This window comes from Coregonus clupeaformis, chromosome 4 (assembly GCF_020615455.1).
Source record: "Coregonus clupeaformis isolate EN_2021a chromosome 4, ASM2061545v1, whole genome shotgun sequence".
Classification (NCBI taxonomy): domain Eukaryota; kingdom Metazoa; phylum Chordata; class Actinopteri; order Salmoniformes; family Salmonidae; genus Coregonus; species Coregonus clupeaformis.
The window spans coordinates 11,606,260-11,750,438 of NC_059195.1; the positions used below are offsets into that span (position 1 = coordinate 11,606,260).

The 144,179-nt window shown below is 45.1% G+C and overlaps 2 protein-coding genes across 4 annotated transcripts; one reads left to right on the forward strand and one right to left on the reverse strand.

Annotated features, from left to right (window-relative positions):
* The first annotated feature begins 4,632 nt into the window (after positions 1 to 4,632).
* Positions 4,633 to 89,287, forward strand: LOC121553289 (insulin-like growth factor-binding protein 2-B). Of its 3 annotated transcripts, XR_005997513.2 has the most exons (5): positions 4,633 to 5,047; positions 23,706 to 23,872; positions 27,333 to 27,473; positions 76,502 to 76,756; positions 78,075 to 78,113. XR_005997513.2 is itself a non-coding variant. In XM_041866322.2 (4 exons), exons 1-4 carry the CDS (start codon positions 4,684 to 4,686, stop codon positions 87,803 to 87,805), a joined length of 711 nt encoding a protein of 236 aa, XP_041722256.1. In that variant the 5' UTR covers positions 4,633 to 4,683; the 3' UTR covers positions 87,806 to 89,287. The 3 variants fall into 3 exon arrangements, 2 of the variants coding, with proteins under 2 accessions (XP_041722256.1, XP_041722249.1); XM_041866322.2 differs by lacking the exons at positions 76,502 to 76,756; positions 78,075 to 78,113 and adding an exon at positions 87,767 to 89,287; XM_041866315.2 differs by lacking the exon at positions 78,075 to 78,113 and having other exon boundaries at positions 76,502 to 77,947.
* Positions 89,288 to 101,344: 12,057 nt separating this feature from the next.
* LOC121553278 (insulin-like growth factor-binding protein 5) lies at positions 101,345 to 119,157 on the reverse strand. Its single transcript, XM_041866307.2, has 4 exons — positions 117,946 to 119,157; positions 104,101 to 104,324; positions 103,802 to 103,921; positions 101,345 to 103,626 (listed from the first exon to the last, which is right to left on the reverse strand). The coding sequence occupies exons 1-4, from the start codon at positions 118,277 to 118,279 to the stop codon at positions 103,489 to 103,491; spliced, it is 816 nt and encodes a 271-aa protein (XP_041722241.1). The 5' UTR covers positions 118,280 to 119,157; the 3' UTR covers positions 101,345 to 103,488.
* Between the last annotated feature and the right edge of the window lie 25,022 nt (positions 119,158 to 144,179).

Below are 144,179 nucleotides of genomic sequence, written 5' to 3' on the forward strand. Positions count from 1 at the left end.
TGTTTTACCCATCTGTCATTGAACTTGCCTGTGCACATTGGGGCTTGTCATGCTTAATTAGATGACTCAGGGGTGGAAAGAATGTGGTAATGACAAAATGACCCTGACAGTGAGTACAGACACAGTCATTGGATATCCACAGGCCAGCACTGGGACTGCTGTAGCACTCTGTTTATGTATATGAAATTACCCCTAGTTTTGAGTTTCCCTGTCTAATGGTTAGGGTAAGCTATTGGGGAGGGTAGAAGCTTATTCTATAGCTGTGCCTGAGGAGAATTTCTACACTGAGGTTATTACTGCAGAACTTCCTGGAAGTATCTTCTGTCCATGTGCATACAAAATATAATAACCCATTACACAATGCACATTTAGTGATTCCGAATTGTTCCTATAATAGGCCTTTTCATGCTGCATTGTTATTAGCCCTGGGCTATCTTAGCCCCAGGCTAAACTGGCCCTGTGCTAGCATATCCGGTTCACACAAGCATTTGTTAACCCTGGGCTAAGCTTTGGCCTTTGGCTAAGGATACACACTTGTATTCCAAAGCCCTGGGCTAACGGACAAACACACCATGCAACCATCTCTGACACGCAACCAATGTTATAAGCAAGACATTTATTAACACATTATTTTATCTTGGTTCTGGCCTAACATTTGATTTCCAACAGTGATGGTTTGTATAAACCTTGCTTGTCTGCCGGCCCGACATCGGAAACAATGTTCCAAAATTTGATCTTGCCTCTGTACAGAGAAAGCTGTGAACAAACGAGACATCAACTTTTCTGATCCAGGTGAAATCATGCAACAATATTATTATCATAAATATTTGCAATTAACTGTCAATAGAAAAGCTATGAAAACTGAGGATAATGGAGCGTTTGCTGTCCTTCCAGCTGAAAAGTTTGTAGCTTTAGTTGACTAATTGAGAAGATGTTAGCCAGCCTGCATAGCAACAATTTTTTTGATAGGCATAGCAACCAATGTTTTTGCACGGATGAAAGTATTTTGTTTTTTGTTAAATAGTATGAATTTACTTGTCAAAATAACATGCAGAACGAGTTACAGGCATCACCAACATATGTAAATTAAGTGAAAGTGCCAATTTTCTGATTGGACACTGAGCATTCTAGGCATTGTTCTTGACCCCCTTTCACACTGGCTATTTTGGCACAGAGTTTCTGGGACTAGCCGCGAAAAGTCAGTGCTAACCATGCTCCGGAGCATACCAGCTAGCCCTGGGCTAAGGTTGGTGCTAGCCCACTTCAGAATGTGCAAGTGTGAACACTTGCTTAGTCCCAGGCTAAAATATCATTTAGCCCAGGGCTAAGGTGGCTCTTAGCCCTGGGCTAAAGTGCAGTGTGAATGCGCCAAAAGAGTAACCACAGCCAAGACAGCATATCCATGGCAGACCTGGGTTCAAATTATGTTTTCTTTTGAAATACTTTACTTGATTGATCTTGCCTGGCACAATGGAACCAATGTACGGAATAGTCCCAAAAAGGTAGATCCTGCCCAACTGCACTCCAGGGAGACTCAATCAGACGCAAATATTTGAAAGAAAACAAATACTATTTGAACCCAGGTCTGATCCACAGTGGCTGCTGGGTGTTAGGGTAGGGAAGGACAGACAAGGTGACGAGAGAATGGATGGACAGACAGACATTACCTCACATGCCGGGCACAGTGGAGGCCTCCCAGGCTGGTGGTCCCATGGCGCGGCACACAGAGGCATGACAGGCAAGGCTATGCTGTAGGCCGGAAATCCCAGTGTCCACTCCGGGTCAGACGTAGGAAGGGTGTTTAAGTGTGGAAAAGTATGTCAACTGGAAAAGGTACACTAGTGTTCTCCCTCTCACCCGGTCGCCCAGTGTGCCATCCTGCAAAAATGATATGGCTATCCTCAGTCGTGATCATAATTTAACCATAGAGTCATACCTGTCTACAAAAATATGGTCAATGACTTAATTATAACAAATGGCGTAAACCCAGCCCTCAATTGATTATTTGAGCCCTCAAATGATAACGTATCATTGGCTCCCAGCTTCATGGGAAATTACATTTAGTTTCATAGGTGTTTGAGAGATCTCATATCTGTCTCATATTATGAATCCCATGGTAGGGTAGTCATCAACTGTAATTAATGGACTGTGTGTTGAAAAGTTATTTTTAATAAGTGGTGAAAGGCTCTACATAAATAGAAATCTCTATCCAAACTAGCCTTTCAGCTTCCTCCTCTACCCTCTGCGATTAATTCCAGGTAGGCAACTCGCTGACCATATACTGTACAGTATATATACATACATGCTATAAAGTAAGAAGGCACCCACAAAGACAAATAAGCTTAATTCATATCTGCTAACCTAGGCCTCTGCAGGGTAGGCTCCTACAGTGGCCGTGCTATCTTTCGACCCCTTGAGTCAACAAGCATTGCTCTCCGCAGTGGCCAAGAGACACAGATACCCTGTATGAGTTTACAGAAGCCTGCTTGCTGGATAAGCACAACAACCCCTACTCGCTACCAATACATCAATTGGACGTATGGGGGAGGGAGATCCATTTCGGTCCAAGGGACAGCTTTAATTGAGTGTAAATGGACATGCGAGAAATGGAGTGGTCATGTCAGAGACACTCAGCACACGCTGTAATATTACCCTGGAAAGTTCTGTTTCTCTGCTCTGCTGCTTGTCGTTTAAACATACTCTCATGAAGAGCAAATATGATCTTGACATTATGGCTCAATCGGATGTATTAATGCCTAGGATCCTTTTTCACTCGAGACAGCAATGCAGCCTAAGTTAATATATAAAATGTTCGTAGTAGAGATAATATCATTAGAAAGCACAAAGCAAGCTTTTGCTATAGTAGAAGCATGGATATTCAAACACATGCACATATTTATTCAAACATTGACATTTTATAATTTGTTCCTTCTATAATTCGTTATCCATTGCACACTAAGGTTATGCAAAAGACAACTCACTACAAGCTACATGTACAGTCGTGGTCAAAAGTTTTGAGAATTACACAAATATTAATTTTCATAAAGTCTGCTTCCTCAGTTTTTATGATGGCAATTTGCATATACTCAAGAATGTTATGAAGAGTGATCAGATGAATTGCAATTAATTGCAAAGTCCCTCTTTGCCATGAAAATGAACTTAATCCCCAAAAAACATTTCCACTGCATTTCAGCCCTGCCACAAAAGGACCAGCTGACATCATTTCAGTGATTCTCTCGTTAACACAGGTGAGAGTGTTGACGAGGACAAGGCTAGAGATCACTCTGTCATGCTGATTGAGGTAGAATAACAGACTGGAAGCTTTAAAAGGAGGGTGGTGCTTGAAATCATTGTTCTTCCTCTGTTAACCATGGTTACCTGCAAGGAAACACGTGCCGTCATCATTGCTTTGCACAAAAAGGGCTTCACAGGCAAGGATATTGCTGCTAGCAAGATTGCACCTAAATAAACAATTTATCGGATCATCAAGAACTTCAAGGAGAGAGGTTCAATTGCTGTGAAGAAGGCTTCAAGGCGCCCAAGAAAGTCCAGCAAGCGCCAGGACCGTCTCCTAAAGTTGGTTCAGCTGCGGGATCGGGGCACCACCAGTGCAGAGCTTGCTCAGGAATGGCAGCAGGCAGGTGTGAGTGTATCTGCACGCACAGTGAGGCGAAGACTTTTGGAGGATGGCCTGGTGTCAAGAAGGGCAGCGAGGAAGCCACTTCTCTCCAGGAAAAACATCAGGGACAGACTGATATTCTGCAAAAGGTACAGGGATTGGACTGCTGAGGACTGAGGTAAAGTCATTTTCTCTGATGAATCCCCTTTCCGATTGTTTGGGGGCATCCGTAAAAAAGCTGTCCGGAGAAGACAAGGTGAGCGCTACCATCAGTCCTGTGTCATGCCAAAAGTAAAGCATCCTGAGACCATTCATGTGTGGGGTTGCTTCTCAGCCAAGGGAGTGGGCTCACTCACAATTTTGCCTAAGAACACAGCCATGAATAAAGAATGGTACCAACACATCCTCCGAGTGCAACTTCTCCCAACCATCCAAGAACAATTTGGTGACGAACAATGCCTTTTCCAGCATGATGGAGCACCTTGCCATAAGGCAAAAGTGATAACTAAGTGGCTCGGGGAACAAAACATCGAAATTTTGGGTCCATGGCCAAAAACCCACAAAGTCTGACAAACTCCAAGCATTGATTATGCAAGAATGGGCTGCCATCAGTCAGGATGTGGCCCAAAAGTTAATTGACAGCATGCCAGGGCAGATTGCAGAGGTCTTGAAAAAGAAGGGTTAATACTGCAAATATTGACCCTTGCATAAACTTAATGTAATTGACAATAAAAGCCTTTGACACTTATGGAATGCTTGTAATTATACTTCAGTATACCATAGTAACATCTGACAAAAATATCTAAAAACACTGAAGCTGCAAACTTTGTGAAGACCAATACTTGTGTCATTCTCAAAACTTTTGACCATGACTGTAGTTAGTTACCTGCCTTTTGACATACAATATCAGAAACATGACAGTTGATAGGACCCTGCAGATTGCACCACTCGGTCTCTTACTTGTTTGCTATGCTAATACAGTTGACAGTTCCACTTTTGGACCCAGAGTTTACATCCTTATCTACTCATGTTACCCTTTATTAGACAGTACAGCTAGAGGCAGAATGGTGCTATATTATGGCTGCAGTTTGCTGCTGCTTACGTTCCTTGCTCTGCCGGGCCTATTGCTAGGGGACTTGGTATTCCGTTGTCCGAACTGCGCTGAGGAGCGCCAAGCTGCATGTCCTAAGCTTGCCACCACCTGTACTGAGATAGTCAGGGAGCCCAGCTGTGGCTGCTGCCCAGTGTGTTCCCGGTTAGAAGGTGAATTCTGTGGTGTCTACACACCAAGGTGTTCCACAGGGCTGCGTTGTTATCCCACTGCAGATTCAGAACGGCCCTTGGAGCAGCTGGTTCAGGGGTTAGGACGATGCTCACACAAAGTGGACCCGGTACCCAACCTCACTCAAGAGCACCATGACCCGAGTGGTAAGTAACTAGACTGTCGCTAAGAGAAGGTTATCATTAATGTAGGGTAACAAGTATTCTGTGTTATACATATCTTTATCCGGCCACAAAGGAGTCCACAATATTGAAGTGCATGGCATCTGCTGAATGTCATAGGCTGGTATACTGGAGATCTATTGCTTCTTTATCTGTTCCCATTATCTGTACCCCAAGATGTCCCCTTATTAGGTGTAAATGGCACCTGGTCAGTGGCAAAACGTATTTAAAAATAACAAGAATGTGTTCAAATAGGTCATTATTGATTTCTGGGAATGAATGTTGACATTCGTGGTGTGTTTGGACTAACTGGTAGATCCAAATGCTATTGATCTTTGAGGACAAACAAGCTAATCTCTTTTGTCGAACTGCTAACCATGTTTGGCTGACCCAATTTCTCTGGGTTTTTTAAACAAAAAGTACATCTATGACAATTTCCCCACTTTTTTAGTGCCCAGATCACAGGTTAATGCTGCCGGCAGTAACTCAGTGTCATCTCACATACAGCATCCCCTTCACATCAGATTTCCATTTCATGAGTCAAGTGTAAAAGAGGCACTATCAGGTGCCAGGTGTCTTGTAAGCTTGGGGCTCTCTAAATTCTCTTTAATTAGGTAGCATGTCATATTCCCACACATAGCTTCCCCCTTCGCCCTCCATCCGTCTCCCTCCCTCCATCGTGTGTTTGTTTGATAACTGTTGCTGTTATTGGAATGGCATCACATCCTGGAGCAATGTGAAAAGCTGTATGAACTCATGCTCCATGTGCTTTCGTCCCACAATACACACAACAAACCTCAGAGTACATAGAGTACACTCTTGACTCATTGGATTAACTCATCATTTTCAAGGGATTCTGGACTTGGGTGGATGTTTGAACCTTTGTCCTCATCTGACTGAGCACACATTGCATAGGCTTCAACTGCATTCAGTCTCTCAAAAACACTGGTTTCTGACACAAAAAGATTCCCAGATTGGGAAGAGCTAATAGTGACTGTCTTTGCAGTTTGATTGCAAACAACTCCATGTTTTTGTTGACTCACCATGATTTGATATCTGACCATAGGTCTGTTACAACTTTTTTCCTTTTTATTGTCTCCTACTTCGTCTCTTTCTCCTCCTTCTCTCTGTGTGTTGTCTGTGGACTGGGATTGTCCTTGTAGCCCTGCAGGTAATGGTGTGCTCAGACTTGGTGTGCTCACACCCCTACAGGTGTTTAATTACTGCATGTGTGTGCTTTTGTGTGTGTGTGTGTGTGTGTGTGTGTGTATGTGTGTGTGTGTGAGAGAGAGAGAGAGAGAGAGAGAGAGAGAGAGAGAGAGAGAGAGAGAGAGAGAGAGAGAGAGGGGGGGGGGGGTCTTAATTTGACCCATTTCTCACAGCAGGAAAATCATGTGAATTATTGTGTGGATTATAATTAATGAACATTTCTGTAAGGGCAAATCAAGTCTGACATTTTAAAGTGAAAATTACAAACTTTAGAAGCCTTTTTAAACCTCCAAAACACTAAAGGTTTGCATTTCCTGCAACAACAGGGTTATCACATTAAGATCTAACATCTGTAAAGATAGAGAGGGAGGGAGTGCTCTGGGTGGGAACTGCATGTTAGTACCTGTGACCCTAAAGAGGCTCCCCTCAGGAGAATAGGGATTCCTTGACTCCCTTTTCCATGAAGGTAATCAGCTGATGTTCTCCTTTATGGAAACTCATTAGCATTAGATTTAACCTGTTCTGAATGGAAAAGTTATGGGCCTGGAGAACTCTGAGAATTCGGAGCCTTTTAGAGGTCAAAACGTGATGGAGAATAGTTGAAAAAGGTCAATTTCCAAACGAATCAAAAATGTTATAAAGGCAGACCTCGCAACAGTATAGCAACTTGTTAGCATAAGTTAGCCAAGTTAGGCACATCATAACCTTATTCACAAGACTTCCTCCCAATGCTCAGAAGGTCTGGTAGACCAAAGCTTCAAACATAGCCTTCGTTAGCCCAGTGGCAAGTTCTGGAAAAAGTCCATATGAAAATAGAAAGTCAGGGAGAATGTCCAAATGCATAGCCATTAGCAGTGTTGGGGAAGCTACTCTGAAAATGTAGTTTGCCAAGCTACCAATGACTTCACACTGGAAGAAGTTAAGCTACACTAAAGCTACCCTTAAAGGAAAACGATCTTTGGTATTTTTTTCATTATAGGGTCGCATTTGCGACTGTTTGACTTGGCTTTTTTTATCATCATGATTGTGTGCAATTGACCAAAAGTAAACCAACTTTCTGAAGAGGCAACAAAGGCAAGAGAATGCCCCTGTCTGTGTGTGTCAGGACAAAACCAACATAGAGGGAAGGTTGTGGAAACCCTCCAGGGCAGTCGATCATCCCCGTCAGTGGCCCGCTTTGGCCAGTAAATACAGTACATTGAAATAATGTTATTTTTTATCTAGGCTATATAATTGATAAAAAAAACTGATTGATTCCCGAAGCTGTTTGTTTGTTAAGTTGATTATCTATCACATGCGTGCTGCACACATACAGCCTATAGATAATCAGAGAGAGCATGCAGCTCTCAAACAGCTGGTTGTTGCGTGTAGGAAAGCAGTAGGAAAGATGTTCCAAGTTATGATATCTACCAGCAAATGCTAAGGCAAGAATGGGTATGCAAACCAGGTATTACTGGTGATGCACAATGAATACTGGCGATGCACAATTCAGTCATCATGGAATAGCCTACCTTGAAAATCAGGCATTGCCTCTATGACTTAGAACTTCTATTGCTCCAATATAATTATTCTGTGATTTCATTTCTGATCAGTTTTTATAAGAGATGTAGCTGCTTTCGTTTGTTTCCCGCCATTTCAATTTAGGGGTGTTGCGCTAGTCTGTTGCGCTTGTTGTGGTAAAACCAGGTGTGGCTATTATGAGCAAGACAACATCGAATGTTGGCTTCAACTTGGTTTTCCATATAGAGTATTCCATTACAAAGGGAACCCGTTTTTTGGTCACTTTCTCGCTTTATAACATGATACAATAACACCTCAATAACTCTTCAACATCTCAAATGGCAAGACTGACTAGCTACCACATGGACACTTCATTAGTGTGTTTGTGTAGGGAACATGCTGTCTATTTAGTCAGACAATGCCCACATTATTCAGACATATTTTAGAATGTAAAAATAAAGTTAATGTCAATGCATAATACCATTGGGTAGGTATATTTAAAAAAAGTAATTATTCTTAGTGGTAATGCATACTTTTTTGCATACATTTGGGGGGGACTTTCTTTTCTTCAATAGGCTATTACAACAATTAAATATAAAATGTAGGTCCTTAGAAATTACAATTAAGTGCTTGAAAAAGTCATTGAAAGTCCTTTAATTTGACTTGCCAATGTTTGTATGAACCCTGTATAGTAGGGCTGCCCAACCCTCTTCCTGGAGATCTACCATCCTGTGGGTTTTCAGTCCAACCCTAATTTAACACACCTGATTATACTTATTAGCTGCTCAACAATACCTTAACTATCTGAATCAGATACGCTAAATTGGGCTTGGGCTGAAAACCTACAGGACAGTAGCTCTCCAGGAAGAGGGTTGGGCAGCCCTGCTGTATAGGCTACTTGCTCAGCCCACAAATGAAAGCTAAAATCACCTGCTATTGAAATGATGCACGCATCATTCGCTTTCCTGTCAGATCTTGACCCGGGAGAGTATTTTTTTCATTTGGGCCAGTAGCTTTCAGGTGGCACTAGCCCGGTGTGCCACTGGCAAATTTACCTGAATGTCGAGCCCTGCTGTGTGCGGTGCGAGTAGGGCCTATATGTCTACCACTTTGTGTATCCGTTAGCGATGCTAAAGACAGCCTAACTGTCTTCGGGTAGATGAAAAGGCAATTAAAATGTAACTACAAAGTAGCATATGCCTACCTGGTAGAATCATGACTATTTGCATCAATCCAATGGCCATTGTTTTGAAAACTCCATCAGAAGTGTGCCACAGAGACACCACTAGCCAAACACAACTGTCTGGCTGGTGCACACCTGAATTAAAGGGTAACTACAGTAAAAAATCTAAATCTCTCTCTTTTCCCAGACATCAAAAATGGTCCCCTGATGTGGTTTAAGCATTGTTGTGCACTTAGAACTTCTTGATAAATTATCATATATAAATTTGAAATGTCATAGACTACAAATTGCAAGACATATCACTCTGGATTTAGATATTAACAGAATGTGTAATTTATCCTATTAAACACAAAAACTATTTTCAGGTGAGAATTCGGCAGGTCTGATGTTGAAAAAGAAAGGACATTATTGCATACTCCACCCATATTTTGTTTTTGCTAAAAACTAGTGTGTACAGTGGCTTGCGAAAGTATTCATCCCCCTTGGCATTTTTCCTATTTTGTTGCCTTACAACCTGGAATTTAAATGGATTTTTTGGGGGGGTTGTATCATTTGATTTACACAACATGCCTACCACTTTGAAGATGCAAAATATATTTTATTGTGAAACAAACAAGAAATAAGACAAAAAAACTGAAAACTAGAGTGTGCATAACTATTCACCCCCCCCAAAGTCAATACTTTCTAGAGCCACCTTTTGCAGCAATTACAGCTGCAAGTCTCTTGGGCTATGTCTCTATAAGCTTGGCACATCTAGCCACTGGGATTTATGCCCATTCTTCAAGGCAAAACTGCTCCAGCTCCTTCAAGTTGAATGGGTTCCGCTGGTGTACAGCAATCTCAATTGGATTGAGGTCTGGGCTTTGACTAGGCCATTCCAAGACATTTAAATGTTTCCCCTTATACCAGTCGAGTGTTGCTTTAGCAGTATGCTTAGGGTCATTGTCCTGCTGGAAGGTGAACCTCCGTCCCAGTCTCAAATCTCTGGAAGACTGAAACAGATTTCCCTCAAGAATTTCCCTGTATTTAGCGCCATCCATCATTCCTTCAATTCTGACCAGTTTCCCAGTCCCTGCGGATGAAAAACATCCCCACAGCATGATGCTGCCACCACCATGCTTCATGGTGTTCTCGGGGTGATGAGAGGTGTTGGGATTGTGCCAGACATAGCGTTTTCCTTGATGTCCAAAAAGCTCAATTTTAGTCTCATCTGACCAGAGTACCTTCTTCCATATGTTTGGGGAGTCTCCCACATGCCTTTTAGTGAACACCAAACATGTTTGCTTAATTTTTTCTTTAAGCAATGGCTTTTTTCTGTCCACTCTTCCGTAAAGCCCAGCTCTGTGGAGTGTACGGCTTAAAGTGGTCCTATGGACAGATACTCCAATCTCCGCTGTGGAGCTTTGCAGCTACTTCAGGGTTATCGTTGGTGTCCTTGTTGCCTCTCTGATTAATGCCCTCCTTGCCTGGTCTGTGAGTTTTGGTGGGCGGCCCTCTCTTGGCAGGTTTGTTGTGGTGCCATATTCTTTCCATTCTTTAATAATGGATTTAATGGTGCTCCGTGGGATGTTCAAAGTTTCTGATATTTTTTTATAACCCAAGCCTGATCTGTACTTCTCCACAACTTTGTCCCTGACCTGTTTGGAGAGCTCCTTGGTCTTCATGGTGCCACTTGCTTGGTGGTGCCCCTTGCTTAGTGGTGTTGCAGACTCTGGGGCCTTTCAGAACAGGTCTATATATACTGAGATCATGTAACAGATCATGTGACACTTAGATTGCACACAGGTGGACTTTATTTAACTAATTATGTGACTTCTGAAGGTAATTGGTTGCACCAGATCTTATTTAAGGGCTTCATAGCAAAGGGGGTGAATACATATGCACGCACCACTTTTCCGTTATTTATTTTGTGTAATTTTTTTCATTTCACTTCACCAATTTGGACTATTTAGTGTATGTCCATTACATGAAATGCAAATAAAAATCAATTGAAATTACAGGTTATAATGCAACAAAATAGGAAAAATGCCAAGGGGAATGAATACTTTTGCAAGGCACTTTAGTTCCAGTAGTTAACTATACTGCTACATAGCAAAAAAAGTAATTCCCTACTTAAAACACCAAACTTGTTACAGGAGGGGGTCGCAGTTCCGGAGCGACCCACTAGGTATCATCCTCCGACAACCTTGGGCACCTCCTCACTCACAGTCTGGACTAATCAGTATCCTATTGGTGTCACCTGTGTCTACATGTCCACCAGTACTACTCTGTGTCTGATCGGAGACCTATGTACAGGTACTTGAGAAGTGTTCTCCCTGTTTCGTTATTTGTTTCAGTCGTAGGTAGTATTTTGTATTTTGGCTGTCAGCCGGTTTTTGGAGACTTATTTGTTCCGTCTTTCTTTTATCGTGATAAATCCGTCATTTTGTATTTTGTATCATCTCTGCCTACTGCCTACTGTATATTGTGCACCGCACCTGGGTCACACCTCACACCAACCCTTACACAAACTACTGCAAAATGTAATTACTACTTGAACTACATGGACAGTGCTTTCAGAAAGTATTCAAACCTCTTGACTTATTCCAAATGTTGTTGTGTTACAGCCTGAATTCAAAATGGATTCAAAATTGTTATTTTTCTCATCCATCTACAGACAATAACCCATAATGACAAAGTGAAAACATGTTTTTGTAAATTGTTGCTAATTTCATGAAATTGAAATACAGAAATATCTAATTTACATAATTATTCACACCTCTGAGTCAATACATGTTAGACTCACCTTTGGCAGCAATTAGAGCTGTGAGTCTTTCTGGGTAAGTCTCTAAGAGCTTTGCACACCTGGATTGTACAATATTTGCACATTATTATTAAAATAAAGTATTCAAGCTCTGTCAAGTTGATTGTTGTTTGTTGATTATTGTTAGACAGCCATTTTCAATTCTTGCCATAGATTTTCAAGCCGATTTAAGTCCAAACTGTAACTAGTCCACTCAGGAACTTTCAATGTCATCTTGGTAAGCTGCTGGAAAACAGACTGAACCAGGTTTTCCTCTAGGATTTTGCCTGTGTTTAGCTCTATTCCATTTCTTTTTTTCAAAAAATCTCCTTTGCCGATGACAAGCATACCCATAACATGATGCAGCCACCACCATGCTTGAAAATATGAAGAGTGGTACTCAGTGATGTGTTGTGTTGGATTTGCCCTCAAGACATTTAATTTTTTCATTTTTAAATCATTTCTAAAAACATAATTATACTTTGACATTATGGGGCATTGTGTGTAGGCCAGTGACACAAAATCTACATTTAATCAATTTGAAATTCAGGCTGTAGCACAACATTTTTGGAAAAAGTCCAGGATTGTGAATACTTTAATCTCCCACAACACCTCCCCCGTCTTGTGTACGTCTGTTTATATTCGCCCTGTCTGCGCTCGTCTGATGCAACATGGAGATTTAATCAAATGTAGCTAGCTGTTTGAGTCCATTCTGTCATTTTTTGTGGGTTGTTGGTTTTCCCAACAAGCACAACGCATATTAATCACAGATTTGGATGATGTATAGCCAGCAAGGCTTCTAAATTCCCCCTATCAGTCCCAAGACCCCAGCAAAAATCAGAATTTCATTTATCTGCATGTCCTGCCCTTATATTTAACCTCACAATGAAGTGTTTTACCATGTTATTTTCAGGACAACCAGAGATACAAGTAGAACACAAAACAATTTGACATAAACAGTTGCATACATGAGTTTTATTGACAAATGTCAATAAATAAAATAAAGTGTGCCATAGCAAAATGTATATGAATGCTGTAAGTACAGAAATTGTTGGCTGGATGGGAAATAAATATCCAGCTAGCCAGTGACAACTGTGTGGAGTTTGGAGTTTGTGACAGCAACTATGTAAACTTATTACAGTATTAGAGCCACCATGTCCATGATCTTCTATGTAGAAGAACCCCTTTCCTTCTAAAGACTCTTGTGTAGGTTGTGAGCTTCATAGACATGTTACATGTGTGTGTTCGTGAGAGTCTCAGCTTTTCATAGATAGCTTTTAATAGTTTGTAGCTCAAAACATTGGACTCCACAGATGTATTTTTTTTGTGGGATCCGCCCTTGTCTCACAAACACCGCTTTAGCTCAGCCCCTGTTAATCACACAGACTAATGGTTGGTATCTACTGATTCAGAAGAAATAGACTAATCCAGTTGTACAACCCAGAAGTGTAGCTCAAACACACAATGTTTAAAAGGGGTTAGAAGTCCAAAACGTGCTGGTGTTATGGTGGCACTCCTTGGGTTAAGTTAGCTAGAGATAAAAGGTAGGTAGCTAGCTACAGTTCAGCCTCTCAAGCTCGGGGGAATGTTTTTGCTAGCACACAACATGTTTCTGATTCAGAACCATGCCTTGCAGTCGTATGATTCGCTAAGATCAAATAATGACAAATACTTAAAGAGGAGCTGAACCAAAAACAAAACTACTTATCTAGTTAAAAACATTCCATGTGGCATTGATAGTAGTCGTAAACATCAATTGTCCCAAAATTGACAAAAAAAAGTGTATGTTGGATAATTTATAATGTCAGTATTTTCCAAAACTGAGGTTTGTGAGATTTATGGAATAAATGATTTAAAATGTTGTCTTGGGTTGGGTTTAGATTTCAGTCCTGACCACATTCACACTAACGTGGGACCACTGCCTGGCAGCACCCAAATCATCTGAGAACAGCTGCATGCTATCCAATAGTAGCAGCAGAATCAACCTATAGCACGCCCATATCTTTACAGACAGTAGAACACCCAATGAGACAACGAACAAGACATAGCTACAATACATCATCGCCAATGTTATGTTGAAAGAACGAGACTTGTTCTTTATTAACGGCTTGTTTTTTCCCCCAACTCAAACATCCACACATTCGTGAGTTAACATTAGCATCACAAACACAACTGTCATTCCTTTAGCCAAAGTCATAGATAGCATGGTGGCGCAGGATGTTTGGGGTTTGGGATAAATCAACTACGGTGAGGGAAGAGGAACAAACAATAATAACTGCCGGGGTACGATATATTGAACATAACACCTACACATCAAACCACACCCTCAAGAAGCAAATCTAGTTTTTATTGAGGAGGAGAAAAACCCAGGTGAAATCAGTTCAGACCCCCTTTAAGTTCACTACCACAAAGGCCAGATTTGAGTCGTTGGTGTTCCCGGCTTATATGCGCAATTAGCCTGGGAACGATGTTAGGCCCATCATTACTATTCCATGAGGAGAATTTTGGGACTCTTTGTATCTCTACTTGTGAATTGTTGCTAGCTTTTTAGCATAAGTTAGACACATTGCAACTGACACAAAGTCTATGGAGGTTGACTGATATGACACACTTTTGACTGTAATTCCTTTTGGAATAAGTGCTAAGTCATCAAACACAAGACTAGACCTCAGGCCTTTTGGAAGCAGAGAACTTGAGTTGGAAGAAGAAGCAAACCGTCAAATTTATGGGCTCCCTGGTTCGACAAAACCTACACAATTACTTGACTGTATCTGTTTGCCAACTGAACTTGTTTGAAGGGGTTTAGCCTCAAGTGGAAGGAACCGTCACAAAGTATGGCCATTATCTTGGCAGAAGAGAAAGGTGTGATTTGGAACCTATTTACCACATTTTGAGCACAGTTCTACTGTAAATGACAACCAATGTCCAAAAAAACTGTACAATTTTAAGTGACATTGTAAATACTGTATATCAATAACTCGGACAGCTGTGAAAGCATGTTCAATAGCATTCTCAAAGCAAGGTTCAGACAACTTTCTAAAGGTAACATGCAGTTGCTATGCTGCCAAGATGGGATCAACACTAGTGTTTCAAAGTGAAACTAACAAGCTGACGGTTGTTGGCTGAAACGTGTATATTTCTTCTGAATATGAATCTCTCTCTCTCTCTCTCTCTCTCTCTCTCTCTCTCTCTCTCTCTCTCTCTCTCTCTCTCTCTCTCTCTCTCTCTCTCTCTCTCTCTCTCTCTCTCTCTCTCTCTCTCTCTCTCTGACACTCCGGCACAGCGAATTCCTTTGTCAAGTCATCGGGTTGTTCTCCCTCCTGGGAGTGGTTTACTGTCTCAGAGCTGCACTCCTCTGTTTGTGCCTCCCTAATTACAGATAACAGTTGGTGCAGTGAGACACACACACAGACACACACACAAACACACGCTCACACAGTGCCCCCAGGAGGTAGTTCACCTCCCCTGAGAAGGCAGGCAGAAAGTCCTTACTCAGCAAGAAAACCAGGCTAAAAGTGCTTCCATACTATTCCGTGCTCGCTTCCCGTACTATTCTGTGCTCACATTCCATGACAGGGAGTAATGTTCTGCTCCGTAGTCAACAATTCTGCACCAGTGTTCTCTATAAGAATAGCAAAATGCAGCTGAGTTATAAACAGAGTTTCTGTGTTTCAAAACTGAGTGATTAGGAAATGAGTGAAACAATATCAGAATGGAGACGTTTTGTAATTCTGAGCCCTCCTGAACCCCGTATCTATTGTTGGCCCAATTCAGCCTGATTTTAGTGAACCGAGCGATGCTGCAAAAGGGTAGTGTGAAAGAACTGGGACAGCATGGCACAGCTTGATCATGTGGAAATGGTAGTACAGATAACGCTTTGCCAAAGATTATAAAACTTCAGGTGGACCAAACATAGATTAAGCACTTGGGTACAACTTCATTCACCACCATATTATTATTATTATTATTATTTTTACAGATTGAAGGGAAACAGTGTAAAAGACAGGTGGGACCGGGATTCAATCTCAGCTAGAGGCTCGTATACAGTGCCTTCATAAAGTTTTCATACCTCTTGACTTATTACACATTTTGTTGTGTTACAGACTGAATTCAAAATTGATTAAATATATGTTTTTTTCTCACCCATCTACACACAATACCACATAATGACAAAGTGAAAACGTGTTTTTAGAAATGTTAGCAACTTTTGTGAAAATTAAATACAGAAATGTCTAATTTACATAAGTATTCACACCCCTGACTCAATACATGTTAGAATCACCTTTGGCAGTGATTACAGCTGTGAGTCTTTGTGGGTAAATTGCTAAGAGCTTTGCACACCTGGATTGTACTATATTTGCACATTACTATTTTTTAAATTCTTCAAGCTCTGTCAAGTTGGTTGTTGATCATTGCTAGACATCCATTTTTAAGTCTTGCCATAGATTTTCAATGTATTTAATTCAAAACTGTAACTAGGCCACTCAGGAACATTCAATGTCATCTTGGTAAGCAACTCCAGTGTATATTTGGCTTTGTGTTTTAGGTTATTGTCCTGCTGAAAGGTGAATTTGTCTCATTTTACATTTTCGTCATTTAGCAGACACTCTTATCCAGAGCGACTTACAGTTAGTGAATACATATATTTTAATTTTTTATACTGGCCCCCCGTGGGAATCGAACCCACAACCCTGGCGTTGCAAACACCATGCTCTATCAACTGAGCTACATCCCTGCCGGCCATTCCCTCCCCTACCCTGGACGACACTGGGCCAATTGTGCAGCGCCCATGAGTCTCCCGGTCGCGGCCGGTTGCGACAGAGCCTGGATTCGAACCAGGATCTCTAGTGGCACAGTTAGCACTGCGATGCAGTGCCTTAGACCACTGCACCACTCAGGAGGCTATTGTCTATTGGAAAGCAGACTGAACCAGGTTTTCCTCTAGGATTTTGCCTGTGCTTAGCTCTATTCCATTTATTTTTTATAAATAAAAAAACTCCCTAGTCCTTGCCGATGACAAGCATGCCCATAGCATGATGCAGCTACCACAGGTAGCTTAGTGGTTAAGAGCGTTGTGCCAGTAACCGAAAGGTCGCTGGTTCTAATCCCCTAGCCGACTAGGTGAAAAATCTGTCGATGTGCCCTTGAGCAAGGCACTTAACCCTAATTGCTCCTGTAAGTCGCTCTGGATAAGAGCGTCGACTAAAATGTAAATGTAAATGCTTGAAAATATGAAGAGTGATACTCAGTGATGTGTGGAGTTGGATGTGCCCCAAAAATAACACTTTGTATTCAGGACATAAAGTTTTGCAGTTTTACTTAAATGCCTTATTGCAAACAGGATGCAGATGTTTTGGAATATTTATATTCTGTACAGGCTTCATTCTTTTCACTATTTCATTTAGGTTAATATTGTGGAGTAAGTAGTAGGTAAGTATTTACTACACAATATTATTGTGCGCCACCCTATGGGACTCCCAATCACAGCTGGTTGTGATACAGCCTGGACTTGAACCAGGGTGTCTGTAGTGACACCTCAAGCACTGAGATGCAGTGCCTTAGACCGATGCGCTACTCGGGTGTCACGGTTTCGGCCGAGGCTGCTCCTCCTCCTGGTTCGGGCAGGCATCGGCGGTCGTCGTCCCCGGAGTACTAGCTGCCACCGATCTATGTTTCATGTTCGTTTGGTTTGGTCTTGATGTTGTACACCTGTGTCTAGTTAGTCCTCATTAGTGTTCTATTTATGTCTCGTTGGGTGTGTCTGTGTTTGTGTGTGATTGTTCCTGTCGTATGTTTGCTTGTCGATTTCCTTATTCGCTCGGTTGAGCTTTACTCCACTGTGTTGGAGCGTTTTACGCACCTGTGTAGTGCGCCTTTTGTTTGTCGCCTACGTGCGTAGTTTCGCCTTCGGGCAAGTTTGTTCTGTTTTCCTTGTTGGATATTCCACTAAAGTATTTTGGACTATACTTCGGTGTCCTGCGCTTGATTCCACCACTACACCCACCTACAGCATTTATGACAGAATCACACACCTTAAGAATGGAATCAGCAGGAGCCGCAGCAGCCCAGGCGACACTGGAGGACAGGGTCCGTGAACAGAGTGACCAGATCCTGCAGATGGGGTCCGCACTGCAGGAGGTGATCACCACCATCCGAGGCTGGGGGACTCCTACACCGCCATCCTCTCTGCCAGCCCCATCGGGAAGTCAGCCCATTCCCGCTCCGGAACCCAGAGGAGTTCGACTCTCGCTCCCGAGGGCCTACGATGGGACCGCGGCCGGGTGTCAGGGATTCCTTCTCCAGGTGGAGCTTTACCTGGCCACCGTGCACCCGGCGCCCTCGGGACATGAGAGCGTGTCCGCCCTGATCTCCTGCCTTTCCGGGAAGGCGTTGGAATGGGCCAACGCAGAGTGGAGGAGGATCGACGCGAACACCATCACCTACGACGAGTTCTCCCGCCGCTTCAGGGCGGTGTTTGACCATTCCCCGGAGGGGAAAGCGGCGGGGGAGCGTCTGGTCTTCCTCCGGCAGGGGAGGAGGAGTGCCCAGGAGTTCGCCTTAGAATTCCGTACTCTAGCGGCGGATGCAGGGTGGAATGAGCGGGCTCTCATCGATCACTACAGATGTAGTCTACGCGAGGACGTCCGTAGGGAGCTGGCCTGTAGGGACACCAGCCTCTCGTTCGACCAGTTGGTCGACATGTCCATCAGGCTGGATAACCTGCTAGCTACCCGCGGACGTTCCGAGGGGGTCCGTCCATTTCACCCTCCAGCGCCTCCGAGCCGTGCCCCATGGAGCTCGGGGCGCTGGCGCCAGAGAGCGGAGGAGGAAGAGCCCGAGGGGGCCTGTCTCCTGCACCAAGTGCGGTCGTGGAGGGCACACTGCGGCCAGGTGCTGGGGAGGGTTCTCCGAGGGAGAGGACAACAGGCCACGCACTGGGGGGCCTCCCAGGTGAGTAGACGCCCGCTTACCCAGAGCTTTCTGTTGCGCACTTTTGTATACCTGTTGGTTTTCCACAGGTTGCACCTCATTCCCAGCATAAGGCGCTAGTAGATTCAGGCGCAGCTGGGAATTTTGTTGATCGAAAGTTTTGTTTAGAGTTAGGGATCCCTCTCCTACCTGTTGACAAACCTTTTCCCGTACATGCCTTAGATAGCCGCCCGTTGGGGTCGGGGTTGATCAGGGAGGTCACAGCGCCACTTAGGATGTGTGCGCAGGGGGGTCATGAAGAGACTATACAGCTGTATCTGATCGACTCTCCTGCGTACCCAGTGGTGCTGGGGATTCCCTGGTTAAGCACCCATAACCCTGCTATTTCGTGGCAACAGAGGGCTCGATGGGTGGTCTGCTCAGTGTGAGGGGCGATGTCTGGGTGTTTCCGTGGGGGCGACTTCGGTGGAAAGTCCAAACCAAGTGCCCGCACTGCACATTCCGCCTGAATATGGGGATTTAGCTCTTGTGTTTAGCAAAACTAGGGCGACGCAGTTGCCTCCCCATAGACAGGGGGATTGTGCGATTGATCTCCAGGCAGGAGCAGCGCTCCCACGGAGCCATGTGTATCCTTTGTCTCAAGAGGAGAGGAAAGCTATGGAGACTTACATAGCCGAATCTTTGAGACAGGGATACATTTGGCCTTCCATTTCCCCCGCCTCTTCGAGTTTCTTTTTTGTGAAAAAGAAAGATGGAGGGTTGCGCCCGTGCATTGATTACCGTGGTCTCAATCAGATTACTGTGAAATACAGTTATCCACTCCCTCTGATTGCGACCATGACGGAGTCATTGCATGGGGCGCGGTTTTTCACAAAATTGGATCTCAGGAGCGCGTATAACTTGGTGCGCATTAGGGAGGGCGATGAATGGAAAACGGCGTTTAGTACCACGTCAGGTCATTTCGAGTATCTTGTCATGCCATATGGGTTGATGAATGCTCCATCAGTCTTCCAATCCTTCGTAGATGACATTTTCCGGGATATGCAGGGACAAGGGGTGGTCGTGTACATTGATGATATTCTGGTGTACTCGTCTACCCGAGCCGAGCATATAACCCTGGTGCGACGTGTATTGAGGAGGCTGTTGGAGCACGACCTATATGTCAAGGCAGAGAAATGTCTGTTTTTCCAGGAGTCGGTCTCCTTTTTGGGTTATCGGTTGTCCGCGTCAGGGGTGAGAATGGAGGTGGATCGTGTGTCCGCTGTGCGTAATTGGCAAACTCCAACCACTGTAAAAGAGGTGCAGCAGTTCTTGGGCTTTGCGAATTACTACCGGAGGTTTATCCGGGGTTTTGGACAGGTGGCAGCTCCCATCACGTCCCTTCTGAAGGGGGTCCGGTGCGCCTGCAGTGGTCAGCTGATGCGGACAGGGCCTTTGGGAGACTGAAGGACCTGTTTACGTCGGCTCCGGTGCTGGCGCATCCGGATCCCACAATTCCATTTCAGGTTGAGGTGGACGCGTCTGAGGCTGGTATAGGGGCCGTTCTCTCTCAACGGTCCGGCTCGCCACCTAAACTCCGCCCTTGTGCTTTTTACTCCAAAAAGCTCAGCCCGGCGGAGCGTAACTATGACGTTGGGGACAGGGAGCTGTTAGCTGTAGTTCAAGCCCTTAAGGTGTGGAGGCATTGGCTTGAGGGGGCTCAACACCCTTTCCTCATTTTGACTGACCATCGGAACCTGGAGTACATCCGGGCAGCGAGGAGACTGAACCCTCGCCAGGCTCGATGGAGTATGTTTCTCACCAGGTTCGTATTTAAAATCACGTACATCCCTGGGTCCCAGAATGGTAAGGCAGATGCACTGTCCCGGCGGTATGACACGGAGGAGAGGTCCGTTGAGCCTACTCCCATACTACCGGAGTCTTGCCTTGTGGCACCGGTGGTGTGGGAGGTCGATGCCGAGATCGAGCGAGCATTGCGTACCGACCCCAGCCCTCCACAATGTCCTGAGGGTCGGAGGTACGTTCCGCTCGAGATTCGGGATCGACTCATCTACTGGGCTCACACGTCACCCTCCTCTGGACATCCGGGTATTGGCCGGACAGTGCATTGGCTTAGCACTAAATACTGGTGGCCTACTTTGGCTAGGGATGTGAGGGTTTACGTCTCCTCCTGCTCGGTGTGCGCCCAGTGTAAGGCGCCCCGACATCTGCCCAGGGGTAAGTTACAGCCCCTACCCGTTCCACAACGACCATGGTCCCACCTCTCGGTGGATTTTGTAACAGACCTTCCCCTCTCTCAGGGGAATACCACCATCCTGGTCGTTGTGGACCGGTTCTCTAAGGCCTGTCGTCTTCTCCCTATGTCGGGTCTTCCTACTGCCCTACAGACCGCTGAGGCCCTATTTACCCACGTCTTCCGGCATTACGGGGTCCCCGAGGATATAGTATCTGATCGAGGCCCTCAGTTTACCTCCCGTGTGTGGAGAGCGTTTATGGAGCGTTTGGGGGTCTCGGTTAGCCTTACCTCGGGGTACCACCCGGAGAGTAACGGGCAGGTAGAATGTGTTAACCAGGATGTGGGTAGGTTTCTGAGGTCATATTGCCAGGACCGGCCTGAGGAGTGGGCGCGTTACATTCCCTGGGCCGAGATGGCCCAGAACTCTCTCCGCCACTCCTCTACTAACCTAACCCCTTTCCAATGTGTATTGGGTTACCAGCCGGTTCTGGCACCATGGCAGCAGAGCCAGATCGAGGCCCCTGCGGTGGATGATTGGATGAGGCGCTCGGAAGAGACGTGGAACGCAGCCCACGTCCACCTGCAGCGGGCCGTCCTTCGTCACAAGGCGAGCGCCGATCTCCACCGCAGTGATGGGCCGGTGTACGCACCCGGAGATCGAGTCTGGCTCTCTACCAGAAACCTGCCCCTCCACCTGCCCTGCCGGAAGCTGGGTCGGCGGTTTGTGGGGCCCTTTAAAGTCCTGAGAAGATTGAACGAGGTGTGTTATAGGTTACATCTACCTGTTGAATATAAGAATATTAACCCCTCGTTCCATGTGTCTCTTCTCAGGCCGGTGGTAGCTGGTCCACTCCAGGACAATGAGATAGGAGAGACTCCTCCGCCCCCATTGGACATCGAGGGGGCTCCGGCGTACACCGTTCGGTCCATCTTGGACTCCAGACGCCGGATGGGGGGTCTCCAGTATCTCGTGGAGTGGGAGGGGTACGGCCCGGAGGAGCGGTGCTGGGTGCCGCGGAGGGACATCCTAGACCCATCTCTCCTGTCGGAGTTCTACCGGGACCATCCCGCGCGCCCTGCTCCGCGTCCTCCTGGTCGTCCCCGAGGCCGGGGTCGGCGCACGGCTGGAGCCGCGCGTCAAGGGGGGGGGGTACTGTCACGGTTTCGGCCGAGGCTGCTCCTCCTCCTGGTTCGGGCAGGCATCGGCGGTCGTCGTCCCCGGAGTACTAGCTGCCACCGATCTATGTTTCATGTTCGTTTGGTTTGGTCTTGATGTTGTACACCTGTGTCTAGTTAGTCCTCATTAGTGTTCTATTTAAGTCTCGTTGGGTGTGTCTGTGTTTGTGTGTGATTGTTCCTGTCGTATGTTTGCTTGTCGATTTCCTTATTCGCTTTTTTGAGCTTTACTCCACTGTGTTGGAGCGTTTTACGCACCTGTGTAGTGCGCCTTTTGTTTGTTGCCTACGTGCGTAGTTTCGCCTTCGGGCAAGTTTGTTCTGTTTTCCTTGTTGGATATTCCACTAAAGTCTTTTGGACTATACTTCGGTGTCCTGCGCTTGATTCCACCACTACACCCACCTACAGCATTTATAACATCGGGAGCCAATAGGAGCCCTTCTTTGCAAGGCATTGGAAAACCTCAGTCTTTGTGGTTGAATCTGTGTTTGAAATTCACTGCTCGACTGAGGGACCTTACAGATAATTGTATGTCTGGGGTACAGAGATGAGGTAGAAATTCAAAACAATATTATTGCACTAAGAGTGTGTCCATGCAACTTATTATGTGACTTGTTAAGCATATTTTTACTCCTGAATTTATTTAGGCTTGCCATAATAAAGACATTGAATACTTTTTGACTCAAGACATTTCAGCTTTTAATTTCTAAATAATTCATATAGATTTTAAAAACATAATTCCACTTTGGCATTATGGGGTATTGTGTGTAGGCCAGTGGCAAAATAAATATAAATGTAATACATTTTAAATTCAGGCTGTAACACAATTTTTTTTGGAAAAAGTGAAGGGGTGTAGATACTTTCTGAAGGCACTGTACGTGCTGAGGGCTTTGACTTTAACCACACAACCAACCTTAGGCACCATCTCTCATCATTTTTTACAACCTGTGGTACATACAAACTGTCACCAATGAGATTATAGTCCCGACCACTTCTGAGACTCACTGCCAAGCAGGATAAGTGACATCATCAGGGTGTGAGACACATACCAGCAGGATGGTGCCTTGAGGGAGCCAATGTGAATCTTTGTCTTCCAATGATAACAACACATTGTTTACAGAAACACAGTGCTTGATAGCTCCTTTGGGATTAATTAAAGGAGAGCAAACGATTGTATGTATGTGTATGTGTGGGTGTGTGTGTGTGTTCTGTCGACCCTGAGAGTCTATAAAGGGAACATTATCTTCAGCAATTATTTTCCCTTTGTTTGGAACAAGTTTCCGGTGCATATAAACTTTTTATGTGCAGATGTCCTTGTTTGTATTCGGGGCATGTACACTCTTAGAACAAAAGGTTCCAAAATGTTTCTGTGGCTGTCCCAATAGGATAACCATTTTTGATTTCAGATAGAACCCTTTTGGGGTTCCATGTAGAACCCTCTGTGAAAACAGTTCTACAAGGAACCCAAAAGGGTTCTAACTGGAACCAAAAGGGGTTCTTCAAAGGGTTCTCCTATGGGGACAGCCGAAGAACCCTTTTTGGTTCTAGATAGCACCTTTCTTCTAAGAGTGCACTAAGTATTTTGTGTGTGTGTGTGTGTGTGTGTGTGTGTGTGCATGACCTATAGTGGAGCTGCAGGGCACTGAGGGTCCCCCTCAGAAGAAGCCGACCAAAGATGCCAGCTTCTGGATGTGGTCCAAAGAGAAGGCCGTGAGGCGGGCCCAGAACGAGGTCAAGACCAGGATGAAGACCAACAACTGTCCTGAAGAACCTAGGACCCAGCGGCCCACTCAGGTCAGGACAAACCATTCCAAAAATAAATAAAAAGCCATCTTTGTTCACATCCACTATCCGAGAGATACAGTTCAGAAACGTAATAAGCAATTAGTATTATGGCACTACATAGTTTACAATGGATAAACTTAGGGCCTCGCGAGTGGCGCAGCGGTCTAAGGCACTGCATCACACGTCACTACAGATCCGGGTTCGATCCCTGGCTGTGTCGCAGCCAACTGTGTCCGATAGACCTATGAGGCAACGTACAATTGGCCCAGCGTCGTCCGGGTTAGGGAAGGGTTTGGCCGGCCGGGATGTCCGTGTCCCATTGCGCTCTAGTGGCTTCTGTGGCGGGCTGGGCGCATGCATGCTGACACGGTCGCCAGTTGTACAGTGTTTCCTCTGACACATTGGTGCGGCTGGCTTCCGGATTAAGCGAGCAGTGTGTCAAGAAGCAGTGCGGCTTGGCAGGGTCATGCTTCGGAGGACGCATGGCTCTCAACCTTCGCCTCTCCTGAATCCGTACAGTAGTTGCAATGATGGGACAAGACTGTAACTACCAATTGGGGTAAAAAAAGTACTAAAAGATTTTAGAACTGTACTATAAGAGCCTCCCTAAACACGTTGTTGTGTAAATTGATTGAATGCTGGTCAGTGGTGACCCTGGTTGGTATTTGGTACAGCAGTGCCTTCTTCCGGACACACACACACACCTAATTTGTATGCCAATAAAATCTTTATATCTTCATATGTGTTGACAGATTGTTATTTATTTACATAGACCACTGAGGCCAATATTCTTATACATTTGGCCCTATTTCTTTTAATACTGCAGTTGGTATAACTGTTTACGAAATACCATCAAATATTGGCAGAATTTTCACCATTAATCCGTTTCTATTCCAAAGTAGAAATATCAAATCAAATCAAATCAAATTTTATTTGCCACATGCGCGGAATACAACAGGTGTAGACATTACAGTGAAATGCTTACTTATAAGCCCTTAACCAACAATACATGTTTTAAAGAATAGTGTTAAGTAAACATTTTTTAAAGCAAACAACTAAAGAGCAGCAGTAAAATAAAATAACAGTAGGGAGGCTATATATAGGGGGGTACCGGTGCAGAGTCAATGTGCGGGGGCACTGGCTAGTCGAGGTAATTGAGGTAATATGTACATGTGGGTAGAGTTAAAGTGACTATGCATAAATAATAGACAGAGTAGCAGCAGCGTAAAAGAGGGGTGGGGGGGCAGTGCAAATAGTCTGGGTAGCAATGATTAGCTGTTCAGGAGTCTTATGGCTTGGGGGTAGATGCTGTTGAGAAGCCTTTTTGACCTAGACTTGGCGCTCCGGTACCGCTTGCCGTGCGGTAGCAGAGAGAACAGTCTATGACTAGGGTGGCTGGAGTCTTTGACAATTTTGAGGGCCTTCCTCTGACAACGCCTGGTATAGAGGTCCTGGATGGCAGGAAGCTTGGCCCCAGTGATGTACTGGGCCGTACGCTCTACCCTCTGTAGTGCCTTGCGGTCGGAGGCCGAGCAGATGCCATACCAGGCGGTGATGCAACCAGTCAGGATGCTCTCGATGGTGCAGCTGTAGAACTTTTTGACGATCTGAGGACCCTGCCAAATTTTTTCAGTCTCCTGAGGGGGAATAGGCTTTGTCATGCCCTCTTCACGACTGTCTTGGTGTTTAGTCCCAGGATCCTTAGCTTAGTGATGAGCTTTGATGGCACTATGGTGTTGAACGCTGAGCTGTAGTCAATGAACAGCATTCTCATGTAGGTGTGTGTTCCTCTTGTCCAGGTGGGAAAGGGCAGTGTGGAGTGCAATAGAGATTGCATCATCTGTGGATCTGTTGGGGCGGTATGCAAATTGGAGTGGGTCTAGGGTTTCTGGGATAATGGTGTTGATGTGAGCCATGACCAGCCTTTCAAAGCACTTCATGGCTACAGACGTGAGTGCTACGGGTCGGTAGTCATCTAGGCAGGTTATCTTAGTGTCCTTGGGCACAGGGACTATGGTGGTCTGCTTGAAACATGTTGGTATTACAGACTCAGTCAGGGACATGTTGAAAATGTCAGTGAAGACACTTGCCAGTTGGTCAGCACATGCTCGGAGTACATGTCCTGGTTATCCGTCTGGCCCTGCGGCCTTGTGAATGTTGACCTGCTTAAAAGTCTTAGTCACATCGGCTATGGAGAGCGTGATCACATAGTCATCCAGAACAGCTGGTGCTCTCATGCATGCGTCAGTGTTGCTTGCCTCGAAGCGAGCATAGAAGTGATTTAGCTCGTCTGGTAGGCTTGTGTCACTGGACAGCTCACGGCTGTGCTTACTTTTGTAGTCTGTAATAGTTTTCAAGCCCTGCCACATCCGACGATTGTCAGAGCCGGTGTAGTACGATTCAATCTTAGTCCGGTATTGTCTCTTTGCCTGTTTGATGGTTCGTCGGAGGGCATAGCGGGATTTCTTATAAGCGTCCGGGTTAGAGTCCCGCTCCTTGAAAGCGGCAGCTCTACCCTTTAGCTCAGTGCGGATGTTGCCTGTAATCCATGGCTTCTGGTTGGGGTATGTACGTACAGTCACTGTGGGGATGACGTCACCGATGCACTTATTGATGAAGCCAGTGAGTGATGTGGTGTACTCCTCAATACTATCTGAAGAATCCCAGAACATATTCCAGTCTGTGCTAGCAAAACAGTCCTGTAGCTTAGCATCTGCATCATCTGACCACTTTTTATTTACCGGGTCACTGGTGCTTCCTGCTTTAGTTTTTGCTTCTAAGCAGGAATCAGGAGGATAGAGTTATGGTCAGATTTGCCAAATATCAGAGCCAAGTAGAATTGCGTTACATTTGCATTCAACAGTGTTTATTTGCTTCAATCAAGATCACGTGCCTTACAAGGACAACCTTGTTATTAGTTGACTAACACAGCCCTAGTTAGCCCTACATTCATTTTCCAAACAACCCCTTGTCGTCCGGTTCATGTGAGCTTTGCTCAAAGCAAAAATATGTGGCATGCTAATATGCATGGCCCCCGGGCCCCACAGAGAAGAGCCATAAGTGTTCAGACCTAGGAAACAACCATATACATGCACAGATCTTCTCCCTCATTTAACTCTATGTATTGCCACTAAACAGAAAATAGGCGAGGGGGAACACAATTGATAAGACCATTAGAGACAACAATAGATATAGTAATGCAGTAAACGGGGGTAGGAAAAATGGGGAGTCAGTTCTGTGGGCTGGTAAGTTGTGGGTTGTGGAGGGACAACTAAAATGACAATTCAACACTTTGATCCACTTTGATGGCTGTCATATACTAATGTACAGTATAAATAGGCCAGCGGAACACAGCCCTCAGCTCTGTCACGCTGTGCACCCTTCATACAATTCAATCACTTATGTACTAGATGGTGCTGAGTTGAATGTGTGTAAGTTCAACAGTCAGTATTTTGTCTGTGCTTTTCAGAGACATTGTCAACTGGAGCTGAACAAGGTGCTGGAGGAGCTCTCCAAGATTACCTTTCATGACAACAGAGAACCACTGGAGAATCTGTACGAGCTCAACTTCCCCAACTGTGACAGAAGGGGCCAGTACAATCTCAAACAGGTGAGCCTCAAATCATTGATATGGTTAATGTAATATACTGTAGCCTCACAGCAAATTGGCCAGTTTAGATTTTTCAGTGTAACATTTCTAAAAGAACCACAGTGTTGGTGTCCCCCAAAAAAAAAATGGTAAAGTGGTTATCCCGGCAGGTAGCGGCAGGTAGCTTAGTGGGTAAGAGCGTTGTGCCAGTAACCGAAAGGTCGCTGGTTCTAATCCCCGAGCCGACTAGGTGAAAAATCTGTCGATGTGCCCTTAAGCAAGGTACTTAACCCTAATTGCTCCTGTAAGTCGCTCTGGATAAGAGCGTCTGCTAAATGACTAAAACATAAAACAAACAAAACAATCCCACTGGCTATAGGGTGAATGCACCAATTTGTGAGTCGCTCTGGATAAGAGCGTCTGCTAAATGACGTAAATGTGCCCTTGAGCAAGGCACTTAATCCTAATTGCTCCTGTAAGTCGCTCTGGATAAGAGCGTCTGCTAAATGACTAAAATGTAAATGTTAATAACCAGTGTTGACTGTGAGAGTGTGATTGTGTCTAGTTTACTCTGTGGAGAGTCACAAAAAATCAAAAAATCATTATCATTTTCCCCAGCATGCTCTACTGCAGCTAGATTTTTTTGGGATTGTTTTTGCATGTACATTGATTGATTGATTAATCTTATGCTACACAAAGATAATTAACTAACCTATCAGTTAGTTAGATGTATTGCACCCATTACTGAAATGGTTGTTCCAGTTTAAATGGTTTAGGTAGTCTCCTTTATCAATATTCCTAACCCTGAGAGTCATCCTGAATGCAGGTTGCAGATGAATACAAATTCAAACTGTTGGATGTCCTAACTCTGGCTGAATTCCAATAGGAATTACATATCACTTTGCACTTCAGCATAATGTGACTTGCAGGCCTGATGTGGCCTGTAAACCAGTAGGTTCTTAACACCCCTGTGTTGGGGTAAAACATAGGCATCAAAGCAAGGCTTTATGAAATTATCCAATAGTAGGTTTTGGTTGAAGCGCAATGTTAAATTCAAAAATCCCTACTTTCATATCTATGCCAATATGAAACCAATGTCGATGAAAATGTGCAAATCACCTTGATTGTAGGTACACAACACACTTCCTGCCTCTCGCCATGAGCCATCCGGCCATTTCCGAGAACCACATACCGGATTTTTAACAGGGTCATTAACAAAAATACCCCGACCTAGTTCAATATCAAGGCGTTGGATAAGAACGAGACTACAGCATCCATAAAGTGACTATTAGACTTGCCACCTTTCGGATGGAATTTTTAGGGGCAACAGTTTTGATTCAATTGATAATTTATGTGTGCCAATAGAGAACTAATGATGTGCTATCTTTTTGTAGCATTTCTGACAATACGAATATATTTTTCAGCCGAATCTCAGAGTTCTAAAACTGGGTGGAGCAACTCGATTGCTCAGCAACAACACAGCTTCACCAGGCTGCCAGTCATTAGAAGTGTATTTTTTTATTTATTCCCCATTAGCTTTTGGCAGCTATTCGTCATGGGGTCCATAAAAAACACAAAACATGAAAAGTAACACTGATACGGCCCAAGTGTCACGCTCTGGCTCCGGGACTTTGTGTGTTGAGCCAGGGTGTGTTCGTTTCGTGGTGTTTTGTTTGGTTGGGTGGTTCTATGTGTTGTATTTCTTTGTTGGGTTCAATGACTCCCAATCGGAGGTAACGAGTGTCAGCTGTCGGCTCGTTATCTCTGATTGGGAGCCATATTTATCTGTATGTTTTCCTGTGGGTGTTGTGGGTTTTTGTTCCTTTTGGTCAGTGTACCGTGGACTTCATTGAGTCGTCTTTTGTTTGTAGTTCGATAACGTTTATTTAATAAAGTCATGTTTCTTGGACACGCTGCGCCTTGGTCATACTTGGACGACATAGACGACCGTGACAGAAAAACCCACCATAAAAGGACCAAGCAGCGTGTCCAGGAGCAAAGAGACTGGACATGGGAGGAGGCGCCTGGTAAGGAGATCGAGAGGCTGGCGATGGCCCAGGTGGGCAAATCGTGGTCCTGGGAGGACATGCTCGGGGGCAAGGGACCTTGGGGGAAGATCAAGGCCCTGGCGAGAGAGGAGCAACGGCGTCAGCAGGGTCATCGTTGGAAGGACGAGAGGCAACCCCCAAAAAGTTTTTTGGGGGGCACATGGCTGGGCGGCTGGGCAGCAGGAGGCTGCCACAGGGAGACGTGGAGAGAAGGCTATCGGATTACGGGAGCCATTGGCGAGTAGAGGAAGGGAAGTTGTTGCGGCACGGCGTGAGAGACTGATGTGTGTTACCAGTCCGGTCCGGCCCGTTCCTGATCCCCAGTTAAAGCCAGTGGTGTGTGTTCCCAGTACGGACCGGCCTGTTCCTACTCCACGCATCAAGCCCACGGTGTGCGTCGCCAGTCCAGCCCGGCCTGTTCCTGCTCCACGCACAGAACCTACGGTGTGCGTCGCCAGCCCAGCCCGGCCTGTTCCTGCTCCACGCACAGAACCTAAGGTGTGCGTCGCCAGCCCAGCCCGGCCTGTTCCTGCTCCACGCACAGAACCTACGGTGTGCGTCGCCAGCCCAGCCCGGCCTGTTCCTGCTCCACGCACAGAACCTACGGTGTGCGTCGCCAGCCCAGCCCGGCCTGTTCCTGCTTCACGCACAGAACCTACGGTGTGCGTCGCCAGCCCAGCCCGGCCTGTTCCTGCCACTCGCACCAAACCTACGGTGCGCGTCGCCAGCCCGGTCCGGCCTGTTCCTGCCACCCGCACCAAGTCTACGGTGCGCGTCGCCAGCCCGACCCGGCCTGTTCCTGCCACTCGCACCAAACCTACGGTGCGCGTCGCCAGCCCGGTCCGGCCTGTTCCTTCTCCCCGCACTAGCCCTGAGATGCGTGTCCTCAGCCCGGTACCTCCAGTTCCGGCACCACGCACCAGGCCTACGGTGAGCCTCAGACGGCCAGAGTCTGCCGTCTGCCCAACGGCGCCTGAACTGCCCGTCTGCCCAACGGCGCTTGAACTGCCCGTCTGCCCAACGGCGCCTGAACTGCCTGTCTGCCCAACGCCGTCTGAACTGTCCGTCTGCCAAGCGCTGCATGAACTGCCCGTCTGTACGGAGCCTGCAAAGCCGCCCGTCTGCCATGAGCCTTCAGAGCCGTCCGCCAGACCGAAACCGCTAGAGCCTTCCGCCAGACAGGATCAGCCAGAGCCTTCCGCCAGACAGGATCAGCCAGAGCCTTCTGCCAGACAGGATCAGCCAGAGCCTTCCGCCAGCCATGAGCAGCCAGATCCGTCAGCCGGCCATGAGCAGCCAGATCCGTCAGCCAGCCATGAGCAGCCAGATCCGTCGGCCAGCCATGAGCAGCCAGATCCGTCGGCCAGCCATGAGCAGCCAGATCTGTCAGCCAGCCATGAGCAGCCAGATCTGTCAGCCAGCCATGAGCAGCCAGATCCTTCAGCTAGCCATGAGCCGTCCAGCCAGGATCCGCCAGAGCCAGCCAGCCAGGATCCGCCATTGAGTCCGGTGCTGTCCCTTAGCCCGGTGCTGCCCCTTATCCTGGTGCTGCCCCTTAGTCCGGTACTGCCCCTTAGTCCGGTGCTGCCCCTTAGTCCGGTGCTGCCCCTTAGTCCGGTGCTGCCCTTTAGTCCGGTGCCGCCCCTTAATCCAGTGGGGTTTAGTTGGGGGTGGTCATGTGGAGGAGGCTACGTAAGCGGGTAGTGACTTTGGTGGGGTGGGGACCACGGCCAGAGCCAGAACCACCGCCGAAGAGGTATGCCCACCCAGCCCTCCCTTGTTTAGCCTTATTGAGGCGCGGTCGCAGTCCGCGCCTTTAGGGGGTACTGTCACGCTCTGGCTCCGGGACTTTGTGTGTTGAGCCAGGGTGTGTTCGTTTCGTGGTGTTTTGTTTGGTTGGGTGGTTCTATGTGTTGTATTTCTTTGTTGGGTTCAATGACTCCCAATCGGAGGTAACGAGTGTCAGCTGTCGGCTCGTTATCTCTGATTGGGAGCCATATTTATCTGTATGTTTTCCTGTGGGTGTTGTGGGTTTTTGTTCCTTTTGGTCAGTGTACCGTGGACTTCATTGAGTCGTCTTTTGTTTGTAGTTCGATAACGTTTATTTAATAAAGTCATGTTTCTTGGACACGCTGCGCCTTGGTCATACTTGGACGACATAGACGACCGTGACACCAAGAAAACTTCCCCGAGGGACACCGCACTGTATATATCTGATGTTATTGAAGCTTCCATTCATGAACTCTCTTTGGGCTCTATTGAATAAATATCTCTCCAACCATGTGATGGCAGGTAATGTAAAGCCAAAATAACTGAGTTTCTTCAATAACAATGTATGATCAATAACATCAAAGGCTGCACTGTAATCTATAGTGAGGGAAAAAAGTATTTGATCCCCTGCTGATTTTGTATGTTTGCCCACTGACAAAGACATGATCAGTCTATACTTTTAATGGTAGGTTTATTTGAACAGTGAGAGACAGAATAACAACAACAAAAATCCAGAAAAACGCATGTCAAAAATGTTATGAATTGATTTGCATTTTAATGAGGGAAATATGTATTTGACCCCTCTGCAAAACATGACTTAGTACTTGGTGGCAAAACCCTTGTTGGCAATCACAGAGGTCAGACGTTTCTTGTAGTTGGCCACCAGGTTTGCACACATCTCAGGAGGGATTTTGTCCCACTCCTCTTTGCAGATCTTCTCCAAGTCATTAAGGTTTTGACGTTCGGCAACTCGAACCTTCAGCTCCCTCCACAGATTATCTATGGGATTAAGGTCTGGAGACTGGCTAGGCCACTCCAGGACCTTAATGTGCTTCTACTTGAGCCATTCCTTTGTTGCCGTGGCCGTGTGTTTTGGGTCATTGTCATGCTGGAATACTCATCCATGACCCATTTTCAATGCCCTGGCTGAAGGAAGGAGGTTCTCACCCAAGATTTGACGGTACATGGCGCCGTCCATCGTCCCTTTGATGCTGTGAAGTTGTCCTGTCCCCTTAGCAGAAAAACACCCCCAAAGCATAATGTTTCCACCTCCATGTTTGACGGTGGGGATGGTGTTCTTGGGGTCATAGGCAGCATTCCTCCTCCTCCAAACATGGCGAGTTGAGTTGATGCCAAAGAGCTCGATTTTGGTCTCATCTGACCACAACACTTTCAACCAGTTCTCCTCTGAATCATTCAGATGTTCATTGGAAAACTTCAGACGGCCCTGTATATGTGCTTTCTTGAGCAGGGGGACCTTGCGGGCCCTGCAGGATTTCAGTCCTTCACAGCGTAGTGTGTTACCAATTGTTTTCTTGGTGACTATGGTCCCAGCTGCCTTGAGATCATTGACAAGATCCTCCCGTGTAGTTCTGGGCTGATTCCTCACCGTTCTCATGATCATTGCAACTCCACGAGGTGAGATCTTGGATGGAGACCCAGGCCGAGGGAGATTGACTGTTATTTTGTGTTTCTTCCATTTGCGAATAATCGCACCAACTGTTGTCACCTTCTCACCAAGCTGCTTGGCAATGGTGTTGTAGCCCATTCCAGCCTTGTGTAGGTCTACAATCTTGTCTCCGACATCCTTGGAGAGCTTTTTGGTCTTGGCCATGGTGGAGCGTTTGGAATCTGATTGATTGATTGCTTCTGTGGACAGGTGTATTTTATATAGGTATTAAACTGAGATTAGGAGCACTCCCTTTAAGAGTGTGCTCCTAATCTCAGCTTGTTACCTGTATAAAAGACACCTGGGAGCCAGAAATCTTTCTGATTGAGAGGGGGTCAAATACTTATTTCCCTCATTAAAATGCAAATCAATTTATAACATTTTTGACATATGTTTTTCTGGATAATTTTGTTGTTATTCTGTCTCTCACTGTTTAAATAAACCTACCATTAAAATGATAGACTGATCATTTCTTTGTCAGTGGGCAAACGTACAAAATCAGCAGGGGATCAAATTCTTTTTTCACTCACTGTAACAATACAGCTCCAACTATCATCTTATTATCAATTTATTTTAACTAATCATCTGTCATCTGAGTCAATCAGTAGAAGTTTGATTGCCCTGCATGCTGAAAGTCAGTGGTTAACTTGTTCTCTGAAAAATAGCATTGCATTTGGTAAAACACAATTCTCTTCATCAGTTTACTAAGAACAGGCAGCAAACCGATTGGGCAGCTGTTAGAACCAGCAATGGGTGCTTTACTATTTTTAGGCAGTGGAATTACTTCAAATCACATTTTATTGGTTGCATACACATATTTAGCAGATGTTATTGCGGGTGTAGCGAAACGCTTCCTTCCATGCCTGTGGACAAACACACTCCTTAAGGCTGTGGTTAAAGATATAGCAAATAGGGGTGGCAATACAGTCGTGGTCAAACGTTTTGAGAATGACACAAATATTAATTTTCACAAAGTCTGCTGCCTCAGTTTTTATAATGTAATTTGCATATACTCCAGAATGTTATGAAGAGTGATCAGATGAATTACAATTAATTGCAAAGTCCCTCTTTTGTAGCATTTCATTTTGGATCCATGGCCAGAAAATTGCGGATAGAAATCAGGGCGTGATGACGTAGTGCACACAAAATGTACTTTTTCGCTTACGTTTTCATGTACCAAATAAAAATCGAAAATTCAATGTGTTTCTGTCTCATTTTCAACTCTACCAATATTTTTGTCACAAAAACTGCTGCGTTAAATAGCAAATGTGCCTACTCTCATCTTGGCACATGTGCTCTAGCCAACTGCTCACAGATACATTGCAAGTAGGCTGTCATGCACGGCCATTCCAGTGGCGAGTCTACATTATGAGATTACTATGGATAAGAGCGAGCATATGTTTATTTGTCAAATGGCAGTCAAGCATCGATCATCATGTCACCAGAATAAGTCCATCAATATTTATTGGAAAGGAGCATAAAGATCACCGTTCACATTCACCACCCTGTGAAGTTCATCATAATTTATTGAATCTGTAGCCTAATAAACTGCATGGTTTCCCGAGTCGTAATGCGAGGACCACACACTATATCATTGCGTGACTCCAAGTTTATTTCAATATGATGGTTATTATATCAATATTTGTGCTTACAGGTGTTTCCACCGCCATTTCTCACATAATTAATTTTACAGACACAAAAAGATCCCACCATGTCGAACTAACAAATGATCTTTCGTCATTTATAAAATTGTACCGAAACGTCCTGTTTCCATCACAGCTGTAGTGATTTTTTGCTTTTATACAGTATGACTTTACTCACATAAAAACTGTGGATGGAAACGTGGTTATAGACAGCCTTTTGGTTGCTCAAAAAAATATTGTTTGGCATGTAGAAATGTTGTATAGTGCACCTTAAAGCTAAGAGGTCTTTGTGATGCTTTTCAAATTTAAGTCTGAGGCCAAGTTTTTGAAACAGTGAGGAATTAGTGGACCAATCTAGCATAATGAAAGCTTCCTCAACTAATAACAATCACACACACACACACACACACACACACACACACACACACACACACACACACACACACACACACACACACACACATCCAGACCAAGATCACATCATGGAAGAGCTCTGTCTCTTCTGCCAGTGGGGCTGGACCTGCAAGCAGATGGCTACAGACAGAGGAATGGAAGAGAAGGGAAAGGGCTTTGGAAAGCAGTCACACACACACACACACACACACACACACAAGATTATATATATATATATATATATATATAGATGTAGAGCAAGATGGCACCGACAGACATGGCAGCTCTGCTTCTAGCTCCTAAGCAACTTAGCAGTATTTCTTTTTTTTATTAGCCCAGAAAGTTTTTTGTGTTATTACATACAGCCGGATATAACTTTTGGATATCAGGGCGGCGGTAACTCACCAGCATTACGACCAGGAATACGACTTTCCCGAAATGGATCCTTTGTTGGTACCCCCAGGGCAACTGAACTTATCCCAGAGGCTGCTCCAAGTCGCCGCCAGTGGAGAAGAGGTATTCGGAGTGGACTTCTAGTCCGACTCAGGAGGCGGGCACACCATCCACCGCTTCCGAGTATATTATTTGCTAATGTTCAGTCTCTGGACAATAAAGTAGACGAGCTCAGGGCGAGGATCTCCTTCTACAGAGACATCAGGGACTGTAACATACTCTGTTTCACGGAATCATGGCTCTCTCGGGATATACTGTCGCCATCCATACAGCCAGCTGGGTTCTCAGTTCATCGCGCAGACAGGAATAAAGAACTCTCCAGGAAGAAGAAAGACGGAGGTGTATGCTTCATGATTAACTACTGGTGTGATTGTGGTAACATATGTAAACTCAAGTCCTTTTGTTCACCCGATCTAGAATGCCTCACAATGAAATGCCGACCGTATTACCTCCCAAGAGAATTATCTTCAGTTTTAGTCACAGCCGTGTATATTCCCCCTCAAGCCGATACCACGACGGCCCTCAAGGAACTACACTGGACTTTATGCAAAATGGAAACCACATATCCTGAGGCCGCATTTATTGTAGCTGGAGATTTGAAACAAAGCACATTTGAGGAAAACGCTACCTAAGTTATATTAACACATTGACTGTAGTTCTCTCTTAGGAAAAACACTAGATCACTGCTGCTCACCTTTTCAAAATGCCTCCAAGGCCCTCCCCTGCCCTCCTTTCGGCAAATCAGATCACGACTCTATTTTGCTCCTCCCTTCCTATAGGCAGAAACTCAAACAGGAAGTACCAATGCTAAGGTCTATTCAATGCTGGTCTGACCAATCAGAATCCATGCTTCAAGATTGTTTTCATCTCGCGGATTGGGATATGTTCTGGGTAGCCTCTGAGAATAATATTGACGCTTACACAAACACGGTGACTGAGTTCATCAGGAATTGTATAGGGAATGTTGTTCCCACGGTGACTATTATAAGATTTTAGATTTTAGTCATTTAGCAGATGCTCTTATCCAGAGCGACTTACAGTTAGTGAGCGCATACATTTTTTATAACCTACCCAAACCAGAAACCGTGGATAGATGGCAGCATTGGCGCAAAACTGAAAGCGCGAACCACCGCATTTAACTATGGAAAGGTGACTGAGAATATGGTTGAATACAAACAGTGTAGTTATTCCCCCCGTAAATCAATCAAACAGGCAAAACGTCAGTACAGAGACAAAGTGGAGTTGCAATTCAACGGCTCAGATACGAGACGTGTGTGGCAGGGTCTACAGACAATCACGGATTACAAAGGGAAAACCAGCCACGTCGCGGACACCGACATCTTGCTCCCAGACAAGCTAAACACCTTCTTCACCCGCTTTGAGGATAACACAGTGCCATCGACGTGGCCTGCTCCCAAGGACTGTGGGCTCTCGTTCTCCATGGCCGAAGTGAGTAAGATGTTTAAGCGTGTTAACCCTCCCAAGGCTGCCGGCCCAGACGGCATCCCTAGCTGCGTCCTCAGAGCATGCGCAGACCAGCTGACTGGAGTGTTTAAGGACATATCACCTCTACCTTACCTTCCACCCTAGACGCACTTCAATTTGCTCACCGCCCCAATAGATCCACAGACGATGCAATCGCCATCACACTGCACGCTGCCCTATCCCATCTGGACAAGAGGAATACCTACGTCAGAATGCTGTTCATTGACTATAGCTTAGCCTTCAACACCATAGTACCCTCCAAGCTCATCATTAAGCTCGGGCCCTGGGTCTGAACCCCGCCCTGTGCAACTGGGTCCTGGACTTCCTGACGGGCCGCCACCAGGTGGTGAAGGTAGGAAACAACACCTCCGCTTCGCTTATCCTCAACACAGGGACCCACAAGGGTGAATGCTCAGCCCCCTCCTGTACTCCCTGTACCAACAATGACGAGACAGCCTACAGGGAGGAGGTGAGGGCCCTGGCAGAGTTGGGCCAGGAAAATAACCTCTCTCTCAACGTCAACAAAACGAAGGAGCTGATTGTGGACTGCAGGAAACAGCAGCGGGAGCACGCCCCTATCCACATCGACCGGACCGCAGTGGAGAAGGTGGAAAGCTTCAAGTTCCTTGGCGTACACATCACTAACAATCTGAAATGGTCCACCCACACAGACAGTGTGGTGAAGAAGGCGCAACAGCACTTTTCAACCTCAGGAGGCTGAAGAAATTCGTCTTGGCCCCTAAGACCCTCAGAAAAGTTTTACAGATGCACAATTGAGAGCATCCTGTTGGGCTGTATCACCGCCTGGTACGGCAACTGCACTGCCCACAATCGCAGGGCTCTCCAGAGGGTGGTACGGTCTGCCCAACGCATCACCAGGGGCACACTGCCTGCCCTCCAGGACACCTATAGCACCCGATGTCACAGGAAGGCCAAAAAGATCATTAAGGATATCAACCACTGAGCCATGGCCTGTTCACCCCGCTATCATCCATAAGGTGAGGTCAGTATAGGTGCATCAAAGCTGTGACCGAGAGACTGAAAAACAGCTTCTATCTCAAGGCCATCAGACTGTTAAATAGCCATCACTAGCCGGCTACCACCCGGTTACTCAACCCTGCACCTTAGAGGCCGCTGCCCTATATACATAGACATGGAATCACTGGCCACATTAATAATGGACAATAGTCACTTAAATAATATTTACATACTGCTTTACTCATCTCATATACATATACAGTGAGGGAAAAAAGTATTTGATCCCCTGCTGATTTTGTATGTTTGCCCACTGACAAAGAAATTATCAGTCTATAATTTTAATGGTATGTTTATTTGAACAGTGAGAGACAGAATAACAACAACAAAAACAGAAAAACGGATGTCAAAAATGTTATAAATTTATTTGCATTTTAATGAGGGAAATAAGTATTTGACCCCCTCTCAATCAGAAAGATTTCTGGCTCCCAGGTGTCTTTTATATAGGTAACGAGCTGAGATTAGGAGCACACTCTTAAAGGGAGTGCTCCTAATCTCAGCTTGTTACCTGTATAAAAGACACCTGTCCACAGAAGCAATCAATCAATCAGATTCCAAACTCTCCACCATGTTCAAAACCAAAGAGCTTTCCAAGGATGTCAGGGACAAGATTGTAGACCTACACAAGGCTGGAATGGGCTACAACACCATCGCCAAGCAGCTTGGTGAGAAGGTGACAACAGTTGGTGCGATTATTCGCAAATGGAAGAAACACAAAAGAACTGTCAATCTCCCTCGGCCTGGGGCTCCATGCAAGATCTCACCTCGTGGAGTTGCAATGATCATGAGAACGGTGAGGAATGAGCCCAGAACTACACGGGAGGATCTTGTCAATGATCTCAAGGCAGCTGGGACCATAGTCACCAAGAAAACAATTGGTAACACACTACGCCATGAAGGACTGAAATCCTGCAGCGCCTGCAATGTCCCCCTGCTCAAGAAAGCACATATACAGGCCCGTCTGAAGTTTGCTAATGAATATCTGAATGATTCAGAGGAGAACTGGGTGAAAGTGTTGTGGTCAGATGAGACCAAAATCGAGCTCTTTGGCATCAACTCAACTCGCCGTGTTTGGAGGAGGAGGAATGCTGCCTATGACCCCAAGAACACCATCCCCACCGTCAAACATGGAGGTTGAAACATTATGCTTTGGGGGTGTTTTTCTGCTAAGGGGACAGGACAACTTCACCGCATCAAAGGGACGATGGACGGGGCCATGTACCGTCAATTCTTGGGTGAGAACCTCCTTCCCTCAGCCAGGGCATTGAAAATGGGTCGTGGAAGGGTATTCCAGCATGACAATGACCCAAAACACACGGCCAAGGCAACAAAGGAGTGGCTCAAGAAGAAGCACATTAAGGTCCTGGAGTGGCCTAGCCAGTCTCCACACCTTAATCCCATAGAAAATCTGTGGAGGGAGCTGAAGGTTCGAGTTGCCAAACGTCAGGCTCGAAACCTTAATGACTTGGAGAAGATCTGCAAAGAGGAGTGGGACAAAATCCCTCCTGAGATGTGTGCAAACCTGGTGGCCAACTACAAGAAACGTCTGACCTCTGTGATTGCCAACAAGGGTTTTGCCACCAAGTACTATGTCATGTTTTGCAGAGGGGTCAAATACTTAATTCCCTCATTAAAATGCAAATCAATTTATAACATTTTTGACATGCGTTTTTCTGGATTTTGTTGTTGTTATTCTGTCTCTCACTGTTCAAATAAACCTACCATTAAAATTATAGACTGATCATGTCTTTGTCAGTGGGCAAACGTACAAAATCAGCAGGGGATCAAATACTTTTTTCCCTCACTGTATACTGTATTATATTCTACTGTATTTAGTCAATGCACTCCGACATTACTCATTCTAATATTTAAATATATCTTAATTCCATTGTTTTACTTTTAGATAGGTGTATTGTTGTGAATTGTTAGACACTACTGCACTGTTGGAGCTAGGGACACAAGCATTTCGCTACACCCGCAATAACATCTGCTAAATTGGTGTTTGTGACCAATAACATTTGATTTGATTTGTGTGACTGCTTTCCAAAGTCCTTTCCCTTCTCTTCCCTTCCTCTGTCAGTGGCCTCTGCCATAAATATATATATATATATATATATATATATATATATATATATATATATATATATATATATATATATATCAGTGGAGGCTCCTCAGAGGAGGAAGGGGAGGACCATCCTCCTTATTGAATTTCATAAAAAGTTAAATATTTAAACATTTAAAAAGTTAGCGTTTTTAGATACAATTATACTAAATATATTCACGTCACCAAATAATTGATTAAAACACACTGTTTTGCAATGAAGTTCTACAGTAGCCTCAGCAGCACTCTGTAGGGTAGCACTATGGTGTAGCTGGAGGACAGCTAGCTTCTGTCCTTGTCTGGGTACAATGACTTCAATACAAAACCCTCATCGTTCTCACCCCCTTCCATAGACTTACACAGTAATTATGACAACTTCCGAAGACTTACACAGTAATTATGACAACCTATCAGAGCTCTTGCTGCATGGACTGACATGTTGTCCACCCAATCAAAGGATCAGATAATTAATCTAGTACTGAAAGCATAAACTACAGCTAGCTAGCACTGCATTGCATAAAATTTGGTGAGTAGTTGACTCAAAGAGAGACAAGGAGTTTTGAACAAATACATTTCTTCCAAAATTAAGGAGAAGCAAGAGAGAGAGAGAGAGAGAGAGAGAGAGAGAGAGAGAGAGAAAATAACTAGTTAGCTAACACTCGAGCTAGCAGGCAAGAGTTTTATTTGAGGTAGTTTGCTAGTTAACGTTAACTACCTGAAAAAAAGTCATTGACTGAGATAAAATGTATTTATGATAGGACCTAACCTATTTAACCATCAAATTGATAATTAGTAACTTTTGTTATTTACGTTTTGCAGTCAGCCAAAACACATTTTCCAAATTGTTTGTCGAAATGGCCGTTGGTTAACATAAGTGGATTTCACTTCACGGGCTGGTGTACGGGAGAATTAACTATGTTCTCTCAGGTCGTCACTAGTTAACACAGCCACAAAGTCATAAACCCTATTTCTACCTATTCTACCCTAACCTTAACCAGACTGCTAACCTTATGACTAACCCTAACCTTAAATTAAGACCAAAAATCGAATATTTGTTTAAATAAATTATACGATATAGCCAACTTTGTAGCTAGTGGAAACCGTTCTCTCGGGCCAAACTTTTATTTTATTTTATTTAACTAGGCAAGTCAGTTAAGAACAAATTCTTATTTACAATGACAGCCTACACCGGCCAAACCCGGACGACGTTGGGCCAATTGTGCGCCGCCCTATGGGACTCCCAATCACGGCCAGTTGTGATACAGCCTGGAATCAAACCAAGGGGCTGTAGTGACGCCTCAATCACTGAGATGCAGTGCCTTAGACCGCTGCGCCACTCGGGAGCCCATAGAGATAGTGGGGCAGCTAACCACCTCAGATTCTTTCTAGATGGCCACTGACAGTACCGTTCTCTGGTCTCTGTCAAAGTCAGTTGGTAAAATTCTGAACATGAGCCTGTTTTAAAACGACGATTTTGATAATTTAATGAAATTATAATTGAAGACTAATATATCCATCTATTCAGGATGTCAAAGTCTTTGGCTTGTAAAACCATTCATGTGTCACCTGCATTGGGGCAGTACAACCCCGATTCTGTGAAGGTGATCATGAGCCAAAACGGCTGTGTTCCAAATGATCAAAGCCAGATTTTGGCACTGAGCTCAACCTGATGGAGATGACAGAAGTGGAGTACACCCACCTTCAGCACATCATCCAGTCACACATGGAGGCACAGGCGGCTGGTCCAGAGGGATCTGGAGACATCAATGAAATTATAATGGTATTGGTCAGTGACGGGAACGTTATACCTGGAGAAAGGACCCCCACCACTTGCGGTGAAGTCCCCGGCTCTGTGTTGGCTAAAGTCAGGAGTGCAGTGGATGCGACCCAAGAACGCAGCTTGGAAGCATACAACAACGGTAGCACACAGCTATTGTCCAGGCCCAACCCACCCGCCCGAGTTCGCTTGGAGAAGAGGTTCAACTGCACCCCCTGTGACAATCCCCAGACAACAGGATGTGCAATCAGCAGCTCTTAGCAATTTTTTGACAATGCTTCATCACTCCAATGAGGCGCAAGAAGCAGCAATGCATCCACAACCGCAGAAGTGGGTGAGGTCAGATCGGGGCAACCCTATTGAGCTGTCATACCCATATGGAAGCATGTTCAACCCCATCGCTGGCGCCCGTCAAGGGTTTGGGATGGTTCCGCATATGCTTGAACCCAATAAGCATCAAGGGTTGATCATTCCAAAGAACTTCACATTCAGCTATCGGCCAGACAAGATGCCTGACAAAGTTCCATGCGTCAACAGCCCCAACCCAATAGAGGAGAAAGTTTGGGTGAAGGTGGAAGATGATGCTGTGGCGAAGCCTGCTAAACGTGGTAGGACCTGTGGACCCTGTGCTGTCAAGGCCTCGGCATTGTCCCAAACTCAGTGGAGGGAAGAGCAGCTGGAGGAGCAGGCACCAGGAAGAGAGGAGGGCCACCAGTGGAAAGTAGCCAGCGCAGAGAGAGGCACAACAGCAAGGAGCGGGACCGCAGGAGGAGGATCCGCTTCTGCTGTGATGAGCTGAATGTGCTGGCGCCGTTCTGTAACCACGAGACGGACAAAGCCACCACCCTGCAATGGACCACCGCCTTCCTCAAGTACGTCAGAGAGGTGTACAGGGACTCCATCAAACAGGAGTTCCAGGGCACGTTCTGTGGCAAGACTGGTCAGCGGCTCAAGCCCAGCAGTGCCTCAGGTCAGGTCATGGTCCGCCAGGAGACAACACAGCCAACAAGTGCCCCACAGGCATCGGAGCAGTAAATACACACCTAAACCTATTTAATAATTATTCTATTTATTATTAATTTATTTCACCCTCAAGAGTAGCTGTGCTCCATCAGGTTTGGCTTTGGAATGTTAGCTGTCACAAAAGCATCAGGTATTGCCAGAGAGACAGACACATCCATTTGATTGTTTTTTGAGGGGAGAAAAAAGATTTTGGTGTTCTGTTTATTTCTTTATTACAACACCTTGAAATATTATTTTTCCTCGAAGTGATTATTACCCCCCTTGACAGGGCATGTACTCCAACATGTACATTTCCGTCTTGATCTAGTTGGTCACAATTTTTTTATCAGAGATTTCATAAATGTTTATTTTGCTTAAAAGTGTTCAAGTTCGACTGATATTTGAAACGAGCTTCCCTTCCAAACCTCATGAATGACAATAATTAAAACAGGTGAAGGTTTTAAGTTTCAGACCATGGAAGTAACATTTCAACATGGTTTTGAGGGTCTTGATTGTACAATGCAAGTTTAACTGCACTCCATCACTCCTATGGATCAGGTTAGTGTATATTGTGATTCTTTATGAGCCAACAAACCTTTTTATAAAAAAGAAGAGTACTTTACTGAAAGTCGTGCACAGGAGGCACTGTTTCTCTACGATAGAAGAGAATGTATGAAAATGTATGCACTCACTAACTGTAAGTCGCTCTGGATAAGAGCGTCTGCTAAATGACTAAAATGTAATGTAAATGTAAATTTTTTTACAATTTCATAAGGACTGTTTTGAGATAAAGTCAAAAAACGGCTTAGACTTTTAAGAAATAGGCTATGTCTAAATACACTTACATGCACGGTAATTACTCCCTGTGGGCATATACAGTGGGGGGAAAAAGTATTTAGTCAGCCACCAATTGTGCAAGTTCTCCCACTTAAAAAGATGAGAGAGGCCTGTAATTTTCATCATAGGTACACGTCAACTATGACAGACAAAATGAGAAAAAAAAATCCAGAAAATCACATTGTAGGATTTTTAATGAATTTATTTGCAAATTATGGTGGAAAATAAGTATTTGGTCAATAACAAAAGTTTCTCAATACTTTGTTATATACCCTTTGTTGGCAATGACACAGGTCAAACGTTTGGTGACAACAGTTGGTGCGATTATTCGCAAATGGAAGAAACACAAAATAACTGTCAATCTCCCTTGGCCTGGGGCTCCATGCAAGATCTCACCTCGTGGAGTTGCAATGATCATGATAACGGTGAGGAATCAGCCCAGAACTACACGGGAGGATCTTGTCAATGATCTCAAGGCAGCTGGGACCATAGTCACCAAGAAAACAATTGGTAACACACTACGCAGTGAATAACTGAAATCCTGCAGCGCCCGCTAGGTCCCCCTGCTCAAGAAAGCACATATACAGGCCCGTCTGAAGTTTGCCAATGAACATCTGAATGATTCAGAGGAGAACTGGGTAAAAGTGTTGTGGTCAGATGAGACCAAAATCGAGCTCTTTGGCATCAACTCAACTCGCCGTGTTTGGAGGAGGAGGAATGCTGCCTATGACCCCAAGAACACCATCCCCACCATCAAACATGGAGATGGAAACATTATGCTTTGGGGGTGTTTTTCTGCTAAGGGGACGGGACAACTTCACCGCATCAACGGGACGATGGGCTGGGCAATGTACCATCAAATCTTGGGTGAGAACCTCCTTCCTTCAGCCAGGGCGTTGAAAATGGGTCGTGGATGGGTATTCCAGCATGACAATGACCCAAAACACACGGCCAAGGCAACAAAGGAGTGGCTCAAAAAGAAGCACATTAAGGTCCTGGAGTGGCCTAGCCAGTCTCCAGACCATAATCCCATAGAAAATCTGTGGAGGGAGCTGAAGGTTCGAGTTGCCAAACGTCAGGCTCGAAACCTTAATGACTTGGAGAAGATCTGCAAAGAGGAGTGGAACAAAATCCCTCCTGAGATGTGTGCAAACCTGGTGGCCAACTACAAGAAATGTCTGACCTCTGTGATTGCCAACAAGGGTTTTGCCACCAAGTACTAAGTAATGTTTTGCAGAGGGGTCAAATACTTATTTCCCTCATTAAAATGCAAATCAATTTATAACATTTTTGACATGCGTTTTTCTGGATTTTTTTGTTGTTATTCTGTCTCTCACTGTTCAAATAAACCTACCATTAAAATTATAGACTGATCATGTCTTTGTCAGTGGGCAAACGTACAAAATCAGCAGGGGATCAAATACTTATTTCCCTCACTGTACATTTACCAGACACTGTTATCCAGAGCTACTTACAGTTAGTGAGTGGATACATTTTCATACTGGCCCCGCTTGGGAATCGAACCCACAACCCTGACGTTACAAACGCCATGCTCTACCAACTGAGCTACACGGGACTACATATTGGAACTAGGGCTGTGGCGGTCATGAAATTTTGTCAGCACATTATTGTCATGCAAAAGACTGCCGGTCTCACTGTATTTGACTGTTAATTAACATAAACACGTTTAGCATCTCCAGGCCTCAACACATACAAGCTGCTGATGCATGCCTTTGGAACATCTACAAGTCTAAAGAATCAATTTAATGTACACCATAACAATAAATACATTATTTATTTTAGGTAGGTCTAAAGAAACATTATGATATGAAGAAAATGTATTTCAGATTAACAGAATATAAATTGGCCTATTACTGTATGTTATCTGGCTATGCTGCATGCCATAGGCTGTAGGCTTGTTCATTTAGCAGTCAAATATGCTTATAAGTCCCGTGTCATTATTTTATATTTTATTATTTTATAGTAAGAAGAATATAATTGAACTTAGCTGAATAAAATAGAAAGGATATTCTTCCCATTCCAGAGCGAGTGCACATGTTAAGGCTATGTTGAGCATAAAAGTGATCATTTGAAACAGATCCTATAGGCTACGCTAGATTTATAGTTACTTGGCAACTTTAGATGTTAATGATACAAACTTTAGAATGTCTTAGAAATCAAAAAATGTATGGGCTGCATGGTGTGACTATAAGCTATTAATGATTTGAGAAGGTCGCAAAAAAAAGTTTGTCTCTGTTCCATGCCTCAGGCTGCACAAACTGTTCTCTCCTCAAGTGATCATATTAGGTGCTATTCCACCCAAACTCTGTATGCCATGGGCTCCCCAACACTGTTCCTGCAGCTACAACCAAGTGAAATCTGTTCGGGAACATCAAAAGTAACATGTTTCCACAACAAAATATATACTACATTACCAAAAATATGTGGACACCTTCTCGTCGAACATCTTACTCCAAAATCATGGGCATTAATATGGAGTTGGTCCCCCTTTTTCTGCTATAACAGCCTCCACTCTTCTGGGAATGCATTCCACTAAATGTTGGAACATTGCTTCGGGGACTTGCTTCCATTCAGCCACAATAGCATTAGTGAGGTTGGGCACTGATGTTGGGTGATGAGGCCTGGCTGACAGTCGGCATTCCAATTCATCCCAAAGGCGTTCAATGGGGTTGAGGTCAGGGCTCTGTGCAGGCCAGTTAAGTTCTTCCACACCGATCTCGACAAACCATTTCTGTATGGACCTCGCTTTGTGCACAGTGGCCTTGTCATGCTGAAACAGGAAAGGGCCTTCCCCAAACTGTTGCTACAAAGTTGGAAGCACAGAATCGTCTAGAATGTCATTGTATGCTGTAGCATGATTTACCTTTACTGGAACTAAGGGGCCTAGCCCGAACCAAAACAGCCCCAGACCATTATTCCTCATCCACCAAACTTTACAGTTGGCACTATGCATTCGGGCAGGTAGTGTTCTCGTCTATGGAGATTGCATGGCTGTGTGCTCGATTTTATACACCTGTCAACAATGGGTGTGGCTGACATAGCAGAATCCATTAATTTGAAGGGATGTCCACATACTTTTGTATATATAGTGCATTTCATTAAACTGTTGACAGCTCCTCTCTCTGCATGCTTGAGAAAGTAATGAAGGAGAAAGGGGAGGAGATGGAAACACATGGTGGCGAGATATTCTGTAGCCTAATGTGTCACCCTATTAATTATAAAAAATGCCCTATTACTAGGCTATTCAAAATCAAATACAAATGCACTATTGTAGGCTAACTCTGTTAGCCGCCCTGCACAATCATGAACCAACAGCATCGCCTAGGCCTATACGTTCTATCCCAGAATTATGAATAGAAACTTTGGAGTGTAGCATAAGGTAACCAGTCCATCCAGAATGCATAATAATATAGTCCACACTCAAAGGTGATTACTAGAATTTGTTTATTTTGAAATATAGGCTAGACCAATTAAATACATCTTCATTTTATGTTTTTTTCTGCTGTGTGTAATATGTGTAGGCTATGTATTGTACAGTCATGGTGAAAAGTTTTGAGAATGACACAAGTATTGGTCTTCACAAAGTTTCCTGCTTCAGATATTTTTGTCAGATGTTACTATGGTATATTGAAGTATAATTACAAGCATTCCATAAGTGTCAAAGGCTTTTATTGACAATTAAATTAAGTTTATGCAAAGAGTCATTATTTGCAGTGTTGACCCTTCTTTTTCAAGACCTCTGCAATCCAAATCAAATCAAATCAAATTTTATTGGTCACATGCGCCGAATACAACAAGTGCAGACATTACAGTGAAATGCTTACTTACAGCCCTTAACCAACAGTGCGTTTATTTTAAACAAAAAAAGTAAGAATAAAACAACAACAAAAAAAAGTGTTGAGAAAAACAAAGAGCAGAAGTAAAATAAAGTGACAGTAGGGAGGCTATATATACAGGGGGGTAACGGTGCAGAGTCAATGTGCGGGGGCACCGACTAGTTGAGGTAGTTGAGGTAATATGTACATGTGGGTAGAGTTAAAGTGACTATGCATAAATACTTAACAGAGTAGCAGCAGCGTAAAAAGGATGGGGTGGGGGGGGCAGTGCAAATAGTCCGGGTAGCCATGATTAGCTGTTCAGGAGTCTTATGGCTTGTGGGTAGAAGCTGTTGAGAAGTCTTTTGGACCTAGACTTGGCACTCCGGTACCGCTTGCCGTGCGGTAGCAGAGAGAACAGTCTATGACTAGGGTGGCTGGAGTCTTTGACAATTTTGAGGGCCTTCCTCTGACACCGCCTGGTATAGAGGTCTTGGATGGCAGGGAGCTTTGCCCCAGTGATGTACTGGGCCGTACGCACTACCCTCTGTAGTGCCTTGCGGTCAGAGGCCAAGCAGTTGCCATACCAGGCGGTGATGCAACCAGTCAGGATGCTCTCGATGGTGCAGCTGTAGAATTTTTTGAGGATCTGAGGACCCATGCCAAATCTTTTTAGTCTCCTGAGGGGGAATAGGCTTTGTCGTGCCCTCTTCACGACTGTCTTGGTGTGTTTGGACCATGATAGTTCGTTGGTGATGTGGACACCAAGGAACTTGAAGCTCTCAACCTGTTCCACTACAGCCCCGTCGATGAGAATGGGGCGTGCTCAGTCCTCTTTTTTTTCCTGTAGTCCACAATCATCTCCTTTGTCTTGGTCACGTTGAGGGAGAGGTTGTTGTCCTGGCACCACACGGCCAGATCTCTGACCTCCTCCCTATAGGCTGTCTCATCGTTGTCGGTGATCAGGCCTACCACTGTTGTGTCGTCGGCAAACTTAATGATGGTGTTGGAGTCGTGCCTGGCCATGCAGTCATGGGTGAACAGAGAGTACAGGAGGGGACTGAGCACGCACCCCTGAGGGGGCCCCCGTGTTGAGGATCAGTGTGGCAGATGTGTTGTTACCTACCCTTACCACCTGGGGGGCGGCCCGTCAGGAAGTCCAGGATCCAGTTGCAGAGGGAGGTGTTTAGTCCCAGGATCCTTAGCTTAGTGATGAGCTTAGAGGGCACTATGGTGTTGAATGCTGAGCTGTAGTCAATGAATAGCATTCTCACGTAGGTGTTCCTCTTGTCCAGGTGGGAAAGGGCAGTGTGGAGTGCGATAGAGATTGCATCATCTGTGGATCTGTTGGGGCGGTATGCAAATTGGAGTGGGTCTAGGGTTTCTGGGATTATGCTGTTGATGTGAGCCATGACCAGTCTGGCATGCTGTCAATTAACTTCTGGGCCACATCCTGACTGATGGCAGCCCATTCTTGCATACTCAATGCTTGGAGTTTGTCAGACTTTGTGGGTTTTTGTTTGTCCACCTGCCTCTTTAGGATTGACCACAAGTTCTCAATGGGTTTAAGGTCTGGGGAGTTTCCTGGCCATGGACCCAAAATTTCGATTTTTTGTTCCCCGAGCCACTTAGTTATCACTTTTGCCTTATGGCAAGGTGCTCCATCATGCTGGAAAAGGCATTGTTCGTCACCAAACTGTTCTTGGATGGTTGGGAGAAGTTGCTCTCGGAGGATGTGTTGGTACCATTCTTTATTTATGGCTGTGTTCTTAGGCAAAATTGTGAGTGAGCCCACTCCCTTGGCTGAGAAGCAACCCCACACATGAATGGTCTCAGGATGCTTTACTGTTGGCATGACACAGGACTGATGGTAGCGCTCACCTTGTCTTCTCTGGACAAGCTTTTTTACGGATGCCCCAAACAATCGGAAAGGGGATTCATCAGAGAAAATGATTTTACCTCAGTCCTCAGCAGTCCAATCCCTGTACCTTTTGCAGAATATCAGTCTGTCCCTGATGTTTTTCCTGGAGAGAAGTGGCTTCTTTGCTGCCCTTCTTAACACCAGGCCATCCTCCAAAATTCTTCGCCTCACTGTGCGTGCAGATGCACTCACACCTGCCTGCTGCCATTCCTGAGCAAGCTCTGCACTGGTGGTGCCCCGATCCCGCAGCTGAATCACGTTAGTAGATGGTCCTGGCACTTGCTGGACTTTCTTGGGCGCGCTGAAGCCTTCTTCACAACAATTGAACCTCTCTCCTTGAAGTTCTTGATGATCCGATAAATGGTTGATTTAGGTGCAATCTTACTAGCAGCAATATCCTTGCCCGTGAAACCCTTTTTGTGCAAAGCAATGGTGACGGCACGTGTTTCCTTGCAGGTAGCCATGGTTAACAGAGGAAGAACAGTGATTTCAAGCACCACCCTCCTTTTAAAGTGTCACGAGTGTCAGTGTAATGCGGTGGATCGAAGTCAGGCGCAGGACACAGAACTCAATGAAAACGTACTTTACTGAATAAGTAAAGAAACCAAAACAAAATACCTCCACACAGGGAGGAACAAACCCGCTCACCAAACGACACACGAAACGAAAAACAAACACGCACAAAACAAAATGGGAGCCACTGGGTTAAATAGGGAAGGAGTAATAACATGATGGGAAACAGGTGTGTGACAATCAGACAACAACAGGTAGAACATAGAAAGGCAGTAGCTAGTATTCCGGTGACGACGAACGCCGAAGCCTGCCCGAGTAAGGAGGAGGGGCTGCCTCAGCCGAATCCGTGACAGTACCCCCCCGACGCGCGGCTCCAGCTGTGTGTCAAAACCGGTCTCGGGGGCGGCCAGGAGGACGCGGTGCAGGGCGAGTCGGATGACTGCGGTGGAAATCCCTCAGCATGGAGGGATCGAGGATGTCCCTCCTAGGGACCCAGCACCGTTCCTCCGGACCGTACCCCTCCCACTCCATGAGATACTGCAGGCCTCCCACCCGATGCCTCGAATCTAAGATGGCATGGACCGAGTACGCCGGTGCCCACTCAATGTCCAGTGGGGTCGGAGGAACCTCCCGTATCTCAGACTCCTGGAGTGGACCAGCTACCATCAGCCTGAGGAGAGACACATGGAATGAGGGGTTAATACGATACTCAGGAGGAAGCTGTAACCTATAACATACCTTGTTCAATCTCCTCAGGACTTTGAATGGCCCCACAAACCGCCGACCCAGCGTCCGGCAGGGCAGGTGAAGGGGCAGGTTTCGGGTCGAGAGCCAGACCCGGTCCCCCGGTGCATACGAAACCATTCATCCACCGCAGGTGCCTCGATCTGGCTCTGATGCCAAGGTGCCTGAACCGGCTGATAACCTAATACACACTGGAATGGAGTAAGGTTAGTGTAGGAGTGACGGAGTGAGTTTTGGGCCATCTCTGCCCAGGGGAGGAAAACCGACCACTCACCCCGCCGGTCCTGGCAATATGACCTCAGAAACCTACCGACCTCCTGGTTGACTCTCTCCATCTGCCTGTTACTTTCGGGGTGAAACCCTGAGGTCAGGCTGACCGAGACTCCCAGACATTCCATGAACGCCCTCCAGACTCTCGAGGTGAACTGGGAACCCCGATCAGACACTATATCCTCAGGTATCCCATAGTGCTGGAAGACGTGTGTAAATAGGGCCTCAGCAGTCTGTAGGGCCGTAGGGAGACCGGGCAGAGGAATGAGGCAGCAGGACTTAGAAAACCGATCCACAACGACCAGGATCGTGGTGTTCCCTTGTGAGGGGGGAAGATCCGTCACGAAATCCACCGATAGGTGGGACCACGGTCGTTGTGGAACGGGTAGGGGTTGCAATTTCCCTCTGGGCAGGTGTCTAGGAGCCTTACACTGGGCGCACACCGAGCAGGAGGAAACATAAACCCTCACGTCCTTAGGTAAGGTGGGACACCAGTACTTCCCACTAAGACAATGCACTGTCCGACCGATGCCAGGATGACCAGAGGAGGGTGACATGTGAGCCCAATAGATCAAACGATCGCGGACCTCCAGCGGGACGTACACACGACCCTCTGGACACTGGGGAGGAGTGGGTTCGTTACGCAACACCCATTCGATGTCCGCGTCCACCTCCCACACCACCGGTGCCACCAGACATGATGCCGGAAGTATGGGAGTGGGCTCCACGGAACTCTCCTCTGTGTCATACAGTCGGGACAGAGCATCTGCCTTAGCGTTCTGCGAACCTGGCCTGTAAGAAAGGGTGAAAACAAAACGGGCGAGAAACATGGACCACCTTGCCTGGCGAGGGTTTAATCTCCTCGCCTCCCGGATGTACTCCAGATTGCGGTGGTCAGTCAAAATGAGAAAAGGGTGTTTAGCCCCCTCAAGCCAATGTCTCCATGCTTTCAGGGCTTGGACCACAGCCAACAGCTCCCGGTCCCCCACATCATAATTGCGCTCCGCCGGGCTGAGCTTCTTCGAAAAGAACGCACAGGGGCGGAGCTTGGGTGGCGTGCCCGAGCGCTGGGAAAGTACAGCACCTATCGTGTCTACCTCAGCCATGAAAGCCAAGGAGGGGTCCGGATGGGCCAGCACTGGAGCCGAGGTAAACAGGTTCTTCAGATGACTGAACGCCCTGTCCGCCTCAGCTGACCACCGCAGACGCACCGGTCCCCCCTTCAGCAATGAGGTAATGGGAGACGCTACCTGACCAAAGCCCTGGATAAACCTCCGGTAGCAATTGGCAAACCCCAAAAATCGCTGCACCTCCTTCACCGTGGTTGGAGTCGACCAATTATGCATGGCCGAAATGCGGTCACTCTCCATCCTCACCCCAGACGCGGACATGTGGTACAATAGGAAGGAGATGGACTCCTGGAAGAACAAGCATTTCTCCTCCTTTGCATTTTTTAAATTTTTAAATTTTACCGTTATTTAACTAGGCAAGTCAGTTAAGAACAAATTCTTATTTACAATGACGGCCTACACCGGCCAAACCCGGACGATGCTGGGCCAATTGTGCGCCGCCCTATGGGACTCCCAATCACGGCCGGTTGTGATACAGCCTGGAATCGAAGCAGGGGGTCTGTAGTGACGCCTCAAGCACTGAGATGCAGTGCCTTAGACCACTGCCCCACTCGGGAGCCCAAGGTCATGCTTCAACAGTCGTCCAAGCACTTTACGCACCAGAGACACATGCTCGGCCCGTGTAGCGGAGTATATGAGAATGTCATCAATATACACCACTACACCCTGTCCGTGCAGATCCCTGAAAATCTCATCGACAAAGGATTGGAAGACTGATGGAGCATTCATCAACCCGTATGGCATGACAAGGTACTCATAGTGTCCTGAGGTAGTACTGAATGCCGTCTTCCACTCATCTCCCTCCCGGATATGCACCAGGTTGTACGCGCTCCTGAGATCCAATTTCGCGAAGAAGCGCGCCCCGTGCAATGACTCCGTCATACAACCTATCAGAGGTAACGGATAGCTGTACTTGACGGTGATCTGATTAAGACCACGGTAATCAATGCACGGGTGTAACCCATCATCCTTCTACTTCACAAAAAATAAACTTGAGGAAACAGGTGAAGTGGAAGGCCGAATGTATCCCTCTCTCAGAGATTCGGCGACATATGTTTCCATAGCCGCCTTCTCCTCCTGTGACAGAGGGTATACGTGACTCGGGGGAAGTGCAGCGCCCACCTGGAGATTTATCGCACAATCCCCTGGACGATGAGGTGGTAATTTAGTCGCCCTCTTTTTACTAAAGGCGAGAGCCAAATCGGCATACTCGGAAGGAATGTGCATTGTGGAGACCTGGTTTGGACTCTCTACCGTAGTAGCCACTAAGGAAACCCCTACACACCTCCCTGAGCACTGACTGGACCATCCCTTGAGAGCCCTCTGTTGCCATGAAATAGTGGGGTCATGAGTGGTTAACCAGGGAAGTCCCAACACCACAGGATATGCAGGATAATCAATCAGATAGAGACTAATCCTCCCCTCATGACCCCCCTGCGTCCTCATTAAGAGTGGTGCGGTGACCTCCCTGATTAGGCCTGACCCTAACGGGCGACTATCTAATGCATGTACAGGGAAGGTCACATCAACACGAACAGTGGGAATCCCTAAACTAAGTGAATACTGATGATCAATAAAATTCCCAGCTGCACCTGTATCTACTAGCGCCTTATGCTGGGAATGAGGAGAAAACTCTGAGAAAACAACCTCAATACACAGCTGACTAACAGGGAGCTCTGGGTGAGTCGCGTGCTTACTCACCTGAGATGGTCGACCAGTGCTCTGCCTACTGCCTCGACTCCCTGGGGACCCTCTCCAGCACCGACCAGCAGTGTGTCCTCTGCGGCCACAGTTGGTACAGGGGACGGCCCCTCTCCTGGTCTCCCTAAGCGCAGCACCTCCGAGCTCCATGGGGGTAGGGTCGGAGATGCTGGGGGATGGAATGGACGGGCCCTGATCAGAACGTCCGTGGGTTTCCAACAGGTTATCCAGCCTGATGGACATCTCCACCAGTTGGTCCAGGTTGAGGTTGGTAACCCTGCAGGCCAGTTCCCGACGAACGTCCTCCCTTAGGCTGCATCGATAGTGGTCGATAAGGGCCCTCTCATTCCATCCTGCACTGGCTGCCAGAGTCCTGAACTCCAGCGCAAAATCCTGGGTGCTCCTCCTCTCCTTTCTTAGGTGGAACAGATGCTCGCCCGCCTCTCTCCCCTCCGGTGGATGATCGAATACCGCCCGGAAGCGGCGGGTGAAATCCTCGTAGCGGACAGATGTAGCGTCAATTCCTCCCCACTCGGCGTTGGCCCACTCGAGCGCCTTCCCCGACAGACAGGAGATGAGGGCGGACACGCTCTCATATCCCGAGGGCGCCGGGTGAATGGTTGCCAGGTAGAGCTCTACCTGGAGAAGAAAACCCTGACACCCGGCTGGTGTACCGTCATATGCCCTCAGGAGCGAGAGCCGAATCCCACTGGACCCAGGTGGCGAAGGGGTGGACAGTGGTTTGGGTGGTTGAGTGGTTGGAGGAGGTGTAGGAAAGCCACCTCTCTCGGTCCATAGCATTTACCACTCTCTCCATAGCGGTGCCAAAAGCCTGGATCATGCTCTCCTGTCGTTTAACGCGTTCCTCCATCGATCCGGACTCACTGGCTGTACCTGCTGACTCCATACTGGTGCGTGTTTCTGTCACGAGTGTCAGTGTAATGCGGTGGACCGAAGTCAGGCGCAGGACACAGAACTCAATGAAAACATACTTTACTGAATAAGTAAAGAAACCAATACAAAACACCTCCACACAGGGAGGAACAAACCCGCTCACCAAACGACACACGAAACGAAAAACAAACACGCACAAAACACAATGGGAGCCACCGGGTTAAATAGGGAAGGAGTAATTACATGATGGGAAACAGGTGTGTGACAATCAGACAACAACAAGTAGAACATAGAAACATAGAACATAGATCGGCAGTATCTAGAATTCCGGTGACGACGAACGCCGAAGCCTGCCCGAGTAAGGAGGAGGGGCAGCCTCGGCCGAAACCGTGACATAAAGCTTCCAGTCTGTTATTTTAACTCAATCAGCATGACAGAGCGATCTCCAGCCTTGTCCTCGTCAACACTCTCCCCTGTGTTAACGAGAGAATCACTGACATGATGTCAGCTGGGCCTTTTGTGGCAAGGCTGAAATGAAGTGGAAATGTTTATTTGGGATTACGTTCATTTTCATGGCAAAGAGGGACTTTGCAATTAACTGCAATTCATAACATTCTGGAGTATATGCAAATTACCATCGTAAAAACTGAGGCAGCAGACTTTGTGAAAATTAATATTTGTGTCATTCTCAAAACTTTTGACCACGACTGTATAATGAACGGCGTCATACATGATCTGCAGAGTGAGGGCTGACTTCCCTATATATATATACAGTGGGGAAAAAAGTATTTAGTCAGCCACCAATTGTGCAAGTTCTCCCACTTGAAAAGATGAGAGAGGCCTGTGATTTTCATCATAGGTACACGTCAACTATGACAGACAAATTGAGATTTTTTTTCTCCAGAAAATCACATTGTAGGATTTTTAATGAATTTATTTGCAAATTATAGTGGAAAATAAGTATTTGGTCACCTACAAACAAGCAAGACTTCTGGCTCTCACAGACCTGTAACTTCTTCTTTAAGATGCTCCTCTGTCCTCCACTCGTTACCTGTATTAATGGCACCTGTTTGAACTTGTTATCAGTATAAAAGACACCTGTCCACAACCTCAAACAGTCACACTCCAAACTCCACTATGGCCAAGACCAAAGAGCTGTCAAAGGACACCAGAAACAAAATTGTAGACCTGCACCAGGCTGGGAAGACTGAATCTGCAATAGGTAAGCAGCTTGGTTTGAAGAAATCAACTGTGGGAGCAATTATTAGGAAATGGAAGACATACAAGACCACTGATAATCTCCCTCGATCTGGGGCTCCACGCAAGATCTCACCCCGTGGGGTCAAAATGATCACAACAACGGTGAGCAAAAATCCCAGAACCACACGGGGGGACCTAGTGAATGACCTGCAGAGAGCTGGGACCAAAGTAACAAAGCCTACCATCAGTAACACACTACGCCGCCAGGGACTCAAATCCTGCAGTGCCAGAAGTGTCCCCCTGCTTAAGCCAGTACATGTCCAGGCCCATCTGAAGTTTGCTAGAGTGCATTTGGATGATCCAGAAGAGGATTGGGAGAATGTCATATGGTCAGATGAAACCAAAATATAACTTTTTGGTAAAAACTCAACTCGTCGTGTTTGGAGGACAAAGAATGCTGAGTTGCATCCAAAGAACACCATACCTACTGTGAAGCATGGGGGTGGAAACATCATGCTTTGGGGCTGTTTTTCTGCAAGGGGACCAGGACGACTGATCCGTGTAAAGGAAAGAATGAATGGGGCCTTGTATTGTGAGATTTTGAGTGAAAACCTCCTTCCATCAGCAAGGGCATTGAAGATGAAACGTGGCTGGGTCTTTCAGCATGACAATGATCCCAAACACACCGCCCGGGCAACGAAGGAGTGGCTTCGTAAGAAGCATTTCAAGGTCCTGGAGTGGCCTAGCCAGTCTCCAGATCTCAACCCCATAGAACATTTTTGGAGTGAGTTGAAAGTCCGTGTTGCCCAGCGACAGCCCCAAAACATCACTGCTCTAGAGGAGATCTGCATGGAGGAATGGGCCAAAATACCAGCAACAGTGTGTGAAAACCTTGTGAAGACTTACAGAAAACGTTTGACCTGTGTCATTGCCAACAAAGGGTTTATAAGAAAGTATTGAGAAACTTTTGTTATTGACCAAATACTTATTTTCCACCATAATTTGCAAATAAATTCATTAAAAATCCTACAATGTGATTTTCTGGAATTTTTTTCCTCATTTTGTCTGTCATAGTTGACGTGTACCTATGATGAAAATTACTTTCTCATCTTTTTAAGTGGGAGAACTTGCACAATTGGTGGCTGACTAAATACTTTTTTCCCCCACTGAATATATATATATATATATATATATATATATATATATATATATATATATATATATAATATAATGGCATATTATATTATTATTATATTATTCCCAACACCTCCACTTCCCACCATGATCACCTTGTGCAGCACCAGAGAGCTCTGGTTCTTACTCTTTCCGGTAGCCATCTTTGGATTTGGACACTGTCCGTAGCTACTACACTAACGGAAACCGCCTCCACCAATCATCATTTTAATTCGGGCTTGAGCTCATATAGGCCTATGCATATGTATAGGCTCTAATATGTGTATGGGTGTTTTGAATTAATCACCTTAGAAAGCGCTGTCCATTTCGTTGCCAGGCTTTGAAACTACATCCACAATGACCATGTTTCCACTCAGTTTCAACCTTTTTGTTGAACTTTTTTCTTCAAATTGATCAATCACAGTTAGGTGAGTTTTAAAAGCACGATACTGTTTTGATGATGTGTTTGATGTGATTTTCAATTGCATTGATGTCAGTGTGGTTACAAGGACAATAGGGCCCTGAGTACCAGGCCATTAGCGAGTTGGATACTACCAATCCATGTCCTGAGTGCATAACAGGAGATTACCGTGACTCAACAATCACATGGAATTTTACTGTGGTCATGACTCATGACTGCCGGTGTGGCGATTTTACTGCGGTCATGACTCATGACTGCTGGTGTGGCGGTAATATGGTCACCGCAACAGCCCTAATCAGAACCATCTTAAAGATCACATTCACACTTTTCCAGAAGTTGCATTGCATGCGCGCCATGGATGTTCTCACCATAAAACCAGGACAGTGTGAATCATTCTAAGTTTGGTTTTTAATAAAATTCTATGAAAAACAAGTGATCTGTTCAACAACAACAATAAATGAACGTAAAATGTAAAGATATCACAAAATCAGCAGGATAAAAAAGAACCGGCCGTCATTATAGTAGGCCTAGGGTAAGGGTAACCTACAGAGGGATTTGGGTTTTAAAAATGTGAAACGGGAAACAAGCAATTGTTACAGGAAAATAACTTCTAAATACAAGGTTTTCCAGTATTAACCGAGGCTCTCATCTCTCGTTTCATGATGGGTGTATGTAGCCTACATCATGGAGGGGATTTTATGCACCTCCAAAGCATGGCTAAAATAATGTAGACCTGCCTACAATAAATAGATAAAAAGGGAACGTCAGCTCAATGTTTTGCTCTTCTCAAACTTGATCCTTTAATAAAGCTTTAGTAATTAAGATATATTTCCAAGCGGTCTCATCAGCCAAACCCTTTATCGACGGTCTTGACTAGCCTACTTGATTGCATTTGGCAGGACACAAACAAAACAGCCTTCATTGAGAGGAGGGGAGGCTATGCTTGGTTTTTAATCAAATAAAATTGGGAAAAACATTTGTTTTTTATGTTTCTAAATACGAAGTATACAGGCACCAAAGCACATGACTCTTGTTCCATGGGCAGTGTGCATCATGGCTGGATAGGATGTGTTTCTGTTGTCAAAATTCATGCCATAACCAACTGCATTACTGCTAAAACCAGCTTTTAGTTGGTCTTAAATATCTCTACCAGCGCTGCCTGAAATTAGCTCTTTGGATCATGTTTTAAAGGACACATTTACATTTACATTTACGTCATTTAGCAGACGCTCTTATCCAGAGCGACTTACAAATTGGTGCATTCACCTTATAGCCAGTGGGATAACCACTTTACAATATGTTATATTTTATTTTATTTTATTATTTTTTGGGGGGGTGGGGTAAGGGGGGGTAGAAGGATTACTTTATCCTATCCCAGGTATTCCTTAAAGAGGTGGGGTTTCAAGTGTCTCCGGAAGGTGGTGAGTGACTCCGCTGTCCTAGCGACACGCCTCAAATATTTACACCCCTCCCATCTGAGCGCAAGCTAGTTGATATAAGACAGGTAAATTACCCATCCTTGTGCAACAGTTTGAAAATAGCAGAGCGCTGGCTTTAACAGGTCAAAATTGCAAACGAACGGGCGTTTTGCACTAGCGCCGCCTTAACGCCAGCCGAAAATAGAGCCTGAATGTCATATTGCTCAGTGTTTGAGAATTAGTTGCTTATTATATCTCGATGTGTGCCAGATGCTGCCCCTCATCCTTGATTCTCTGCTGGGTGCACAATATCAAGTGTGCCTAGTGTGGTCTCAATCAAATGATCCATAGCTATAGGCTATAGGCCTAGGCTATACAAAGAGCATGCTTGGAGAACAAAGGGCAGTGATATTTCTAAGAAAATGTACTTTCTTCCCGAGTATTTGCACTGTTGGGATGGTGTATATAAAACTAGGCTACACTGCATTATATTCTGCAATGGATAGGCTATCCCAATCATGAGCCCAAGCCAAAAATCTATATGCTCAGACTAGGCCTACTGATGTCCTGTTCAGTTTGAGAGGGAGAGCACGAAGATGAGAAGGAGGACCGGAGGTAAGCTTGCTACTGCTACATTTGATTAGAATAAAAAACAATATCTTTCATTGCCAATAATGAAGCTATTTATCAGAGTTATTGACCTCACAATAAGCCATATTCGAGTAATTTACATAATTTACATTACTATGAAGCGGCAGCACCGGAGATGGACAGTGCATTGGTGCTGAAAGTAGGCTAATTTGAGAAGTCCAAATTCATTTGAACAGTCTTCATTGTAATTTGACTTTAAGCTACTAACAACCAGTGCTTTGTGTTGGAGCCTATTTCTTCCTATTCAAGAAATAAGAGGTAGGCCTACCTGTTTGACAGACGGAATTATCGTCTACTATCCATAGATTTTGTCAGCCAATTCCTTCAGTCACCATGCACTCCTTACATTTCTCAGTGTCAGTGATTGAAGGGCTTGGTGTGTTAAGTTAAAACCAGGGCTGGAATTGAAGGGGTGTGTGAGGGTATTGTGGTTTTTGTTAAAGAAAATGACTAAAAGTATAGGCCTACCCCTTGTTAGCTTAAGATAAAAAAAATAATACAAATGGACCTATTTATATAAAGCCATCTATAACGAAGCTTTAGTCCGCAATGCTTAAAACAATCTGTAAAATGCAGGGGAAAGACGTGACTCCGATGCATATGGGATATCTTTGGTTTGTCTCTATGACGTTCAGAGACTGCGGTACAATCTTCTATAGCCGAGGAGACAAAACATTTACTTTGATTGGGAAGTAATGTGTGATTCTGTCACTATCAATTGACGTTCAACATTTCAACAGGCTATTAAACAACATAATAACAACAACAGCACTTAAACAAAATTGTGAAAATAAAAAAGTATACCAGTTTCATTTAAGGACCAAAAAATTGACAGCTGTGCCATATAGATGACAAAATAGTTGGAATGAGATTTTTTAATAGTGAAGACATCAAAACTATGAAATAACATATATGGAATCATGTAATAACCAAAAAAGTGTTAAACAAATCAAAATATATTTTAGATTTTAGATTTTAGATTCTTCAAAGTAGCCACCCTTTGCTTTGATGACAGCTTTGCACACTCTTTGCAATCTCTCAACAAGCTTCATGAGGTAGTCACCTGGAATGCATTTCAATTAACAGGTGTGCCTTGTTAAAAGTTAATTTGTGGAATTTCTTTCCTTCTTAATGCGATTGAGCCAAACAGTTGTGTTATGACAAGTTAGGAGTGGTATACAGAAGTTACCCTATTTGGTAAAATGCCAAGTCCATATTATGGCAAGAACTGCTCAAATAAGCAAAAAGAAATGACAGTCCATTATTACTTTAAGACATGAAGGTCAGTCAATCTGGAAAATGTCAAGAACTTTTCAAGTTTGTTCAAGTGCTGTCACAAAAACCATCAAGCTCTATGATGAAACTGGCTCTCATGAGGACCGCCACAGGAATGGAAGACCCAGAGTTACCTCTGCTACAGAGGATAAGTTAATTAGAGTTAACTGCACCTCAGATTGCAGCCCAAATAAATGCTTCACAGAGTTCAAGTAACAGACACATCTCAACATCAACTGTTCAGAGAAGACAGCATGAATCAGGCCATCATGGTCGAATTGCTGCAAAGAAACCACTACTAAAGGACACCAATAAGAAGAAGATACTTACTTGGGCCAAGAAACACGAGCAATGGACATTAGACCGGTGGAAATCTGTCCTTTGGTCTGATGAGTCCAAAGTTTAGATTTTTGGTTCCATCCGCTGTGTCTTTGTGAGACGCAAAGTAGGTGAACGGATGATCTCTGCATGTGTGGTTCCCACCGTGAAGCATGGAGGAGGAGGTGTGATCATGTGGGGGTGCTTTGTTGGTGACACTGTCTGTGATTTATTTAGAAGTCAAGGCACACTTAACCAGCATTGCTACCACAGCATTCTGCAGCAATACGCCATCCCATCTGGTTTGCGCTTAGTGGGACTATAATTTGTTTTTCAAGAGGACAATGACCCAAAACACACCTCCAGGCTGTGTAAGGGCTATTTGACAAAGAAGGAGAGTGATGGAGTGCTGCATCAGATGACCTGGCCTCCACAATCACCTGACCTCAACCCAATTGAGATGGTTTGGGATTAGTTGGACCGCAGAGTGAAGGAAAAGCAGCCAACAAGTGCTCAGCATATTTGGGAACTCCTTCAAGACTGTTGGAAAAGCATTCCTCATGAAGCTGGTTGAGAGAATGCCAAGAGTTTGCAAAGCTGTCATCAAGGCAAAGGGTCCCTACTTTGAAGAATATAAAATATATTTTGATTTCTTTAACACTTTTCTGGTTACTGCATGATTCCATGTGTTATTTCATAGTTTGATGTCTTCACTATTATTCTACAAGAAAAACCCTTGAATGAGTTGGTGTTTCCAAACTTTTGACTGGTACTGTATATATAAATATTGGGATTGGAAATGATGCAGATAATTACATTAATGGAAACTACAATCTATCTGCAATATTAAAGCTGATCTACATACAAAAAAAATTATTGTCATGTTCGTTCAAGGACGGGTCAGACCAAGGCGCAGCGTGATATGCGTACATGTTTATTAAACGTATAAACACACGACAAAACAACAAACGAAATGAAACGTGCAGCCCAAAGGTAGAACACACAACATACCTTACACGGAACAAGATCCCACAACTACCTAGTGCCAATAGGCTGCCTAAGTATGATCCCCAATCAGAGACAACGAGCGACAGCTGCCTCTGATTGGGAACCACACCGGCCAACATAGATATACACATACTAGAATAACACACATAGAATATAAACAACATAGAATATACACACCCTGACTCAACATATACGAGTCCCCTGAGTCAGGGCGTGACAGTACCCCCCCCCAAAGGTGCGGACTCCGACCGCACAACCTTCACCAAACAGGGTAGGGTCCGGGCGTGACGACCTCTTACTCTCCGCCTCCCTGTTGCGCCCCTGGTCTGGTCTGGACCTCGGCGCGCTGCTTCCCCTCTCCTTCCTCCCACGATACTCCAGGCCCTGGTGTGGGAGACCCCGAACTTGGAGAGGGGCTGACATCTGGGTCTGGACTGGAGCCGCTGACTGGAGCTGGACCAGACAACGGTGGAGCGGGCTGCTCTGGCTCCGGAGTGGAGCCGCTGACCGGAGCTGGACTGGACCCCGGTGGAGCGGACTGCTCTGGCTCCGGAGTGGAGCAGCGGACCGGAGCTGGACTGGGCACCAGTGGAGCGGACTGCTCTGGCTCCGGAGTGGAGCCGCTGACCCGAGTAGGACTGGACCCTGGTGGAGCGGACTGCTCTGGCTCTGGAGTGGAGCCGCTGACCGGTGCCGGACCAGGCACCGGTGGAACGGGCATGGGCCGTGCCAGACTGGACACACGCACCACTGGTCTGGTGCGAGGAGCAGGCACGGGCCGGACCGGACAAGGAACACGCACCACTGGCTTGGTGCGAGGAGCAGGAACGGGCCGGGCCGGACTGGCGACGCGCACCACTGGCTTGGTGCGAGGAGCAGGAACAGGCCGGGCCGGACTGGGAACACGCACCACTGGCTTGGTGCGAGGAGCAGGAACAGGCCGGGCTGGACTGGCGACGCGCACCACTGGCTTGGTGCGAGGAGCAGGAACAGGCCGGGCCGGACTGTGGAGGCGGACTAGAGGTCTGGAGCGGAGAGCTGGCACAACCCGTCCTGGCTGGATGCCTACTTCCGCACAGTATGTGTGAGGCATCAGCACAGGACGCACTGGGCTGTGCACGCACACTGGCGATACAGTTCGGAGAACCGATGCAGGATATGCAGGACCGAGGAGGCGTACTGGAGACCAGGAGCGTTGAGCTGGCACACCCCGTCCTGGCTGGATGCCCATCTTCGCACGGCACGTGCGTGGTGCAAGCACAGGACGTCCAGGACTGTGCCGGCGCACTGGCGACACAGTACGTAGCTCCGCATAACACGGAGCCTGCCCAGTCACACGCTTCCTCGCATGAGTACGGGGAGTTGGCTCTGCTCTGACACTAGGCTCCGCCAACCACCCCGTGTGCCCCCCCAAAAACTTTTCTTGGGGCTGCTTCTCGGGCTTCCTCCTCGACCGGCCTCCTCTGTGTTGCCGTTGCTCCTCTCCTGCCTGGGCATCTACCTTCGCCCATGGTCCTTTCCCTGCAAATATCTCTTCCCATGACCACAAATTGCCCACCTGTGATATGGCTATTCGCTCCGCCTGGGCACGCTGCTTGGTCCGTGTTTGTTGGGATCTTCTGTCACGTTCGTTCAAGGACGGGTCAGACCAAGGCGCAGCGTGATATGCGTACATATTTATTAAACTTATAAACACACGACAAAACAACAAACGTACCGAAACGTGAAGTCCAAAGGTAGAACACACAACATACCTTACACGGAACAAGATCCCACAACTACCTAGTGCCAATAGGCTGCCTAAGTATGATCCCCAATCAGAGACAACGAGCGACAGCTGCCTCTGATTGGGAACCACACCGGCCAACATAGATATACACATACTAGAATAACACACATAGAATATAAACAACATAGAATATTCACACCCTGACTCAACATATACGAGTCCCCTGAGTCAGGGCGTGACAATTATAAAAACATGCCTATGCATTTTGCATTTAGGCTGTATAAAATCAAAATTATTTAGAATGAAATGAATGAATAATGAAACAAAAAATGCCTTATTAAGCTATACAGTGCCTTTGAATTCACTTTTAGAAACATGAGTTTGGCCAGTCTTTGGTTTGAGGATCATGCTGTGAGCTACAGTGCATTCGGAAAGTATTCAAACCCCTTTACTTTTTCCACATTTTGTTACGTTACAGCCTTATTCTAAAATTGATTTTAAAATAATTGCCCTCATCAATCTACACACAATACCCCATAATGACAAAGCATAAACAGGTTTTCATCACATTTACATTCTATGTATTCAGACCCATTACTCAGTACTTTGTTAAAGCACCTTTGGCAGCAATTACAGCCTTGAGTCTTCTTGGGTATGACGCTACAAGCTTGCCACACATGTATTTGGGGAGTTTCTCCCATTCTTCTCTGCAGATCCTCTCAAGCTCTGTTAGGTTAGATAGGAAGCGTCGCTGAACAGCTATTTTCAGGTCTCTCCAGAGATGTTAGATCGGTTTCAAGTCCGGACTCTGGCTGGGCCACTCAAGGACAATCAGAGACTTGTCCCAAAGCCACTACTGCATTGTCTTGGCTGTGCGCTTAGGGTTGTTGACCTGTTGGAAGGTGAACCTTTGCCCCAGTCTGAGGACCTGAGCGCTATGGAGCAGGTTTTCATCAAGGACCTCTCTGTACTTTGCTCCGTTCATCTTTCCCTCGATCCTGACTAGTCTCCCAATCCCTGCCGCTGAAAAACATGCCCACAGCATGATAATGCCACCACCATGCTTCACCGTAGGGATGGTGCCAGGTTTCCTCCAGATGTGACGCTTGGCATTCAGGCCAAAGTGTTAAATTTTGGTTTCATCAGACCAGAGAATCTTGTTTCTCATGGTCAGAGAGTCCTATGGGTGCCTTTAGGCAAACTCCAATCGGGCTGTCATGTGCCTTTTACTGAGTAGTGGCTTCCGTTTGGCCACTCTACCATAAAGGCCTGATTGGTGGAGTGCTGTATAGATGGTTGTCCTTCTTGAATGTTCTCCGATCTTCACAGAGGAACTCCCCCGATTGCTCAGTTTGGTCGGGGCGGCCAGCTCTAAGTAGAGTCTTGGTGGTTCCAAACTTCTTCCATTTAAGAATGATGAAGGCCACTGTGTTCTTGTGAACCTTCAAAGCTCAGACATTTTTTGGTACCCTTCCCCAGATCTGTTCCTCGACACAATCCTGTCTCGGAGCTCTACGGACAATTCCTTCGACCTCATGGCTTGGTTTTCGCTCTGACATGCACTTTCAACTGTGGGACCTTATATAGATACAGGTGTGTGCCTTTCCAAGTCATGTCCAATCAATTGAATTTACCACAGGTGGACTCCAATCAAGTTATCACGTTGTAGAAACATCTCAATGATGATCAATGGAAACAGGATGCACCTGAGCTCAATTTCGAGTCTCATAGCAAAGGGTCTGAATACTTATCTAAATAACATATTTCTGTTTTTTGTTTTTTTATACATTTGCAAAACTGTCTAAAAACCTGTTTTTGCTTCGTCATTATGGGATATTGTGTGTAGATTGATAAGGAAAACATTTTTAAAATCCATTTTAGAATAAGGCTGTAGTCCCGTGTAGCTCAGTTGGTAGAGCATGGTGCTTGCAACGCCAGGGTTGTGGGTTAGATTCCCACGGGGGACCAGTATGAAAATATATGCACTCACTAACTGTAAGTCGCTCTGGATAAGAGCGTCTGCTAAATGACTAAAATGTGAATGTAAAAATGTAACGTAACAAAATGTGGAAAAAGTCAAGGGGTCTGAATACTTTCCGAATGCACTGTAAGCATGCCTTAGAAAATGATAATTTCCGGATTTAAAAAAAGTTACAAGTGCATATAGGCCTACCAGATGATATGCGGCTGTTGTGTTAAAAAACAAATGGCTTTTTCTTGAATAGATTTATGATCAGGTACTTCAGTTGTAACTGGTTCTGTTGCGCTATATTTCTTACAATTGATAGACAACTTTAGCACTGTTCCAAACGTAGACTATCCTCTTTTTTAACAATAGCCTGTATAGAAATCAAAACCTCTTTGGTGCTGCAGCATGCGCTCATTCGTTGTCATCCTCTACTGTGGTATTAAAATATTCTGCTTGTCTCCAGTCATGTAAAATTATGAAGAATTGCATGAAATGCATTTATAAAGGCAATTTGTTCTCTGGCCGCAAATAAGATGATAGATTCATGCAGTGCTTTTATTATAATGGAGATCTTTTCATCCCTACCCTTGTCAGCGGTGGAATGTGACTCCACAACCTTCTGGCTACTTTGCCATGTAGGCTAATGCTTACAAAACACAGAACAGTTTCTAAAACTGCATATCTAAAGGCTCTGGTCTGTCCTAGGAGGGAAGGTAAATGGTAGGCATGTTCTCTGCTATCCACTTTATGTTTTAGTTATTATTTTGTTTATAGGGGAGGGTCAGTTTTTTTTTTCAAGCGTTCAGGTAAGGTCGGGTAAAAATATATTTTCAGCCCGGGCCGGACCGGGCTGACGACGCGCACCACTGGCTTGGTGCGGGGAATAGGAACAGGCCGAACCGGGCTGGCGACGCGCACCACAGGCTTGGTACGAGGGGAAGGAACAGGCCGGGCCGGGCTGGCGACGCGCACCACAGGCTTGGTGCGAGGGGAAGGAACAGGCCGGGCCGGGCTGGCGACGCGCACCACAGGCTTGGTGCGAGGGGCAGGAACAGGCCGGCCGGGCTGGCGACGCGCACCACTGGCTTGGTGCGAGGGGCAGGAACAGGCCGGGCCGGGCTGGCGACGCACACCACAGGCTTGGTGCGAGGGACAGGAACAGGCCGGACCGGGCTGGCGACGCGCACCACAGGCTTGGTGCGAGGGAAAGGGACAGGCCAGGCCGGACTGGCGACGCGCACCACAGGCTTGGTGCGAAGGAAAGGGACAGGCCAGGCCGGACTGGCGACGCGCACCCCTGGCCTGGTGCGGTGAGCAGGAACAGGCCGGACCGGGCTGGCGACGCGCACCACAGGCTTGGTGCGGGGAGCAGGAACAGGCCGGACCGGGCTGGCGACGCGCACCACAGGCTTGGTGCGGGGAGCAGGAACAGGCCGGACCGGGCTGGCGGCACGCACCAAAGGCTTGGTGCGGGGAGCAGGAACAGGCCGGACCGGGCTGGCGACGCGCACCACAGGCTTGGTGCGGGGAGCAGGAACAGGCCGGACCGGGCTGGCGACGCGCACCACAGGCTTGGTGCGGGGAGCAGGAACAGGCCGGACCGGGCTGGCGACGCGCACCACAGGCTTGGTGCGGGGAGCAGGAACAGGCCGGACCGGGCTGGCGACGCGCACCAAAGGCTTGGTGCGGGGAGCAGGAACAGGCCGGACCGGGCTGGCGACGCGCATCACAGGCTTGGTGCGGGGAGCAGGAACAGGCCGGACCGGGCTGGCGACGCGCACCAGTGGCTTGGTGCGGGGAGCAGGAACAGGCCGGACCGGGCTGGCGATGCGCACCATTGGCTTGGTGCGGGGAGCAGGAACAGGCCGGGCCGGGCATGCGACGCGCACCATTGGCTTGGTGCGGGGAGCAGGAACAGGCCGGACTGGGCTGGCGACGCGCACCATTGGCTTGGTGCGGGGAGCAGGAACAGGCCGGACCGGACTGGCGACGCGCACCATTGGCTTGGTGCGGGGAGCAGGCACAGGCCGGACTGGGCTGGCGACGCGCACCAGTGGCTTGGTCCGGGGAGCAGGAACAGGCCGGACCGGGCTGGCGACGCGCACCATTGGCTTGGCGCGGGGAGCAGGAACAGGCCGGGCCGGGCATGCGACGCGCACCATTGGCTTGGTGCGGGGAGCAGGAACAGGCCGGACTGGGCTGGTGACGCGCACCATTGGATTGGTGCGGGGAGCAGGAACAGGCCGGACCGGGCTGATGACGCGCACCATTGGCTTGGTTCGGGGAGCAGGAACAGGCCGGACCGGGCTGGCGACGCGCACCATTGGCTTGGTGCGGGGAGCAGGAACGGGCCGGACCGGGCTGATGACGCGCACCATTGGCTTGGTGCGGGGAGCAGGAACGGGCCGGACCGGGCTGATGACGCGCACCATTGGCTTGGTGTGGGGAGCAGGAACGGGCCAGACCGGGCTGGCGATGCGCACCAATGGCTTGGTGCGGGGAGCAGGAACAGGCCGGGCCGGGCTGGCGACGCGCACCACAGGCTTGGTGCGAGGGGCAGGAACAGGCCGGGCCGGGCTGGCGACGCGCACCACTGGGTTGGTGCGAGGGACAGGGACAGACGGGGCCGGACTGGCGACGTGCACCCCTGGCCTGGTGCGGGGAGCAGGAACAGGCCGGACCGGGCTGGCGACGCGCACCACAGGCTTGGTGCGGGGAGCAGGAACAGGCCGGACCGGGCTGACGACGCGCACCACTGGCTTGGTGCGGGGAGCAGGAACGGCCGGACCGGGCTGACGACACGCACCACTGGCTTGGTGCGGGGAGCAGGAACAGGCCGGACCGGGCTGGCGACGCGCACCACAGGCTTGGTGCGGGGAGCAGGAACAGGCCGGACCGGGCTGGCGACGCGCACCATTGGCTTGGTGCGGGGAGCAGGAACGGGTCGGACCGGGCTGATGACGCGCACCATTGGCTTGGTGTGGGGAGCAGGAACGGGCCGGGCCGGGCTGGCGACGCGCACCACAGGCTTGGTGCGAGGGGCAGGAACAGGCCGGGCCGGGCTGGCGACACGCACCACTGGCTTGGTGCGAGGGGCAGGGACAGGCCAGGCCTGGCTGACGACACGCACCACTGGCTTGGTGCGGGGAGCAGGAACAGGCCGGACCGGGCTGGCGACGCGCACCACAGGCTTGGTGCGGGGAGCAGGAACAGGCCGGACCAGGCTGGCGACGCGCACCACAGGCTTGGTGCGGGGAGCAGGAACCGGCCGGACCGGGCTGGCGACGCGCACCACAGGCTTGGTGCGGGGAGCAGGAACAGGCCGGACCGGGCTGGCGACGTGCACCATTTGCTTGGTGCGGGGAGCAGGAACAGGCCGGACCGGGCTGGCGACGCGCACCATTGGCTTGGTGCGGGGAGCAGGAACAGGCCGGACCGTACTGTGAACACACACCACTGGCCTTGTGGGGGGATCAGGAACGGGCCGGACCGGACTGGTAACACACCCCAGTACCTCTCGCCGTGCCTCTACACTCTCCTTCCCCCTCATGACCAATGGCCCCCGTAACCTGGTGGCCTCCTCTCCTAGTCCACAAACTCGCCCTGTAGCTGCCTCCAGCAGCCCCGTCGTCCATGCCGTGTGCCCCCCCAAAAAAAATTATTGGGGTTGCCTCTCGCCTGTCCGACGACGGCACGGTTGGCGCCGTACCTCCTCTCTCGCCAGGGCTTTAACTTTTGCCCGTGGCCCTTTACCCGCGAACATGTCCTCCCAAGACCACCATTCGCCCACCTGGGACATCGCCAACTTCTCCATTTCCTTTCCCGGTGTTTGCTCCTGAACACGCTGCTTGGTCCTTCTTTGGTGGGATCTTCTGTCACGATCGTCATAAGAGGCAGACCAAGGCGCAGCGTGATATGCGTACATCTTTTAATGAGTACTTAATACATGAACAACAAAACAACAAAACGATACTTGAAGTCTACAGGTTCACCAACACAAACCTATACAGAACAAGATCCCACAATAAACTAGTGCCAACCGGCTGCCTAAGTATTGTTCCCAATCAGAGACAACGAGAATCAGCTGCCTCTGATTGGGAACCACCCTGGCCAACATAGAAAACACGAACTAGAACGAAACATAGAAAATACAACATAGACACTACACACCCTGGCTCAACATAAAAGAGTCCCCAGAGCCAGGGCGTGACATCACCACCATCGTCTTATAACAGATATCACGACTATTCAACAAAACAATAAAACAATACACAATTTTCACGTTTTTTTACTGATAATTTCTTAGTTACATGATTATACAACTAGCAAATGAGTTTTGAAGTTGAGGGTGCAGTATTTATGAAGTTTGGCAATGAGGACAGCTAGCCAGCTAGTTTAACCAGGGAAAACCAGGTAAAACGAGCTCGGGCCTAGTGTGCATGTGCGCCAGGTTAATTCAGGAGACAGATTGTAGTTTTTATGCCCTGATATCAGGAGCTGGTGGTGAAAAGTTTGATTAAACAATTCAGAGACTCAAACGAATAAAACAGATGACTTATATTTAAGGAGAGCAAATAAATATACAATCCTGAAATCAGCTGTAACTGTCAATAGTTAAACAAAGCTTAAATCAATGTTTGAGTGAACCCTTAATACAGAAAATGAATGGTGAATTTGCTTCCGGACACGGTAGACTCCTCCTCCTCAGCTCTTTATTGGGGCAGAATTTTGGAGTGACAGTGGAATCAACTGGTAACACTTTACTTGACACCCAGTGTCATAACATGTTATGACATGGTCATAACCATTTACATTTTACATTTACGTCATTTAGCAGACGCTCTTATCCAGAGCGACTTACAAATTGGGCCCATGTCATAATATGTCATAACAGCTGACATAACTTGTCATAACCTGTCATAATATGGTCATAACACTGTCATGACACATATTTAGACCTGTTGTGACATATATTGCGTTATTTTATGGCTGGTTATGATATATACATAAGAGTGTCAAAACACACAAAACCTACCACGATAGTTATTTTATGGCTGGTTATGACACCTACATAAGAGTGTCGAAACCCACAAAACCTACCACACAAGGCAAAACATTCCATTACACCATAGCCAACTTGTCAACAGTATGTTTATGTTATATAACATTTCTGAAATTGACCATATTAAAGTATCATTGTAATTGCGCACACAATTATGTCAGACATGCACCTACCCTAATGCTCTGTTTCTGATGACTGAGATGAATGCAAGAGCAGATTTCAGGACCAGGACAAGACACCCTCTTTTTGTAAGTGATGGGCTTATATGATTATTATTATGGTCATAATGCTTCTTGACAGTGTCAAAAGTGTATTTTCTTAGTCCAAGTAAAGTGACACAGGTTGGTCATAATGTTTATTGACAGTGTCATAAGTCGCTCTGGATAAGAGTGTCTGCTAAAAAGAATAAATAAATACATTAAAAAATATATAAAAATATTTTACAAAAAACAACAACAACAAAGGACTTAAGAAACAAACTTTCAAACGAAAGGAAACTTCTTGGCAGGGAAAAATACATTTGAATAAATGTGGGTGTTGACACTCTTATGTAGGTGTCATAACCAGCCATAAAATAATGCAATATATGTCACAACAGGTGTAAATATATGGGTCATGACAGTGTTATGACCATATTATGACAGGTTATGACAAGTTATGTCAGCTGTTATGACAAATTATGAGATGGTTATAACCGTGTCATAACGTGTTATGATGCTCGGTGTCAAGTAAAGTGTAAAGTAAGGCCGACAAGTCACTGCTCAATAGAGAGCAGTAGTTTTCCCACGGTCTAGCTAGCTAGCTTTGTTGTAGGCTAGTTTGCAGCGGCTGCAGCAGGTGTTATCAAAGAGGATATTGTTGCTAATTTATTAGGTTAGCCCTTTCAAGATTAATTTTCATAAGAAGTTAAGTTTCAAATTATCTGTGTTGTTTTTTATTGCAAATCGCTTGCTGTTGTTAGCTATCTCTTTGAAAATAACTTACAGTACCAGTTAAACGTTTGGACACACCTACTCATTCAAGGGTTTTTCTTTATTTTTTACTATTTTCTACATTTTAGAATAGTAGTGAAGACATCAAAACTATGAAATCACACATATGGAATCATGTAGTAACCAAAAAAGTGTTAAACAAATGTATATTTTATATTTGAGATTCTTCAAATAGCCACCCTTTGCCTTGATGAAAACTTTGCACACTATTAGCATTCTCTCAACCAGCTTCACCTGGAATGCTTTTCCAACAGTCTTGAAGGAGTTCCCACATATGCTGAGCACTTGTTGGCTGCTTTTCCTTCACTCTGCCGTCCGACTCATCCCAAACCATCTCAATTGGGTTGAGGTCGGGGGATTGTGGAGGCCAGGTCATCTGATGCAGCACTCCATCACTCTCCTTCTTGGTAAAATAGCCCTTACACAGCCTGGAGGTGTGTTGGGTCATTGTCCTGTTGAAAAACAAATGATAGTCCCACTAAGCCCAAACCAGATGGGATGGCGTATCGCTGCAGAATGCTGTGGTAGCCATGCTGGTTAAGTGTGCCTTGAATTCTAAATAAATCACAGACAGTGTCACCAGCAAAGCACCCCCACACCATAACACCTCCTCTTCCATGCTTTACGGTGGGAACTACACATGCAGAGATAATCCGTTTCCACTGGTCTAATGTCCATTGCTCGTGTTTCTTGGTCCAAGCAGGTCTCTTCTTATTATTGGTGTCCTTTAGTAGTGGTTTCTTTGCAGCAATTCGACCATGAAGGCCTGATTCACACAGTCCCCTCTGAACAGTTAATGTTGAGATGTGTCTGTGACTTGAACTCTTTGAAGCATTTATTTGGGCTGCAATTTCTGAGGCTGGTAACTCTAATTAACTTATCCTCTGCAGCAGAGGGAGCCAGTTTCATCATAGCGCTTGATGGGTTTTGCGACTGTACTTGAAGAAACTTTTATAGTTTTTTCATAATTTTCTGGATTTACTGACCTTCATGTCTTAAAGTAATGATGGAGTGTCGTTTCTCTTTGTTTATTTGAGCTGTTCTTGCCATAATATGGACTTGCTCTTTTACCAAATAGGGATATCTTCTGTATATCCCCCCTACCTTGTCACAACACAACTGATTGGTTCAATCGCATTAAGAAGGAAATCAATTCCACAAATTAACTTTTAAGAAGGCACACCTGTTAATTGAAATGCATTCCAGGTGACTACCTCGTGAAGCTGGTTGAGAGAATGCCAAGAGTGTGCAAAGCTGTCATCAAGGCAAAGGGTGGCTACTTTGAAAAATCTAAAATCTAAAATCTATTTTGATTTGTTTAACACTTTTTTGGTTACTACATGATTCCATATGTGTTATTTTATAGTTTTGATGTCTTCACTATTATTCTACAATGTGAAAAATAGTAAAAATGAAGAAGAACCCTTGAATGAGTAGGTGTGTCTAAACGTTTGGCTGGTAGTGTATGTGTGTAAAACATTGTTGCATTTAAACTTTAGATCACCACTTACTTTGTGTGTGGTGCAGTGGTCTCCTGAGTGGCGCAGTGGTCTAAGGCACTGCATCGCAGTGCTAACTGTGCCACTAGAGATCCTGGTTCAAATCCAGGCTCTGTCGCCGCCGGCCGCGACCGGGAGACTCATGGGCGGCGCACAATTTGTCCAGGGTAGGGGAGGGAATAGCCGGCAGGGATGTAGCTCAGTTGATAGAGCATGGTGTTTGCAACGCCAGGGTTGTGGGTTCGATTCCCACGGGGGGCCAGTATAAAAAACAATATGTATTCATTAACTGTAAGTCGCTCTGGATAAGAGCGTCTGCTAAATGACTAAAATGTAAATGTGTGCTGAACATGAAAAATATGTTTGCAATGGGAAGTAATAGTTGTACATTTTCGATTGGGAAATGCTTAGCCTAATGGTTGTGCTTTTGTATTGTTATGATTGGGACCTACTTTACTGGCTTATTATGTACCAGTGAATGGGCTGCTTATCATTTATCATCATGCTGTGTTTGACTGCTGTCTTTCTATCAGCCCCAGCTATGTGTTTTACAAAACATGCACTCTCCTACATGGCATGTGCTGGTATTACAGTCACACTAGTTTCAGCATCACGAGCCTGTCACACACAGCCTTTGATGTGTCACTGTTGTCACTTTTTGTGATAGTGTGATAGTGATGGCGTTAGTCTACCATAGGTTGTGTAAGCAGTGTGGTTGTTGTTGCTGGTAGCATTATCCGTGCAGGTACTGTCTCTGTGTGAGTGGCAGCCCGAAGCTTGGCTCAGCCTCAGGCCTGTTTGATTCAGTTGGGCGCATTAAGTGATGCTACCTTTCTGCTATTTTTCTTGATATTTGAGTTTGGTACAATGTGTTGGAAGATTTTTTTTTCTCCATCTCAAGTTCCAGTAGCCACAGTTCGCCACTGCGCAAACATGTCTGTAATAGATATAAAGACTGTTACAACTTCCCCCGGTCTCCCTTTACTAATAGTGAGTGTTCAACTTTCAAACAATTTCCCCTACTCTTCTTAACCAACAAATCAAGGAAATTCTGACGATTGCGACAAAGTTTGAGGATTTTCTTCAATGAAAGGACAGTAATGTTATGAGTAAAGTAGACAGCCCAGGTTTCAATAAGCAATAAGATATTAAAGGGATACTTCGGGGTTTTGGCAATGAGGCCCTTTATCTACTTCCCAGAGTTAGATGAACTTGTGGATAGCATTTTTATGTATCTGTGTCTAGTATGAAGGAAGTTATAGGTAGTTTCACTAGCCACTCCTAACTAGAGTTAGCAAAATGACTGGAAGTCTATTGGTATCTGCTAGCATGCTAGAAGACACCCATAGACTTCCAGTCATTGTGCTAACGCTAGTTAGCATTGGCTCCCGAAACTACCACTAACTTCCTTCATACTGGAGATCCCGAAGTATCCCTTTAATGTTTCTTGATATAGTTGGCCTGGCGAAGTGGTTTTATGCGCTCACTGAATGGAAGCTGATAATTATGAGTTTTTTACTCTGCTGGTCTCGGAAATAAATTATGAGTTCTCACTGTCTGAGACTGAGTCAAGACCGAGTAAATGTATCTGATACAGAAACAAGATTAAGACACTCAATATGTGGTCTTTAGACCAAACTCGGGTACTACAACACTGCTAGTGGCCCATTGTTTCCCTTGTTACCTGGGAACCACAAAGGCGTTTCAAAGAGCTGTCAGTCAAGGCAAGCTTATGAATATGATCCCCACCCACTCAGCCTGTTCTTTCAGGCTTCCTGATAGTTACAGATGAGAGAAAAGGTACCATTTCTTCCATTCTGAGCATTTAAATAACGTACAAATATTATGGGTGATGTTTTGGTCATTCAAAGGCTATTTTTACTTGGGAAATAGGATGACTGTGCAGGACCTTTAACTCAACTCATGCTGTTAAAAGGGGTAATATAATCTGCACGCACACATACTGTATGCAAGCACGCACACACACACACACACACACACACACACACACACACACACACACACACACACACACACACACACACACACACACACACACACACACACACACACACACACACACACACACACACACACACATACATTTATTTTCAAGAATGCCTTGAAAGGCATAGTCAGTGGGTAGAGGCCCAGCAAGAAAGTATGCCCCCTTACCCATCACCCTCCCTCACACACACTCTCACCCGCCCCATGCCTGAGAATGGGGCGATTTTTGTCAACATGGGGGCGACAGCGTCTGTGTCCAGAGTTACAAGGTAATAAAACAGTTCAGACTGACTGTAGCCAGGCCTTGGGAAGATTTCCACACTACACAAGTCGAAACAATGTTTCCCAATGAGACTTTTCTCAGTTTCCTTTGCAAGCTTGTCTTTGATGCTGGAAGGACCCACTTATTTTTAGGATGTGGTGAAAACAATGATATGACATATCTGCATCCTGAAAATACTTCATCTAGGCATCTGTCTGAGGTAAAATGAGGACAGTGGAGAAAGAGAGAGCGAGAGAGAGAGAGAGAGGCAAATGAGGGCATTGTTTTGATGACAAAACTCTTCGGTTCCCAGGGCTAAAAAAACACTGCACCTCCAACAACACTTAATCATTCGGTATTCATCTTGTTCCTCTCGTAATTACTGTAACTGTCACTTTTTGTTCTTTTTCATTGAAGGAAAAAATGGAAAGTGTGTTTTTTCTCTCTCTCTCTCCTCCCCTAAGGCCCTGTCCCCCTGGTCCTTTCCTGCGCGGCCTAAGAAGTGTCCAGTTAAATCAGTTCAATTATGACCTCATTCTCGGGGTGGTGGTGGGGGGGGTGTCTCCACAGGGGGTCCGAGGCCTGCTGGCACGCTGGAGGGGACAGAGGGGGGCTGGGGGGCGGGGGAGGGGGGCATGGCCCGAGGATGGGCTGTTATTGGGGGCCAGAGCCCCACCCATCCACCTCATCTCAACCAATCCGGATGCAAACGCCCTCATGTTATGCTACCTCCGCCCCCCAAACGCCCCATCTCTGACTGTATTCAGTGCCTCATTAAATCCCCACCTCTCCCCCCTCACCCCCCACCCTTCTCTCTCATTTCCCCCTCGTGTGTTCCAGTGCCACATGTCCACCCATGGTCAGCGAGGCGAGTGCTGGTGTTCTAACCCCATCACGGGTGTCCAGATCACCCAGTCCACGAAGGTGCGGGGGGACCCCAACTGCAGCCAGTATGTGGAGGAGCAGGGGATGGTGACTGAGACACTGCACACTGTCGTCCTGCAGATGGCAGAGATATAGCAGCACTTCACACACACACAGATATCCATAACGGTGGAACGGTCCAAATTGACTGACAGCTGATATTGTTGTCCTGTGCGTTGGTTTCTTTCTACGTAGCCTACATGTTTTTGTTTAAGTGTGTGTATAGGTGGGGTGTTGTTGTCTTTATATGTGTATGTGTGCATGAGAGGGACAAATAATGAGTACTTCTCTTGTCTTAGGACAGGTCTCCCTTGTGAAAAAGATTTGTAATCACCTGTGTAAATGAAGATGGGTGCTAAAAATGGATGTGAGAGCAAGGCAAGGACATTATCCATGCTACAATTCAAAGCAGGTTGCATGAAGATCTATTTACTGTGTGTGTGCACATGCACTGTATGTGCCTGTCTGCCTGCTTGCTCGTGTGTGCGTGTGTCTGTATGTGCGTGTGTGTGTGTGACTGGCTGTGTCCCCTGCTATTCATAGGTTAGGTGCTGCTAGTTGCATGGATGCCGGAGATAACACTATGCTAATCACGGGGCTGTCACTGCATCTGGTTCAATTGGTATATCAGGCGGCATATAACCTCCCATTTATGCAGCTGTTTGCCTTCCATGCCACGTTCCATATCTATTTATTCAACCTTTCTCTCATCACACTAGTCAATATGTGGTGGACTAACAAAGCCTCACATGAAGCCCTTGACATATAGAAGATCCGTACCAAACTAATGAACCATGGGTGACACTTTATTTTGGTGTCTCCATACAAATCTAATCTGTTATTAGTGCATCATTCCATTGATGATGATGTAGTTACATGCTAATGCTAATTTGAATTGTTGGAAACACTTTACGGCAATAACCTATACCGCCACACTCTATTACCCATGCTATTACATAGCAGTTCCTATGTAACTACAATGTTGTTACTACAGTTACTACTGTGTAGTTACGTAGGCTATAGGGGCAACTTAAGGTACTGTGCTACCAAATTGGTTCATGCTAGATTTCTGTAGGGTAACTGAAATGTTACTTATTTGTCTTTTTTTAATACACATTCTTCTGTCCTCTTCTCTTTCTGATATACAGTCTCAAGTTTTTGTTATTGACATAGCTCTGCCCTTAAAACACATTCAGCGAAATAGCCTGTGCATGAATGTATCCTGTAGGCCCCTCAACCAGATTAGGTCATTTACATTTTTGTTCAGATAACTTTAATCTTTTGAGGATTCCTTGATTAATTAATCAAATGTAGGTACATCTCCTGTTGAATAAAATGTTGGAATGAAATGTACCATATCAAGCTCTGTCTCTCTCTCTCTCTCTCTCTCTCTCTCTCTCTCTCTCTCTCTCTCTCTCTCTCTCTCTCTCTCTCTCTCTCTCTCTCTCTCTCTCTCTCTCTTTCTCTCTGTCACGGTTTACTATGCCAGAACCCAGAAGCAGACCAGGACAAGGTACGTAGAGAGAAAGGTGAGTGTTTATTTAATAGATTCTGAGTGAGGCTGAATAATCCAGGAAACAGAGCGGGTGGCGTGGATGGGTTGTTGAGGGTGCAGTGGTTGGTCCGGTACTGGCTCGGCAGCCGCCGACCATCAGGCAGAGGTTGGGTGAAGGCTCCGGGTGAAAGACTGCAGACAGAACAAAAACGGAGGTCAGTACACAGCAAGTCACAAGGTGCAAAACAACAAAACTAACACTAATGGCTCAGAGGCTGATACGCTGACAAACATACTGTTCATAGCTAACGATCCGGCAGGAACTGGATGTTAGGCCAGAGCCTAAGAAGGGTGATGATCAGGACCAGGTGTGCAGATTGCTGATGGGATGCAGGTGCGGAAAACAAGAGCGCTCCCGGAGCGTTCCCGAACCCTCGGGAAACTGGAGATTACGAACCGGAAAACTAGTCACCAGACAGGACCCGACTCAGACAGCCGGGATCGTTACAGTACCCCCCCCTCCGACGAACGCCACCGGGCGGACTCCCCGGAGCGCCAGGATGGAGGCGGTAGAAGTCACTGATGAGGTCCGCATCTAGGACCTGTCGCCGCGGAATCCAACTCCTCTCTTCAGGGCCATACCCCTCCCAGTCCACGAGATACTGGAAACCCCGGCCCCGCCGTCTGGAATCCATGATGCGACGCACCGTGTAGGCAGGACCACCTCCGATCATCCGAGGAGGAGGAGGAGGAGGCGGAGGAGGCAACAGAGGACTGAGGAAGACAGGCTTGAGGCAGGAGACATGAAAGGTGGGATGGACTCTGAGCGTCCTCGGTAGTTTGAGTCGAACTGCCACTGGATTGATCACCTTCTCCACCACAAACGGACCAATGAACTTCGGTAACAACTTCCTAGACTCAGTCCGTAACGGAAGATCCCGTGTGGCCAACCAAACCCTATCTCCGATGGTATAGGTGGGAGCGGGGATCCGGCGACGATTCGCCTGGAGCTGATACCGGTCCGAAACTCTAAGGAGTGCCTTTCTGGCCCGATGCCAGGTCCGGTGGCAACGGACGAATATGGGCCTGAACAGAAGGCACTGAGAGCTCCTTCTCCTGAGAAGGAAACAGGGGAGGTTGGTAGCCATACAGGCACTGGAAGGGAGACATCCCAGTGGCAGATGTAGGAAGAGTATTGTGGGCATACTCAACCCAAGGCAACTGAGAGACCCAGGAGGTGGGGTTGGAAGAGACCAGACAGCGTAGCGTGGATTCCATCTTCTGGTTGGCTCTCTCCGCCTGACCATTGGATTGGGGGTGAAAACCAGATGTGAGACTGACTGTAGCTCCAATGGCCAAACAGAAGGACTTCCAGACAGCAGAGGTAAACTGAGGGCCACGGTCGGAAACGATATCACTGGGCAAACCGTGGACCCTGAAAACCTCCCTAACCAGGATCTCGGACGTCTCCGAGGCAGAGGGAAGCTTGGCAATAGGCACAAAGTGGGCGAACTTGCTGAATCTGTCCACGATAGTCAGAACGACCGTGTTCCCCTCAGAAGCGGGCAACCCAGTGACGAAGTCCAGAGCCAGATGCGACCATGGTCGCCGGGGAATAGGAAGGGGGTGAAGTAGTCCAGAGCTGGGCCGATTGGTACTCTTATTCTGCGCACACACTGGACAGGCAGCAACAAAACCCTGAGTATCCTCGGCCATGGCAGGCCACCAAAAACGTCTGCGAAGAAACGCCATTGTCCGAGCCACGCCAGGGTGACAAGCCATCTTGCTGGCGTGGGACCATTTGAGGACAGCAGGACGAACCGACTCAGGCACAAACAACCGACCGGGTGGACCGTTACCGGGACCGGGCTGAGTCCGAAGGGCCGCCAGCACCTCCTCCTCAATCTTCCACATAACTGCTCCCACGACGCAGTTCCGGGGGAGGATTGTCTCGGTCTTGGACCCACTCTCCTCCGTCTTGGAGAACATCCGGGACAAGGCGTCCGCCTTGCCGTTCTTAGATCCAGGTCGGAACGTCAGGGCAAACTTGAATCGTCCGAAAAACAACGCCCACCTGGCCTGACGGGAGTTGAGACGTTTAGCCGATTGCACGTAAGCAAGATTCTTGTGGTCAGTCCAGACAATAAACGGTTGCTCCGCCCCTCCAACCAGTGGCGCCACTCCTCCAAGGCAAGTTTCACCGCGAGAAGCTCCCGGTTACCCACATCGTAATTCCTCTCCGCAGGCGAAAGGCGACGAGAGTAGTAGGCGCAGGGATGGAGTTTACTGTCCGTGGAGCATCGCTGCGACAGGATGGCGCCAACTCCCACATCAGACGCGGTCCACTTCAACGACAACTGACGGGCCGTGTCCGGTTGAGAGAGAATCGGTGCGTTGGTGAATCGCCTCTTCAAATCCAGAAACGCTCGATCCGCCTCCGGATTCCACTTGAAGGTCCTGATACTGGAAGTCAAGGCAGTTAACGGAGCGGCCACACGGCTGTAATCCCGGATGAATCTGCGGTAGAAATTCGCAAACCCCAAAAATCTCTGGAGCTGCAATCTCGTACCGGGCTGGGCCCATTCCAGAACCGCTCTAACCTTCTCCTGGTCCATCCTAATCTCTCCCCTGGAGATGATGTACCCGAGAAAGGATGTCGTGTGGGCGTGAAACTCGCACTTCTCGGCCTTCACGAACAGGCGATTCTCCAACAATCGCTGCAGAACCTGCCGGACATGCTGGACGTGGTCGGAAGGTTCCTTCGAGAAGATCAGAATGTCATCCAGGTAAACAAACACAAAGAGACCGATCATATCTCTCAGGACGTCGTTCACCATACTCTGGAATACCGCTGGAGCATTGGTCAGTCCAAACGGCATCACCTGATACTCAAGTGACCCATCGGTGTATTGAAACCCGTCAACCACTCGTCCCCCTCTCTGATCCGGACCAGGTGATACGCATTGCGTAGGTCTAGCTTGGTGAACACCGTAGCACCCTGTAAGGAGTCGAAGGCAGAACTCATCAAGGGCAGGGGATACTTGTTCTTGACCGTGATGTCATTCAACCCCCGATAATCAATACACGGTCGAAGAGAGCCATCCTTCTTACCCACAAAGAAGAATCCTGCCCCCAGGGGTGATGACGAGGGACGAACGAGACCAGCAGCTAGGGACTCCTTGATGTAGGTCTCCAACGCCTCACGTTCAGGTCGGGAGATACTGTATAACCTTCCCTTGGGGTAGACAGCTCCAGGGACCAGGTTGATGGCACAATCATATGGTCGGTGGGGAGGGAGTGACAGAGCCTTCTGCTTACTGAAAACTTCCCCAAATCGTGATATGTCTCGGGAACCAGGGACAAATCTGGGGGTTTAGCCTCAATCACCTGACTGGGAACCGAATGGGGGCAGGCAGTCTTGAGACAGTTAGCATGACAATCAAGGCTCCAACTCGTTACCTTGCCCGTCACCCAATCGAACGTGGGATTGTGTTCCTTCAGCCAGGGGTATCCAAGGACCAGAGGAACATGGGAAGACGGCAGAATGAAGAATGAAATCATCTCAGAATGATTCCCCGACAACCGCATCTTAACCGGTTCAGTCCTCATCGTGATACGTGCCAGACTACTGCCGTTCAGAGTGGTCGCTTCAATGGCTTCCGGCAATTGCTCCTTGGAAAGCCCCAGCTGTTCCACCAACTCGGCATCAAGAAAGCTTCCATCGGCACCTGAATCGATAAAAGCGTTAAGCGCTAAGCTCTGATTCCTGTTCACAAGGGTAGCCGGGAAACGGGGTCTGACAGAGGTACTGAGAGGTTGAAACTGGCTCGCTAAAAGTCCTCCCAACTTTAGCGAGCCGGGCAGTTTGACGACCGCCGGGAACAAGTGGAGATGTAATGTCCCGAGCTACCACAGTAGAGGCAGCAGTTGGTCTTACGTCTATGTTGACGCTCCTCCTTGGTTAACCCGTGCCGCCCCACTTGCATGGGTTCAGAATCGGGAGAGAGGACCTCTCCACTAATCCATTGTGGTGGAGAATGATCGACGTGTTCTGGTCCACCACCCGACCCGACTGGGAACTGAGAAGCTGATCGATTGGACGGACCCCATTGCTTCTCCCTCCTTCGCTCTCGGACTCGATTATCCACCCGAATAGACAAGGCTACCAAGCTGTCCAGGTCACTAGGCTCCGGATAGGAGATCAACTCATCCTTGAGCTGCTCCGACAGACCCTGGTAAAAGGCCGCTTGCAGAGACTCCTCGTTCCACCCACTCTCCACAGCCAACGTCTTGAACTCGATCACGAAGTCGGCCACGCTGCGAGTTCCTTGGCGAAGCGAAAACAGGCGCCTAGCTGCGTCCCTCCCTCGGACGGAATGGTCGAAGAGCTTCCTCATCTCGGCCGTGAACCCCTGGTATGAAGCCATGCAGGGATCCTGTCGTTCCCAAACGGCTGAAGCCCACTCCAGCGCTCGACCACGCAGCAACTCAATCACAAAGGCTATCCTAGCCTTGTCTGTGGCATAAGAGTAGGGCTGTAGATCGAACACTAATCCACACTGCATAAGGAAGGAACGGCATCTTCCCAGCTCCCCCTCATATTTATCCGGCGTCGGAACCTTGGGCTCACGGATGGACACAGCTTCAGAAGCGGCAGGCGAGATGGGTGAAACCGGTAGTGGATCCTCCACCGGACACTTACGTTGGTTCTGGACCTCCGTCAGACCGGTAGAAAGGTTCCGAACTGACAACGCGATCTCCTGTAGTACCGTGCTATGATGGCCCAACATCTTCTCCTGCTGGGTAATAGCATGGCGAACAGAGTCCAGGTCCGCTGGGTTCATACTGGCCGGATCGTTCCGTCACGGTTTACTATGCCAGAACCCAGAAGCAGACCAGGACAAGGTACGTAGAGAGAAAGGTGAGTGTTTATTTAATAGATTCTGAGTGAGGCTGAATAATCCAGGAAACAGAGCGGGTGGCGTGGATGGGTTGTTGAGGGTGCAGTGGTTGGTCCGGTACTGGCTCGGCAGCCGCCGACCATCAGGCAGAGGTTGGGTGAAGGCTCCGGGTGAAAGACTGCAGACAGAACAAAAACGGAGGTCAGTACACAGCAAGTCACAAGGTGCAAAACAACAAAACTAACACTAATGGCTCAGAGGCTGATACGCTGACAAACATACTGTTCATAGCTAACGATCCGGCAGGAACTGGATGTTAGGCCAGAGCCTAAGAAGGGTGATGATCAGGACCAGGTGTGCAGATTGCTGATGGGATGCAGGTGCGGAAAACAAGAGCGCTCCCCGGAGCGTTCCCGAACCCTCGGGAAACTGGAGATTACGAACCGGAAAACTAGTCACCAGACAGGACCCGACTCAGACAGCCGGGATCGTTACACTCTCTCTCTCTCTCTCTCTCTCTCTCTCTCTCTCTCTCTCTCTCTCTCTCTCTCTCTCTCTCTCTCTCTCTCTCTCTCTCTCTCTCTGTCTCTCTCTCTCTGTCTCTCTCTCTCTCTCTCTCTCTCTCTCTCTCTCTTCTATTATTTTCTACTCTCTCTTCCTCTATCTCCTTCACCTCATGTGCCTTCTCCCTCTTGTTGATCCTCCAGAATTCTGACCCCCCTCCTCTCTCCCTTTCTCCAATCTATCCATCTTCTGCGCTCTCTTCGTCCCCTCCTCCAACATCTCTATCAATGTCTTTCCATGATGACACCAGTGTGCAGTGGAATTGGGGCGGTGGTTTGTGTGTGTGCATGTGTGTGTGTGTCTCTTTGCCCTCTGGTACTGTCCTGCATCCTGCCCATGTGGTGACGCCCCTGGCAAAGGGTGGTGGGGGTAGTGGAAGGGAAAGGTATATGGGGATCGGTGGTGGTTTGTAGAGGGGGGGTGTTGGAGGAAAGGGTGCATGTGAGTCGGGTTGGTGGTGGTTTAGAAAAGGGGGTGTTGCGGGTTACTAATGAAGTGTTGACAGTGGTGAGAGATTAGAACCCAGGGCTGACATTGACAAATGTGATACTAAGTGGGTTAAAGTGTCTATAAATAAACACAGGTTCCCAAATGTATGTCCGCTATGCCAACGCTGAGGCCTGGCTGCTACATCTCCAGTCCACACACGGCTAGGCAGAGGGCAAACAGAGAGAAGGGAGGGAAGGGTTGGTGGGAGGAGGGTATTGCACTTGTGTGTCCTATCCAACCCTGGAACTGGATTTCCCTTATTTTTCTATGGGCTCTTTCCACAATGCTGAGAGCCAACCACTGAGTGTCTTAGCTGGCCCACTGACCCAATGAAGATATGAATACAAACATGCAAGCATGTCATACCATATCAATGTATCAATGATTTGCAACAAAAACATTACAAGAAAGGACAAACTAACATATGAGATTGTCCTTACAGAAAAACCACATGAATTTTAGGTGATCACATGTGAATTGGTCCAAAAACACATATTCTTATGATCACGTGATCTTATATAAAGTTCATGTGATAACATGTGACAACATGTAAAGCAACATGTGATAATATGAAACTACAAATGAAAACATGTGATCACATGTGAAGTGTTCCAAAAACACGTTTTCACATGATTTCACATGTGAAATCATGTGTCTTTTCTGTAAGGGTGTGATTGGCTTTGACCTTATGACCTTCTGTGTTGCCAGTCTGCCAGCAAGGTGCTAATCCAGTCACAATGCATCACCAACCATGCCACTTTCAATGTGGAACTGGAGCTAGTATTTTCACATTTCCTTTTTGTTACTGTTTTTGTAGAGTAAATTAGTTGTGTTTAGTGTGATTTCAGTACTTTGAGGATGTTGGCAGTTTCGATTCGTTTCCTGTATAGATCCCTCTGTGCCCTCTGGTAGTGCACTAAATTTAACGGTAGTTTGAGGCTGGCCTACTTTGAAAACAAAGAGAAACCAATCCCTGTGGTTTTTGGGTATATTGATTTGTCAAAGTGGGCTAAAGTGGGTGGTGTGTGTGTTGATGGAGTGTGTGTGCCGGTGTGTGAAGAAGGGGTAGGTTTGGCTATGAGTGTGCATATGTATGTGTGCCCGGGGGGGAGGGGTTTGGCACAGAGTGGAGTGAGTGTTTACCATATGCTGCAGAGTAAAACTATCAGAGCAGGACCTTGTGTTTGGAGAAGCTCACTCAGGGTGACAGAGGGAATTCTCTGAAGCAAAGCAAAGCACCATGTGCTCTGCCAAGAACATTCACAGGGTGTTCTCCTTCCTCTTGATTTTACTTCATGTTTAATTTTAAGGTAGCACCTTCTAGCATTCTTTCTGATTTGTGTAAGCTATACTGAACAAAAATATAAACGCAACATGCAACAATTTCAACGATTTTACTGAGTTAGAGTTCATATAAGGAAATCAGTCAATTGAAATACATTCATTAGGCCCTAATCTATGGATTTCACATGACTGGGATGGGGCGCAGCCATGGGTGGGCTCCCGACTTGGGAGCCAGGCACACCCACTGGGAAGCCAGACCCAGCCAATCAGAATTAGTTTTTCCCCACAAAAGGGCTTTATTACAGACAGAACTACTCCTCAGTTTCATCAGCTGTCCAGGTGGCTGTTCTCAGACAATCCCGCAGGTGAAGAAGCCGGATGTGGAGGTCCTGGGCTGGCGTGGTTACATGTGGTCTGTGGTTGTGAGGCCGGTTGGACGCACTGACAAATTCTCTAAAGCGATGTTGGAGGAGACTTATGGTAGACAAATTAACATTCAGGTCTCTGGCAACAGCTCTGGTGGAAATTCCTGCAGTCAGCATGCCAATTCCATACTCCCTTAAAACTTGAGACATCTTTGGCATTGTGTTGTGTGACAAAACTGAACATTTAAGAGTGGCCTTTTATTGTCCCCAGCACAAGGTGCACCTGTGTAGTGATCTTGCTGTTTAATCAGCTTCTTGATATGCCACACCTGTCAGGTGGATGGATTATCTTGGCAAAGGAGAATTGCTCACTAACAGGGATGTAAGCAAATGTATGCACCATATTTTAGAGAAATAAGCTTTTTGTGCTTATGGAAAATGTCTGGGATCTTTAATTTCAGCTCATGAAACATGGGACTAACACTTTACATGTTGCGTTTATATTTTTGTTCAGTATATGTACAGTATTTGGTTTGTCATAAACTGTTGATGTGGAATATTGAAAGATGTGGAACATCGTGCTTCACTGAATGTGTTAAAATGAAGTTTTGTTAACATTTTCACTATAACATCTCACAACCAAACATTAACCCGACTCTGACTGTTTTACTCTAGGACGAGATTTGATCAGATGTTCTGGGATTCACAGACGTTAGTCCTAATGGACCAGCATTGGGGGATACAGCGCTTTAAAGGAGTGTTTTGCTTTTTTACAACTAAATCTCTAATTTTTATGTAAATGGCATGTTATAGAAGGGTACAGGCACTTTTTTGCGATTTCACTTGTGTTTGAGAAAATTACCCCAACCAACAATTAATTTCCTTATCCTCATTGTACAGTACGGGGGCTCCGAATAAAACCTGAACATAGGCTCCAAAAAAGCCCAAAAAAGTCCTTTTAGAAACGGAAAAACTCTCAGTATGGTGATGCAGGTCTTTAGATGTTGTACACATGAAATTGTGTCATTCCAAACTTTATCTGCAACGTTGTATTCCATTTTGTTGCGACTGGAGCGATACCTCTCCGTCCATTCTAGCAGCAGGCTACACATCGAATAGAACAGCTTGATAGGGAAACTGTCTTGAGTCACACAAAGACCTGCATCACTATACTGAGAGCTTTTCCGTTTCTAAAAGGATGTATTTGGGTGTTTTTGGAGCATTTGTTAATGTTTTTCGGAGCCCACGTACTGCACAACGAGGATAAGGAAGTTAATCGCTGTTTGTGGTAAGTTTCTCAAAAACAAGTGAAATCGCAAAAAAATGACCCTTCTATAACATGTAATTTACCTCAACAATAGAGATTTGGTTGTAAAAAAGCTAACTTCTCCTTTAATTCATGCAATTTACTCCCATGCTGTGCATTCCTCAAATCTCCTTTCATCTTTATTCCAAATGGAGAAGAACCCCTCTTACCCTTTGGGAGATGGAGAGAGTAGTAAATGTAGGAGAACACAAGCAGTAATTTGGTATTTGAAGTTCTTGTAGTAAAATATGTGGGCGATTAAAGGGATATTACCTCCAAGGTCTGTGTTTCATTTGTGTTGCTGTTATTAATTACGTTTTTGACTCTCTTATCTATGCATATCACTATGTCCTGCATTTGGGTTGCTCTCCGCAGTTGGAGGCTGGTTTCGGATTGGGTAGTATTGAGGAATCGAGATTAAATCTGTTTAATCATTCCATCAGTTAGTAGAACGTTATTCAGCATTGCTAAGCACATTTTAGCAGACCCACAGCATATACGTTTCACAAAACTTCCTGTGCGACTTTGTGGGCCGATAAACCTCTGAAACCTCAAATACTTGGCATGAATCACCTGGTTCTGGGACAGGTTTGGTGTAGCGAGGCCCATGTTGCGATTATATGTAGCCATCCATAATTGTTGGCCTAATACTGTAATAAAAGAGGCATGAATGCTTTGAAGCCCTAAGTGCACTTGTCAGTTTCTTTGAAGGCAATAGTAATTGTCATGTTCACTACCTCACAAATCAAATTCCCTACACATGTTCCTTCTCCACAGAGTCTACCCGGCTTCCCTCTTATATTACTGACGCCTTGATCCGACAATACAGGGGAAGCAAGTTCCTGAGTCAATCACACACATCTGGAGTTGGTGAAGTCCTAGCGTCCCCAGGGAAGGACTTCCATACCCCAACATCCCTGTCTCGTCATGTCGCTTCCTGGAAGCCGTGGGCAAACAATTCCCCCTACACCCTCCCCTTCTCCCCCAAAACCGAAACAAGCCAGACTACCTTCAGAGGAAGGTATGTGATAGATGAGCTGATAGTACCCTCCTTTTTCCTGTTATTGACGCCAAAAATGCTCGTGTGTGTGTGTGTGTGTGTGTGTGTGTGTGTGTGTGTGTGTGTGTGTGTGAGAGATAGAGAGAGAGACAGAGAGCAACGATTTATAACACAGTTCAATAACTTTTGCCTTGGCAAACTTTGACTTGGCATGGGCAGAACGGTCATTTCTTACATACACTGTTAGCTGTTTTTATTTTATCAGTAACTTACTATATTAATCAACAGTATGATACTGAATAAACGGAATGCAGTAGATTACCGTAGAATGCACAATAAAATACCGTACATTTGTTTTACAGCAAACTAAGATCTTTCTGTAATTTCAACAGTAAAACACTGTAGAATGCACAGTAAAATACCGTAAATGTTTTTTTTTTTTTTTACAGTATTAACTATAGTGCATTGTGGGAAAAAGTTGTGGGCGGGGAAAGAGTCTCTGGCTCATTAACATATTTTAAGTCATTCCTTGTAAAAGGCTATATTTGTTGCACCAGTGAGAGAGAATGCAGTATTTTAGGAATTCTACAAACTTTGTCCTGAAACTCTTACTGGCCAATTGCTGCTAGTGATTTACTGTAATGCAGAATACAGTACCATACCGCATTTTTGGAGTGCCAACAACCTTTTGAACACTAGTGGGTGCATGGTATTGTTATTTCTCATTCATGAACATATTTAGAAACATGTCTTGTACGATGCTCTATTTGTTGCACCCGTTAGTGAGAGTGCTGTACCAATTTAAGTGATATGTGGCAGTGGTTTCATAACAACAAAGTTTATATAGGGAACAGATCAAAGTGGCATTGAGTTTCAACTTTTTAATGGTTGAGTAGCTAGACATGGCCTTTTGATCTGTTTTGCCATGTAGTCACTGTCAGTTTAGAAGCCTTTGTTGAAGCCTGAAGTGCAAGTGATATGAAACACCAAATAGCAGTTGATATGTTGTAATATATAATTAAATATTCAATATGAGCAATTACTGATTTTATTTTCAATACATTTCAACAATAAAGAACAATATTTCTGCTTGCGCTAAACTCTTGTAATTACAGTGAAGTAATTATTCTTACAGTTTAATAGTCCCTTTTACTTTATTGTACTGGGTTTCATTGCTCTGGCATCAAGTTACCGTGAATATTGTAGAGCTAGTCGGAGATATATCATAAAATATATTGTTGTAATTACAATTATTTTGAAAACCAATGCATCCTTAATATAATAATATAATATAATATGCCATTTAGCAGACGCTTTTATCCAAAGCGAATTACAGTCATGTGTGCATAAATTTTACGTATGGGTGGTCCCGGGGATCGAACCCACTACCCTGGCGTTACAAGCGCCATGCTCTACCATGCTTAACTACAACAACATTTTCAGTAACGGTTACAGAATCCTTTTACTTGCTCTAGTTGTGATATGTTTTTTTAATCAACCTTGGTTGAATGCATTGACTGTAAATTGCTAAGGACAACCTCAATACTGTTTAACCCTTAACAAGCTCTGCCACTCAAACATCCCCTCAATCTCTGTGGAGGCTATGGCTAAAAGTCGGTCCTGGACCCAAAAGAATCCCACCTTGTCTAGCGTATTTTGTTTTGTCGACATTTGGAAAGCTTACCGACAAATGTTCTGTTTCATCAGGAATTTAATTACATTTACTTTTTTTGCATAGAAAGGTTGGATGGAAACCTGGTTTATGACTGTGATGTCTCACCTAGCTAACTTCAGATGTGTGCATTTACTGTAAGTCATTCTGAATAAGAGCATCTGCTAAATGACTGAAATGTAAATGATTAGGCATGTGTGTCTGTGTGTGCGCTAATGTGTGTGGGCTTACGTTTCAGTGTTTGTTCATTCGTGTGTGTGTGTGTGTGTGTGTGTCTGCGAGTCAGATAAAAGTTAATTTTCCATAACATGATGGGTCTCCTTAGGCTACCCTTTCCCCATTTGAACAGCTAAGTTAGTCCCGCCAGAGTTCTCCCCCCTTGAAGTTAGTTCAAACCCCTTGTTAAATGACTTCCTAGTTCCTGGGTCATCTCTTTGACTTGTGTTGAAAACCAGGTGACTCGCCCCCCGGGCAGGCCTTTAATAAAGTAATATCCTGTATACTATTCCCATCCTGTGGGCCCTCATCTTCACGTCTCTATCTTAGTATGTAAGCTTTATTATTAACACGCTGATCATATTGGTCCACCCAATTATTTTTTTTAAGACAAAATGCTGTCATCCTAAATAATCCACCTTTCTTTTACTACTGGTATAATTCAAGGGACCGATTCAGATTCAGGAATTTATGCCTTTTCTTACACAAGCCTTTCCTACGCACTTCTCAGTATTTGGTATTCAGACTTACCTTATTCAGCTCTGCAGGTGTTGCTACCTTGCGCACTGTGAATACATTTCATTCAACCGCTGAAAACCCTTCCACTTGCTGGCTAACATATTTTCTCATGGAATTTTCATAGAATAGGGTTTCAGTAGATGTATCTTAACCCTATCAGTCCAGAGATTCCAGCAAAAATTGGATTTTCATTTAAACAGTGCATTTGGAAAGTATTCAGACCCCTTGACTTGAGGAAAAAATATAATTGAATCAATTTTAGAATAAGGTTATAACGTAACAAAATGTGGAAAACAGGAAGTCGTCTGAATACTTTCCGAATGCACTGCATGTCTTTCATTTATCTGTATGTCCAGCCCTTATATTTAGCCTCACACTGAAGTGTTTTAACATTTTATTTTCAGGACATTCAGGGCTACAAGTAGAACACAAAACAATTTGACATAAACAGTTATATTAATGAGTTTTATTGACAAATGTGAATTAAAGAAAATAAAGTCTGCCAAAGTAAAGACTTGATAAAAATGAATTTATATGAATGCTGTAAGTACCTAAATTGTTTTCTCAATGGGAAATGAATATCCAACTAGTTAGTGACAATTGTGTGGAGTTTGGAATTTGTGACAGCAACTATGTCAGCTTATTACAGTATTATAGACACTATGTCCTGGGATTTCCTATGATCTTCTAATGACTCTTGTAGCTTGTGAGCATCATAGAGTCTCAGCTTTTCATAGATAGCTTTTAATAGTTTGTAGCTAAAACCATTCGGACTCTACAGACATTTTGTACAGTGAGGGAAAAAAGGTATTTGATCCCCTGCTGATTTTGTACGTTTGCCCACTGAAAAAGACATGATCAGTCTATAATTTGAATGATAGGTTTATTTGAACAGTGAGAGACAGAATAACAACAAAAGAATCCAGAAAAACGCATGTCAAAAATGTTATAAATTGATTTGCATTTTAATGAGGGAAATAAGTATTTGACCCCTCTGCAAAACATGACAGTACTTGGTGGCAAAACCCTTGTTGGCAATCACAGAGGTCAGACGTTTCTTGTAGTTGGCCACCAGGTTTGCACACATCTCAGGAGGGATTTTGTCCCACTCCTCTTTGCAGATCTTCTCCAAGTCATTAAGGTTTCGAGCCTGACGTTTGGCAACTCGAACCTTCAGCTCCCTCCACAGATTTTCTATGGGATTAAGGTCTGGAGACTGGCTAGGGCACTCCAGGACCTTAATGTGCTTCTTCTTGAGCCACTCCTTTGTTGTGTGTTTTGGGTCATTGTCATGCTGGAATACCCATCCACGACCCATTTTCTATGCCCTGGCTGAGGGAAGGAGGTTCTCACCCAAGATTTGATGGTACATGGCCCCGTCCATCGTCCCTTTAATGCGGTGAAGTTGTCCTGTCCCCTTAGCAGAAAAACACCCCCAAAGCACAATGTTTCCACCTCCATGTTTGACGGTGGGGATGGTGTTCTTGGGGTCATAGGCAGCATTCCTCCTCCTCCAAACATGGCGAGTTGAGTTGATGCCAAAGAGCTCGATTTTGGTCTCATCTGACCACAACACTTTCACCCAGTTCTCCTCAGAATCATTCAGATGTTCATTGGCAAACTTCAGACGGGCCTGTATATGTGCTTTCTTGAGCAGGGGGACCTTGCGGGCGCTGCAGGATTTCAGTCCTTCACGGCGTAGTGTGTTACCAATTGTTTTCTTGGTGACTATGGTCCCAGCTGCCTTGAGATCATTGACAAGATCCTCCCGTGTAGTTCCGGGCTGATTCCTCACCGTTCTCATGATCATTGCAACTCCACGAGGTGAGATCTTGCATGGAGCCCCAGGCCGAGGGAGATTGACAGTTCTTTTGTGTTTCTTCCATTTGCGAATAATCACACCAACTGTTGTCACCTTCTCACCAAGCTGCTTGGCGATGGTGTTGTAGCCCATTCCAGCCTTGTGTATGTATTCAATCTGGTCCCTGACATACTTGGAGAGCTCTTTGGTCTTGGCCATGGTGGAGAGTTTGGAATCTGAATGATTGATTGCTTCTGTGGACAGGTGTCTTTTATACAGGTAACAAACTGAGATTAGGAGCACTCCCTTTAAGAGTGTGCTCCTAATCTCAGCTCGTTACCTGTATAAAAGACACCTGGGAGCCAGAAATCTTTCTGATTGAGAGGGGGTCAAATACTTATTTCCCTCATTAAAATGCAAATCAATTTATAACATTTTTGATATGCGTTTTTCTGGATTGTTTTATTGTTATTCTGTCTCTCACTGTTCAAATAAACCTACCATTAAAATTATAGACTGATAATTTCTTTGTCAGTGGGCAAACGTTCAAAATCAGCAAGGGATCAAATACTTTTTTTCCCTCACTGTATAAAAGACCCTGCCTCGGGCCTCCTCGGGATCCGTCTTTGTCTCACAAACACCGCTCTAGCTCAACCCCCATTAATCAATGGTACAACCCAGTAGTATGTAGTTCAAACACACAATGTTTAAAAGGGGTTAGATGAGTCCAGCGTCACAGTGGGACTCATTGGGTTAAACCATCCCTTTAAATAAGGTGTACCTTTTAGTTCTAATTTTGTCAACAGACTAGAATATATTGAGAGAATGAGTTCAGAATATTATGGATCAATGAAAAAAAGCCATCTAAATATATGCATATTCATCTCCATTTCAGCACCAATGGGTAAATTTAAAAATACTCTGATCTTATAGATTATTTAGTTTAGGGAAGTAGTTATGAATCATAAAAAACGGGTTTGGAGAGCCTTTAACCATGAAAGAAAGGAAATGGTGGTTTGATTCTTTCAGAAAAATGCCACATTCTTCAACATATGGTAATGTTGGAAAATATGTGTACATAGAATTATAATAGGAAGAATAGTGTCAAAAGTTTTGAGAATGACACAAATATTAATTTTCACAAAGTCTGCTGCCTTAGTTTTGATGATGTCAATTTGCATATACTCCAGAATGTCATGAAGAGTGATCAGATGAATTGCAGTTAATTGCAAAGTCCATCTTTGCCATGAAAATGAACTTAATCCCCAAAAAACATTTCCACTGCATTTCAGCCCTGCCACAAAAGGATCAGCTGCCATCATGTCAGTGATTCTCTCGTTAACACAGGTGAGAGTGTTGACGAGGACGAGGCTGGAGATGACTCTGTCATGCTGATTGAGATAAAATAACAGACTGGAAGCTTTAAAAGGAGGGTGGTGCTTGAAATCATTGTTCTTCCTCTGTTAACCATGGTTACCTGCAAGGAAACACGTGCCGTCATCAATGCTTTGCACAAAAAGGGCTTCACAGGCAAGGATATTGCTGCTAGTAAGATTGCACCTAAATCAACAATTTTTGGGATCATCAAGAACTTCAAGGAGAGAGGTTCAAATGTTGTGAAGAAAGCGTCAGGGCTCCCAAGAAAGTCCAGCAAGCGCCAGGACCGTCTCCTAAAGTTGATTCAGCTGTGGGATCGGGGCACCACCAGTGTAGAGCTTGGTCAGGAATGGCAGCAGGCAGGTGTGAGTGTATCTGCACACACAGTGAGGCGAAGACATTTGGAGGATGGCCTGGTGTCAAGAAGGGCAGCGAGGAAGCCACTTCTCTCCAGGAAAAACATCAGGGACAGACTGATATTCTGCAAAAGGTACAGGGATTGAACTGCTGAGGACTGGGGTAAAGTCATTTTCTCTGATGAATCCCCTTTCCGATTGTTTGGGGCATCCGGAAAACACCTTGTCCGGAGAAGATGAGCGCTACCATCAGTCCTGTGTCATGCCAACAGTAAAGCATCCTGAGACCATTCATGTGTGGGGTTGCTTCTCAGCCAAGGGAGTGGGCTCACTCACAATTTTGCCTAAGAACACAGCCATGAATAAAGAATGGTACCAACACATCCACCTAGAGCAACTTCTCCCAACCATCCAAGAACAGTTTGGTGATGACCAATGCCTTTTCCAGCATGATGGAGCATCTTGCCATAAGGCAAAAGTGATAACTAAGTGGCTTGGGGAACAAAACATCTGGGTCCATGGCCAGGAAACTCCCCAGTCCTTAATCCCATTGAGAACTTGTGGTCGATCCTCAAGAGGCGGGTGGACAAACAAAAACCCATAAATTCTGACAAACTCCAAGCATTGATTATGCAAGAATGGGCTGCCATCAGTCAGGATGTGGCCCAGAAGTTAATTGACAGCATGCCAGGGCGGATTGCAGAGGTCTTGAAAAAGAAGGGTCAACACTGCAAATATTGACTCTTTGCATAAACTTAATGTCATTCTCAATAAAAGCCTTTGACACTTATGGAATGCTTGTAATTATACTTCAGTATACCATAGTAACATCTGACAAAAATATCTCATAACACTGAAGCAGCGAACTTTGTGAAGACCAATACTTGTGTCATTCTCAAAACTTTTGACCACGACTGTAGGCTATACCCTCGTCTATTGCTTGCACTAACAATGGAACTGTTTGATGACACAGCCAATTAATGCGCCATACGTCCGGTTCAAACTGTTGCAGCTTGGTTTGCACTCTGCTCCATGATGATTTATTTAGCCTACATGTTATTTGTTTATATTATCAACTGTTACTAATGATCCTCATCAATAATCAAAAGTATTTCCTCAAATGGTATTGATGTGGAATCTAAAAGTGTGATGGACAACAAACGGAGGGGTGCTGCTAATGGAAAAGGAACGGTTTCTGCCTTATACAAACTGGTTGGCCTCTCCTCCCCAAACAGCAACATCCCTTCTCAGTTATGTTGGGAACATGAACTTGGGTGTATGTCTCACTGCAGTATAGTGGGATGCAGTATGGAAAAACACAACAGCAATGTCCAACTGTGTAAGGCATAACATTTATCAGGGCTTATATTATACCTCACAGGTTGAAAAAAATGGATCAAAGCCTTTCAGATTTGTCTTGGCGTGGCTGTGGTGATGTTGGTACACTAATGCGTCTGTTCTGGAAATGTCTAGCCGTCAAAAGATTTTGATCTAAGGTAGTTGACATGTTGTCTGGAATTTTGAATGTATGTATCCCACTTTGTCCTGTAGTGTGCTTGCTAGGAGGTAGGGTGGACAATATCCAACCTAGAACCACGCAACACATCATTGCACTGCCCTCCCCCCTGTGTTTCCTTGTAGGATCCAGGCTACCTACCCTCGACCTCCCCCCATCTATTGTTTATTGTCATGTTTGGATGTTTGTTGTCACTATGTTGTTGGTGGTCCTCTGTAGCTCAGCTGGTAGAGCACGGCGCTTGTAACGCCAAGGTAGTGGGTTCGATCCCCGGGACCACCCATACACAAAAATGTATGCACGCATGACTGTAAGTCGCTTTGGATAAAAGCGTCTGCTAAATGGCATATTAAAATTATTATTATTATTGTTCTTTGTAAATGGAAAATAAAGTATTCATTTTTAAAAATTTAAAAACGAATGATCCTCAGCAACAACCACACAGCCGTGACAGCATTTACAGAGGAAACAAGGTAAACTAAGCAATGTAATGAAACGGAATGATAATGTAGGCTATACCAACTGAAGGGAACTAACAGTAAATTGGCAGTTGAATATGTGTGGTTATTAGGGCTACTGATGGTTGATACTCATAGTGGCTAATATTTAACATAAAAATTGAAAACAGAGAAAGTCGGGGTATCTTATAATCAAGACATTCAAGAGTGCCCCTGCAAGTTAAAAGGGTGGCAGGTACCTTAGTGATTAAGAGCATTGGGCCAGTAACTGAAAAGTTCCTGGTTCGAATCCCTGAGCTGGCAAGGTGGGAAAATCTGCTGTTCTGTTCTTGAGCAAGGCAATTAACCCCACAACAACTGCTTTACAGGCACAAATTAAGGCAGCCCCTGCACCTCTCTGATTCAGATGGCTTTGGTTAAATGCAGAACACACATTTCAGTTGTGCAACTGACTAGATATCCCCTTTCCCTAAAAGGCTCTACAATTTAAATGATGGTGTTATTTCTAAAAAAATGTAAATAAGCAAATGCTTTTTCCACTTGGAACCAGTAGGTTCGCTAGACCAGAGTTTCCCAAACTCGGTTTTGGTTTTTGCCATGGCACTACACAGCTGATTCAAATAACCAACTCATCATCAAGCTTTGATGATTTGAATCAGCTGAATCAGACCGAGTTTGGGAAACCCTGCTCAAGACCTTATTCAAAGGTTTCCTCGCGAGTAAAATTGGTGGAATTATTCAGGAATTAAATCAAGGTCAGAATATGGCGCAAGTTCGATCTCCACCTCGAAAGAATAGCAAGTGAATAACATGCTATTCTCATGCTTAATTTAAATAAAATGTCAGAATACACAGAGAGAAAAGTGCATCAAAAGGGAATTCCGTTCCATTTACACGCGCTTACCTGGGGTCGGAATCGGATCCCAAATCTTTACATTGTATACAGTTAAGTTTATGGCATCTGATTAAATTTGCATCGACTGTATGGATTTATTCAGCCAGCCAGTACTAATTTGTACCGTTTATATTATGGGTAACCAGTAATGTAGTCTTTACAAACCCTTTGTAATATTTCTAGGCCTTAAAGCAGCAATCTGCAGTTGCTACATCCATTGTTGGACTTAAATTAATGATATACTGTATAACCATTGATTCTTGAAGAATATAAGCAGAGTTCAACTGTCATACCCCTTCAGAACCCCAAATATAAGCTTGTTTTATTCCAATGTTTGTAAACAACGTAAATGTAAACATACACTGTAAAGCCTCAAAACATGGTTAGCATCTCAAAACATCCAAGCATCTGCCTCTAACCCTAGGAAGCTCTTTGCCACCTTCTCCTCCCTGCTGAATCCCCCCCCCTTCCCTCTCTGTGGATGACTTCGTCAACCATTTTGAAAAGAAGGTTGACGACATCCGATCCTCGTTTGTTAAGTCAAATGACACTGCTGGTCCTGCTCACACTGCCCTACCCTATGCTTTGACTTCTTTCTCCCCTCTCTCTCCAGATAAAATCTTGCGACTTGTGATGGCCGGCAGCCCAACAACCTGCCCGCTTGACCCTATCCCCTCCTCTCTTCTCCAGACCATCTCCGGTGACCTTCTCCCTTACCTCACCTCGCTGATCAACTCATCCTTGACCGCTGGCTATGTCCCTTCCGTCTTCAAGAGAGCGAGAGTTGCACCCCTTCTCAAAAAACCAACACTCGATCCCTCTGATGTCAACAACTACAGACCAGTATCCCTTCTTTCTTTTCTCTCCAAAACTATTGAGCGTGCCGTCTTTAGCCAACTCTCCTGCTATCTCTCTCAGAATGACCTTCTTGATCCAAACCAGTCAGGTTTCAAGACTGGTCATTCAACTGAGACTGCTCTTCTCTGTGTCACGGAGGCTCTCCGCACTGCTAAAGCTAACTCTCTCTCCTCTGCTCTTGTCCTTCTAGACCTGTCTGCTGCCTTTGATACTGTGAACCATCAGATCCTCCTCTCCACCCTCTCCGAGCAGGGCATCTCCGGCGCGGCTCACTCTTGGATTGCTTCCTACCTGACCGGTCGCTCCTACCAAGTGGCGTGGCGAGAAGCTGTCTCTGCACCACGTGCTCTCACCACTGGTGTCCCCCAGGGCTCAGTTCTAGGCCCTCTCCTATTCTCGCTATACACCAAGTCACTTGGCTCTGTCATATCCTCACATGGCCTCTCCTATCATTGCTACGCAGACGACACACAACTAATCTTCTCCTTTCCCCCTTCTGATAACCAGGTGGCGAATCGCATCTCTGCATGTCTGGCAGACATATCAGTATGGATGACGGATCACCACCTCAAGCTGAACCTTGGCAAGACGGAGCTGCTCTTCCTCCCAGGGAAGGACTGCCCGTTCCATGATCTCACCATCACGGTTGACAACTCCGTTGTGTCCTCCTCCCAGAGTGCGAAGAGCCTTGCCGTGACCCTGGACAACACCCTGTCGTTCTCCGCTAACATCAAGGCGGTGACCCGATCCCGTAGGGTCATGCTCTACAACATTCGGAGAGTACGACCCTGCCTTACACAGGAAGCGGCACAGGTCCTAATCCAGGCACTTGTCATCTCCCATCTGGATTACTGCAACTCGCTGTTGACTGGGCTCCCTGCCTGTGCCATTAAACCCCTACAACTCATCCAGAATGCCGCAGCCCGTCTGGTGTTCAACCTTCCCAAGTTCTCTCACGTCACCCCGCTCCTCCGCACACTACACTGGCTTCCAGTTGAAGCTCGCATCTGCTACAAGACCATGGTGCTTGCCTACGGAGCTGTGAGGGGAACGGCACCTCCGTACCTTCAGGCTCTGATCAGTCCCTACACCCAAACGAGGGCATTGCGTTCATCCACCTCTGGCCTGCTGGCTCCCCTACCTCTGCTGAAGCACAGTTCCCGCTCAGCCCAGTCAAAACTGTTCGCTGCTCTGGCACCCCAATGGTGGAACAAGCTCCCTCACGACGCCAGGACAGCGGAGTCACTCACCACCTTCCGGAGACATTTGAAACCCCACCTCTTTAAGGAACACCTGGGATAGGATAAAGTAATCCTTCTAACCCCCCCCTTACCCCACCCCACCCCCCCAAAAAGGTGAATGCACCAATTTGTAAGTCGCTCTGGATAAGAGCGTCTGCTAAATGACGTAAATGTAAATGTAATGGTTAAAACTATAATTTTGATATCATGGATGGTCAGTCCTTGCATCCATAGCTCTGTCTATGATTTTGAGAGTGGTTACATTTCTCCACCCCCATCCCTCAGCTTTTTATCGAGACAGTGGTGGGGATAACTTATTCTTATTGTTTCAACTGTGGATTGCCCCTTTAAATATAGATTACATTCATCAACACTGAGTATATGTATGTTATGGGGTGGGGTATTGTGCTTTGAGTCATTTCCATGACCAGGGCAAGTACGATCAGTCCAGTATCCAAAAGCAAGACCACAATCATGCAGCTGATATCATGGCCAGTGTCTGTAAATACAGTATGTCCTCATCATGTCATATCTGATCACCACACCGTTAGGCCCCATACACACTGCTCCTGGTAACAACAAGGAAGTATTTTCATTGGTTCTAGCCGGCTTAATCTGGGGGCGTGTCGGCACAAGGAGTTAACTATTTACATGGGCTCATTTGAATAGCTAGGATTACTCTGAGAACTTAAGTTGTTGTGGTCAGGTTTTTCAAACCTCCTCTAACCCACATACAGTATACCCCCTATATATCCCTCTTGTATGGCTGTACTGTATCTTTGGTATATGACTATATGTTAGTGCCTTGGAATAGCCTGAAATTAGTTTTGAGATAAACCATTTTTAGAGGTAGGTTTTGAGGTCTTGAGGCCACACTGCACATCACAAAAACACATCACTACCAAATCTTTAAATGAATACATAACTTTATTTAAATAAATGCTTTGTCATAACAAAAAAGACAAAGGTTAAAAGAGTACATAAATTACAAGTTGAATAAATATTACACAGTGATATTCACTTTAATAATTTGAGATTTTTTGTATTTTTTGTATATTTGTTTCATGAAGAGTTCCAAATGCTGACCATTTCTTGTAACTATCCTCCGGCACCAATGGGTCTTTTATCACAAGCCAGTTAACACCACATGTTATTAAGATAACCAATTGATTTTGTCTCGTTTCATCCATAAAAACGTTATGCATTCAGAAAAAAAAGCTGTAGTTACTATTGTAGTATGAACTGTATGAGTCTATCACCAGGTCGGAGACTAGGAATCTGAAGAAGGCACTGTTAAAGTTGGAAACAGATGTAAATCACACTTTGAAATTCAACCTCTCCAACACCTCAATCTGACTGCATCATTACGGCTGGCCAAGTACTTCAATAGTCTTCTGATGGACTGGTGCTAAAATGGAAGGTGAACATTGAAGCTGGAGAGGGAGTCAACATCTAAACATCTGCCCCTTGCTGCGTTCCTGTTCCTCAGATTCCCAAGTCTCCTTGTGTCTGTTCCTAACTGTATCTACTGTCATGCGATTGGTGACCCCTCCGTGATGGGGGAGTGTGGGGGGGTTGGGGGGGCTAGGCCCTGAACACGACCCCTGTCCATGGTGCTCTGTCTCTTGCTTTCTCTCTCTCACTCTGTCGTTCCTTCTCTCTCACTCTCTGTGTGCTGGAGTCCGTGAGAGCAGTTAGATCAAAGTGGGACTGTTGTGTGGTTGCTAATGTATGGTACCCTGTGTTACTATCCCCTTATCCTTATTGGACGTTGGTGATGGAGGTCCCAGGTATGGGCCACATAAGCCCCTGTCAACGATTACCAGAAGGCCTTGCAGAGGCCTGATTCTGAATCACACAATATTTAGCTTGTTTTGTTTTTATACACAGGCAACACTATTACAGGACATTGTCTGTCGTTATTAATATTGTAGTTGTTTTAACTTCTATACAGTAAGTGCAAGCTGCTTTCTTTCAAAGTGGACTGGGGTGGAGGTGGGGAAGGATGCCAAGCTGCATTGGGTATAGGAGGACCTAGTGATTTGGGATTTGCCACAGGGGCTGAAGAGTTCACTTCCATGTAAGAAGGCATTTTGGATGTGAAGGGTAGCAGGGTTTTCCCACTAATTCTGTCTCATAGTAACTGAGGGTATAAAGCTATAGGCCTGAACGTATTGACCCCATTGTTAGTGTTAAAGCATCTCGTTGCCATTATGAGCTATGAAAAACAACAGTATCCTATCCATCACATCTGTATGTCCAAACTGATAATATCACGTCATGGTTGGTTTACAGACTCAACTGAGGCTGGAGTAAAAGCTCCTTAATTTGTTGTCTGCTGATGGCCTTTCCCCCTGCCTCCCGCTCCCTGGCTAGAGTAACTATGACCACTTACGCTGTGGAATAGGATCTGATGGCTAGTAATGCCTTGTACAGCTATTCTCTGACTACTGGAAGAGAGAAGCAGCAGCAGTTTGCTAGTCTGTGTGCCCAACTCGTAATTCTAATATCACTTGGCTTATATTTTCTGGCAATCGAATACATTGGCAGTCAACTTTGAAAGCAGTGTTGTAGCTTATCAGTGCTTTTGAAAATAAGATATAGAAGGGGTACTCTGGTCTGCCTTGCCCACAGAGAGGGATTGGCAATGGATTCATAATGTGTTTGTGACACGATTACAAGAGCTATGTCACGTCCTATAGAGTTACCCTTTGTCTATACTAGACCAAGAAGTACTGCCCTGGGGCCTCTCAGCATGAGCAGGGTTTCCGTCCCTTAGACAGCTACCACGTTGCATTCGCGTCACTATTCAAATGTGGATTTGCATGTAGGAAGGCACTGTGACTTGCACACAGACAGACATAAAACTACTCTTTCAACTGACCCTGTAGGTAGTGTTCAATGATGCCCCCTTCAGCGGAAGGATAACTGCTCACCATTTCCAATGCAAGTAATGTTGTGTTGTATTGAAAAACAAGTTGTCGAGAAGGAGGGACCAATTTTGGGGTGCGACATGCAAGCAAAGGGGGGAGGATATAGCTGGGATATAGTCTTATATTCAAATAAGGATGGCGTCATGGAACTATTCAAATTGTTTACAGGCTAAATTAAACACGTCCTTTTCCAAGCACCAGTACATTGTAGTTGTTTGTTTTAAAAAAGAACATTCATTAATCTATAGTTAAAAGTAATACACCAAGGTTACACCATAGCAGTGTTAGGGGACCACTTGGTTAAGGAACATGGCTCAAAAGTGGGCGGTTGTTACTTCACTGAAGGCAAAGAAAACAGTACAAACAAAACCATACAAGACTACACCCTCGAGCAACTGAGACACAAAGAGAAAACAGCTAGCCTCACTGGGGAATGCAAGTCTGCAACATGCTTTTTTTCCTCGTTCTCCAAATTGTTGTCCATACTTTAGCAATAAAACACATTACTGCTGTTAGTTATTGGGGGACTGCATGATTGTTCAGCCACATTCCAATATTCTTTAAGTCCTGGTAGTTGGACCAATGGAGTCTTGCTGAGCACAGTTCTGATCAGATGAGAATGGGCACTTTGTGGCAGTATTCCCTTCACCAGTAGGGGCAGTGTTCTCCATTAAGTTCTGTGTTACCCTATATGGCAGTGTCTGTTAACAATAGGCACAGTTGGCATATCAGGCTAGCTACAGATTCAAAGAGTCACTTACATAGGTTCGTCTGTAATGACCTGCTTATTATGTCAAACACTCTCAATTTTCCCAGATACATAGGTTTCATAGGCTAGTGGGAGAAAGCCATCCTCAAGACTACTTCAAGCACCAGCAATAATGCTTGTCATGTTGTTGTTGTGACAAGACCAAAAAAATGACATTCTTGTGTTAAAGGCTCACTCCCCTCTCTCTCACACACACACTCAAACACACATACATGCACGCCCACACAAACTTAGTGAAGTTACACATATCCAAGCAGGTTCCCCTATTCATAAGTGCTCTGACAGAACCAAATACCCAGATAGAGTCAACTGTATCAGAAAGACCATATCACATGTTTCTTTTTTCTTTTTTGGAAAGCAACCAAACAAAAAAACAAATACCTCTGCCAATAGAAGGTCCAACTATCTCCTCTGACACCTCAATAGCAATAGATGTGAAAGATCAAAACAGTCCTGTTTATAATCAGCATGCCTTATTTTCGTTTTTTTCATCACTTTTATGTTAGCTTTACATGATACAAAGTTTGGTGCTTACACCCCAGCTTCTATAAAAATATATCAACACAAGTATATATTTTCATGAATCATTAGTGTGGTTCCCAGCTCTTAGTGGGGGAGGGGCACAAGTTCTTAGTGGGGGAGGGGCCCGAGGGTCAAACAAGGGCTTAAAACCTGCTGGTTTCCGTCTATTAAGAGATGAGCACACAGTCACAAAAAAAAAAAAAAAGATTTCAGGTGTCCTTAATTCAAGCCTGTCCTTTCGTTCATTTGATGTTTTATTTTTTTCGTATTGAAAATCTCAAAAAGAGGGCGGAGCAGACAGGCAGGAGGGAAAGGAGGAGGCAGGGCCCTGGGTCCGGTGATCGGGACGGGGGTGGAGCAGCCTATTCACTCATTGTTGATGCTGCTGCTCTCTAGGTCCTTGCACTGGATGTCTCCCCCACTGTAGTCTGTGCCGGGCAGCTGCACGCCGTACTTGTCCACGCACCAGCAAATGCCCCGTTTCCTGCCGCGAGAGGGTTTGCACTGTGGGAGCGATCGATGTGCAGCAACAGGAGGGGGGAAAGAGAGCGAGAGAGAGAAAGACAGTGTAAGAACAAATATTATTTCGAAGCCAATGTGGATCTGAAGAGGCACATCAGTATACAACTGGTCTATGTTAAACCATGAATAAGGATGATGAAGGAGGGATAGTTCTCACCTGTTTGCGCTTGAAGAAGCCCTTTCTGTCACAGTTGGGGAGGTACAGGGACAGGGCCATGACACGGGATGTGTCCTTCATTCCCTGGATGATCCCATCCAGCTTCCTCCTGCAAGGACCCTGTGGAGGAATGATACAACTAACATTAGTTCCCAGTGCTAGCACCATGGGTGGAACAAAATCCTGCACACGCAGTTCTCTCTCCTAGGATCAGAGTTGAAGATGCACACTAGCAAGCATCAGCATTAGCACAATATTAGCGTTAGTCCCCATCTTTCCTACTCTCCACTTGTACTTACAAACTCTGGCTCGTGCTTGTCAATGGGGAGTGGGGAGTAGTCCATGGGCCCAATGAGGAGCAGTTTGGCCTGCGCCCGCTTGCGGTCCTTGTCCTTGCGCATGGCCTGGATCTTCTTGCTGTTGATGAGGTCCTGCTTGGGGAGGAGCGGCACTTTAGCAGGCTGCAGTTGGTCCTCCATTATCTCGGTCGTCAGGGTGTCCTCGTGTTCTCGAGACTCATGATCTACACAGGGAAAAAATATTTGTATCAATGGGTGTGTCATCAACATGAACTAAAACAGGGCATACCTGTTTTGTAAAATGTTCAAACAGCTTTTCCTGCACAAACTAAAATATGGACTATCAGATGCTTTTCCCAGAGTTTGGGCCACCAAATGTTGCTTTTGCATTTGTTTACAAAGGAGGGGTCAGGATCAAGGATCAACAGCTGATAAACTACTGTACCTCCTCCACCACTTCACCTCTCCCCCACCATACAAACAGCCATCATCAACTAATGGAGGTCAAAGGAATGAAAGTAAACACGTCCGAACTCTGACCAAAAATGACAAAAGCTTAGCTCAGTCACTTCTGTATCATGCTGGCTACATGCATGACCTTGTCTCTAAGACATCTGTACAACAAGGTGGGTGGAGTTTTGCGTGACACAATGGCTTATTTGGTTGATCGTAAGCTATTTTGGTAATACAATACTTCTCTGGCAATTCCTGCAGACTTTCACATCTCTCACAGATCAGACTTTGATGTCATGGTAACTGAGGATCCATGGCAACTGAAGCCTATGGCAGTGGTGGACACATCGTAGTCTGAATGTATAGTATAATCTAATATCAAGAAACATAACATAGTAATGTAAAAGAGCCTGAAGCCAGACAGAAAGGCCAATGCTCTCCCCCTACCCCATCCCACTCCCCAGGGGGCACTGCAGTCCTAGAGGTACATAGGAAGTTCCCACCAGGCTAGAGATTTGGGGTCCTGATGCCTTATCCCCTCTCCCCCCAGTCCCTCATCTGGGCTCAGCCCTCATAAGCCAAGAGCCCTAGCCTGCATGAGGTTCTCTGAGGCCAAAGAGATGAGCGCTCCTCTCCCCTCTTTGCTTAGTCTATCGTAAGCACACAAGGCACTGTTATGGGACTTTGCCAGGCCCCAACTGGTGAGCGGCAGCAGTGCCAGTAGATGACCGGGGTTATATTTATCCAGCAAGGAAACCCACAGGTCATTGCAGCGGTGGCAATGAGGAGGGCTGGCCCAACCGGAGTAGTGGTTGGAATGTTAGGGCTGAGTGAATGTGCAAAGTATTGTTGAGGAGAGACAACTGCAAGATATTGACAGACAGCTGAAGATGGGGACGATACAAAATAATTCAAACAAACCACATTTCAATGTTATCTTAATTAAGTACAGGCTAGGCTCCATTGGTCTGGACTTAGTACATGGCCACCTTGGAAAAAAGGAGAGACATGTGAACACTGAGAGGTGTATTTCCCGAGAATTGATGTCTGAAGAGTCTGGACACAGCAGGGGTGTCTGGGAGGAGGTGAGTTGGGGGATGAAGGGAGGAGGGTGATTACCGGAATTGGGACCCTGGCTTCTGAACTGCCGTCCTCGCTTTGAAAGTAATCTCACAACTCATGACTTGGCAGGCGTCTCTCAGTGTTTGGATACGTCCTCGACTCTCCCTGCTCAGACCGCCAGGGCTATAAAACACTATAAATAAGTATGTCAAATGAGCTTTCCTACGTGCTCGATGCCTGGATGCTGGGGGAAGAATTCTTCATTCGACCAGTATTCAAAGTACCACTGATGACAATGCTGCATATGTGTTTCAAGCCTTCATGAATTATTCTGTGATTCTACAAATCATTTTCAGGGTTACCTACTTCAAACCGGAGAATGTATCCCCCTTCCATTTTACAAATGCAACACACACTACATCATTGGCCTACTTTACATGCAGTGTGGGAGACACTTGTGAGATCCTAGACATGTATTCACATTTAGCCTAATATGATTTGGTTGAAGAAATATCAGATAGAGAAATGTCAGCACATTGTCAGCACACTGACATCATTGCACTCCAATTACATTAGCAGTAGGATTTGTGAACAAGTTCATTAGCTCAAGTAAGTCATGATTGAGGGATGAGAGTTTGTGTTACTTGTGTGTATAAGCTTGTGAGGAAATATTGGACGTTATATTGGATGTTCTATTGAAATATGGGATGGTAGAAGAGTTTGCTTCATATTTGATGGCGAAAATGAACATCCATCAACCGTTTAAATGTATGTTATTATTATTACAAAATGTAGTATTTATTTTAGTACATCATGCTCCTTTCCCAGAGTAAATAAAGTGCTGTTGTGCTTCCAATTCACAAGCTGTGCCTGCAAATCAAAGACATGGAGACAGAATGTACCCATCTTTAGCCAACAATACCCAGAGTGTAGCCCGTTTGCAGACAATGGAGTCTCTCTCTCTCTCTCTCTCTCTCTCTCTCTCTCTCTCTCTCCCCTAAACCACCAAATTCGTATTTTCTGAAGTGGGCTCTTCACCGCAGCCGCAAAAACTCAGTTTTTCCATGCTTAGGGTCCCCAGCTTGTAAAGGAGGCTTAGTAGGCCTGTGTTTAAGTACTGAAACACTGCCAAGACGCTGGCCTCCAGCCAAGACAGCACGGTCATATGCAGCCCCCTCCATTAAGCCCAGGCAAGACGAGGTATTGGTATCTCTCCCCTTGCTCTCACTAAAGTTTTCATTAAGACAAGAGGAATGGAACAGGCAAAGGAGGTGCAACCGATACACCTCTGTTTAAGAATGTACATGTGCGAGGGGTAATTATGCTTCATGAATATCCCAACCCACTGGGCACACACTGGTTGAATCAACGTTATTTCCACATAATTTCTATGAAATTACATTGAAACAACGTGGAATAGATGTTGAATTGACGTTGAATTGACGTCTGTGCCCAGTGGTTAGTTTCTTGCAGCCACGAAGCCTAAGCATGAACGACAAGCCACTCTTCTTTCAGTTGTTTTTCTCTCTCTCAACTGGTCAAAATGAGTTCACAGTCATTCTACTTGGGGTGGAAAATGCGCCAGAAAAATGAGTTGCTCAAATTCTCATTGGCTCACACACCTTACACCACTGAGTGTACCCTAGTCCATGAACTAGCACAGAACACCCTCTGAAATTACACTTTTACAAGATCCAAGGTGGTGAGTAAAGGTGCTGTTAATCCGGGAGTCAGGGGGGTATGCGATAACATAGTGATAACGGCGCAAGAAGTCCTCTGTCATCTTTTAGCCACAACACTGGCCAACCATGGCTCCCTCAGTCTGATTATGATTATTCATATTTCAAGGCTTCTGGACAGAGTCCATGGCCTGATACCCCTGCTGCTGTAGCATAGAGAAGGAGACATGGAAAAACCTTGGACCATCATTGTAAATAAGAATTTGTTCTTCATTGACCTGCCTGGTAAAATAAATGGTAAAATACAAATAAAATAAATGGAACACTGCACTTGAGTAATTATATTACAGGTAGGAATACATGATCCAGACTGTAGGGATCTAAACAAAATGTACAGTCATTGGAGCACATTCAATTCCACAACGAATGGCCTTACAAAATGCTTGCTCATTGGGGCCTAACTCAAACACTGCATTGCCCTCCAACACAGCTGGAGAGCAATGCAGTGTAAGAAGAACATGTTGGTTTGTTATCAGTAGTCCTGTAACAACCTCAACTAAAATGTATGTGGAGATAGAGCCAACATACAGTGCATTCGGAAAGTATTCAGACCCTTCACATTTTCCACATTTTGTTACGTTAGAACCTTGTTCTAAAATTGATTAAATAAATGTTTTCCTCATTAATCTAAACACAATACCCCATAATGACACAGCGAAAACAGGTTTGTAGACATTTTTGCACATAAAAAAAAAAGAAAGAAAAAAAAATACCTTATTTACATAAGTATTCATACCCTTTGCTATGAGACTCGATATTGAGCTCAGGTGCATCCTGTTTCCATTGATCATCCTTGAGATGTTTTTACAACTTGGTAAATTCAATTGATTGGACATGATTTGGAAAGGCACACACTTGTATATATGAGGTCCCAGAGTTGACAGTGCATGTCAGAGCAAAAACCAAGACATGAGGTCGAAGGAATTGTCCGTAGAGCTCCGAGACAGGATTGTGTCGAAGTACAGATCTGGAGAAGGATACCAAAATATTTCTGCAGCATTGAAGGTCCCCAAGAACACTGTGGCCTCCATCATTATTAAATGGAAGAAGTTTGGAATCACCAAGACTCTTCCTAGAGCTGGCCGCCCGGCCAAACTGAGCAATCGGGGGAGAAAAGCCTTAGTCAGGGAGATGACCAAGAACCCGAAGGTCACTCTGACAGAGCTCCAGAGTTCCTCTGTGGAGATGTGAGAACCTTCCAGAAGGACAACCATCTCTGCAGCACTCCACCAATCAGGCCTTTATGGTAGAGTGGCCAGAATGAAGACTCTCCTCAGTAAAAGGCACATGACAGCCCACTTGGAGTTTGCCAAAAGGCACCTAAAGGACTCTCAGACCATGAGAAGCAAGATTCTCTGGTCTGATGAAACCCAGATTTAACTAATTGGCCTAATACCAAGCATCACGTCTGGAGGAAACCTGGCACCATCCCTACAGTGAAGCATGGTGGTGGCAGCATCATGCTGTGGGGATGTTCTTCAGCGGCAGGGACTGGGAGACTAGTCAGGATCAAGGGAAAGATGAACGGAGCAAAGTACAGAGATATCCTTGATAAAAAACTGCCCCAGAGCACTCAAGACCTCAGACTGGGGCGAAGAGTCACCTTCCAACAGGACAACGACCCTAAGCATACAGCCAAGACAACGCAGGAGTGGCTTCGGGTCAAGTCTCTGAATGTCCTTGAGTGGCCCAGTCAGAGCCCGGACTTGAACCCGATCGAACATCTCTGGAGAGACCTGAAAATAGCTGTGCAGCCACGCTCCCCATCCAACCTGAAAGAGCTTGAGAGGATCTGCAGAGAAGAATGGGAGAAACTCCCCAAATACAGGTGTGCCAAACTTGTAGCTTCATATCCAAGAAGACTCAAGGCTGTAATCGCTGCCAAAGGTGCTTCAACCAAGTACTGAGTAAAGGGTCTGAATACTTATGTAAATGTATTATTTCAGTTTTATATTTTTTATAAATTTGCAAACATTTCTAAAAACCTGTTTTTGCTTTGTCATCATGGGGTATTGTGTGAAGATTGATGAGGGAAAACAATTTAATCGATGTTTGAATAAGGCTGTAATGTAACAAAATGTGGAAATAGTCAAGTGTTCTGAATACTTTCCAAATGCACTGTAAGTGCTGGTGGATAGTCAAATCATAGTCATGTTAAACTTATCCAGAATTACATTATTTCCATACACTTTATTGACACCTTTAGATGGCTACTACCAGTCAAAGCAGATTTTGCTTCCACCAACACGTCCATCAATAGGAGATGTCTTAATTACATCTTCAAAACAAATGATTCACAGGTGAAATTTAGCAGGGCCTTTAGAGCTTTTCTTTCTGCTTGAACTAAAAATGCTGGACCTCATTATAAAAAGTGGAATCATATTCATGTGGTATCAATATTAACACACCCTTTTGCACTGCTAAAAAACAGCTTTGGTTGGACAAGGAGGCCATGCTACTGCTTTATTCAGTACAGTATGTGTGTTGTGCAGTACAGTACAGTGCCTTGGCGTTTTTCCTATTTTGTTGCATTACAACCTGTAAGTAGTTATGCACACTCAAGTTTTCTGTTGTTTTATCTTATTTCTTGTTTGTTTCACAATAAAAAATATTTATGCACAATCAAGTTTTCTGTTGTTTTGTTTTATTTCTTGTTTGTTTCACCCCAAAAAATATTTTGCACCTTCAAAGTGGTAGGCATGTTGTGTAAATCAAATGATACAAACCCCCCAAAAATCAATTTTCATTCCAGGTTGTAAGGCAACAAAATAGAAAAAATGCCAAGGGGGGTGAATACTTTCACAAGCCACTGTATGTGTGTGTTGTTGGTTCCTGTTTTGAACCTTGTATCTTGGCCCTACCATTGAAGTCTCCACTGGCACTGAATTCAAACTCAATCAGCAACTTACAGGAAATCGCTTTTCCCAAGGTACAATGTGCAACAAATATGTATAGTGCAACAAATAACCAGAGTTAAAAATAGCAGCAAATAGCAGCAGGAACAATTCAGGGATTGAAAATTAAAGGAACACTTGTTCCGTAGGGATGAGATACCCTTCCAAGTAGGGCATAGGTATACTGACCTCACTGCCCCTCTCGCAACTGCTGCACAAAGACATTTCTCTGTTTAGGTAAAATAAATGTTCGACAGCAGTTGAAAGCACACTATCACAATGCTACATGCCACTGCTCTCCTGTGAAAGCCTAATTTTGGTCTGAGGTCTCATTCCACATCTGAGTTTTGTTTTTTTGACAAGCCACATGGACGGACGCTGCCTTTTTCTGGGTCACCATCACCACAACACAATTGCTGGGTGTGACATAATTCAGACTCCCCGGGGGCAGAGGCTGCTATTTTGGCTCGCAATGAACGTTCTCTATCCACTGTCCAAAGCTCAACTTCAGACACTCAGGCCAGAGACGTGAGGATGAAAATTACAAAATTCACATTTTGGAGCTGAAACCGGCACCAAAGCTGCAGACAAAAGATAAGGACCTCTATTGTTCTCGTTCTGCAAAGAAACTTGAGACATACTTTTTTGTTGAGCTCATTACAGTGACTTTCAACAAGTTAGGTTCTTCTGTGGGAAGTGATTAGTTGATTTTGAGCCTAATAACATCCTTATGCTGTCCTGGGTCATGTCCAGTAGGGAGAAAATTTATTGAAACTGTGTGAAAAGAAAAGCACTAAACAATAATTTTCGTTGTCTGTTGCAAAACTTTTGGTGTTCTCTACTGAACACGACCCTTGAGTTGGAGCGGTAAATGGTGGCAGCGGTTAACAGGGCCTACACAGTTTAGGTCAGATCACACGTGTTCCGGTTTAAAAGCCAGCATGTGGATGTCACTGCCTTTGGAGTCACATGTTTCTGATAGAGGAGACTACCGTGTGAGCTGATTCTCTCCACAGCTGTTACCCACTAGCCTTCCAGGTGTAAGTGACAAATGCTAGACTGATTGCTATAAAACTTTATTGGAAGAACTCATTCAGGCATGCCAACTCCAAAGTAAGTTCTCTAGCTTTAACACTGTGCATGGGAGCAATGCCATAGCTTGACCGTAGAGCATGTTTGCGTGTTCGTTTGGAGACCTTACATTGGCAATTGGTTTCCCATGATTAACACTTGCCATGGCACAGCATTCTAGAAAACCAGAACCTACACCAAAGAAGACTACATATCGTACGCCAAAGACGGAATGTCATTGATAAACTGTTTCACATCTGATGAGGTTGGTTATATTTAGCATTCAACAACAATATCCAGTTCTGTGAGGAGGGGGTTCATGGTGAGTGAGTTGTAAAATCCCCCTCAGCAATGGTCTTCTCCCTATGACCTAGCAATGTAACAATCAAACATTTGAGGACATCTCTGAGTCAACTGAACTGTCCATGACTGATAGAGCCATTTGTGTGCAATGTCTACAGTACAGTGGGTGTTCAAGTAGACCATTTACAGTAGATAGGCCAAACAAGATGCCTCACACAAATGTATTTTGTCATTGGACTCTCTGTTGAAGAAGATTGGCTTGTCTGATGTAAAATAAAAATGAAAGGATGTTTTGTCGATTAGGGAATATAAAAATGCAGTAGGGATGTGCAACGTTAACTAGCCCATACTGGCATTCTGCTGGTCTGTCTGATCAGTTCAGATGAGGAGAATTGGTGTGGAAATACTTTAAGTTGACCCCTGCTACTGTAAAATATTTTCTTTACATGGCTGGGGCTGTATCTTATCTTTAAAAGAGCAGGGATAAAGAAAACTTTATCATCCCCCTAGTTCTAGCCTTTCAAGAACAGAGCCACAAATCACTTGGCACATGGATTAAGTTGTCAAGCTAAGGGAGTAAACTTTATTTATAATAAGGCTTACATGGAGAAGATCGGACCGCTCTGAAATGAAAATGGATGGCCCTCCCTTCAGCAAAATATATTTTACCTAAACCCTCCCTGAACACTTGAAAAAACTGATGACCCTCCCCTATTCCCAAAATAATAATTAAAATAGCAGAGAACATATCTACCGTTTACCCTCACTTCTTGGACAGACCAGAGCCTTAGATATGCAGTTTTAGAAACTGTTCTTTGTTCTGTAAGCATTACATGGCAATGCAGGAATTTTGATAGCTCACAGGGCTGCAGGCCAGAAGGTTGTGGGTTCGCAGACCCCCGTGGACAAGAGTAGGGGTGGAAAGATCTCCTTTATAACAAAGCATTGCATGAATCTATGATTGTATTTGTAGGTCAGAGAAATGTTTTTATTTTATAAAATGTCATGCAATTCTACATCATTTTACATATTCGCAGAATATCTTTTAATACCACACAAATTACCGTAATTAAAGGCTAAGAATAGACAGAGAGATAGGCCTATGTGTTCATCTGATAATATTTCTCCACTGCCGAATCAGTGTCTTGTTTGCAACGAAACTGTCCCTGTTTGCAAATAATTAAATCTGAGACATCATAAGGAATCTGAGCATGGTACTTTCAAAAGTTAGGCCTACCTTTCCACCCTAGACAGAGTAGGCCTACCAATGCAGAAACATTTAAGCTTTAACTGCTGGCTACTCTACTTCTGTGGCTTAACCCAACAAGAGGTAACAAGTGTTTCCCTAAAAGCTGTCTGGGTTTAAACATCTTCTATTGTACAGAAAGTGAATAGCTTAATCAATTGATATAGACAGAATTAGATTACTTCCCAAGCAAAGTCTATTTATTGTCTCCTCAGCTATAAAAGGTTGTAGCTCAGCCTCTGAATGTCAAAGAAACAAAACAATGATATTCCCATATGCATCGGAGTCAGCTTGTTTCTAGAATAAAGCATCGCGGACCAATGCGCTGTAATAGATCACTTTATATAATCGGATCTGTTTTATTTTCTCCAGAATCTTAAGCTAACAAGCCTATGCTTTTTGCCATTTTCATTAATAAAAGGTAAGCCTATGGCATACCCTCTCATCCCCCCAATTCAAGTGTTGGTTTTAACTTAACAGCCCTTCACTGACACAGAGGTAGGCTATTTAAAGAGTGCATGGTGGGTGGAGGAATTGACCAACAAATCTATAGATATAGCAACCTATAGCGAAATGTTCTAAAATAGGAAGAAATAGGCTCCAACACAAAGACCTCTTGTTGTTAGTAAAGTCTAATTAAAAGGAAGACCGTTTAAATGAATTATGCCTACTCGAATTTGCCTACTTTCAGCACCATGAGCTGTCTATTTCCCATTGATTGTGCCACAGCTGATGCTTCAGGTTTCAGCACCACAATGTAAATTACTAGAATCTGGCTTAATGTGAGGTCAATAACTCTGATAAATACATCATGGCAAAAAACATATTGTTTTTAATTAAATCGATTATAGTAGTAGCAAGCTATCAAAGTTGACCTCCGGTCCTCCTCATCTTCGTGCTCTCCTTCTCAAACTGAACAGAACATAGGCTATAGGCTAGTCTGTGTGCAAGATAGTTAATTATTTAGACTAGGCCTAATCAAAACAATTATAATCTGAGGAAGCCTTTGACTCTCCTCCTGAACTGCCACCATAGGCCTACACAGCACAGCCATTGGTTAGGTAGCACACAAAAATGTTTTTGATCAGCTAGAGCAGAGCAGGCTGGGGCTCAGGGTTGGAATATCCATTGCAGTGTGTAATGCAGCCTAGTTTTATTTACACCATCCCAGCAGCTATCTTCGAAATATAACTTTGCTCTGTGCTTCTCCGAGCATGCACTTTGTAGCTTATAGCCTATAGCAGGACTTCCCAACCCTGTTCCTGGAGAGCTACCTTCCTGTAGGTTTTTGCTCCAACCTTAATCTAGCACACCTGATTCTAATAATTAGCAGGTTGATAAGATGAATCAGGTTAGTAACAACTGGGGTTGGAGCGAAAACCTACAGGAGGGTAGCTCTCCATGAACAGGGTTGGGCAACCCTGGCCTATAGGCTATGGATCATTTGATTGAGACTATACTAAATAGCCTATTGGCACATTTGATATTACGCTCCTAGCGGAGAATCAGAGATGAGGTATGGCATTCGGGCACACATCGATATATAGCCTAATAAGCAACTAATTCTAAAACACTGAGAAATATTGACATTTCATCAATTACAAATTACATGACCCTCCCCTGGACTAGATTTTTAAAAAATACTAAAACCTCCCCTTGACTGAAATTTTAAAAGCATGACCCTCCCCCATTTTCCTCCAGGTAATAGTTCTGTAAATTCCGATCCATCCCTAACACCACAGTTGGGGTGTGAGCATTTGTTTTGTGCCATAGCCATTGTAAATTGTGTTAACAAGGACAGGTGACAAACAACTGGCTTCTTCGCATTGGCTTGTGATTGCACTAAAACGTGTAAATGTACCAACAAGGCAAAAACAAAATCTTGCAGCACAAAAACAAACCCCAAACATTTTCTTTTCTTTTGGGCTTTGGCGGAAGCTGCATTTGTGTTGATGCTGTGTTTATAGAGCACAACGTGCTTGTTCATGTGCAAGTCAAGCTTTCTAGATTTGTACGCTCTCTTTAATCATCTTCTTGTTTCTTGGCAATGAGCAATCTGTTCAAACATAAGGCTCTTTCACAAGCTCCGAGAGCAAGGGGCCTTCTGCCATGGAGTCATATCTGTTGGCAGGCGTTCCAGGATCCTATTCTTCTGGGCTAACACAGTGCACTAAGAGGCCAGCAACACAAACCAGCCATCAGAGCTAAGCACCATTTCCTTGGAACACAACTCAACAGTCAACAAAAGAGGGTGACACCAGACTTATGCAGAGATGAGAAAGAGACAACAGAGTCATGTGTAGTTTGGCAACATTGTATTACAGTGTTATCGCATGTCATGCCAATACATTTGTGAGAGAGAAATACAGAGATAATTCAATGTCATTCTCTCTCTTCAAGAAACATATCCTGATCTGGCAGTCACTTTAAACAAACTACAACTTATGAAGACCTTACATATGCTATATATAGCCTTTATAATGTGTAGATTGTTTAAAGTGGGTCCACTTTAAAAGTGGCTTTTTTCTTGCTAGGATGCAGTAGAATTGCATGAATGCAGCCAAGAGATGGAAGCTATTGGGTCCCCTGAGGATCTGTCTTTGGACACTTGACCTGTCCTCTCTCTGTCTGCCTTGCTCAGCTGGTCAGAGCAGGTTGAAACCTTACCCAGCAGGAAACCAAAGGCTTGTGTCTAATTCCAATCGTAGCCCTTGATGGACAGCCCTTCAGAGAAGAGCAGCCGGAGGCATTCTGCTGAATCACTGCACTGTGCTTGAGCGCCCACACTGCCTAACCAGGGGCAGGAGAACGGACGCGCTCCGGTTACCACCCAGTGCCAAAAGAGAAGTCAGTATTCACACACATACACAAATGCACGCACAAATGCCTGCACACACACACACACACACACACACACACCCACAAGCTTCAGACAGAGTGCGTGTTGGAATTCAATCTACTGGATCAGAGGGACACTTATAGCTAGACAAAAGTACTTGGGTTTATTTCAGTTATAGCTGCATGTATTCGTTGGATGTTATGTATAGCCTTGCTGCCATTACTACAGACAATGGTGACCTCTTGAATGGGCTGAATTCCATGCTAATGTTGTTTAATGCATGTCCTCCAAGGAAGTTTCATGTAGGGTGTTTCCAAACCCCAAATAGCCTCAGTCTTTCAACCTGGCCAACCAAAGAAGAAACCAGTAGCATTAATCAAATGTAGCTGTTCACCAAAATGTGTATGCAGCCTAATTTTGTTTTCCAACAACTGAAAATCAAAATCTTGAATCATCTAATACCATGTGTCTATCTGTGACCTCTAAATGTTGATGTTTGGTTAATTCAAACCTAACTTCTCTTGCCCCGTGCACACACACATTTAAGATTTAGAAGTGCGCACAGACTACACACACACACACACACACACACACACACACACACACACACACACACACACACACACACACACACACAGACAGACACACACACCATCAGATTTTATATTTGAGCGGTAATCCGACTCTCAACACCACCCACAGGGACTAAACCTAAATTCAGCTTTGAAAAGATCTGTAGCCTCAGGAGCAGAACCCTCTTCAGTCAATTAGGCTACAATAAGAAGAATTAGATATTATATGTTGGAAAATATTGATTTTCTTCATGGGTGGCAATTATGTTTGTGAGAAATGCTAGTGTCGAACACAGTGAAAAGGGATATAACTAATTTCCAGAGAAAAAAAGAATAGCAGCAATTATGTATTACCACATACAATATGTTCTCACGTGAGAAAGAGGGCACAAGAATGGAAGTCCAGGCAGGCACTGCGGCAAGGGAGGGACACAGCCATGTAGATAAGCATGCAGAGGAACACTTTAAGTCAGTCTACCATACTGTATTCATAACAAATTACATATAGCAACTGCAAGTTAGAGCAGGGTTTCCCAAACTCTGTCCTGGCTGTGCTGCTCTCTAACTCAGGGTTTCCCAAACCTTGTCCTGCACCCCCCCCAACCCCCCGGGTGCACAGTTTGGTTTTTGCCCTAGCACTATACAGCTGATTCAAATAATCAAAAAAATGGATGATGAGTTGGTTATTTGAATCAGCTGTGTAGTGCTAGGGCAAAAACCTAAACGTGCACCCATGGGGGGCCCCAGGACAAGGTTTGGGAAACCCTGAAAGAAAGCAGCACAGCCCACTGTGAAGTCACTCAAAACTAAACTGTCATGAGTCAGCACCCACTTACTTTGAATTTTGGTTTTAGGCACAAACCTGCACAGATAAGATCAATACTCACATCTCACAGGTATTTCCATATATCAAACCTGCTATTACTATGGTAGGCTACAGATGTAGGATCTTAATTTGAAACAGTTTGATACAACAGGAAAATAATCCTGCAGCAACAGGACATGTGAATTATTATGTGGATTATAATTAATGACATTTTTTGTAGGGGTTGATACATTTTTCGTAAGGGAAAATCAATTCTGAAATTTCAAAGATGATATTACAAACTTCAGAAGCCGTTTAAACCTCAAATACTCTACACGTTTTACATTTCCTGCAATGCAGGACAGTTCTCCTGCAACAGGGTGATGAAATTAAGATCCTACATTTGTATGCAATGGCACATGTATTCTGTGCATGTGCTGTTATTGTGGCATGTGATGAATCCGATTGTGTGCAATTGAATAACGACCCAGATTCACAATTAAGCCTGCCGCAATCTCTGACAAATCGGACAGTTTGCGCATAGGAGCTACTCATGCATGCTATTTGTGCAGTTATTTCAAATGTGGATTCCAAAACTTCAGTGTGCTAATGGATTTGCTCACAACAGCATGACTTTACAAAACTGGAACATCATGCAAGCTCGTTTGCGAGGGGTTAGCGAGGGGTCATGGAAGCACCAAGTGGAAAGTCCTGCTAAAAACGAAACAAAACGTGTATAATGCAGTTTACCGGGGCCGGTATAGCTGGAACTGAATTTCAACTGCGACAATAATCATGCTGTTGTATTTTACACAGCCCCCTTGGATCCCCTAAGCGCACGCATTCATTGCGCCTTCTTACCTATCGGTGGTTGGAGGGGTTTGTATCCTTTCTCGTTTGTGCACACTCCCCTGCCATGGAGAAGCGCGTGAAGGGGCTTCTCTTCTCCATTTCTCGGCAAGCAGCGCAAGCCATGGGTGCATGTTCCGGTGTAAACGCCGCACGCCTGACCTTCCGATAGGGCGCAGGTTAGGCAGCAACCGCAGCCCGGTTCCTTCACGAGTTGACAACCGACGGGGACTGGGGGGCACATCGAGAGCGCCTTCTGGTCGCACGGCTCGCAGGGCACATATGAGCCCAAGCACCCAGACAGCCCCAATAAAAATGTCACCAGTAGACAAAAACTGAGAAACATATTCGTCTCGCAATTGTTAAACCCCAAATGTGAATCGAATTGACAGACAATGCCCGTGGGTTAAATGATCCGATTTATAAAGCAAAAAACCTGTCCGCGTCCAAATGGATATAGTGATTTCTGCACTTCAGTTGAAATAAACTGAAAAAAATATAGGTTATATTTACAAATAAAAAGTATTCACAGAACAAGTCAAAATATCACGAAAAGACTATACTTCGGGATGCAATGTTTTTCTTAATTGAGAAGTGATGTCCTCTCTCGGTGGAATGCAATTCTTTGCACAAAACCTGGACCTTTCCCCCTTTGAAACCGATTCCAATACTTTCCCCTGCGGAGAAGTTTCCTGAGCAGACTGATCAACTTCAGGCCAGGCTTGCCTTTTTAAAATCAGCCAAACCCCTAACTATGAATACGCCTAACAGCAGGGAAGGGAGTCGCACTTGTTCCAGGTCTTGGCAAGTGGCCAACCTTTTTACAGCAATAGGATCAGTCTTTCACGCTGAAGGCTGAAGTGATGCCAAGTGCGAGGAGCAACACAAGAAACCAACGCAACCTTAATCAAAACATATTTTTGAAAACACTTCATCTGGAGGCAAAATTAGGGTACTGAATACGTGCTTTTGCTAGGCGAGCACACACTCCTTTCTTACCCCTGAATGTTTTCCACCTGGTCTCAAGCGGTGCACATCGATTGACTTTAAAAAAATAAGTTTACGCACGAAGCTGAGAGCAAAACAATTGGAAAACGTGTTTTCTTAAATCATAGTTGCATTATAGACAGAATTAGTAAAATGCATGATCATGACAGAATACACCACTGTGCTGCATCTATCAACGATAGTTCTTTGGTTACAATTTGTCGGGGGAGAACCAATATGAGTTGACACATACCCATCAATGTCAGTCTGGCTCAAAACACTGCTCAGAGGTTGACGCTTATAGCTCGGATCAGCTCTTGATGACATGTTGTGCTGTTTGAATTATATGTTTTACATTTTGAAATGGTGTATTGACTGCTGCTGCTTTCTTGGTCAGGTATCCCTTGCAAAATAGATTAAGTGTCTCAATGGTTAATTTTCCTGGTTAAATAAAGTTTAAATAAAAAAATATATATAAAACAGAATGCTACATTTTGAATAAACGAATTATGTGAATAGGCCTCTACTATAATGAAAATACATGCACTGTATTTTTTTGTAGGCTACTGTAAGCATTATCAGGCACAATATCCAACTTGGTATAGAGAGTGGTTGGGTCATGAAATAAGTGTTTATTATCATAGCTAATCAACATTTAATTTCCCAAATATGTAGTATAAATGTATTAATATGAATGTATGTCAAATCATGCCGTTGTAAAAAAAAAAAAAAAGCTTAGTCCCAGTAGGCCTTGACGAATGTATGGCAACAATCAGGCAATGCTCGGAGACTCTGGCTAAGATTATCTCTGTTTTGTATTTAGATAACGCTGGCTGTGGATGCCTATTTCACTCTAAAAATAGGCATACTTTAAAGCCTGCACCTGTTCTCTCCATTGGACACCATTTCTGATACAAAGGTAGCCAACTGACTGATTTAAATACATGCATGCCTCTCAGTGTGTGTGTGTATGTGAGTGTGTGTGTGTGCGTGTGTGTGTGCGTGTGTGTGTGTGCGTGCGTCTGCATGTAAAGCTTTGAACACACCGACTGTGTTATTGCGCAAAATAGTATGCGGCATCATCTAGATATGTGTGCAACAAAAGTTCAACATTCACCTTCTGCTATCGTTTCTGTCAACCCGTTTATGCATACAGTTTGACGCATACTTTCGATAAATCCAACTTATGCACCACACAGAACGTAGTGCAACTGCCTCTGCAACGCAATCCTGCAGGGCAAACGCAGCGTTCCATTGGAAATGAATGGACTTCTGGTGTACCAAAACGCAAATCACAGTCGGTGTGTTCAAAGCTTTGCGTCATTGCGCAAAATAGTATGCAGCATCATCTAGATATGTGTGCAACAAAAGTTCCAACATTCACCTTCTGCTACCATTTCTGTCAACCCGTTCACGCATATAGTTTGACGAATATGCTCGATAAATCCAATGTATGCACCACACAGAACGCACTGCAACTGCCTCTGCAACGCAATGCTGCAAGGCAAACACAGCGTTCCATTGGAAATGAATGTACTTCTGTACCAAAACGCAATGACAAGGGGAGAGTGGCTCAGACCCTGATGCTTAATAGCCTGACAACTCCAATTCAACATGGGACCATCATTTGTTGTTTTCCTTTCACAGACTCTGGCTAAGTGAAGACTGATTTCTTTTTTCTGAATTTGAAAACATTCTATCTCATTCAATTGTTCATCTCCAGTTAGTGGGAGATTCTTGCTGCAGCCTTGATTTAGCTCAGGCAGTTTGACAGTTCACCACTAGACGGAGCTGTTACCAATGACAAGAGCTCACTATGAGAGTTCACATGAAACAGCTCTGCTCCCACATTATTTGTCCACACAAATAATCAACAATCAGCTTCATCGTTGAAAGTTCACGACCACTGTGTGCAAGGCTGACAATAAAATGGCTTGCTAGGGAATATGAAGGCAGCCACAGGCTGTGCCTTGAATGTTGGCTTCTGTATGCAGTGTATACTTTAATGTAACTCAATCTGGAAAAGGGGGAGACAGATATACATACATGTTATGACCTATTGAACTACATAGTTTGTGATACATTAATATGAACTAAACATTACAAAAAAGGAACAGACATATTGTCACATACACTGGATAGGTGCAGTGAAATGTGTTGTTTTACAGGGTCAGCCAAAGTAGTATGGCGCCCCTGGAGTAAATTAGGGTTAAATGCCTTGCTCAAGGGAAAAAATGACAGCTTTTTCACCTTGGTGGCTCAGGTATTTGAATCAGGAACCTTTCAGTTACTGGACTAACACCCTAACCACTAGGTTACCTACAGTACAACAACTATGCAGAACTACTAGAATCATTTTTCTTGCTTATTTTGAACCTTCTGTACAAGCACCACACATGCTTTACTATTCATCTTTATACTATTGTAATTTTTCTGTATGTCTTTAGTGCAGAGATGTGTCAAAACCACGAGAACATGTCTGCCATGTCATTTTATCAAACTGATTACAACACATTTCACATAATATAGTGTCTATTCCTTTGAAGCATTCATGAATGTTCTGATCCATTCATTAAAGGAGCTTGAACATAGTGGTGTGCCCACTTGCACTGCCCAGTCTGCTTCTGTATCTGGGCAAGGTTTCCCATGAATGGCTCTTGCCTCCTTTCCTTCCCATTTCTGCCTTTTTCCCATGTCTTCCTCCTCTGCGTTAACCAGAACCCACAGTTACTGCTGTCTGAACTTGGCTTCCATTCCCACCGTATAAGGTGTCGGATTGCCCCTGGTCTGCCTTGCTTGTTTTTTTACACTAGAAAGAAACTGAAACTTGCCAGAAATTCCCTAGTACAGAAGTCGTTGGGAAGACGCTGGAAATGTAATCCAGTTACTAATGAGGAGATAAACTGTTACAAATTACTTGAGGCCGGCTCTGTGGTGTGGAGTGCTGCTGCCATGGTGATTTTTTTTCCAGGAGTGGTGTCCACTCACCGCAACATGCAGGTCTGATATGGCATCAAACTGTCCCTATGTCATGGGGGAAGAGTAGTGTTCTGAGAACAGAGCGTTGAGGAACACTGAAACATACCGTAGATTTCTAATATAAAGCTATTTCCATCCACAGAAATGAATTGATACCTATTGATCAGATCTAAACCTGGCAAGAGCCTGTCGGCATAGACTGTGTAAACCACTGTTTAAGTACGTGATAGAGAAAATGCCTTAGGACGGAATGCTATTTGCAGCAGACTTTTTCACTTTTCAAGATTTAACATTTGATCCCCATTTTTATGACCCTTTAATGGTGCACCTTCAGCACCTGGTTCACTGTGAATTACAGTTCCATAAACCACAAGTCTTTCACTTTTGTTGAGACAAAGTCTTGAACATACAGTAATATATGGACAACCTCAGTACCACAACTGCTCTTACCATATTTAGGTGTGAAACATTGCAACTGGTTCCACATTTGAATCATTCTAGTGTAGTGCTGCATGGGGGTGGTGTTTTGTCAGTTAGAAAATATTTACTTTTCTTTCATTTCTCTGTGTATACAGTCACCCACATACTAAATAGATGACTTATTTTCAACCAAAACAAAGAAGAGAAACACGTTTTTCCAAACAGTTTTCGTAGGGAATGAGATTGTGGGATAGAAGTGGGTGAAACTGATTTTCCCCGTTAGTCAGCTGTGGTATTTTGCTGTATTTTGTTTGTCATGTCATGTCCGTGCAGCAATGGGGTCATGTGGGTGTCTAAATATGTGGGTGTCTTTAAATGTTAATGGTACATCTGTGTCTTATTTAATCCAAATAAATACCAACAATTGTGGCCTTTGCATTGTTTACAGAATTGCTCACCTAATGATTAGATCATATTAATCTGGGCTTGATCTGAGGGTGACACTTAGCTCTCTCTCTCTATCATGTGTCCTGTAAATGTATGTGTCTGAGCTGTATGTATGTAGTTTGGTTGTGTTTGTGTCATGCATGAGATGAGTGTGTGTATGTATAAGCTGTGTGTGTGTGTGTGTGCCCTGTGATAACTCGCCCCAACAGATGGAGAGGAAAGACTTTTACAGAGCTGAGCCTTTAATGCTTTCCTGTCCTACTTCATCAGACACTCATTTACATATACATGATTCATAAACATACACAAATAAATACTGTGCACAAACACTCACACTAGGGTTGAATGGTGGGAACCCGGTTACCGGGATTTACTGCACAAAAATAAATAACTGCGAGAAACCGGTTAATTATAATACATTATTTATATGAACAGCATGGCGTGAAATGCGTTAAATTATATGCAATGTCTAAATATGGCTTCTCTAAGGCCTCTGCATGATGAATCATGAGACAGACAGCCCATCTCAGTATGGAGCGCAGTTCACAATGCATGTAGACCTACGTATCATCTCATCATTGTAACTTTTTTTCTTGTGACAGGTAGGCCTACATTTGCTGCAGCATAACTTATGCTACAGGAATATAAAGACCGAATGAGTGTCTAATTTACCCATCTCCAACTAGCTTTCGGGGGTCACTGTTTTTTTAATTGGAAAGATGTTAAAATTTTTTTTGGAGCTGCAGAGTTTTAAAACAGCCTATCACTAGAATATCGTTGCTTTAAATCAGTGCACGCACAAGCACTATCTCACAGTCATTCTCTCTCCCTCCATCAACTCCAATCAAATTGCATCCAAAATAGATAATCCTGTTCTAGATTGATATACTCTACCAGTCAAAAGTTTGGACACACCTACTCATTCAAGGGTTTTTCTTTATTTGTACTATTTTTTACATTGTATAATAATAGTGAAGACATCAAAACTATTAAATAACACATATGGAATCATGTAGCAACCAAAAAAGTGTTAAACAAATCAAAATATATTGATATTTGAGATTCTTCAAATAGCCACCCTTTGCCTTGATGACAGCTTTGCACACACAGAATATAGCACTATTTGATAAAAGACCAAGTCCATATTATGGCAAGAACAGCTCAAATAAGCAAAGAGAAACGACAGTCCATCATTACTTTAAGACATGAAGGTCAGTCAATATGGAACATTGCAAGAACTTTTAAAGTTTCTTCAAGTGCAGTCGCAAAAACCATCAAGCGCTATGATGAAACTGGCTCTCATGTGGACCACCACAGGAATGGAAGACCCAGAGTTACCTCTGCTGCAGAGGATAAGTTCATTAGAGTTACCAGCCTCAGAAATTGCAGCCCAAATAAATGCTTCATAGAGTTCAAGTCACAGACACATCTCAACATCAACTGTTCAGAGGGGACTGTGTGAATCAGGCCTTCATGGTCGAATTGCTGGAAAGAAACCACTACTAAAGGACACCAATAATAAGGGGGACCACCCATACGTAAAAATGTATGCACACATGACTGTAAGTCGCTTTGGATAAAAGCGTCTGCTAAATGGCATATTATTGTTATTATATTATTACCTGCTTGGGCCAAGAAACACGAGCAATAGACATTAGACCGGTGGAAATTTGTCCTTTGGTCTGATGAGTCCAAATTTGAGATTTTTGGTTCCAACCACCATGTCTTTGTGAGATGCAGAGTGGGTGAACAGATTATCTCTGCATGTGTAATTCCCACCGTAAAGCATGGAGGAGGAGGTGTTATGGTGTGGGGGTGCTTTGCTCATGACACTGTCTGTGATTTATTTAGAATTCAAGGCACACTTAACCAGCATGGCTACCACAGCATTCTGCAGTGATACGCCATCCCATCTGGTTTGCACTTAGTGGGACTATCATTTGTTTTTCAACAGGACAATGACCCAACACACCTCCAGACTGTGTAAGGGCTATTTTACCAAGAAGTAGAGTGATGGAGTGCTGCATCAGATGACCTGGCCTCCACAATCCCTGACCTCAACCCAATTGAGATGGTTTGGGATGAGTCGGACGGCAGAGTGAAGGAAAAGCAGCCAACATGTGCTCAGCATATGTGGGAACTCCTTCAAGACTGTTGGAAAAGCATTCCAGGTGAAGCTGGTTGAGAGAATGCCAAGAGTGTGCAAAGCTGTCATCAAGGCAAAGGGTGGCTATTTGAAGAACTTCAAATACAAAATATATTTTGATTTGTTTAACACTTTTTGGGTTACTACATGATTCCATATGTGTTATTTCATAGTTTTGATGTCTTCACTATTATTCTACAATGTAGAAAAGAGTAAAAATAAAGAAAAACCCTTGAATGAGTAGGTGTGTCCAAACCTTTGACTGGTACTGTACAGCCCTATATATAGATGTCCTAGCCTACCTCTTTCAGGTCATACATTCAATGCAGTATTAGCCTTATATTTAGCTAATTAATTATGGGTTATGCATAATAGGCCCTGTGTAGCTCAGTTGGTAGAGCATGGCGCTTGCAACGCCAGGGTTGTGGGTTCGTTTCCCACGGGGGGCCAGTATGAAAAGAATGTATACACTCACTAACTGTAAGTCACTCTGGATAAGAGCGTCTGCTAAATGACTAAAAATAAATAATAAATAAATAATAAGCTTCTAACTTATTGCCTTGATTAGCCTACTGGCTAGTTTCATTTATTTACCCAAGAGAGCATATAGCTAGCAACATCTATGGGCTTTTATATTTTTCTGTCGTGCGTTATGTGCAGGTGCCCCTTTCCAGTATGTATTGGATAACGGCACAATCATTTGGCCTTTTTTTTGGGCTTGGGCTCAATAAATGTTGTTAATGTAGGGCTCATAAAATGTATTTAATATATGGCTCATCAGGCTCAGGTTCTCATGCTGATCAAAGCACTAATCAAATCCAGACATATTTATATGCTTTATAATGCTTTTGAATGACACTTACGGTTTTGGTGGGAAATACCTGGTTACCCGGGAGAAAAGGGATTTATTCTCGGGTTGGAACATTTATAAAATACTGGGAAAATATTAAACCATAACTCACACCTACCACATATCCATACACATATACAGTGAGGGAAAAAAGTATTTGATCCCCTGCTGATTTTGTACGTTTGCCCACTGACAAAGACATGATCAGTCTATAATTTTAATGGTAGGTTGATTTGAACAGTGAGAGACAGAATAACAACAAAAAAATCCAGAAAAACGAATGTCAAAAATGTAATATATTGATTTGCATTTTAATGAGGGAAATAAGTATTTGACCCCTCTGCAAAACATGACTTAGTACTTGGTGGCAAAACCCTTGTTGGCAATCACAGAGGTCAGACGTTTCTTGTAGTTGGCCACCAAGTTTTCACACATCTCAGGAGGGATTTTATTCCACTCCTCTTTGCAGATCTTCTCCAAGTCATTAAGGTTTCGAGGCTGACGTTTGGCAACTCGAACCTTCAGCTCCCTCCACAGATTTTCTATGGGATTAAGATCTGGAGACTGGCTAGGCCAGTCCAGGACCTTAATGTGATTCTTCTTGAGCCACTCCTTTGTTGCCTTGGCCGTGTGTTTTGGGTCATTGTCAAGCTGGAGTACCCATCCACGACCCATTTTCAATGCCCTGGCTGAAGGAAGGAGGTTCTCACCCAAGATTTGATGGTACATGGCCCCGTCCATCGTCCCTTTGATGCGGTGAAGTTGTCCTGTCCCCTTAGCAGAAAAACACCCCTAAAGCATAATGTTTACACCTCCATGTTTGACAGTGGGGATGGTGTTCTTGGGGTCATAGGCAGCATTCCTCCTCCTCCAAACGCGGCGAGTTGAGTTGATGCCAAAGAGCTCGATTTTGGTCTCATCTGACCACAACACTTTCACCCAGTTCACCTCTGAATCATTCAGATGTTCATTGGCAAACTTCAGACGGCCCTGTATATGTGCTTTCTTGAGCAGGGGGACCTTGCGGGCGCTGCAGGATTTCAGTCCTTCACGGCGTAGTGTGTTACCAATTGTTTTCTTGGTGACTATGGTCCCAGCTGCCTTGAGATCATTGACAAGATCCTCCCGTGTAGTTCTGGGCTGATTCCTCACTGTTCTCATGATCATTGCAACTCCACGAGGTGAGATCTTGCATGGAGCCTCAGGCCGAGGGAGATTGACAGTTCTTTTGTGTTCCTTCCATTTGCGAATAATCGCACCAACTGTTGTCACCTTCTCACCAAGCTGCTTGGCGATGGTCTTGTAGCCCATTCCAGCCTTGTGTTGGTCTACAATCTTGTCTCTGACATCCTTGGAGAGCTCTTTGGTCTTGGCCACAGTGGAGAGTTTGGAATCTGATTGATTGATTGCTTCTGTGGACAGGTGTCTTTTATTCAGGTAACAAGCTGAGATTAGGAACACTCCCTTTAAGAGTGTGCTCCTAATCTCAGCTCGTTACCTGTATAAAAGACACCTGGGAGCCAGAAATCTTTCTGATTGAGAGGGGGTCAAATACTTATTTCCCTCATTAAAATGCAAATCAATTTATAACATTTTTGACATGCGTTTTTCTGGATGTTTTTGTTGTTATTCTGTCTCTCACTCTTCAAATAAACCTACCATTAAAATTATAGACTGATCATTTCTTTGTCAGTGGGCAAACATACAAAATCAGCAGGGGATCAAATACTTTTTTCCCTCACTGTATACATATGCTGTGTGCATGAAAGTTTGAGTGAGCCTGAATGATGATTGAAACTTTGAATCCATCTTTTTCTAAATGTTTTTGTCAGTTAATTTGTTAATTTGTGAAGTAATTTGTCACAGAGCACTTGTGTGTGTTGAATGTATGTTGAAGCGATCATTTCCCTGAATGTGCGTGTGCGTGGGTGTGTGTGTGTGTGTGTAGGTGTGGTAAGGTGATTTTACTCTGAGGTCTGATCCTCAGCCAGTCCCTAAGCTTGAAAAGGGTAACGTTTGGCTCTTTTAAAAGGTGATATATTTGAGTGTTCTCTTTCCAGCCATTTCCTAAGCTTCAGTTCCAAGGAGACTTACCTGAGGCATCTTTTTGTAGGTTGAATTCTGAATCTGTATTCTGTTTCTCCATATCTACATCAGCACTCATAATTCACAAGGTCTCCCAGTTCGGCATTGTGGAGAAGGCAGATGGAATGTTATGTTCTCCATATAATATATTCTCATGGAAGTTTTTATTTTATCTGTTCTAATTGTAGATATAGCCATCTGACATGCTTCCCCGACTAATGTCACAACAACAGTAATACATACTATTCACTGCCTACACAACTTCATTTTGAAAAGGCAATAGAACACTATACCGTTTTTTTTTGCGCATATCTGTGCTCCTTTGCACATTAATATGTCGCCCTAGAATGTTTGAACATTCTACAATTTGAACTTGTGGTAATTGACAACCCTCTTCTTGATTGGAATGTTGAATCAGCAATTCTATACAAAAGCAGAGGAGAATGATGGGAATGATATACTGCCTCTACACAGAACACACAGCACAGTGAAAGAACTCCCTTTCCTTGGGTGGAATCAATAAAATCTGATGCCCTGTGGTACCCTCCATCTAAGTTATGGTGATGTGCCCATCTCTGTGCCAACGCCAGCTTGCTGTAGAGTACAGTAACAGTGGCAAGCAGATACTGGGAATCTCAGGTATGTCCTACCTTTAGACCATGACTGGCGTTTTGGACCGCATTCTTGGCCAGCAAGACACCCCATCTGCTGCCTGGCATGTGTTCCAGAACGTAGGGCTCCACTGGAAGGCAGATCAGACGCTACCATAGCAATGAAAGCCAAGACAGAGATATGTGTGTGTGTGTATTTGTGTGTGTGTGTCTGTCTGTCTGTCTGTCTGTCTGGTACCACTGCACTGATATATCACTATGATCTATTTAATTGTGATTAGATAATACATATAATGTGCATACCTTTTGGGGGAAATGTACTAAGTATTTGCACCTGTTCAGAATGTTCATATTGTGGCTCTTTTTCTTTCAGAAGCTTTAGTTGTCATACAGTCTAGACAACTCATTTGACGGTGAAATGGACCATAGCTCTGCAGTCTTGAATTTCTGAATTGAACTGAACCGTCTATGCTGTTTGTCAGTAGTCTGTCTGTGTGCCTGCATGCCTGTATCTCTCATTCTCTGTCTTTCTGAAATGACAGACAGGCCATCTTTTTTCATAGCTTTGGTCACACTTGATTTGGATGGTCCACAATGTTCTACAGATGGTGATACTATCAACAAACTATCTGTTGATATGCAACTGCTTGCTAAGTTTATGGTTTAAGGGTTAAGTTTAGAATATGGTTTAGGGTAAGGGTTATGATTAGGGATAGGGCTAGGGTTAGGGTTAGTTGATAGTAAGTTGAAATGTTGTTGACAGTTATTGAACTTCTACTGACCATCTACAAAACAACTACTTGGGACGTCCAAATAAAGTGGTACCATAGCTTCTCATACCTGCTCATTTACTTTTTGTTCTGTGTTGCCCTTCATTCAGACCTGACACATGTTACATGTTACTATTTCACCTAAATGTGTTTCTCCTCGCCCAATTATCTGTCTACAGTGCTCTGTAGAAAAGAGACCTGCACCACAATGGTCATATTGTTGGTGTCCTGTTTTCTCCTACTTATCTAAGATATTGTGACATCCCAAGTTCCCATCCCCCCTAATTGGGACTTTGCTACAGCTCGTTTGGGATTTTTCTCAGCAAAACCGGCCAAATATAATTTTGGGATTTCTCTTCACCAGTCACAATAGAGTTCCTTCAGCACAGCACTCGTTTACCATGGATCGAATGAACACTTTTGACCAAACTGCAAATCGCAAATTACACCCCGACTGTTGGTGTAAGGGTATTTAGTGAACTGTAGGCATAAAACTTTGCTTCTGGATGTGTGTTTTCCAGTTTTTGATTAGAGGGTTGGTTTGAATTTTGATTTGGTCAATCCTCTGGTTGTGTCTATAATACTACAGAGACTCCCAAATGGACCCGGAGTGGACATAGAGGCTTTTGCAGAGTATGTAATTACATAGTAAATTATTCGGTGGCTCCCAACTAAAACACGAAGGCAACCTTACGGAAAAACCACATAATTTCACATTTGGAAAATCACATGATTTCACATGTGAAATTTCCACATGTTTTGCCTATGTAAAAATGTATTTCACATGTGAAATTTGGAATACTTCACGTGATGATATTTCACATGAAGTTTCACATGTGGATTTTCACTTGTGTGCATGTAACCTTTCACATGTGAAATCATGTGAAACCATGTGACTTTGGACACTTCACATGTGGATATTTTTCACATAAGATTTCACAGGTGATGCACTGCAAAAAAACAAAAGTCGTTAGGATGTCCCCGAAATGTAGTTGCAGTGTTTTCAACGTACATATTTTGACATACATTGTGTATGTTTATTTGGATTAATTTACATGTGAGGATATTTCACAAGAAGTTTCACATGTGGATTGACTTATGTTTATTTATACAGTAACTATTATTCAACATGTCCTCACCTGGGATTTTAACTCACAACCTCTTGGAGCACGGCATTCCGATCTTCCTGCTACTCCACCATGTCTGTGTCAATAACTGATTTCACCTGTATTCCTACACAAAGTAAATCTCAGTTTTGCTAAAAATACACTAAAAATTAAACTATTATGTTTATCACAGTGACTCAGAAGTAACATTAAAACAGAATAATATGCCCCACCAACATCAGACAACTATACAGAAAACCCTCAAATTGCTGAAAAAAGTAAATGAAATCAATAATGAGAGAATAGTCAGAATAGCTGATAACTAAAATAGCAGTACAGATGGCACTCTTTTGCTAAGTGCAGAGATGTGTTATAGGTAATGAATGGTACAGACTTTGTGGCCCAGCAGCAAGCTCAGTGAACCCCAAATCCCATACCTGCCAACTTTTCAAAAAACCTTGGAGTGAGATTTTGTCCTGGGTCCGCCTGGGTCCTGCAGTCGGTGAAAAGCAATTGCACTGCCTGCGTCTCAGAACTGCGGCCGCCTTGTTCTCATGAGGTTATCGTTGCCCACGTGTGCATGACGTCAGAGAAAGTCGGGATCAAGTCGGACACAAATCTAACCAGCATGCATTGGGCGGTGATCGCCGGTGATCGATTCTGCGCAGACCTGGCTCATCTCAAATGAGCCTCGTCTATGATCTGTCGGCATGGTTATACTGGCCTGTGGCCTTCTTGGAGGCCTTGATGATATCGGAGGGGGGCTCCCATTTGAAGCAGGGCTCCAGATTGGCCATCTTTATGGTCATTATTGAGGACAGGGTGCCATCCAATGCTAGGCTGTTTCTTCTCTTGGTTTTGTTCAGTCCCACAACTGAAAACACCCTCTCAGCATCTGCGTTTGCATGGGGCAACACCAGGACAAGCTTGGCGACGGCAGCAAGCCTCTCGAATTCTTTGGCTCCTGTCACCTATGGAAAATGCACCAAAACACAATGGAAAAACATACCTTGATTTTTGATTGATTAATACTGTAAGTATACTGTAGGTTGATCCATTAACAAAGTTCAGATAAAAACATGCATAATTTGCAACATGCATGACACATATATGCATGCAACAATTTTAAGCAACAGATGTAGCCAAGCCACACCTGCCAAAAGGAAAGACAAAAAAGGAAAAAAAAATTACCTTATGCTTCCGGGTTGCCATTTCAGCCCAGAAGCTTTCCATTTCAGTTTCGTCCTGCAGGGATATCATTGGCATGGTCTGATAATTTAGAAACTCCTCACCCAGAAGGTCATGCTCCTCTGGCCCATGGTATGGGAGGAGATGGGGAAACCTATTTATGAAAGTAGAGTTACAAGTTGTTACGTTTTAGGTATATAGTCATCAACCAGCAGCAGTTCATACACATCTTTGAGGAGAAGCCACATAAGAATATCTCATGTGCAGTTTAGGAGTGAACACACCTCATCATAAAACACAGGGTATTTTAGCTAAGATGATAGACAATAATTAGAGAAAAAAAACTAACCTTTCAACAAAGTACAGGACATCTTCGATGTCACTTTCAGCCCTCTGCCGTACATCTACAAATTGTGCGTGCTTGATCAGTGGCTCTTCCAGTGGCAGCTTCTTAAGTGCATAGTCCACAGCACTTGTCAGGAAACACAACACAACTTCATGGAATGAATCCACCTGCTGTGGTGTGATGTCACCCTCGTCGAGTAATCTGTTAAGTTTAGCCCTGGTTGTGAACCCAATGTTCAACTTTCTTTCTGTCACAGATACAGCATATCGGTATAAGGTACAAAGCTAAATATCACATATCACAGTGTTTGATCATAATAATAGTCAAATACTAACCTGGTAAATGGTTAGTTTTTTATTTAAAGGCAATTTCACAAGGCTCCTCATGGCACTGCAGAGCTGCTGGAACCATAAACTTGGAACATAGCTTGCGTACGAATTTCACCATCTATAACAGACATTTACAAAAATAGTAGGTGAAACCTGTTTTAGAGGATCCCTGCAGATATCAGCAAGAAACACAGAATGGAAAAAAACAGCAAAATCCAATCCCACCTCATCATGTAACAAAAGTATTGATGACTGCTCTCTCTGAAGCAGCAAGTTGAAAGAAGTGAAAGTTGGTACGGTGGCTTGGAAGAACAGCAGGTACACTTCTGTCATGGGGTCAGTGAATGTCTGCACAAGTCTACTTCTATTGCACACGTTTCCTGAATTTATGTTAAATTCTTTGGAATACATCTTACCTGTTCGAAATCAGCTGAGTTTACATTCACCACACTAAATCATGTTCACACGCACAAACAAATAATTTATTTCAAGATTTAAAGTTTAAGAGAGTGAGTACTCAATTGGACGACATTTCATTGTTACATACCTAGTCTCAGCTCAGCTTCTTATCAGACTTCTTGAGGTAGTGACCGTTTCTTCTCCTGTTGTCTTTCGCGGCAATAGTATCTCTTCTTCTGTCGCTAACTTCGGGGTGCAGCGCATATGGTTCAGTGGCGCTCATCAGCGCCATCTACCGTCGGGGAATTTGAAAAAAGGAACGAACAAGTCTCGACTGATTGTTTTTGCGTGAGAAATTGGATGTGTGGCGTGAGTGCGTGTGAAAACAGGCAAAGACGTGTGTCACACGGCGAAAGCGTGAGAGTTGGAAGCTCTGAAATCCAAAGGTTGTGAATTCAAATCCCAGGTGGGGTCATATTGAAATGTCAGCACTAAGTGCAGAATGTGACATTTGGGGGGGGGTCTCTGTTGGGCGCACAAAACATTTTTATGTGCCTAATAATAAAAAATACATAATTTAACTGTAAAAATGTATTACCATTTAATGTGTCATGAACACAACCAGCCATGATGCTTTCATCTGGTTGTCAAACAAATCAATTCAAAAAGTAGGCTACCTGTGAATGTTCGTCCACTCCAAAATAATCTAAACAGTGCAATGCAATGAATGGAAATAGACATCTGTTTACAAAACACCAAAAAGTGTGCCTAATGACATTCAGCGATTGCCATTGATTAGGCCTACAATAATTGATGCGTCTTGCTGACAAATTGAACTTTTTTGTAGCCTGAAAAGTCGGGACACCTGAAATGGAGCTGAAACTGTAGCGGGAAAATGGGATGGTCAACCCTAAAACACAAGTCAATTTACTAGACTAGGCTACAATGCGTAGGCCTATTGTCATGAACTTCAAATAGGCCTACCGGTAGCCAGTGATGTAGTGGTACAAAATAATTGGTGGGTAAACTCTGATTGCCGGTCACGGTGAAAAAAGTAACGCTCCCTATGCTTTTAATGGAAAAAGGTGGGTAAACTGCATTTAGTTGCGTTTACCCTCCACTAGGCCTACACCACCCCCGGTAGCCTACGCTCTCAGCCAAGGTAATTCTACACATATGAACACATGCAGAACAGGTAGCCTGCATTCAATATAATACATTGTTTTGAAAATAAAAGAGACATGTGAGGTCAGTTGTTCACAATGTGAAACCATATGTTCACATGTATTACATGTAGAGTTCACATGTGAACAGAATAACATGTTTTCACCTCGCGTGCATTAAAGATTCACATGTGAAATTTGCAGTTTCCCATATGAAAAACATTTACATGTGAACATTGAATTTGCAATTTTACATGTGAAAAAAATTTGCATCCCCATGTTGTTACATTTATGTCACGAGATCATGTTTTCACATTCTCAGATGTTTTCACTTGTAGTTTCATGCTATCACATGTTGCTTATACATGTTGTCATATGTTACCACATTAACTTCAGATAAGATCACGTGAAATTCATGTGGTTTTTCCTTAAGAGCAGTCATTTCCTAACCCAGTTTACAAGGAAGCTTTACTCAGCCGAGGACTATGCCACGACTTTGGACTAAAAAGCCTTAAAGATGGAATCCACAGTAGGGGAAACAGCGCCACTGTCCGCCCCATGGCCATTGTTATTGTTTTTGTTGACGAAGCAGAGGAGGGGAGCGTTGTGCATCAAGGTAAAACAACATTGCAACACATATGCTGCTGTTCTATAGCGCGTGCAATGATGTCTGAGGGAAAGAACTGTGTTCGTTGTTTGCTGTAACTTCTTAGTGGCCGGTGACTTTAATGCAGGGAAACTTAAATCCTTTTGACCTAATTTTACCAGTGTGTTAAATGTGAAACCAGAGGAAAAAAAAAACTCTAGACCACCTTTACTCCACACACAGAGACGCATACAAAGCTCTCCCTCACCCTCCATTTGGCAAATCTGACCATAATTCTATCCTCCTGATTCCTGCTTACAAGCAAAAACTAAAGCAGGAAGTACCAGTGACTTGAACAATACAGAAGTGGTCAGATGATGCAGACTCTAAGCTACAGTACTGTTTTGCTAGAACAGACTGGAATATGTTCCGGGATTCTTCCGATGGCATTGAGGAGTACACCACATCAGTCACTGGCTTCATCAATAAGTGCATCGATGCTGTCGTCCCCACAGTGACCGTACGTACATACCCCAACCAGAAGCCATGGATTACAGGCAACATCCTCACTGAGCTAAAGGATAGAGCTGCCGGTTTCAAGGAGTGGGACTCTAACCCGGACGCTTATAAGAAATCCCGCTATGCCCTCCGACGAACCATCAAACAGGCAAAAATGCAATACCGGACTAAGATTGAATCGTACTACACCGGCTCTGACACTCTTCGGATGTGGCAGGGCTTGCAAACAATTACGGACTACAAAGGGAAGCACAGCCACAAGCTGCCCAGTGACACGAGCCTAACAGACAAGCTAAATTACTTCTATGCTCGCTTTGAGGCAAGCAGCACTGAAGCATGCATGAGAGCATCAGCTGTTCCGGACGACTGTGTAACCACGCTCTAAGGAAGCCGATGTGAGTAAGACCTTTAAACAGGTCTACATACACAAGGCCGCAGGGCCAGATGGATTACCAGGACGTGTACTCCGAGCATGCGCTGACCAACTGCCAAGTATCTTCACTGACATTTTCAACCTGTCCCTGACTGAGTCTGTAATACCAACATGTTTCAAGCAGACCACCATAGTCCCTGTGCCCAAGAACACTAAGTTAACCTGCCTAAATGACTACCGACTCATAGCACTCATGTCTGTAGCCATGAAGTGATTTGAAAGGCTGGTCATGGCTCACATCAACACCATTATCCCAGAAACCGTAGACCCACTCCAATTTGCATACCGCCCCAACAGATCCACAGATGAGGCAATCTCTATTGCACTCCACACTGCCCTTTCCCACCTGGACAAAAGAAACACCTACGTGAGAATGCTATTAATTGACTACAGCTCAGCGTTCAACACCATAGTGCCCTCAAAGCTCATCACTAAGCTAAGGACCCTGGGACTAAACACATCCCTCTGCAACTGGATCCTAGACTTCCTGACAGGCCGCCTCCAGGTGGTAAGGGTAGGTAACAACACATCTGCCACGCTGATCCTCAACACGGGGGCCCCTCAGGGGTGCATGCTCAGTCCCCTCCTGTACTCCCTGTTCACCCATGACTGCATGGCCAAGCACGACTCCAACACCATCATTAAGTTTGCCGACGACACAACATTGGTAGGCCTGATCACCGACAACGATGAGACAGCCTATAGGCAGGAGGTCAGAGACCTGGCTGTTTGGTGCCAGGATAACAACCTCTCCCTCAACGTGATCAAGACAAAGGAGATGATTGTGGACCACAGGAAAAGGAGGACCAAGCATGCCCCCATTCTCATAGACGGGGCTGTAGTTGAGCAGGTTGAGAGCTTCAAGTTCCTTGGTGTCCACATCACCAACAAACTATCATGGTCTAAACACACTAAGACAGTTGTGAAGAGGGCACGATAAAGCCTATTCCCCCTCAGGAGACTGAAAATATTTGGCATAGGTCCACAGATCCTCAAAAAGTTCAACAGCTGCACCATCGAGAGCATCCTGACTGGTTGCATCACCACCTGGCATTGCAACTGCTTGGCCTCTGAATGCAAGGCACTAGAGAGGGTAGTGCGTACAGACTAGGACATCACTGGGGCCAAGCTTCCTGCCATCCAGGACCTCTGTACCAGGCGGTGTCAGAGGAAGACCCTAAAAATTGCCAAAGACTCCAGCTACCCCAGTCATAGACTGTTCTCTCTGCTACTGCATGGCAAGTGGCACCGGAGCACCAAGTCTAGGTCCAAAAGGCTTCTTAACAGCTTCTACCCCCAAGCCATAAGACTCCTGAACAGCTAATCAAATGGCTACCTGGACTATTTGCATTGACTAGGCCATTCCAAGACATTTAAATGTTTCCCCTTAAACCACTTGAGTGTTGCTTCAGCAGTATGCTTAGGGTCATTGTCCTGCTGGAAGGTGAACCTCCGTCCCAGTCTCAAATCTCTGGAAGATTGAAACAGGTTTCCCTCAAAAATGTCCCTGTATTTAGCGCCATCCATCATTCCTTCAATTCTGACCAGTTTCCCAGTCCCTGCTGATGAAAAACATCCCCAAAGCATGATGCTGCCACCACCATGCTTCACTGTGAGGATGGTGTTCTCGGGGTGATAAGAGGTGTTGGGTTTGCGCCAGACATAGCGTTTTCCTTGATGACCAAAAAGCCACATTTTAGTCTCATCTGACCAGAGTACCTTCTTCCATATGTTTGGGGAGTCGCCTTTTGGCGAACACCAAATGAGCTTTGCAGCTCCTTCAGGGTTATCTTTGGTCTCTTTGTTGCCTCTCTGATTAATGCCCTCCTTGCCTGGTCGGTGAGTTTTGGTGGGCGGCCCTCTCTTGGCAGGTTTGTTGTGGTGCCATATTCTTTCAATTTTTTAATAGTGGATTTAATGGTGCTCCGTGGGATGTTCAAAGTTTCTGATATTTTTTTATAACCCAATCCTGATCTGTACTTCTCCACAACTTTGTCGCTGACCTGATTTGAGAGCTCCTTTGTCTTCATGGTGTCGCTTGCTTGGTGGTGCCCCTTGCTTAGTGGTGTTGCAGACTGAGGCCTTTAAGAACAGGTCTATATATACTGAGATCATGTGACAGATCATGTGACACTTAGATTGCACACAGGTGGACTTTATTTAACTAATTATGTGACTTCTGAAGGTAATTGGTTGCACCAGATCTTATTTAGAGGCTTCATAGCAAAGGGGGTGAATACATTTGCATGCACCACTTTTCCATTATTTATAATTCTTTGAAACAAGTTATTTTTTTATTTTACTTTACGAATTTGGACTATTTTGTGTATGTCCATTACATGAAATCCAAATAAAAATCAATTTAAATTAAAGGTTGTAATGCAACAAAATAGGAAAAACGCCAAGGGGGATGAATACCTTTGCAAGGCACTGTAATAAGACACTGACATTAGCAACACAGTTGTTGAAAATAAGAAGCGAGGCAGTAATTTATGCACGGTATCAAAACAGTATCTTGAAACATCTTGGCACAAGCATGAGCCGAACAGGCAGGGTGTCTCAGTGCTACTGTCAAAGTTGTTTGTTATTTTTGCAGCCCAAGCAGTATATCAAGCCAATCTTCCCCACTCTCAAGGTTTCAACCAAGCAGTCACTCTACATATATTTTTCTAATCAGCTGAGGGGAGTTTGGCAATACAATTCTAGTCAGAGAAACTGAAAAAGACAGATGAAGGGGGAGGGAATAAAAGGATAGACAGGAAAAGAGAGAAAGAGGAGTGTGAGAAAGAGGAAAAGAGAGACTGAGAAAAAAAAGTATACCTATGAAGAAGAGAGCATGATGGTTTAGCTATGATAGGGATGCTATGTTACAGGAGCAAACCTGTGTGCTTAGTTAGACACAGATATTCAAATAGACTTAGAGTTTTAAAATGGTTGAATTGAAAAGACCCATATCAACTCTGCAATAAATTCAGGATTCCTATAACATCCTCTTCCACACCCTAGCATTTTTGGATAAAAGGGTAGTTCCTGAAAGTGTACGGTGTGTGTGTGTGTGTGTGCGTGTATGTGTGCATGCATGTGTGTATCAGTGTCAATGGGGCCTCACCCGATAAAAGAAAGTGACCAGTAAACCGGTAACCATGGTTTGTATTACGTTCCGTTGAATAACTCACCTCAATTCTAGCTGAGAGATGAGCAAACTCAAGCTAACAACACCGTCAGTAGGATTTACAGTTAGGGAAAAAAGTATTTGCTCCCCTGCTGTTTTTTTACGTTTGTCACGATCGTCTACCAGAGAGGAGGACCAAGGCGCAGCGTTGAATGCGAACATTTTATTATATCAAGATGATCACACGATCAAAACAACAAAAACGAAACGTGACGTCCCTGGTTACATAAACCAACCAACACGGAACAAGAAACCACAAACACAAAGTGAAAAGACAGACAGTTAAATATGGCTCCCAATCAGAGACAACCAGCTGACACTCGTTGCCTCTGATTGGGAGTCACTCAGGCCAACATAGAAATACAAACATAGAATTACACACCCTGGCTCAACATAACAGTGTCCCCAGAGCCAGGGCGTGACAGTACCCCCCCCTAAAGGCGCGGACTCGACCGCGCCAACTAAATACCACAGGGGAGGGACCGGGTGGGCACTCCGCCTTGGCGGCGGATCCGGCTCCGGGCCTGATCCCCACTCCCCTCTCCAACCCCCCAAAGTACCCTGGTCCGGTCTGGCCCCGCTGGCCGGGAGCTGGACTGCACACTGATGGAGCGGATTGCTCTAGCTCCGCGTAACGCATCTGACCGGTGCCGGACCAGGCACCAGTGGAACAGGCACGGGCCGTGCCGGACCGACGACGCACACCACTGGCTTGGTGTGGGGAACAGGCACGGGCCGTGCTGGACTGACGACGCACACTACTGGCTTGGTGTGGGGAGCAGGAGCGGGCCGGACAGGGCTGACGAAACGCACCACTGACTTGGTGCGGGGAGCAGGCCGGGCCGAGCTGGCGACACGCACCGTAGACTTGGTGCGGGGAGCAGGAACGGGCCGAGCCGGGCTGACGAAACGCACCACAGACTTGGTGCGGGGAGCAGGAATGGGCCGGACTGGGCTGGCGACGCGCACCACAGACTTGGTGCGGGGAGCAGGAATGGGCCGGACTGGGCTGGCGACGCGCACCACTGACTTGGTGCGGGGAGCAGGAACGGGCCGGACAGGGCTGACGAAACGCACCACTGACTTGGTACGGGGAGCAGGAATGGGCCGGGCCGAGCTGGCAATGCGCACCGTAGACCTGGTGCGAGTGGCAGGAACAGGCCGGACCGTACTGGGAACACACACCACTGGCCCTACGTGGGGATCAGGAACAGGCCGGACCGGACTGGCAACACACGCCAGTACCTCTCGCCGTGCCTCTACATCTTCCACCCCCTCTTCGACCAGTGGCCCCCGTAACCTGGCGGCCTCCTCTGCCAATCCGCTGGGCCGCTCTGCCGCGGTCTCCTGCTGGCCCGTCTTCCACAGCGTTAGCCCCCCCCTAAAAATTTTCTGGGTGTCTCCCCTACCTGTGGACCAGGTCTCCATGTCCCTCGCCAGCCTTTCGCCCTTCTGCCATATTGTCAAGCCCTTCTCTTCCTCACTCGGCTTGACCCAGTCGAGGAGGCGAAGGAGATCTGTTAGGGATCTCCCTGGCGATGGCTCCTGGACACGCTGCTTGGTCAAATCTTGGTGGTTTCTTCTGTCACGATCGTCTACCAGAGAGGAGGACCAAGGCGCAGCGTTGAATGCGAACATTTTATTATATCAAGATGATCACAAGATCAAAACAACAAAAACGAAACGTGACGTCCCTGGTTACATAAACCAACCAACACGGAACAAGAAACCACAAACACAAAGTGAAAAGACAGACAGTTAAATATGGCTCCCAATCAGAGACAACCAGCTGACACTCGTTGCCTCTGATTGGGAGTCACTCAGGCCAACATAGAAATACAAACATAGAATTACACACCCTGGCTCAACATAACAGTGTCCCCAGAGCCAGGGCGTGACAACGTTTGCCCACTGACAAAGAAATGATCAATCTATAATTTTAATGGAAAGTTTATTTGAACAGTGAGAGACAGAATAACAACAAAAAAATCCAGAAAAACGCATTTCAAAAATGTTATAAATTGATTTGCATTTTAATTAGGGAAATAAGTATTTGACCCCCTCTCAATCAGAAAGATTTCTGGCTCCCAGGTGTTTTTTATACAGGTAACGAGCTGAGATTAGGATCATACTCTTAAAGGGAGTGCTCCTAATCTCAGTTTGTTACCTGTATAAAAGACACCTGTCCACAGAAGCAATCAATCAATCAGATTCCAAACTCTCCACCATGGCCAAGACAAAAAAGCTCTCCAAGGATGTCAGGGACAAGATTGTAGACCTACACAAGGCTGGAATGGGCTACAAGTGTCACGTTCGTTGATGGACAGGAAGGACGAAGGCTCAGCGTGATATGCAAACATGTTTTTTAACACAAATAAACACACAACAAAACAATCAACTAACGACACGTGAAGTCCTAAGGTAACACACAACAAACCTTATACGGAACAAGATCCCACAACCCATGAGTGCCAAAAGGCTGCCTAAGTATGGTCCCCAATCAGAGACAACGAGCAACAGCTGCCTCTGATTGGGAACCACACCGGCCAACATAGAACTACACATTCTAGAAAACTCACATAGAATATGCACAAACAAAGAATACACACACCCTGACTCAACATATAAGAGTCCCCTGAGTCAGGGCGTGACAACAAGACCATCGCCAAGCAGCTTGGTGAGAAGGTGACAACAGTTGGTGCGATTATTCGCAAATGGAAGAAACAGAAAATAACTGTCAATCTCCCTCGGCCTGGGGCTCCATGCAAGATCTCACCTCGTGGAGTTGCAATGATCATGAGAACAGTGAGGAATCAGCCCAGAACTACACGGGAGGATCTTGTCAATGATCTCAAGGCAGCTGGGACCATAGTCAACAAGAAAACAATTGGTAACACACTACACTGTGAAGGACTGATATCCTGCAGCGCCCGCAAGGTCCCCCTGCTCAAGAAAGCACATATACAGGGCCGTCTGAAGTTTGCCAATGAACATCTGAATGATTCAGAGGAGAACTGGGTGAAAGTGTTGTTGTCAGATGAGACCAAAATTGAGCTCTTTGGCATCAACTCAACTCGCCGTGTTTGGAGGAGGAGGAATGCTGCCTATGACCCCAAGAACACCATCCCCACCGTCAAACATGGAGGTGGAAACATTATGCTTTAGGGGTGTTTTTCTACTAAGGGGACAGGACAACTTTACCACATCAAAGGGACGATGGACAGGGCCATGTTCTCTTGGGTGAGAACCTCCTTCCCTCAGCCAGGGCATTGAAAATGGTTCGTGGATGGGTATTCCAGCATGACAATGACCCAAAACACACGGCCAAGGCAACAAAGAAGTGGCTCAAGAAGAAGCACATTAAGGTCCTGGAGTGGCCTAGCCAGTCTCCAGACCTTAATCCCATAGAAAATCTGTGGAGGGAGCTGAAGGTTCGAGTTGCCAAACGTCAGCCTCGAAACTTTAATGACTTGGAGAAGATCTGCAAAGAGGAGTGGAACAAAATCCCTCTTGAGATGTGTGCAACAAGGGTTTTGCCACCAAGTACTAAGTCATGTTTTGCAGAGGGGTCAAATACTTATTTCCCTCATTAAAATGCAAATCAATTTATAACATTTTTGACATGCGTTTTTTCTGGATTTTGTTGTTGTTATTCTGTCTCTCACTGTTCAAATAAACCTACCATTAAAATGATAGACTGATCATGTCTTTGTCAGTGGGCAAACGTACAAAATCAGCAGGATCAAATACTTTTTTCCCTCACTGTACTTAGTGATGGTCTTTGACAGTGGTTCCAAGCTCTCATACTTTGAGATGTTAGACCCCCACTTAGAGACCCCCCAGAAAGAGAGCAGAAAGAAATAGAAAAAACAGTGATGATTAAAACAGTGAGGTGCAACCTCAAACTGCTCCCCAGAAGTCCTCAATCTGAAACCTCTGAGTGAAAGCTTGAAGTTCAGGCTTCATTCACTGGAATTGGACCCTGGCAAATGGAGAAAATGGAGAAGCCATCACGCTTTTTGGCTGCCCAGAAAATGCCTTTTTTTTGTGCATGCTTTCTACCCAATGGGGGGAACTTGTAAGCTTTGGGAAGCAAGCTGCATTCAGGCCCTATTTAGAAGGGGCACAGCCTGCTCCACAGTGGCCCCAGGAAGGGGGAGTAAGGGGGCATTTTTGCACTCATCCACTGTAGTCATGGTCACAAATGTTTGTTGGACCACTTTATTGGCGTGCCAATTAATTTTGGCACGTTTTCACATTAACATAGCAGTATCTTTGGGGACGGGTTTTGTTACCATGGGGACAGTGATGATTATTTAAAATGTTTCAAACTGTCATCGTGACACATTTCAAGCGCATCCAACGCTGCACTAAAACATCTAGTTCTTTATGTCTATGGCAGTAGTGTTGCCATTGCGGTGGTGAAAGTGGATTTCCAGGCTTTTGTTTAAAGCATGAATTTGGTGGCAAGCACTGTCCAGTTGGCGCCCCACGTTGCCAACCATGAAGTTTACAGCACACATACAGTGGGGAAAAAAAGTATTTAGTCAGCCACCAATTGTGCAAGTTCTCCCACTTAAAAAGATGAGAGAGGCCTGTAATTTTCATCACAGGTACACGTCAACTATGACAGACAAAATTAGAAAAAAAAATCCAGAAAATCCCATTGTAGGATTTTTAATGAATTTATTGGCATATGATGGTGGAAAATAAGTATTTGGTCAATAACAAAAGTTTCTCAATACTTTGTTATATACCCTTTGTTGGCAATGACACAGGTCAAACGTTTTCTGTAAGTCTTCACAAGGTTTTCACACACTGTTGCTGGTATTTTGGCCCATTCCTCCATGCAGATCTCCTCTAGAGCAGTGATGTTTTGGGGCTGTCGCTGGGCAACACAGACTTTCAACTCCCTCCAAAGATTTTCTATGGGGTTGAGATCTGGAGACTGGCTAGGCCACTCCAGGACCTTGAAATGCTTCTTACGAAGCCACTCCTTCGTTGCCCGGGCGGTGTGTTTGGGATCATTGTCATGCTGAAAGACCCAGCCACGTTTCATCTTCAATGCCCTTGCTGATGGAAGGAGGGTTTCACTCAAAATCTCACGATACATGGCCCCATTCATTCTTTCCTTTACACGGATCAGTCGTCCTGGTCCCTTTGCAGAAAAACAGCCCCAAAGCATGATGTTTCCAACCCCATGCTTCACAGTAGGTATGGTGTTCTTTGGCTGCAACTCAGCATTCTTTGTCCTCCAAACATGACGAGTTGAGTTTTTACCAAAAAGTTATATTTTGGTTTCATCTGACCATATGACATTCTCCCAATCCTCTTCTGGATCATCCAAATGCACTTCAGACGGGCCTGGACATGTACTGGCTTAAGCAGGGGGACACGTCTCGCACTGCAGGATTTGAGTCCCTGGCGGCGTAGTGTGTTACTGATGGTTGGCTTTGTTACTTTGGTCCCAGCTCTCAGCAGGTCATTCACTAGGTCCCCCCCGTGTGGTTCTGGGATTTTTGCTCACCGTTCTTGTGATCATTTTGACCCACGGGGTGAGATCTTGCATGGAGCCCCAGATCGAGGGGAGATTATCAGTGGTCTTGTATGTCTTCCATTTCCTAATAATTGCTCCCACAGTTGATTTCTTCAAACCAAGCTGCTTACCTGTTGCAGATTCAGTCTTCCCAGCCTGGTGCAGGTCTACAAT

Excerpts from the sequence above, each read along its gene's own strand:
- LOC121553289 (XM_041866315.2), top strand. The coding sequence starts at position 4,684 with ATGGTGCTATATTATGGCTGCAGTTTGCTGCTGCTTACGTTCCTTGCT. Across the intron at positions 5,048-23,705 it reads AGAGCACCATGACCCGAGTG|TGGAGCTGCAGGGCACTGAG; the intron begins GTAAGTAACTAG and ends CATGACCTATAG. Across the intron at positions 23,873-27,332 it reads GGACCCAGCGGCCCACTCAG|AGACATTGTCAACTGGAGCT; the intron begins GTCAGGACAAAC and ends TGTGCTTTTCAG.
- LOC121553278 (XM_041866307.2), bottom strand. The coding sequence starts at position 118,279 with ATGTTTCTCAGTTTTTGTCTACTGGTGACATTTTTATTGGGGCTGTCT. Across the intron at positions 104,325-117,945 it reads ACCCCTCCAACCACCGATAG|ATCATGAGTCTCGAGAACAC; the intron begins GTAAGAAGGCGC and ends TTCCCTGTGTAG. Across the intron at positions 103,627-103,801 it reads GCTTCTTCAAGCGCAAACAG|TGCAAACCCTCTCGCGGCAG; the intron begins GTGAGAACTATC and ends TCGCTCCCACAG.